This window comes from Dendropsophus ebraccatus, chromosome 9 (assembly GCF_027789765.1).
Source record: "Dendropsophus ebraccatus isolate aDenEbr1 chromosome 9, aDenEbr1.pat, whole genome shotgun sequence".
NCBI classification, from domain to species: domain Eukaryota; kingdom Metazoa; phylum Chordata; class Amphibia; order Anura; family Hylidae; genus Dendropsophus; species Dendropsophus ebraccatus.
The window spans coordinates 97,957,754-98,099,923 of record NC_091462.1 but is presented as its reverse complement, the minus strand read 5'-3'; the positions used below and the strand labels follow the sequence as shown (position 1 = coordinate 98,099,923).

Here is a 142,170-nt window from a genome sequence, read left to right as displayed (position 1 = left end):
GAAGTGTGGCATTCTGGAAACAGCTTATTATGTTCAACTGCTTCTGAAATTCCAATAGAGGTGAATGGTGAGTTAAGTAACAACAAGCACACAACAAGCTCTGCTGCTTCATCTCTGTGTTCAGTAAACTAGTGGCCAGCTCACCAGCCAGGATAGGGGACCCCATCCTGTAGATATGTTTGGGTTCCAGGGGTAGGACTTTCTTGATATAAAAATGTTTTAATAGCGCACATAGATTCCGCATAGATACCTATCTGTATGGTTTTTTTTGGGTGTGTGAGCCACAATGCTGCCCCCAACTTTATTGATTGATAATAAAAGTCCAGATGTGCACATATCCAGTAATGGAGCCTTGTCATCAATTTTGCTTTGACACTGGACTTTCTCAGAACTTTCTGTAAGGGCTTGTACACACAGAAGATTAAAGAGGGGCATAATTCTGCCTGAAAATGCACATCTCATATTTATGTATTCATGCGTTTTTTTAATGCGGATCCCATGCAGAAATGTGGAAAAAATTACCTGACATGTAGACATGTCCATTGAAGTCAGCAGGAGGTAGCTTTTCATGTAGAAATGTGATGATGTAGATCCAGTAATCTGCACAGATTTCACATTTTAGCTATTTGAACATGCCCTGAGGCCTAATTCACACATCTGTACTGCTGTCCATGACCGAGGACCCATGGTTACAGACAGCACTACAGATGTATATCCGTACCCGTCCGCAGTAGCACAGACCTATTCATCTGTCCTGCTACAGTGGTCTGTACTATACCCTGCCCATCATATTTGGACCTATTGGACCTATTACACCTATGGGCATCTGAACAGGTCCATAGAAATGAATAAGTCCAAAAATTTGATGTGTGAATGTATCCTTAGTTTACTTTCTGCAGCTTGTGCACCTGACCACTTGTTGCAAGGGCTGACCTATGAATGTTTTGGCGGTAGCAATAAAATAGGAGTAACCTTTTAAAGATTTTTTTTCTGGTAGACTGAAGGGGTTAAATTCTATTTATCATCAGTGTATAAATCTGCTGTATTATCCAAACACTCAAGCATAAGTCATAGAAATAGCTGAGGAATGGGGCGACGTTACACAGTTATTTAGGCCTTTTACTTTTTTCCACAATTTTTGTGTACTTAACCTTGTTATATTGTTTAGAAAAACAATATTTTCCAACATCCTGCTAATAAATGGCCAAAGTCCAGGTGCCCACACAGTCCCAGATGTACATTACATGCTCACATCTGGTGTTCTCTGAGAAACCATCAGTTCCTGGACCTTAGCCTGACCAGGTTACTGGAAGGCGAGGGACGCTCAGGCCAAAAATAATGTTTTATAACCCTGAGATGGAGGGGATAGAATCAGGGACGTGAAAGGGAGAAGATCAGGCAGCTAAATAGTATATAGGAGGAATATTGTAAAGAAATGTTATCCCAGGCCCCATACACATTGCGTCAAGACAAATGTTGCTCCAGTGATAATAGTGAGATCAATGAATGGGGCGCAGACAGATCAGCTGATCACCTGGTTTGAATTGATGAAACAAAATGTATGGAACGTATTTGTGTTACGTAGTGTAATACATTTTGGGTTGTTCAGATGAAATTTTTTTTATAATGCCCTTCTATTAGGGAATTCTGAAGCAATAGTAAGGGGGTCCTTTGGGGGGCGGGGGGTCCTAATTGGCCAGAGTGGAGAGCGGTTATTAAATAAAGTCTTTTTTTAAGGGCCCTGTTACACCAAACGATTGTCGTCCAGTTACCGGCTGCTCTGGATGATAATAATGTAATAGCTCATGTTTAAAGGCAATGATCAGCCAACATGCACAGTGTCGGCTGACTGTTGTCTTAAAACATTTTTTTTTAAAGCGACGGTCTGCTGGCCATCACTTCATGTAATAAAACGGTGGCAGCAGCACGCTGCACTCTTCTATGGGCCATCCAGACAATCTAAGTATTCCATTGCTCCCCATGGCCCCCCAGCTCCTACCCACTCAATGTCTGACAGGTCGGCACTTGCTTGCTCTAAAATATTGGGCCGTGTAATAGGGCCCTAACGCTGTTTTTACACTGCTGCTTACAGGATTCCCCAATATACAGTACCCTGCAAATGGCAAATGTGGTAAAGTGCTGGAAAGTAAAACACTTCCCATCAGGGAGCTGTCTGATTGGCCCCAAGCTTCTATTCTGCAGCCAAACAATGACCCCCAAACATACAGCCAATGTCTTTAAAGGGATATTCCCATTTTGCAGTCACAGCTTGCCAGTCCGATATTGCCTGTTTAAGGCGAATAGGAATCCGTAAACAACTGAAGCAGTGTAAATTGCGTAGTCCGGTGAACTGTGCTGATTACGTAACTCCCAACATTAACAAGGGTTATGCAAATTTCATAACTTACCTGCATTGGCTGTTTTGATTTTCCCAGCCACCAGAAACAGGCTGGAGGGGCTCATTGTGAGATGGGAAAAACCTATTAAGGGTAGCTTCACACGTACCGTATCACTGCGTATTTAATGCTGCGTATTTATCGCTGCGTGTTTGGTGCGATTTTTACATGCGAGTTTTGATTTTCACATGAAAATCATGTGAAAATCAAAACTCGCATGTAAAAATCGTACCGAACACGCAGCGATAAATACGCAGCGTTAAACACGCAGTGATACGGTACGTGTGAAGGCACCCTAAGAACTATCTTTAGCATAAACAACTATGTAGCGTCCTAGAAGTGATGATATGGTCCCTGCAGAGCCCTGATCTCATCATTATCATCCAGTCTGTCTGAGATTACTTGGAGAGACAGGAAAATCTGAGCAGCGACATCAACAGATTAGTGGTTACTTACCACAATAACCTCCCCTCCAAGTTCCTTCAAAAAGAAGAACGGATGCTGTTGTGAAGGCAAAGGGCGGTCACACCAAATACTGATCTGAAGGAGATTTCTCTTCTGCTCAATCACTTTGTTAGTTGATAAAAAAAAACTATTAAAGGAGAAAAATGTTATTAAAGTATTGTTTTGCGCCCCAAAAGTTATACAAATCCCCAATATACACTTATTATGGGAAATGCTTATACAGTGCTTTTTTCCCTGCACTTACTGCTGCATCAAGGCTTCACTTCCTGGATAACATAGTGATGTCACTTCCTGGATAACATAGTGATGTCACAACCCGACTCCCAGAGCTGTGCGGGCTGTAGCTGCTGGAGAGGATGATGGCAGAGGGATGCTGAGTGTCCCTCCAGTGCCATGTGTCCCTCAGTGTTCCCCTGCCATCATCCTCTCCAGCAGCCACAGCCCGCACAGCTCTGAGAGTCAGGTTGTGACATCACCGTGTTATCCAGGAAGTGACATCACCATGTTATCCAGGAAGTGACATTACCATGTTATCCAGGAAGTGACATTACCATGTTATCCAGGAAGTGACATCACTATGTTATCCAGGAAGTGAAGCCTTGATGCAGTAGGAAGTGCAGGGAAAAAGCACTTTATGTACATTTCCCATAATAAGTGTATATTGGTAATTTGTATAACTTTTAGGGCGCAATACAATACTTTAAGAAAATGTTTTGCTGGACTTCTCCTTTAAAGGGGTTATCCGGCACTACAAAAATATGGCCACTTTCTGCAGAGACAGCACCATTTTTTTTCTCCAGCTTCTGCTCAGTTCCATTGAAGTGCATGGAGCTTAATTGCAAACTGCACCTGAACTGAAGACAAGAGTCGTGTTGTCTCTGAAACAGTGAAGTGGACATGTTTTTGTTGCACTGGATAACCCCTTTAACTTCACTCTTTTTTAAAAAGCATTATTACTTTGCAGCATTTTTCCACACATGTCTAAGGGCATATTCACACGGGCGGGCTCGCAGCGAGATTCTCGCTGCGAGCCCGACAGGTCCTGGCAGTTCCCATACACTACATACTTGCTGCGGTCTAAACGACCGCAGCGAGTATGTAATTCTGCCGCCCTTAACCCCTTCTGCTCCCGCCCGGCTCCCCCGCTGTAAGCATACATTACCTGTCCTCACTGCACGGGTCCGGCGTCCTGCTCTCCCGTCCGGCCAATCAGTGGCTGCGGCTGGGCAACACACTAATTGGCCGGGCGGGAGAGCAGGACGCCGGACCCGTGCAGCAAGGACAGGTAATGTATGCTTACAGCGGGGAGCAGAAGGGGTTAAGGGCGGTATAATTACATACTCGCTGCGGTCGTTTAGACCGCAGCAAGTATGTAGTGTATGGGAACTACCAGGACCTGCCGGGCTCGCAGCGAGAATCTCGCTGCGAGCCCGTCCGTGTGAATATACCCTAAAACCTTTGCATGATACTGTACACCTGTGATGGATGCTCCTTGATGACATCCATAGTACATAGGCAACAGAGCCTTCTCCCATTACTGTATGTGGCTTTATGGAATATTTAGCTGCTCTATGTTATGCAGCACACCCCCACATATACTTGCTCTGTGATCATTGGGTGGATTCATTAAAGTCTCTATGAGTCTGTACACCATTCACTCCACTCTTTGGGCAGAACTAACCTTTGCTGCACAGAAACAAATGGAAACAGTGCTCAGCCTGTTTTTGGGTAACATAATAACAAGGTTGCTATCCTAACATATTTAGCTTTTTACTTGTGAACTTACTTTATTTCTCTTAAGGCTACGACACCTATCAGCGTAACTAGGAACCACTATGTCACACGACTTGGCCTCCTATTCATGTGGGTGCAGGAAGTCATAAAAATCAGTCCTGGGTGGATTGTTTTATTACTATGGGGTCAGTACCAGGAAAAAGTTTGCAGGAGCTGTATATTTTTCAGTCAATATTTAGTCGCATAGAACAGTACAGATTTAGAGAGGTATTCCCATCACTTAAAGTGTACCTGTCGTTATAACTTTCAAAATCTAAACCAAAAGTAGATGTGATATAAAGCAAGTTTGCAATTTACATTCATAATTTTTTTTTAGTGATCATGGAAAACACGGCACTCCCTGTTTTCTGACTTTTCTTTTCTCAAAGAGTCAGAGAACAGGAAGTCCTGTGTATTCCAGGCCATCTGAGCGCCCACAGAGAGAAGGCAGTCATGTGACTGGTGGACACATTGAGACGTGACTCTCTGTACTGGCCAGGATTCCTGTGTTTAGTCTGTTTTTCCTCAACCATCACAAGTCAGAAAATCTGCCTTCTGGAGACTGGGACTGAATTTCTGATAAGTACAGCTTTGTTTTACTGCAGGATAACAAAAAAAAAATAAGGAATGTATATTACAAACTTGCTTCATTTTACATCTACTGTTGATTTAGAACTTGAAAGTTATAATGACAGTGGCACTTTAAACCTTTGTTATGTAATGAGAAATGCAAAAGAAAGCAATTCTTTTGAAGCTTGGCCCCTTTCTCTCACTGTCATTTTAACAGCAGTTGCCTAGGATCCTGACCACCTCAGCTATGAGAGCGAGAGCGGGTTGTCAGGAGCTGTAAGTATTATTTAATTTTTTCCCTCTCCCTTTGACATCCCACATGTCTTCAGGGCTTGGATTGTCCCTGAAGGCATGTGCAGGGCAGTTTCTAGGTAATTTTGACTACAGGGCGAATCTTGATAGAAGCGCCCCCCCCCCATCTAGTGACTCACAGGTGACGTCTTCTTTGATCTGAGGCGTCACTTTCCTTTTCCTCTCCATCCGGCCCAGACCACCGTGATGATTACTTGCAGCCACAATTCATCTCTACCGTCCCCTGTGCTGTCCCCATTGTAATGCTGTCCCCTGTGCTGTCCCCATTGTAATACTGTCCCCCAGTGCTGTCCCCATTGTAATATTGTCACCTGTGCTGTCCCCACTGTAACTCTGTCCCCCTGTGCTGTCGCCATTGTAATACTGACCCCATTGTAATACTGTCCCTTGTGCTGTCCCCATTGTAATACCGTCCCCCAGTGCTGTCCCCATTGTAATACTGTCCCTTGTGCTGTCCCCATTGTAATACTGTCCCTTGTGCTGTCCCCATTGTAATACTGTCCCCCCCTGTACTGTCCCCATTGTAATACTGTCCCTTGTGCTGTCCCCATTGTAATACTATCCCTTGTGCTGTCCCCATTGTAATACTGTCCCTTGTGCTGTCCCCATTGTAATACTGTCCCCATTGTAATACTGTCCCTTGTGCTGTCCCCATTGTAATACTGTCACCATTGTAATACTGTCCCTTGTGCTGTCCCCATTGTAATACTGTCCCTTGTGCTGTCCCCATTGTAATACTGTCCCCATTGTAATACTGTCCCTTGTGCTGTCCCCATTGTAATACTGTCCCCAGTGCTGTCCCCATTGTAATACTGTCCCCCAGTGCTGTCCCCATTGTAATAATCCCCCCCGTGCTCCGTCCCAATAGTAATACTGTCCCCCTATGCTGTGCTGTCCCCATTGTACTACTGTCCCCTTGTGTTCTGTCCCTATTGCTATACTGTTCCCTGCATGGCCTAGCTGCCTGGCACGCTATTTACCCCGCTGGGTGAGGTCCCGTAGGATACCCACTAGCGCCCCCTAGCTGGCGGCGCCCCGTGCCGTCGCCCGGCCCGCCCGGCCCAAGAAACGGCCCTGGGCATGTGTAATGTCAGATGAAGACATGGCAGTCCCATCCTTACTCCCCCCAAGCGGTGCCAAGGGAGGAAATGGGACAACCCCTTTAATATTATAATTGAAAAGGTTTTTATATAGGAGAACATGTTCATAGTTTCCTCTTTGTGTCAAAGAAGAATATTATTTTGCTTTTGTAGAGTAATAACGGTTGGCTGGATGGTCACATTATAATTGTAATCGGTATCTTTTTGACTTTTTTGATTTTATTTTTTTTTAACTCCAAAGCAGTGTTCTCCAATCTGCTGTTTTCCAGCTGTTGCAAAACTACAACTCCCATCATACCTGTCAGTGCATAGGAGAACACTGTTTTAAAGGGGTTGTCTAGGCTTAGAAAACATGTGTTATTTCTTCCTGAAACAGCTCCTCTTGGATGTGGAATTCTGATTAGTTCCATTGAAGTAAATGGAGCTGATTGTAATACCACACACAATCTGAGGACAAAGGTGCTGATTTTGCAGAAAAGTAGCTGTGTTTCTTCTAGTCTTAAAGAATGAATGTATTCCCAAGTTCTACATGCTGATATAGTGTAATTTTACAGTTTTTTCATTAGGGGGCAGTATTGACCTTTAATATATAGCTAACAGACAAATACCTACATCTGGCTTCTCATTGTTACTCAATAAAGACTTAGAGAAACACGGTGCAGAAGTACATTTGTAGTTATTTAGGTAGATTACTAGCTCGTACATGTTAGAGATTATGTGGAGTGGGGTGTTTAAGGCAGTAAAGGGAAATGCAGTAAAAGTTTTTCAATATGCAGGTGCAGAATAGACAAGAGCACATACGTCTCATTGTTGCTGAGGTGAACACCATATGTAACATTGGATGCACTTGTGAATCTGAAGTGTGTATCTGGAAATACTTAGCTGTAGTTGTTAAGGTTGAGATCACTGTATGAAGGCAGGATTAGTTGTCTAGGTGTGAGAGAGAGAGAGAGAGAGAGAGAGAGAGAGAGAGAGAGAGAGAGAGAGTGTAAAAGAGTCATTCACGGGTAGATCCTGAAATAGAAAGAAGGGCTGCCATAATGTATTTTATAAGATGTATCAGAACAATTTATTAGTTATGGTAGCAATGATATATTTAAAGGGGTTATCCAGCGTGGGGGCTATTTTTAGATGTGGCCTGGGAGGAGGTGGCTGGAAAAAAAGACATCCACTCACCTCCCCGGTTCCAGTGGACGGTTCTTTTTTTCAGCCACCTCCTCCCCGGCCACATCTAAAAATAGCCCCCATGCTGGATAACCCCTTTAAGGTACCTTAATTCAGTGTGGGGACACATTGGCTTGGAGTTACAGGTTTAAGTCTCAAGCTACACTACTGAGAGAGGAAAAATAAAATAATCTTCTATGTTCTGGAAGCACAGACGGATATGTGACTAGTACCGCATGTCTCCTTGACATAACAGCTATCCAACCTTGTCAGCCGTTTGAAATGTGAATTACAGCTGACAGATTCACTTTACGGCTGGGTTCACACTATGTATATTTGACGCTGTATATTTGAGGCTGTATAGCAACCAAAACAAGGAGTGGATTGAAAACACAGAAAGGATCTGTTCACATAATGTTGTAATTGAGTGGATGGCCGTCATTTAATGGCAAATATTTGCTGTTATTTTAGAACAACGGCTGTTGTATTGAAATAATGGAAGTTATTTACCGTTATATGGCGGCCATCCACTCAATTACAACATTATGTGAACAGAGCCTTTCTGTGTTTTCAATCCACTCCTGGTTTTGGTTGCTATGAGGACCTGACATGAGGACCAAATACAGCCTCATATATACATAGTGTGAACCCAGCCTAAAAGTGAACCATGAGTCATTTGGGCGGTCCCCAGCAGCTTCTCCTACACCCACCAGTCACTAGTGTCAGAACATTGCTTGTCAAGTCAGGTTGCATACAGAGGGTTGTTGTTAAAGGGGTAGTTCACCAAAAGTTTTTTTCTTTCGAATCAAGTGATACCAGAGATTTGTAAATTACTTCTATTAAAAAATCTCAAGTCTTTCAGTACTTATTCTTTCCAGTCTGGAGAAAAGCAGAGGGTTTCTATGAAGATTTGCTACTGCACTGTGTTAGACTGGAGAGAATATACCACTTCCTGCAGGACATACAGCAGATAAAAAGTACTGGAAGACTTGAGATTTTTTTTTAATAGAAGTAAGTTGCTGGGATCAGTTCATTTGAAAGAAAACATATTTTGGTGAACTATCCCTTTAATTGTTTGTCTTCTCAGCAGAGACTGGTTACAAGTGGTGTGCCACAAGGGTCTGTTCGAGGCCCCTATGTTCTGGGTTTTTTGTAATATGTTTTTAAGTGGCATAGGGGAAAGTTTGGTAAGTAAGGTTTGTCTGGTGACACAAAAGTGTACAATAGGGTTGATAATTCAGTGTTTCAAAGTGTAAAAGAATGTAACTGTCCAAGTATCCGGCAGGTCTGTGTTTGCAAAGAATTCAGGAGAGAAGGATTAAGGGGACATGCCAGGGGGCAGACAGCGGGAATCAGAAGCCGATAGTTCAGGTTCATACGAACCCGAACCTCGGCCGGTTCGCTCATCCCTAATTGTGACCATGTATAGCATGGTCGTTCATTCACTTTACTTGTTGTATTATCCTGTATCCAATAAATCATTATAATTTGATATATTTTGCTTGTGCTGGGTTAGAGCTAATTTTTCCTGTTTGATATGGAAAATCCTCTGCATCAAGGCATATTAGACTGAATATGCAATGCAATGTTAATTGTCTTGGGCTAGTGCAATTCTCCACTGCCACAGCAAAGCATCTCTATACACTATACATGATAGAAATGAAAATTAGACATGAGAATTGTAAGCTAAGAGAGAGCACAGGGCTCAGGGATAGGAGCAAGAAAGAAGGAACAAAGATGAGAAGATGAAGCAAAAGGCACATTGGTATCAGTGGTGTCGGAGTTTGTTGTGCAAGGACAACTAAAGGGTTAAAGAGCTGGAAGCCAATAGTAAAACCAAGGGAAACACATTGAAGTCAAAGGCATTGCTCTACTTAATGTCAAATTAAAGCTAATATGTTTCGTTAGGGTGACAGCCAGAAGAGAGTAGTCAACTAGAGGATGTCAGAATGAAGAGACTTATAAATGCAGTTGGAGGGTAGTTTGAAAGGTAGTGAAGAGCAAAAACCAATAAAACACAGTCCTTAAGTTTTACAGAGAGAGTGTGTCTTTGGCCATGGCTTGTTGTTGCTCTTTCAGTAGAGTGTTAAGTGTGGAAACCAGATTAGACAGAGCCAAGCAAGGTGTTAGAAGAAAGGAAATGAGTCATGAGCCTGGATTTGAGAAAAACCTGGAGGAGACTCCATAGGGCAGCAAGCTGGAAACTGGAGAGGGTCATGAGGTCATGGATTTTTTTCTTTAATACTTAAGAGAATCTGTCATAAAAAAAGAGGTGAGGTGCCCACATACCTTCAATAACCGTCAGCCGAATGTGCCATCTCTCCCGATACCCCCCCCCCCATACACATGAACGGTAAGCTTAGCTGACGGCTCATGTATTCTTATTGGAAAGAGAGGGGGTAAGTAAGTGCCTAAAGAAATCACATCATCCATTTTAGAAAATGGGGAGTTTCTTTATTCACACAAATAATTCTTGTTGGGCGCTTTTAATGGATAGTAAGAGTTTGCTGGGGTGGGCCACCACGTTTTACTTACTTATTCTTTTCTGTACAGGTATTGGCCTTGTCAAGGCTCACAATTGCAAGTCTAAAGGTGCCTATACACCTTAAAGGGAACCTGTCACCAAAATAATCTAATTTATCACTATCATGTTATAGAGCAGAAAGAATGAAGCAGATTGATATATATCTTTGTGGGAAAAGATTCAGTAAAACTGGTAACTTGTTGATTGAAATCCCTGATCATCTGTAATAAGGAGTCCAGTGGGCGGTGTCTCTCAACTATTTAGCATTAAAACATCAGAGATTTCAATGAATAAATTACAGGTTATACTAAATCTTTTCCGACAAAGATATATATATATATATATATATATATATATATATATATATATATATATATATTAATCCGCTCAGGACCTTCTTCTCTATAACATGATGCTGATAGATTAAGTAGCAATTTCATGGTGATGGGTTCCCTTTAAATTGAAGTGGATGAAAGGGAACAATTTCAATTAAAATGATTATCCTTCGAGCTAATTTCAAAGGGCCATTTCACACTGAGGAATTTTTAAGCGATTCCTCACTGAAAACTCTGCCTGAAAATAGAGTGCAGAGCAAAATTCCATTGAGTTCAATGGAATTTGCACTCTGCAGTTCAAACAGCTAAATTTCCTTGCTGAATTTTCCACAGCGGATCCGCTTTAATTTCGAATTGACATTCCTATGGCGGAATCTCTTTGAAATTAATTGAGCAGTGAGTTTCTGCTCTGAAATTTTTCACAATAAAACGCTGAAATTCAGTGCGGAATTTGTGTGGAATTCCGCCAGAGGTAATTCTGGGCGGAACATTTTCCTTGTGGATTCTGCGAGAACACTTTCCTCGCTAATTCAGTGCTGATTCCTCCTGACTCTCTACTAACAGATGATGTCATTGAAGAGAAGGGATGGGGATGATGGATTTCTATTTCGAGAGCAATAAGCTGGTGCCATGGCAGTCTGGCTGCGGCTTTCCCCTCCCCACAGAGAACAGACAACACATATCGAAAGTGTATGGCAACCTTAAATGGGTATTCCGCTCAAAATATTTATTGTATTAATCAACAGTGTGCAGCAATTAAGAAATATGTGTAACTAGAAAATGTACCCGGCCCTGCCCGGGTATAAAGTGTCAGTGTGTATAGAGAGTCCTGTATACCTGTAGTATAGAGTTGGTGGAGGTGCTGTATAACTGTAGTATAGAGTTGGTAGAGGTCTTGTATACCTGAAGTATATAGTTCGGGGGTCCTGTATACCTGTAGTGTATAGTTTGGGGTTCTGTATACCTGTAGTATAGAGTTGGTGGAGGTGCTGTGGCAGTGTTATCCAGTCACAGTATGGTGGTATTGGTCAGGTCTGGTATGGTAGTGTTATCCAGTCACAGTATGGCGGTATTGGTCAGGTCTGGTATGGCAGTGTTACCCAGTCACAGTATGGCGGTATTGGTCAGGTCTGGTATAGCGGTGTTATCCAGTCACCGTATGGTGGTATTGGTCAGGTCTGGTATGGTAGTGTTATCCAGTCACAGTATGGCGGTATTGGTCAGGTCTGGTATGGCAGTGTTACCCAGTCACAGTATGGCGGTATTGGTAAGGTCTGGTATAGCAGTTTTATCCAGTCACTGTATGGTGGTATTGGTCAGGTCTGGTATTGTATGGCGGTGTTATCCAGTCACATTGTGTCGGTATTGGTCAGGTCTGGTATGGAGGTGTTATCCAGTCACAGTATAGCGGTATTGGTCAGGTCTGGTATGGCGGTGTTATCCAGTCACAGTGTGTCGATATTGGTCAGGTCTGGTATGGCGTCGTTATCCAGTCACAGTATGGCGGTATTGTTCAGGTCTGGTATGGCGGTGTTATCAAGTCACAGTATGGTGGTATTGGTCAGGTCTGGTATAGCAGTGTTATCCAGTCACTGTATGGCGGTATTGGTCAGGTCTGGTATGGCGGTGTTATCCAGTCACAGTGTGGCCGTATTGGTCAGGTGTGGTATGGCAGTGTTATCCAGTCACAGTGTGGCCGTATTGGTCAGGTCTGGTATGGCAGAGTTATCCAGTCACAGTTTGGTGGTATTGGTCAGGTCTGGTATGGCAGTGTTATCCAGTCACAGTATGGCGGTATTGGTCACGTCTGGTGTGGCGGTGTTATTCATTCACAGTATGGCGGTATTGGTCAGGTCTGGTATGACGGTCTTATTTGGTATGGTATGACAGTGTTATCCAGTCACATTATGGCGGTATTAGTCAGGTCTGGTATAGCGGTGTTACCCAGTGACAGTATGGCGGTATTGGTCAGGTCTGATATGACAGTGTTATCCAGTCACAGTATGGCAGTATTGGTCAGGTCTGGTGTGGCAGTGTTATCCAGTCACAGTATGGCGGTATTGGTGAGGTCTGGTATGGAGTTGTTATCCAGTCACAGTATGGCGGTATTGGTCAGGTCTGGTATGGCGGTGTTATCCAGTCACAGTATGGCGGTATTGGTCAGGTCTGGTGTGGCAGTGTTATCAAGTAACAGTATGGCGGTATTGGTCAGGTCTGGTGTGGTGGTTTTGGTCAGGTCTGGTGTGGCAGTGTTAAATGTGACTTGTGGAGCTATTACCTACCAGTCCTGATGCTAATTGGTGACTGAGGATGGGGCATTCTCAGGTTTAGTGCTTAGGGCAGCAGCAGCTGGTAATACTGCCCTGTATACCTGTATAGATGGAGTAGGAGGCCTGTATACATGTACTGTATAGATGGAGTAGGGGGTCCTGTATACATGTACTGTATAGATGGAGTAGGGGGTCCTGTATACATGTACTGTATAGATGGAGTAGGGGGTCCTGTATACATGTACTGTATAGATGGAGTAGGGGGTCCTGTATACATGTACTGTATAGATGGAGTAGGGGGTCCTGTATACATGTACTGTATAGATGGAGTAGGGGGTCCTGTATACATTTACTGTATAGATGGAGTAGGGGGTCCTGTATACATGTACTGTATAGATGGAGTAGGGGGTCCTGTATACATGTACTGTATAGATGGAGTAGGGGGTCCTGTATACATGTACTGTATAGATGGAGTAGGGGGTCCTGTATACATGTACTGTATAGATGGAGTAGGGGGTCCTGTATACATGTACTGTATAGATGGAGTAGGGGGTCCTGTATACATGTACTGTATAGATGGAGTAGGGGGTCCTGTATACATGTACTGTATAGATGGAGTAGGGGGTCCTGTATACATGTACTGTATAGATGGAGTAGGGGGGCTATCAGTTATTTCTGTGGATTGGTTGCTAAGGCTTCCAACTGCCGTTTTCTCTGGGCAGCTGCAGCTAATTATATCTCCTGTTTGCAGTGTGGAGATTTTCCAATTCATCTCTATGGGGCGCCGCTCTTTCCCCTCCTCTCCTGTACATCTGGCAGGGACGGGACCTTCGCTAAAACCTTCCCGGGCACCCAATGCATCTGTGTGCCAAATTTGGGGTCAAACGGTTCAGGCGTTTGGAAGTCTATATGGGACAGACGGACAGACAGACAGACTTTCATTTTTATGATATAGATATGTTGTAATAATGGCCTCTGTGTCGTTCCTGTATATTTGCATGTGACTCACCCCCTCCAGGCAGGAAATAGAGGCTACAGGAGGCCTTCCTCTGTCTTCCCTCCATTCTGAGACGTGGATCACCTGTCCTTTGTCTCTGGTAAGGACAGCTGATCCACATCTCTGTTGGGGGGGCGGAAGAAAAATCGTCTCTTCTCAGTCTTGGGGCTTTAGTCCCAGTGCAAGTAAGAAGCTGTGTCCCAGCTGTGCATGCAGCAGCCCTTTAACCAAGGACATTTACCCCCCCCCCCCCCCACTGACTCCGTCGGCAGGCACAGTGGGCCCTGTGTTTCCCTGCAATCAGCCATGGGCAGCCAGAAGAGACAGGTGCAGACAACATGTGAAGAGTGGTGCGTGGCATGCTGCGAGCTGTAGTTTTTCGGCCTGCGCTATCTTCTATTTGGTCCCTGATAGTAAAGGTGTCTAAAAATTCAGGGGGATGGGTGGTGAGTAAGAGCAGGGGGCTTTGTTTGAGGAGGGCATGGCTGGAATACCCCTTTAACAATAAAAGCTCATTTTAGCAGACAGATGACAGACTGGTTATTGTCCAAAAAGAAGTGTTGAAAATTTTTGGATGACAAACTACAAATCAGTCCTTCAAGAATAATCATAGTTCACAAACAGTCGGGAAATGTTCCTAGAATTACTATTCCTCCTGACCAGCTTCAACAACTTGGACTAAAATGTGTATGGCTGCATCGTTCATCAGACAACAGCCATTTGTTCAAGGGTTGTTCAACCATCAACCTATACAGTAGCAGCTGGGGCCAGGATGAGGCTGAAAACAGCTGAGTGGGCCATTTTTTGCAGTTTATATACAGGGCTACCCTGTTTGCACAACTTTCAACTCTCTAAAATCAATGGAAGATACACAAATTGTATAACTACCTTTTTTCCGCTACCTGAGAGGGCATCCCATTTTTACGGGATAGGAATACCTTTTAAAGCCAGTTGCAGATGGCTCTGTTTCTGTTGCATTTAAGTGTTCATCTTATGGCCATAGGAGTCTGAGCCCACTACCTGTGGTTATACCAAGGAGTATTCATGGGTTACAGCCGTAATATGACCTGTAAAATGTGGCCGTATTTTGAGCATCTGATGCAGACAGAAAGGAATCGTGCATAGACAGCAGTCTTATCCATAGAGATATTCCCAAACCTATAAATTGTTGGAGTTTGTCTGGGTTCAGTTACTTGGTTTGCGATTTATTTTGTTTGTTCTTCCTTTGTAGCCAGAACATTAACGTTTATCAGCTCCACTGTTGGCCTTTATTAAATGTGTTTGCCTTTTTAGGAAACAAAAATTAAGTATTTATAAAATACTTTGTTAATATGAACAATACACTTAATCTGTCAAAGATGCATGACGACTCTTAAAGGGGTTCTGTGGTAATAAATACCATTGCATGTGCAGTTCAGCTTCTTTATGCACATATAGTGCTATTACTTAAAGGGGTCATCCCAGGATTATATATCACATATCCCAAAATTATTAACAATTTTTTTCTTTGCTGTTCTTAGATATGGCTGTGAGATTAACATGGGAGGAGATGCTGATCCGCGTACAGTAGTAGTGGATGTAATGGATTTCAGTGCTCGGCACCCTAATAGACCACCCATTCGCTATTAGAGAGATGAAAATTTTCTTACAAAATTTTGCCAAACAGGTTCTGTGTTGGATCTGCCAAAAAGTGGATGTAACTGAAACTACCACAGGAAAGGCAATAACAATAGCCAGTATGGCGTCCTTCAGCAAAAGCCCATATTGTAGCATCTGGCCCCTGTCACAGGAGAGCAGGGTTAACCACCATCAAGCTATTCACAAATGACACCTGTACGTGATCCAGTTGCCGTATCATGTCAATGAGGACAATCCTGATTGTGTTAAATTTGCAGAATGGGTGGAACAGTGATCGCAATAGAACCCTTATTTCACAGAGACAGTACAGTTCAGCGATGAAGCTGATTTCTATGTGAACAGAGAGATGAACAAACAAAACATTCGAAATCTGCACTGGACACATCAAGACAATCGGGGCACAGAAAGGCATGGTGTGGTGTGTGGAGGATGACGATAGTAAGCCCATTCTTCATGAAAGGTAATTTTACTCCTTTCATGTATCTGCAATTGTTACCATGTTTCCATCACTGTGCAATAAAGATAGAATATTCCCAATATTCTTCCAGCAGGATAGCAGGATGGTGCTCCACCCCACATTAGGTATGTGATGAGTCTCTCTTTTTTGGATTAGCAGTTTCCAGGGATTGGACACCGTGGCATGGTGGAGTGGCCCTTGCACTTGTCGGATATCACTTCCTTGGACTTCTACCTGTGGGGTGATGTCAAGTCCAGGGTGTATCCAATGAAAATTCATAGTGTGACGCAAATGCAACAGAGGATTCAGGACACGTGAACAAGCAGGTGTTGCTCTCAGTACATTGTAAATGGGAGAGGATGAACTAACTTGACTTTTCGAAACAATAAGCACATCAAGCATATCCTGTAGCGGATCCTCGTCGTGTTCCACGTCATGGCAAAATTGTTCATAACTTTGGCAGGAAAAAAGGTACATTACATTTATCACAGGTCTGGAGTCCCCATCAAATGCTGTACTAGATACATATAGTACATGCACCCCTTCGGATTTGCAAATATTGACTTTTAAAGCGTGTCATGTTAGATGCTTGCCCCCTTCACCTTAGAAACATGCAGCACACATAATGGCAACCTTTTCTCATTTATTCGGGTGTCTGGACCACCCTGTTAGCAGCCAAGCAGCCATTTATGCCTTGTGCGTTTTCTTGTCTAAAATATTAAAGAATTGTCACATTTGATTTGATCACATGACTCTCACTTGTGATGGGTCAAATGGTCATTTACCCTCTAGAAATCAACTTGCAGTGTGCATGATCAATGAGGCGGTGGCTAGTCAGTATTGTTCCTATTAACCTATATTTTCTAACCAATCAGACATATTTATTATTTTCAGGAGGCAAAGGTAAAGCCTTCACCCCGGGCTTGTGTTCAAATATTAAAGAGTATCTCCAGTACAAATAAAACCTTCACAATGCACTTAGACGCTAATGTACATCACCTCTGTGGAGTCTTTCCCTTAAACTCTGTGCTTTGTGCTGGAGGCCTCACTTTCTTCCTAATTCACTTACAGGAAGTTGTTATGCTTGTGTGCTATGTAACATACTGTGGAGGTGCACTACGGTCACAGTCTCTTAGTCTTCAAGCCTTTTGGTTCATGTTAGTTGACTTCTACATTCAGTCCTGCTTCCCTCAGCGCTGATGCTGCAGTAATCCCAGGACTTTATTAGCTTGTAGGGTCCATTTACAAATACACAAACAGCCTGTAATTCCCTATCTAAATTATTTAGCAAAATCCCTATCACTCTGTATCCATCTGCTAGAGCAGGGAGGAAGTAAAGAGTAATTTTGAATTCAGCTCATGTTTATGTGTTTAGTGTGAACGCCAGGAAAGCTCCCGATGTTCCATTAGCCAGAGGAGGCCAAAAGAGGGACTCTGCATGAATGGTATACATCAATAAATTGCTAGAAAAAGGTATGGAATAGCGGAGTAATATATGCTCTTCCATCCCAAGGGTCTAGTAAAAAATGTATATGTTAAATGTATATGTTTTAAATTGGACTCTGTAGGTGATGTCATCTGTCATAGTTTTTACCTTCCCAGATAGAAGTAGAAAGCTACTGCAATCTCTGTACATAGTATTTGCTTTTAGAGAGGATGCACAGGAGCCCAGCTGTGTGCTGTAAGGCCTCATTCACACATGGACCAATTTTCTGTCCTCAAAAATTTGTCTGTAGAGCGTCTGTAGTATCATCTGTATCATGCATATTTTTTGCAGCGGAAAGTGAAAAAGGAAGAATGGTCAAAATGGTGACATTAGCTAGAATTGAGGATCCGTATAAAAATACGGATTCCATAGCTATCTATTGGTGCGTTCGTGCTGCAATTATGGCCCAAAATAGGACATGTCCTTTTTTATTACAGCATGGCTCACTGATCCACAAAAATTTGCAGATGTGTGAATAGACACATAGAAACCAATAGGATATAAACTTGTCTGTAATTGTGGATCTGCAATTAAATTTTGCGGACGTGTGAATGAGGCCTTAGGGTATGTTCCCACTACTAAATATGTGTGGAAATTTTAAGCGGACTCCGCTTGAAGTTCCGCCTGTCCCATAGACGTGTCAATTCTTCGAATTTCGTTTGAGAATATCATTGGATCTATGGCACAGTAAAATCAAGTAGCTTGAAATTTCCTTGCATATTCCATAGTGTGAACATACCCCTACAGTGATTATATGTTATAGCAGGAGCAATGAGAAGCACCAGAGAAGGCTGTGATCGCTACCACTGGATGTCTCTTCTTCTGGAGGTTCTCATTGTTCCTACCATCACCCATAATGGTAGGAACAATGAGAACCTCCAGAAGAAGAGACATCCAATGGCAGTGATCACAGCCTTCTCTGGTGCTTCTCATTGCTCATGCTATGACATATAATCACTGTAGGGGTATGTTCACACTATGGAATACGCACAGAAATTTCAAGCTACTTGATTCTACTGTGCCATAGATCCTCTCCCAGAAACCTAAATGCTTCCTCAAAAGCAGCTTCCTACTCCATTCCATATCGAAATACATGACATTTGTAGCCTGCAAGTAAATGGAAGCTACCACACAGCTTAGATCAGTCATTTTTTAAATTGTACATTAAAAACTTGAACTTAGACATTGAGGTTATTACATGGATGTGCGCTTTAACATTTGTGGTATAAATGTAATAGTAATACCATGTTACTGTTTTCCTACCAAATGCTGAGACTGTTGTTACAGCTGACTGTCATTGATTTGCAATAATTTGCCTGTGCTTTTCTCTTTGTATAAGCTAGTCATACACATATAACATTCCCAGCTTTCCTTTATTCTGCCATTTATGCCCAGGCTTTTTTTTCCTCAAGTATTTTATTAATATTTGTAATTTTATTTCACTCCTATTATTACAGAGAACCACATGCCGGTGCCATATTCACCCGAACCGTCCCTCAGGGATCCTGTGTAATTGAAGGTACGGTGGAGCGGTTACGTGTTTGGTGTTAACCACACAAGCATGTGGCTTTGGTTTTAGCCGCTGTTGCTTGTACTCACTGTGTGTTCCTGAAGGCAATCATTTAATCCCACGATTCTTTGCTGAATTAACCATATTTGCTATAATCATTGGAAACAGTATTAACCAAGACACTTCTTTCCACTTGAGACTACATAACGCTAGGTGTAACTAACATATATTTTGGGCTGAATTTGCACTTATCTCATATATCTCCATCTAGGCGTAGACATTGTAATAAAGTGAATCCATGGCAACAATACGCAGTCTATATATATATATATATATATATATATATATATATATATATATGTCACTTTACTTTAAAGTGTCACTGTCGTTAAATTTTTTTTTTTTGCAGAAATCCATAATGCAGGCGATGTTAAGAAACTTTGTAATTCAGTTTATTAGCCGAAAAAAATGCTTTTTTTATCATGAAAAAGCAGTTTGAAGCTCTCCCCCCTTTCTTCATGGTTCTCTATGGAGAGGGGAGGGATGGAGGGAGATGAGGCACCAAGACAGGACAACAAAGAGTTAATTTACAGCTACATCACCGGCTATCTCCTCTGAAGTAGCGCTGACCTCTCTGACCTCTGAATAGCAGCTTTTACACAGTTCCCGCTAATCTCCCTCCTCCCCCTCCCCCCTCCATAGGTTACACAGGTCCCGACTGATGTAAAAGAGTCGAGATTTCCTGATAATGAGCAGTGAATGAGAGAGGAGGGGGGGGGGGACCTGGGGAAAGTCTTTTTGAATGCAGATAATGGCATATTTGCCTAATAAACCCAATTACAAAGTTTCTTAAAATCGCCTGTACTATTGATTTCTGTCAGTGTCAGTTCTAGAACCGTAAGTAACACTTTTAAGACCCAAGACCTGGTTAGCAATGTATCATGTATTAGACACAGACAAAAACAAGTTCAGAATATTATACAGTATTGTGCAAAAGTTATAGGTAGGTGTAGGGACATGCGGCATAGTAAGGTGCCTACTATTAGGGAGAAGTCTGATTTATATTATTCTCTCAAACAACAACCCCCAAAATAGATACAATGTCATTCAGAACTATCTTCCACATAAAGGACAAAGAGTACTGGAAGTGATGATATGGCCCTACAGAGCCCTCATCTCAACATTATCCAGTCTGTCTGGGATTACATGAAGAGACAGGAGGATTTGAGCAGCAACATCCACAGAAGATTTGTGGTTAGTTCTGCAAGATGTCTGGAACAACCTCCCCGCCTAGTTCCTTCAAAAAGGAGAACCGATGCTGTTCTGAAGGCAGTGGCAGGTCACTGTAAATGTGTTTGATTCAGATTCCTCCTTTGTTCAGTCACTGCTTTTTGTCTATTGATAAAGATGAACTATTTAGGGTACAGGATCCGCAGCAGATTTTATGCTCTGTTCAGTCATTTAGATCAAATCTGCTGCGGATCGGCACCATCAAATCCGCTGCGATACAGTACGTGTGAAGCTACCCTGTTTTTTTTTGTTTTTTTTAAATAGTGGAAGTCAATGGAAAAACAGATGATTTATCCATTTTTTCATCCGTTTTCTTTTCAAAGAACGGATACGTTGAATGGACTGCAAAAATGCAGTGTAAACCCAGCCTTACCTTGCATTTTCCTCCACCTGTCTGTCTAAAACTTGCACTGTACAGAGATTATCTTCATTCACATTACTCACTATTCCCATTGGAGGCTGCCATGATCCAATGCAGGCATTGTGCTGCAATGCAGCTTACAGCGACTTTGTCAAACTGCCATGGCCTAGAGTATCTGTGCCCTAACCTTGCACAACCCCTCCATCCCTCCTCCCCACCCTCCTCATCATTAGAAATGCCACTGGCAGGATTTTTCCTATTCCTCTGCAGTGAACACTGCACAGGTGCCTTAACGATCCAATACATGTGCAGTGTTGACACAGCTGATGAATAGGAGACAATCTGCCTGGAGCATTCCTAATGATGAGGAGGGCGGGGAGGAGGGACAGAGAGGGTGTGCCAGCCTAATGCACAGACACTTTAGGCTATGCCACTTTGACACAGGGCTGCAAGTTTAAAAGTTGTTTTTTAGGATAATAACTGCATCACCTGCTGACACAGACCCCAGGACAGATATTGGATTAAAATCCCCTATCTGAAGGTACAAGCGGTTTGGGAGGGGTAGATTGTGGGTACAGAGTCACTTTAAGTGAATGGCATTGCATCGATAACATGTCACAAAATCCACGTAATGAATAAAATCCTACTACAAACTACAGTTCTATGTATGCATGTACAGGCATGCTGAGAGTTGTAGTTTTGCAACAGATTAAGAACCATAAATTGTAGAACACTGCCATAGAGGCAAACCAATTATCTCCTATAGGGCTGTGGAGAAAGAGGGTACAACCTAGATGGTGTGATATCCTTTGATGCTGTGTGCAGTAGATTCTGCCACATTATAAGGGGAGAAATCCACTGTGAAAATCCATATCACAAATTGACATTCGGTGCAACTAAAAACCTGTTCATCTGCATGTCCAGTACTGTGTTGCCCATCTGCAGGTGTAACCCGAAGAATTTCCATCACTTATGAGTTTATCCTAAGTATTCCTAAAGCTGGCATCAATTCTTTTATAGCTTGCATCTAATATGACATTGTTGTGTCTGGGACCAGCACCTCTGGACTTGGCATCAGATCAGGCAATATTGTACTGGCACGTGCCCTTCTATATTTGCTATTAGACATAGTAATATTACACCAGGCACTGAACTATTTGGCTTGCCACCAGATATACCCAACGCTTGTACATTTAGGCCTGCAATCAAACATGGCTGTATTATAGCTGGCATCGGGGCTTTTAGAATTGCCAAATAAACTTGATCCCATTGAAAATTTATTATGTAACTTTCATAAGGCAGTTTTAATATCCTGGATAAATATATACAATATATAGGTAGAGGAGGAATAGTAGAGGTATGGGCTATGCTCACACTATGTATATGTATATATATATATTTTTTTTCCGTACAATATGGTTTTGTTAATCATTATGTAGGTTATGTATTTGGGATTGTGTTGATTAACTATTTTATTATTGGAAAGGGTTTTAGCTAGAATATTGAGTTTGTATGTTCACAACATGTAAAAATTACAGCCGTCCTTCATAATAACGGCTATTGTGCAAATAACAGACGTTATTTACGCAATGACGGCTGTTATTATGAAAGCCAGCCATCATTTTTACATAGTGTGAACCTAGCCATAAAGCGATGGTTAAATACACTAGTCAGATTTCCCAAGTTCTCCAACATATGAACATAACCCAAGTCCACTCTGTAAGTCTATATACCCTCTGTTCTTAATAATCGTACAGACAGTAGAAGAATGGGAAAGGGGCATGGAATAAGGGTCCTCACTGTATCGTTTGTGCATACATTTAGCTATATTGCTATCGGCCACACAGGGAGATGTGCGGCAGACAGGGATATATTTTGCTGTGGTACAAAAGATGTGATCAGCCAAGGTTCAATGTAACTTTTACACGAGCCGAGTGTTGGCTTGAGAAACACTCCTGGCTGATAATTGTCCCGTGTGAAAGGGCCTTAAGGGTACAAACACACACACCGTATACGCAGCAGATACGCAGCAGATTTGATGCTGCAGATTTGATGCTGTGTTCAGTTATTTAGATCTAATCTGCTGCGTATCTGCTGCGTATCGCAGCAGTAAATACGCAGCGTATACGGTGTGTGTGTTTGTACCCTAAAGGAGGTATCCAGCGCTGCAAAAACATGGCCACTTTTCTCCAGAGACAGCTTCACTCTTGTCTCCAGTTTGCATGCAGGTTTGGTAACTTAGTACCATTGAAGTGAATGGAGCTTAGTTAATTGCACACATGAACTGAAGACAAGAGTGGTTCTGTCTCTGGAGAAAAGCACTAGATAACCCCTTTAACACATGACTACATCATCAGACTACAGGGTATATTTGCAGTCTGAAACCATGGAGACACATGGATCTATGTTTATACATTACACAGTGAAAGATTTTAAAGTGACACTGTCACCCCCTTTTTGCATTCTGACTTCTCTACACAGGTGTAATGGGTAAATTTAGCAGTTTTCATACCTTATTTTATATCGTACGTCATGCTGCTTGTTCAAGCAAACAGTGGTCTTTTATCATCTGCAAATTGTGCTAAGTGGGCTGGCCTAAAGGTCTAGGCCCCACCCTCTCTAGGTCGGCCCATACCAATGGGCGTTGAGGGGGTGGGGCCTATGTGACTATGACGTCACAGAGGGGAGGGTACAACGGTGGCGCTGTGGGTGGGGCTAAGTAGGCACTAAGATCACTTCTTACTTAAACAAGCACCATGACGTATGATATAAAATAAGGTATGAAAACTGCTAAATTACACATGTGTAGAGAAGACAGAATGCAAAAAGGGGGCAACACTGTCACTTTAAATCAAGATTATCTGTAAATTTTCTTTATTTTTTTTCTATTTTAGATGCTTTGAATCATTAAAACAGGTGGTTGCAAAGAGGTATACATCATTTAGGCTGAGACCACACATAGTATTTTAGTCAGTATTTTAGCCATAAACTAGGATTGGGTCCAAACCACAGAAAAAGGAGCAAATTTTTCCATTATATATTTTTTCATAGTGCCAGCTCCTCTCTTGTATTGGCTAAAAATACTGACTAAAATACTACTGACATGGTGTGGGGACACTCCCTGTCGACAAGTGGAATGGTAGCATCCCCTGGTCAGTTTATTAGAGGAGCAAGAATAGATGGCCCAATATGGTTATTTTCTAGGGAATGCAATTTTTACTAAAATGGGGAAGTCAGGAGAGCGGAGCGTTCCTCTTTAAATCCGCCTGCGCCCGCTGAAATGTATACTCCCTGAAGTTACTCAATATTCCCATTGTTTCACCTGTGTTTCCACAGGAAAATTTAAAAGTTATGACCTTTTAAGAGTTCACTGGGGACAGCTTAGAGAACCCTTCTTGTCAATGAAAAGTGATACCTAGATAGGAGAGCGGCATACAGCAACTGGCATATTGTAGCAGGGATTAGTGGAGGGCAGATTAGGGCAGCGATTGGCAGAGAGTGGGAGGGAATCCTGAGAAAACAATGTTTCTTAGGGGCTGTGGGAATGACTGATGCTGAGAGGGTGAATGAGTCTTTGATGAGAGGTACAAGCTCTGGAGACTGAAAGAAGTCATGAAGATCAGAGAGAAGGAAGGGGTGAGGCTGCCTGCGTGTGCCAGGAATGTGGCTGCATATAACATTTAATACTATATAAGGAGACAGCCAGTAAAGACCAGAGATGGGACGAGCGCTGGCATTTCGGAAAGGGGGAGAGAACACCCATTCTACTAGACTGAATCCAGAAATGTGACAACTTGTTTATATTTAACCACTAGCACACCAGGAACATGTCTGGAAATTTGCATATTTGCAGTGTCTCTGCAAATGCCAGTGTAAATGCCAGATGCAGCCTTTCTGTGCCCCCAGCTGTATCGCCAGAAACCTACGAGATGTGTCAAAAGAGGAAGAAGTGGAATAGTAGCAGAGGTGCAGTATAAAGGTGCCAATACCCCCATGCACATGAATGCTCACCTTGGCCAAGCATTCATGTGTTCTAAATGGAAAGAGGGGAGGTACTCTGCTACAGGAGGAGACGTACTCTCCTGGCGGTAGCTTATCTCTTCAAGAACAAGAGACTCAGCTTATTTAGGCTTACCGAATCCTTACTGTATTAAGAAGCATTGATCAGGGACTCCTGGCACCCACTTGGTATTACCACAGCTGTCCAAATGGACTATGCAGACAATGAGCTGTCCAGGCCTAAACCAAGAGATGGTCAATGTGACTCCATCAAGGGTCTGAATGTCCACACTGGGTCATGGAGTATGCAGGCGCACTCAGCTGTATTAGTGACAAGCATGTTCTCCATAGTTTATTCAGGTGAAAATTAATTTGGTCTGGGCAAAGAGAACTGAAAAGAAAATCCAGATTCATGTGAACTGAGCACAGACCAAATGCATGTGAAAACGCCCTTATATTAGTGATCACTAACCCGTATTTTTCCAACTGATGCAAAACTATAACACTCAGCATGTCCTAACAACTGGAGGCTCTCAGGGTATGCTGGGAGTTATAGTTTTGCATCAGTCAGAGAGCTATGGGTTGAGAACATTGCCCTATATAATACATTGGTACTTTGGTTTAAGAGTGATTTTGCAAGAAGAGCTCACAGTTTTTCAAAATTCTAACTTGGTTTAAGAGCGTTGCTCTGGTTTAAGAGCTCCCTGTACTGGGTGGGAGAACGAGTGGAGCAGGGACATGGTCTGCATAGTGTGATCTACAGCACTTTACTCTGACCCAGGAAGTCTCCCTCACCTACCAAATCATAGCAGATCCATCCCCTTTAGGCTGGGGCTTACATCAGGGGACTGGACTGTGGAGGTAATTTCTTTATAGCTGTAACACCTTTATCCCTGGACAGAGAGTGCTGCTGTTTCCCATCCTCTCCATTCCTGCTATAATGTGCCTGCCCTTACATTCAGCTATACACACTGCTGCTATAATGTGCCTGCCCTTACATTCAGCTATACACACTGCTGCTATAATGTGCCTGCACTTACACTCAGCTATACACACTGCTGCTATAATGTGCCTGCACTTACACTCAGTCATTCACACTGCTGTATATAAAGTTTCTGTCTCTGTCCCCCTGAACAGCTCTGTGATTTTCACTTCCTGATTGGTCCATGCTGAACACACCCCTTCCCCATTGCTGTCATGTGACCACTCAGACCTTTGACAGCAGCCCTGCTTCTCTATTCTAGCCTGTTGTACTACACTACTGCATTATGGGAATCTGCAGTTCCATCCTGTAGCTATAAACTGCTGCTGTGTTATCAGGTTTATGCCCTTACTATACATTATACCCCTCATGCTGCTTGCTATACAGTACAGTAGTTTATAATATGACATATTCAGTTGTTTCTCATTGTTTCATCTGTTCTTCATGTTATTCAGAATAAAAAAATCATTATTTTTGGTGTGTGGAACCAATTGTCTGTGTATCAGTGATTTCTTATAGGAAAATTTGCCTTGGTTTAAGAGTGATTTGTATTACAAGCGCCGACCCGGAACAAATTATGCTTGTAATCCAGGGCACCACTGTATATATACTGTATATATATATATATATATATATATATATATATATATATATATATATATAAAGACATCAATGCATCTTTTTGAAGCATCCCAGTGTGTCGGGGAGATCATGCCTGATTGTTGTCCTGGGGGGCCACACATCTGGCACCAGGGCCCCATGTTGGGTATCATTGGTGTCATTTGGGAGTTTGGGGTACCATGGTGTGATTAGAATGGGGATATACTATCAACCAGATATGACTCTTCATAGTGATAACAATAGGGAGGGTGCAGGGACCTGGTTATGTCACTAGTACCACCCCCCCCCCTTCCCTACCGTTATACCACAGGTTGAGCTTTCATCACTTCTACTTTTTTATGGTATATTTTTTTCACATTTGGCTCCTAAGCGTTTCCCAGTCATCTTCTCCGCTGCGACATGTACAAGTGTTTATTTAGACTCGGGTTGTAAGCTCTGTGGGGCAGAGAACAGCAATTTCCTTTTTAAGCCGCAGAATGAATTCCCTTACATTGTCCCCTTATATAATACATACGATGCCACGGCTGTATAAATAAGCTCCACGTACTCGCTATTTAGGTGGAGGACCGCTGTGATCGTTCCTAGGCCTAACGTTAACACTCCCTTCTGTCAGGGCAATAAGTCTATTCTCATCCACAACTGAAATAACATGGGGAACCCATGTAAGTGACACAGTGGTAGAATTCATACAGCCGCTGTTTATTTTCTTACTTGTCTCTAATTTCTTACAGACCGGCCTGTTTATAATGAAGTGTTTGTATCGTCTGTATTAGAAATAGATGAATGCTTTATACAAAAGAGGCAAGCAGGTTCCCTGCATTGTATCATGGCCGTGACGTATTTATAGACTGCTAAACAAATCACACCAGCCAACTGGACAGAGGAACAAGACCCTGTCCATGTATGCAGAATTATATTATAATCATGCTGGGATTTGTAGTTTTCTGAGGCATAATGTATAAAGTATAACAGAATATATGTATAATGTATAATAATATTGTATGATGGTCATGTCCAGTGACTCTATGCATAGAGTATGGTGGAATTGTATTATAGTCTTGTCCAGTGGTTGGGGCATGTTGGGGATTGTAGTGTCCGATATAAAGAGTATTATAGAATTGAATTAGGTTCATGTCCAGTGGTCAAGCCATGCTGAGCGTTGTAGTTTTCTATGTTCTATGTTTTCTATATAATAGTCATATTTGTATATACAGTGGTACCTCGGTTCTCGAACTTAATTGGTTCCGGAAGGCAGTTTGAGAACCGAGCAGTGTCTTCCCATAGGAAATAATGTAAATGTGATTAATTGGTTCCAGCAGCCACCAATAATTACCTACAATTAGGGCTGGGCGATATTGGCCTAAATCAATATCGCGGTTTATCGCACATGTAGCCGCGGTAACGATAATTCAACGATAATTATGACACGTCCTTTTAGCAAACCACACCCACTTGCCATGCCAAACTGGCGATATTTTGATTAGAAAAAGTAAAAAAGAACTGAACAGCAACCCATGGTTAGTCTATTATCATTATTACTATTTGTCATTATTAGGGGTCTCAGCAGAGACCTGGATGTGTATATACAGGTATACAGCCTCTACAGGATGTGTATACACAGGGGCTTATATAGGAATACATGTGTATAACTATATGGGGGGTGGATAGGTGTATATGACTATATGGGGGGGGGATGGATTTTGGTGCATTACTATACAGGAGGTACATAGGGGTAGAAGTGTATGACTATATGGGGGTGGGGGGTGGATCGGGGTGTATTACTATACAGGAGGTACATAGGGATGGGGGTACAGAACTATACATGGGAGTACATAGGGATAGGGGTGTATGACTATACAGGGGGCACATAGGGATAGGGGTGTATGACTATACAGGGGGCACATAGGGATAGGGGTGTATGACTATACAGGGGGCGGACAGGGGTGTATGACTATACAGGGGGGGTGTATGACTATGACTATATGGGGGGATAGGGGTGTATGACTATACAGGGGGCGGACAGGGGTGTATGACTATACAGGGGGGGGGTGTATGACTATTTCTATATGGGGGGATAGGGGTGTATGACTATACAGGGGGCGGACAGGGGTGTATGACTATACAGGGGGGGTGGACAGGGGTGTATGACTATACGGGGGGATAGGGGTGTATGACTATACGGGGGGATAGGGGTGTATGACTGTATGGGGGGATAGGGGTGTATGGCTATACAGGGGGGGATAGGGGTGTGTGCAGGGGCGTAACTAGAAATGGCTGGGCTCCATAGCAAACCTTTGATTGGGGCCCCCCCTACCCCAAATCCACCCCCACCCCTGACCGACCACTACGCCATCAACACACCCAGATCTACACAGGTTCTGTACTCCATATAAATTACAGTGCAGTTACATCAGGTGACTCACAGGGGACGTCTTCTCTGATCGGAGTTCTTCCCTTTTCATCATCTTCTCCATCTGTCCTGGGCCGTTATGAGAACTTCTCGGAGCCACGAATCCACAGAATCTGCCAGACAGACATATAAGGCTCCTCACACTGACACCATCCTCATCTGTATACAAACTGCACATCTGTAATGGCCCCTTTGTACCCTCTTTCAGTGAGTAGCCCTGACTCCTTGTATAGGAACATATATATATATATATCCCTTATAGTATATGCCCCCCTCTGTGTAGACAGCTTATAGATTGCCCCTTGTTCAGTGCTCCGTATAGATGGCCCCATGTGCATCACCTATATCAGGGGTTGGGAACCTCGACTCTCCAGCTGTTGCAAAACTACAACTCCCATCATGCCTGGACAGCTAAAGCTGTAGTTTTGCAACAGCTGGAGAGCCGAGATTACTTCTGTGTAGTCCTCTTAGAGATGACCCTGTATGTTGTCCACTCCCCCATAAAGCCCCCTTATGATGTCCAGCCCCCCCCCCCCCCGTATAGCTCCCAGTGTTGTCCATCCCCATCCCACATAGCCCCCAGTATTGTGCATCCCCAGCCCCCACATAGCCCCCAATATTGTGCATCCCCAGCCCCCACATAGCCCCCAGTATTGTGCATCCTCAGCCCCCACATAGCCCCCAGTATTGTGCATCCCCAGCCCCCACATAGCCCACAGTATTGTGCATCCCATTCCCCACATAGCGCCCAGTATTGTGCATCCCCAGCCCCCACATAGCCCCCAGTATTGTGCATCCCCAGCCCCCACATAGCCCCCAGTATTGTGCATCCCCAGCCCCCACATAGCCCCCAGTATTGTGCATCCCCTTCCCCACATAGCCCCCAGTATTGTGCCTCCCCTTCCCCACATAGCCCCCAGTATTGTGCATCCCCTTCCCCACATAGCCCCCAGTATTGTCCATCCCCTTCCCCACATAGCCCCCAGTATTGTCCATCCCCAGCCCCCACATAGCCCCCAGTATTGTCCATCCCCAGCCCCCACATAGCCCCCAGTATTGTGCATCCCCAGCCCCCACATAGCCCCCAGTATTGTGCATCCCCAGCCCCCACATAGCCCCCAGTATTGTCCATCCCCTTCCCCACATAGCCCCCAGTATTGTGCATCCCCTTCCCCACATAGCCCCCAGTATTGTCCATCCCCTTCCCCACATAGCCCCCAGTATTGTGCCTCCCCTTCCCTACATAGCCCCCAGTATTGTGCATCCCCTTCCCCATATAGCCCCCAGTATTGTGCATCCCCTTCCCCATATAGCCCCCATTATTGTGCATCCCCATCCCCACATAGCCCCCAGTATTGTGCATCCCCATCCCCACATAGCCCCCAGTATTGTGCATCCCCAGCCCCCACATAGCCCCAGTATTGTGCATCTCCAGCCCCCACATAGCCCCCAGTATTGTGCATCCCCAGCCCCCACATAGCCCCCAGTATTGTGCATCTTCTTCCCCACATAGCCCCCAGTATTGTGCATCTCCTTCCCCACATAGCCCCCAGTATTGTGCATCTCCTTACCCACATAGCCCCCAGTATTGTGCACCCCTAGTCCCCACATAGCCCCCAGTATTGTCCATCTCCAGCCCCCACATAGCCCCCAGTATTGTGCATCCCCTTCCCCACATAGCCCCCAGTATTGTGCATCCCCTTCCCCACATAGCCCCCAGTATTGTGCATCTCCTTCCCCACATAGCCCCCAGTATTGTGCATCCCCTTCCCCACATAGCCCCCAGTATTGTGCATCCCCTTTCCCACATAGCCCCCAGTATTGTGCATCCCCAGCCCCCACATAGCCCCCAGTATTGTGCATCCCCTTCCCCACATAGCCCCCAGTATTGTGCATCTCCTTCCCCACATAGCCCCCAGTATTGTGCATCTCCTTACCCACATAGCCCCCAGTATTGTGCACCCCTAGTCCCCACATAGCCCCCAGTATTGTGCATCCCCAGCCCCCATATAGCCCCCAGTATTGTGCATCCTCAGCCCCCACATAGCCCCCAGTATTGTGCACCCCTAGTCCCCACATAGCCCCCAGTATTGTCCATCTCCAGCCCCCACATAGCCCCCAGTATTGTGCATCCCCTTCCCCACATAGCCCCCAGTATTGTGCATCCCCTTCCCCACATAGCCCCCAGTATTGTGCATCTCCTTCCCCACATAGCCCCCAGTATTGTGCATCCCCTTCCCCACATAGCCCCCAGTATTGTGCATCCCCTTCCCCACATAGCCCCCAGTATTGTGCATCTCCTTCCCCACATAGCCCCCAGTATTGTGCATCCCCTTCCCCACATAGCCCCCAGTATTGTGCATCCCCTTTCCCACATAGCCCCCAGTATTGTGCATCCCCAGCCCCCACATAGCCCCCAGTATTGTGCATCCCCTTCCCCACATAGCCCCCAGTATTCTGCATCTCCTTCCCCACATAGCCCCCAGTATTGTGCATCTCCTTACCCACATAGCCCCCAGTATTGTGCACCCCTAGTCCCCACATAGCCCCCAGTATTGTGCATCCCCAGCCCCCATATAGCCCCCAGTATTGTGCATCCTCAGCCCCCACATAGCCCCCAGTATTGTGCACCCCTAGTCCCCACATAGCCCCCAGTATTGTGCATCCCCTTCCCCACATAGCCCCCAGTATTGTGCATCCCGGGTCTTCGGCAGGGAGCTGCACATCGGGCGGGGGCCGGGCGGAAACTCTTGTGATCGCAAGCAAAACGCTGCTTGCGGTCACAAGAGTGATTGACAGCGCGGGAAGCCTATGGTTTCTCGCGCTGTCAATCACGACACTTAACACCCGGGAGGCCCGCTCGGCCCCCGGGTGCTTCAGACAGTCAGCTCTGGGGGGCCCAGGCCATGGGCCCCCTGGTGCCAGGGGCCCCATAGCGGCCGCTACGGCTGCTACGGCGGTAGGTCCGCCCCTGGGTGTGTGACTATACATGGGGGGATAGGGGTGTAAGGCTATACAGGGGGGGATAGGGGTGTATGACTATACGGGGGGATAGGGGTGTATGACTATATGGGGGGGATAGGGGTGTGTGACTATACATGGGGGGATAGGGGTGTATGGCTATACAGGGGGGGATAGGGGTGTATGACTATATAGGGGAAAAGGGGTGTATGACTATACAGGGGGGGATAGGGGTGTATGACTATACAGGGGGGATAGGGGTGTATGACTATATGGGGGGGATAGGGGTGTATGACTATACAGGGGGGGGCGGACAGGGGTGTATGACTTTATGGGGCTATAGGGATAGGGGTGTATTATTATACAGGGACGGCGGACAGGGGTGTATGACTATACCGGGGGGGGGGCAAGATAGTGTGTTACTATACAGGGGTGTATGACTATACGGGGGGATAGGGGTGTATGACTATACGGGGGGGATAGGGGTGTATGACTATACGGGGGGGATAGGGGTGTATGACTATACGGGAGGGACAGGGGTGTATGACTATACGGGGGGATAGGGGTGTAAGACTATACGGGGGGCACATAGGGGTAGGGGCGGATAGGGTTGTATGACTATACAGGGGGCGGATAGGGGTGTATGACTATATGGGGGGCACATAGGGGTAGGGGCGGATAGGGGTGTATGACTATACAGGGGGGGTGGACAGGGGTGTATGACTATACGGGGGGATAGGGGTGTATGACTGTACGGGGGGGCGGACAAGGTTGTATGACTGTACAGGGGGGGCGGACAGGGGTGTATGACTGTACAGGGGGGTGGACAGGGGTGTATGACTGTACAGGGGGGGGGGGCGGACCGGGGTGTATGACTGTACAGGGGGGAGCGGACAGGGGTGTATGACTGTACAGGGGGGGGGGGACAGGGGTGTATGACTGTACAGGGGGGGCGGACAGGGGTGTATAACTATACAGGGGGCGGATAGGGGTGTATGACTATACAGGGGGGGGGGACAGGGGTGTATGACTGTACAGGGGGGGGGGGGACAGGGGTGTATGACTGTACAGGGGGGGCGGACAGGGGTGTATGACTGTACAAGGGGGGGGGGGCGGGCAGGGGTGTATGACTGTACAGGGGGGGGGGGGGCAGGGGTGTATAACTGTATAGGGAGGAGGACAGGGGTGTATGACTGTACTGGGGGGACAGGGGTGTATGACTGTACTGGGGGGACAGGGGTGTATGACTGTATGGGGAGGAGGACAGGGGTATATGACTGTAGGGGGGGAGGAGGACAGGGGTGTATGAATGTGGGGGGGGGGGAGACAGGGGTGTATGACTGTAGGGGGAGGGAGACAGGGGTGTATGACTGTATGGGGAGGAGGACAGGGGTGTATGACTGTATGGGGAGGAGGACAGGGGTGTATGACTGTAGTCCCCTCAGTAACAGTACAGGACTGTAACATAGGAGGAATAATGGGCTGCAGCAGGCAGGATAACACACACAGCTATAAGTTATCCTGCCTGCTGCAGGCCATTATTCCTCCTATGCAACAGTCCTGTACTGTTACTGAGGGGATGAGATGACAGGTCAGCTGCTCCCAAGTGCTGCTCCTCCACCTTCAGCTCTGACATGGCCGCCTCCCTGCACACCCAGGACAACGTGTGCAGCGCTCGCCGGCCGGGTGTGGGGGGGAGGCGCTAGGACAGGACTGGTCCGGGAGGGGGGACCAGCACAGTCCCGTCCGAGCGCCCCCCCCCCCCTCCCCCGGCCGGCGAGCGCTGCACACGTTGTCCTGTGTGTGCAGGGACGCGGCCATGTCTGTACTCCCCTCAGTGAGCAGGGACGCCGGACCGGAGAGGTGGTGGGCGCATGGATGGTGCGGCAGGACAGGGCCTCGGAGAGGGCGGACAGGTGCGCGCACAGGGCGGGGAGGGTCGGTTGGACCTGACATGGGCGGGCGGGCGTTCACCTGGGCCCTGCTGCTCCTCCAGCTCCCGCACCGACATCTGCGTCCCTGCACATGATGTGCAGCGCTCGTGCCGGGCCGCTCGTGTGTGTGCGTGGGGCTCTGACAGGACGGCCGCGGGGACATAAATACAAAAATACCGCAATTACCTTCCTGGCTAAGTTGAAGTCGGTTAACCAACGCCAGTGACGGTATCGGTATTTTTGCGGTATACCGTCCAGCCCTACCTACAATACTCATTTATTACACTGATAAGTGCTCAGTATAATCACTACAGTACAGTACAGAACAGCACTATACTGTACAGGACATTAAACATAAGAAATGTCCATCAGAACCAGCAATTATAGTACAGTAGTCACCAACTCCTCACCCATCCTTTACTGTATAGTGTCCCCCCCATCCAAGCACTGTAATGTATTGGAGATGGTGGTGCACTGACTGTACTCCATATGCACTCCAGCAGTCTTATACAGCACTGTACTGTATGTGAAGCCTCACCACTGCTTAACTCGCCAGGTACAACCCACCATCCACGATCGCAAAAACGTTCGTAAACCGAGCAAAGTTCGAATTCCAAACACTACTTCTTGGTAAATTTTCGTTCGAATACCAAGCAGTTCGAGTTCCAAAGCGTTCGAAAACCGAGGTATTACTGTAATAGTCATGTCCAGTGGTCGGGTCATGTTAGGGATTGAAGGGTCCAGTGTATACATTATAATTAGATTGTATTATGGTCATGTCATGTTGGGTTGTGTTTAGAAATGAGAGCAACCTGAGAGTCCGATAATGCAGCCTTTGATTACCTGTGGCTGAAGACATTGGATTAAGGCTGTCTGGAAAACATGGATACAGCCATAGGCCATAGGATGTTTTTCCGGACTCCCCAGGGCTGCATCCAACTTCTGCAGCCACCAGTATTCAAATGCCGCACAGTCAGACTCAAGTATGCTCGAGTTGCGCTCATCTCTAGTTGAGTAGTGTTCTATGTATACACTATAATAGGATTGTATTATAGTAATTTCTTGTTAGGTTGTGTAGTGTCCTATTTATATAGAATAGTATTATAGTTATGTCATGTTTGGCTGTGTTGTGTCCTATGTATATAGTATTATAGGATTGTATTATAGTCATGTCTAAGGATGGTCCGAACCTGCCGAGGTTCGGGTTCGTATGAACCCGAACGCTCGGCATCAGATTCCCGCTGTCTGGCCGCCCCGTACAGCGGGAGGACCGCCTGGAAAACTTGGATACAGCCTATGGTTATGGCTGTATCCCAGTTTTCCAGGCGGTCCTCCCGCTGTATCCACCCTCTCCACGGAGCAGGCAGACATTGGCAATCATTGCCGAGAGTTGGGGTTCGTACAAACCTGAACCTCGGCAGGTTCGGACCATCCCTAGTCATGTCATATTGGGTTGTGTAGCATCCTATGTATATAGTATTATAGGATTGTATTATAGTCATGTTGGGTTTTGTAGCGTCCTATGTATATAGTATTATAGTATTGTATTATAGTCATGTCATGTTGTGTAGTGTCCTATGTATATAGTATTATAGGATTGTATTATAGTCATGTTGGGTTTTGTAGCGTCCTATGTATATAGTATTATAGTATTGTATTATAGTCATGTCATGTTGTGTGGTGTCCTATGTATATAGTATTAGATGATTGTATTATAGTCATGTCATGTTGTGTGGTGTCCTATGTATATAGTATTAGATGATTGTATTATAGTCATGTCATGTTGTGTGGTGTCCTATGTATATAGTATTAGATGATTGTATTATAGTCATGTCATGTTGTGTGGTGTCCTATGTATATAGTATTAGATGATTGTATTATAGTCATGTCATGTTGTGTGGTGTCCTATGTATATAGTATTAGATGATTGTATAATAGTCATGTCATGTTGGGTTGTGTAGCGTCCTATGTATATAGTATTATAGTATTGTATTATAGTCATGTCATGTTGTGTAGTGTCCGATGTATATAGTATTAGATGATTGTATTATAGTCATGTCATGTTGGGTTGTGTAGCGTCCTATGTATATAGTATTATAGTCATGTCATGTTGTGGAGCGTCCTATGTATATAGTATTATAGGATTGTATTATAGCCATGTCATGTTGGGTTGTGGAGCGTCCTATGTATATAGTATTATAGTATTGTATTATAGTCATGTCATGTTGTGTAGTGTCCGATGTATATAGTATTAGATGATTGTATTATAGTCATGTCATGTTGGGTTGTGTAGCGTCCTATGTATATAGTATTATAGTCATGTCATGTTGTGGAGCGTCCTATGTATATAGTATTATAGGATTGTATTATAGCCATGTCATGTTGGGTTGTGGAGCGTCCTATGTATATAGTATTATAGCCATGTCATATTGTGGAGAGTCCTATGTATATAGTATTATAGGATTGTATTATAGCCATGTCATGTTGGGTTGTGGAGCGTCCTATGTATATAGTATTATAGCCATGTCATATTGTGGAGAGTCCTATGTATATAGTATTATAGGTTTGTATTATAGCCATGTCATGTTGGGTTGTGGAGCGTCCTATGTATATAGTATTATAGCCATGTCATGTTGTGTAGCGTCCTATGTATATAGTATTGTAGGATTGTATTATAGCCATGTCATGTTGTGGAGCGTCCTATGTATATAGTATTATAGGATTGTATTATACTCATGCCAGTTTGGGAGCTGTAGCTCTTTATGTGGAGATTATAGTAGACTCATTCCATGGTCCTATTGGTATTGGTGTTATATATGTATCCTATTTAGTTTCTATACATAGCGCTTGCACTAAACACATTCGTTCTTTTGATATAATGGCCATAGATTTAACAGCGCTGTACAAAGATTGTCATCACTCACATCGGTCCTTGTATCTTTTGGGGCTCACAATGTAAGCCTCACATAAATCTATCGATATGTATTTTGGGGGTGTGAGAGGAAATCTAGGAAACATTGGGAGAACATAGAAAGTCTGTCTAGATGTTACCCCTGCTCAGACTCTAACCTAGGACCCCAGGGCCTGAGGCAATATACCACCTTGCATTACATACACTATAAGTGTATCCAGTAACTAAACTCCATTCACTCTCTACATAATTTAGCTCCAAAAGGTAACATTTTTCTCCCTTTTTCACCATTGTACATAAGTTCTTTCTCTAAACCCCATTATTTTACCTTTTATGAAATAGCGTTTTCTCCTTTCCCAGCTTTTTTTTCCTTTTTATTTTCAGCTCTTTACACTTTGTTTTACTTTTTTTCTTCTTTTTCACATTTGTTATTTCTCCCTTCCCGCTACCTCCCATTCCCAGAACCCCCCTCGTATCCCTGTTTCTTTTCATCTCCCGCTGACATTTGGTGATAGAGCTGGGTGACAGTCACATTGATATGGTAATAAGGCAATGAATAGAATGAGAGGGTGTTGGGGGGTCAGTGCCAGTCCCCCAGTGTGTGGCATAGGGAGTAATACTGCTTGGCAGCACCCCTCCATCTCACAGGGGATGCCATTGTGTTAGACTGGCACAAAAGACATAGGGTGGCTGTGGGCTAGACAGTATCTCTCATTATAGCTTTGCAGTCCGAAGAAAGAACTTCTAAAATGAAACATCAGTCACATTAAAATATAACTACTCAAGGGTGGTCCTAACCTTTTAGCCACATTCACCATTCATTCAAGCCAAGATTAATATTTTACTGTGGACTGGTAGCAAAGACACTCAGATAATGGGGAGTTATATACTAATAGGCAAGTGTACAAAATACCATAGTAACCAGTGGAGTATTCCCCTTCATTGTATTATGTGGACATCAGGTTGTGGCAGAGTTTTGTTAGGCTTGTTTTAGGGCTTAAGAATTATTGGGGCGCTGCATACTGCCTATTGTTGGCACAGTTGGCAGACACTTAGGTAGCCTTGGTAAATATCATAGGTCTTGTTCTTCAGAATTCCAGTAAACGTAAGAATCCAGGTCTGTCTGTAGCTTTCAGAAATCACTAGGGTTACTTCTTTAATATGTAGGGAGGGTCTGCAGTTCTTTTTGAGCCTTGTACATAAGTGGATCCAAGGAGTAATATTAGTCCTTACTTTGTTAAAGGACCAGTATAGACAAATATTTTTCCTGGCATTAACATATCATTCTTGGCTCAGTGTCGCTGCAGACGTGGACATATAAAACAAATGAGAACTGTCTCATAGCTGATGGCTATTTGCGACATTATAAAATCATGTTTTGCTTCTAAGCTCAAAAGTCATAGAGGCTGTGCTGAGCTGAAGCATGCATGCCTCCTCCCTCCCTCCCTCCCTCCCTCCCTCCCTCCCTCCCTCCCTCCCTCCCTTCCCACTGCCCTGCATAGTTGATGTACACGCCTCATTGGTGGAAGCCGTATCCTCCCACGTAACTTTGAAATCAGCTAAGAGAAAAGGTATCATTTGTTACCTACCTTTGGCAATTTAAAAAAAATTGCAGTGTTATTTTTTCAAAAATGCTGTATATGACAAAAACCTTAAAGTGAATCTCTTAAAAAAAAAACTTGAAATTAAGATCGAAGACAGTCTAATCTTCTCTTCATACTACTGCTCTGGAAACATTAAAGATGATGATGATTTATATCAGAGATGGGGAACCTTCAGCCCTCTAGCTGCTGCAAAACTACAATTCCCATCATGCCTGGACTGCCAAAGCAAAGCTTTGTTGCAAATTGTAGTTTTGCCACAGCTGGAGGGCCGAAGGTTCCCCATTCATGATTTAGATCTATATTAAAGCAATGAGACATTTGGCAAAAGCAGTGCTCCCTCTGCTGGTTGGCAGGATGAATCATTGCTTTGTAATAATATTTTTGCCGCCACTGATCATGAGGTACTGAAGTCTGGTAAAAAGTGCCGCAATCTTACTTGGACCCTAAATGTCATTGTTAGAGGGTTTAATGCTAATAATAATAACAACGTTTGGGTTCCCCATCCATCATGAATGGTTTCTTACATTGTGGATTCTCTGGCAGATGAAGAGCTTCTGGCCTTGTGCTCACCCTGGAAGGTAAAGGGTTTATGGCCCAGTGGTTCCCCTGGCATGGGCACACAGAGATGAGCGTTTTGCTTAATCCTGTGTGACCAATCTGTCCTCACTGGAAGCCGCTCTCCAAGGCTACTTTGTCATGCTAATCACAGCTTGCTGAGTGAAAGGTGTGTGTCCTGCTGTGTGTGTTTGTCGTTCTGTGTGTGTGTGTTTGTGCAGCTCTCTATACCCTGCTGTGGGCTTATGTTTTCCTGCTGTGTGCCCCCAAATATTTAGGCATCATAAAAATCCCTGCATATGTGTCTGTCAATGAGTTTGTCTTATTGCAATTGTGAATCATGTGCTACCCATGTCCTGTTTCATAGAACATCCTCTGACGCACACTTACAAGCCTGAACCAGCTGTATGCAAGCTGCAATACATATACAGTGCTACCTTGGTTTAACAGTAACTTGGTTTAAAAGCATTTTGGTTTAAGAGCTCACAGTTTTTCAAAATTGTGACTTGGTTTAAGAGGATTGCTTTGGTTTATAAGATCCCTTTACTGTGTGGGAGCGCGAGTGGGGGAGGGACATGGTCTGCACAGGGTGGTATACAGCACTGTACTCTGACCCAGGAAGTCTCCCTCACCTTCCAAATCATAACAGATCCACTTCAGGCTGGGGCTTGCATCAGGGGACAGGACTGTGGAGGTAATCTCTCCATAGCTGCCTGTAACCCCTCTCTCCCAGGACAGAGAGTGCTGCATGTATGTGCCCACATCTGCCCTGCTCATTCCTTCATGCTCCCTGCAGTCTCTGTCAGCTCTTGTGTTTTCCATCCTCTCCATTACTGTACAGTAACTTATAATATCACATATTCTGGTGTTTCTGAATGTTTGTTTCATTAGTTTTACATGTTATTCAGAATAATAAATCATTATTTTGGGGGGGTGGAACCAATTGTCTGCATTTCTATGATTTCTTATGGGAAAATTAGCTTTGGTTTAAGAGTGGATTTGGATTACAAGCGCGGTCCCGGAACGAATTATGCTCGTAATCCAAGGCACCACTGTACATCTATGCTAATGGTGCATGGTCAGCCATAAGGGTAAAAGAACTTGTCATAACCCTTCATTTAGAGGGTATGTGACAAACGTGATCTACAGTATGTCATCTCTTATGCTGATGCATGTGCTGTGCGTAACTAGCTTTAGTCTTTTTCTTCCATAATGCAGCCTGTAAATGACCTGTGGTGACATCATTGTCACATGATAAGGTCCTTCAGTATGTTCTCTAATGTTACTGCATTGTCTCCTGGCTGGAGTTTTGCCCTGATTTGTGCATAATTACGGTAAAAAACAGGGATTTTTATGCAAATCATGGCAAAACTGTAGCATGGAGACAATACAGCACTGAAAGTATAAGTCTGTTTGGGGGGCCATGGGCCCCTCAGGAGCTCCGAGCCCCGGCTACCGCCCGAAACGGACCTATTATAATCTGCTACTGACTGGAAGCTTTTTTTGACTGGTCTTAAAGGGGTACTCCAGTGAAATGTTTTTTTTCCCTTTAAATTAAGTAGCTTCAGTAAGTTGTATAGATTTCTAAGTTACTTCTATTTTTTAAAAAAATCAACTCTTCCAGTACTTATCAGCTGCTGTATGTCCTGGAGGAAGTGGTGTATTCTTTTCAGTCTGACACAGTGCTCTATGCTGCCACCTCTGTCCATGTCAGGAACTGTCCAGAGCAGTAGAAAATCCCCATAGAAAACCTCTCCTGCTCTGGACAGTTCCTGACATGGACAGAGGTGGCAGCAGAGAGCACTGTGTCAGACTGAAGAGAATACACCACTTCCTGCAGGACATGCAGCAGCTGATAAGTGTGGATGATTTGAGACTTTTAAATAGAAGTAATTTACAAATCTGTATAACTTTCTGACACTAGTTGATTTCAAAGAGAAAATATTTTGCCACCGTTCCCCTTAAACAGACCTAGACAAACATGGCCACTTTCTTCCAGAAACAGCACCTCCCTGTCCTCAGTTTGGGTGTGGTATCACAGCTCCATTCCATTGAAGTGAATGAAACTAAATACTACACACAACCTGGGAACAGGGGTGGAGCTATTTTTGTAAGAAAGTAGTTGTGTTTTCTAATCCTGGATAATCCCTTTTGATTTATGGAAGGTTTTGACCAGGGGTGGTCCAAACATTCGCAGATCACTAAAACAAAGGAACCGAAACACTCAGCTGATCATGGTGCCCATTTGTTTATGATTGGCTATCCTCAAAGAGCAGAGAATATTCATAGTGTCCGTACACGGAGGTTCTATATACTACTGGGGAGCATTAAGCGGGGGTCTATATATTACTGAGGGAGCGCACGACGGGGGGCTATATACTACTGGGGGAGCGCACAGGGGGGCTATATAGGAGAGGGGGCATACAGGGTGTCTATAAACTACTGGGGAGCACAAAGTGGGGGTCTATATACTACTGGGGAAGTGCACAGGGGGGCTATATACTACTGGGGAGTGCACAAGGGGGCTATACACTACTGGGGAGTGCACAGGGGGCTATATACTACTGGGGGAGTGCACAGGTGGGCTATATACTACTGGGGGAGTGCACAGGGGTGTATATACTACTGGGGCAGTGCACAGGTGGGCTATATGGGAGAGGGGGCATACAGGGGGTCTATATACTACTGGGGGAGTGCACAGGGGTGTATATACTACTGGGGGAGTGCACAGGTGGGCTATATACTACTGGGGGAGCGCACATGGGGCTATATACTACTAGGGGAGCCCAAAGGGGGGGCTATTTACTACTGGGGGAGCGCACAGGGGCTATATACTACTGGGGGAGCCCACAGGGGGGGCTATTTTTTACTGGGGGAGCGCACAGGGGGCTATATACTACTGGGGGAGCCCACAGGGGGGGGCTGTTTACTACTGGGGGAGCGCACAGGGGCTATATACTACTGGGGGATCCCACAGGGGGGCTATATACTACAGGGGGAGAGCGCACAGGGGGATTTTATACTACTGGGAAAGCGCACGGGGACTATGTACTACTGGGGGAGCGCATAGGGGGACTATATACTACTGGGAGAGCACGCTGGGGAGCTATATACTACTGGGGGAGTGCACAGGGGGGCTATATGCTACTGGGGGAGCACACTGGGGTCTAAATACCACTGGGGGAGCGCAACACGTTTACTACTGATGTTCAGCTCGGACCTTCACCTGACAATAGACCCCAGTAAGTGGACATTCACTAAAAGTTGTGTACCCCTGATTTAAAGCATAGCTATTATTAAAAAAAAAAAACTTTTGACAGGTTCCAGAGACATGAAAAGTTTTGATCAGTTGGGATCTGACCACTACCGATCAGTAGAACGTGTGGGAGATGTCCATGCTCAGCATGGTCTCTTCCGGGTTTGTGTCATGTGACCACGACGGACGCATAATGTAACTCTATGTAGCTCGCTCACAGAGTGGGGAGAGCAATGCACAGCGATGAGGACTTCTCCCCACTGGTTCTCCTGATCAGTGGCAGTCTTACCACTTAGACCCCAACTGATCAAAACCTTTGACCGGTCTCTGTGACATGTCACTTGTCAACAAAACCTTCGACAAGTTTGCTTAATGCTTGTCCCATTAAATTTCTCCAAGAGATATTCTCTGTACACTCCACACTCTTCTAACTTATAGATGAGTGCCCCGAACAGAGACTCCATTATTAACTGATTTGCTTTACTAGGTGAATACAAATTGTTTTAGTTACTAAGGGGTTAATTGAAGCCAGGTCTCCAAGTATTCTTTCATAAATGCATGGTTTTATAGATGATCTAATACTTGGATGTTCCTTCCACAGGTGTTCTAAGTGGGTGGCAGAGGACGGGGACAGAGTGGCAAGGAAGGATGGGGAGACAGACAGACATCTAGGGAACTTTCTCATGAATATCAGCACCCGGCGGAGAGAGACAGGAGGATTTCCTTGATATTACCTGGTATTGACAGACATGTGGCGTATATGTGTCTGCAGGTGTCTCTCTGCAGGTATGTGTGTGTATTTGTTACACAAGCACTCACTTCCTCTCTGCATGCAGATGTGTGCTCCCTCAGTATTAGCAGCCCCCTTCCTCATATTCCATTACCCTGTTTTCTTACGGCCTCAGTCGGAGGTGTAATGTTTATACATTGAATAAGTCTGCTAGAATACAGTATATTTTAACAGTCATGGAATAGATGTTAATAGTCAAGTCACAAAGCAAAGACAAATCTCCAGTATTTTTCCTTTATTGACCCATCCACGATCCAAGTTTAGATTACCAGTGGATTGTAGGACAACTTGGACATTGCAGAATGAAACGTAGCCATTACCGATCAAAATATCAAATAGCCTCCTTTTGCATTGCACGGCTATATATGCATACATACATCTGCATCCATGGGGAACCATGTTCTTCTAATAATCTCCTTCCCTTTGTGGATCCATATATTGGAGAGCGTTCTACTAAAATCAGAATGGTTTCTATCTGTGCGTGTTATTGGATGGCTTCATTAATAACATCCTGAATGTTTATTAACTATACACCAAAGAGCTATAACATTAAAACCACTGACAGATGAATTGGATACTATTAAAAGTAGCGGATTTCCGCGCTGAGCCCCTGCAGCGGGCTCCGCTTGCCTTGCACACGCCTCCGCTCTCCACTACTGATGTGAATTCTGAGAGCGGAGGCGTGCGAGGCATCTCATTGACACATTGAGACAGGCGGGAGTCCTACAAAGGACACCTACAAAGGTCCATGTCTCAATGAGCATTTTTTCAAAACAGTCTATGGCCTATGGTTGTACACATGTTTTCCAGGCAGCCTTTAAGGCTGCATCCAACTTCTTCAGCCACCAGTTTTAAAATGCCAAACTATCGGGTTCGGACGAAACCAAACAAGCTTGAACTTCCCTATGAAGCACCATATGCTATGCTATCCACTGTGCACTTGCTCAGGAAGACAACATTCATCTATTAAAAGAACTGAAGCATGCCCATTTGTAATGGCTTTGTTACTTATAGGATTGGGGTTTCCATCTGACATCATTTCAGTACGATGATGATAATGTAATTTTGCATTGTATATTTACCTGGGAGGATAGCTGCTCATTACCTGTGTGGTCCCCTGCCCTGTCCCTACCATCACATGATAATATACTCTACTATTATTACTACTATTCTTATCAGAGGATTAAATACATTAAAGTGACACTGTCACCCCCTTTGGGCATTCTGACATCTCTACACAGGTGTAAAGGGTAAATTTAGCGTTTTTCATACCTTATTTCATATCATACATCATGGTGCTTGTTCAAGTAAAAAGTGTCCTTTTATCAACTGCAGATTGTATTAAGTGGGCGTGGCCTTGTGGCATTAGCGCCACTTAGCACCGCCCACAACGGCACCGTTGACCCTGCCCCTTGACACCCATTTGTCCAATGGCCGGCGAGGGGGCGGGGCCAACTGTGACGTTGTGGATGGGGCTAAGTGGCGCTAATGCCGCGAGGCCCTGCCCGCTTAACACAATCTGCAGTTGATAAAAGATGACTTTTTACTTGAACAAGCACCATGACATATGATATAAAATAAGGTATAAAAAACGCTAAATTTACCCATTACACCTGTGTAGAGATGTCAGAATGCAAAAAGGAGGTGACAGTGTCACTTTAATGTATACAAATACAGGTGGGGTTTTAGAAATGAGAAAATGTCCTTCTGCATCTTTCGTATAGTAAAGCACTGACTTGGTTAAGTACCTGCTGAGTTAAGGTACGGGGCACAAGATTTTCATTAGCCTGAGTGACCTGAAAATAGCTGACAAGCACCAAGCCATGACAGGCTAAATGAAAAAAAAAAAAAAACTTGATCTTCCCCCTCCCTGGCGTAAAGTATCCTAATACTAGGTTACTGTGAAGGGTTAACAGGGAGATGCTTTGCTAGGGGTACATTGTTGAGGTGGATGCTTAATCTCTATTTGTTTTCAGTGGATCTAGTAACTTGCTGGTCTGTTGTATTGGTCTGGGGTCATAAATTAAATCTTGTCTGGAGATTTTTAACACTGCATATACCCTTTAAGAAGGGGGGATATTAACATTTGCAGTCTTTCTGGCCCTGTTCATGTATCTTTAAAGGGGAACTATCGGCAGGTTAGACAAATCTAACCTGCTGATAAGTCCCTATTGCACAGGAGACACTGAGGAGGAAGGCATGTCTCTTACCTTCCTCCTTGGCGTCGTTCCGCTGCAGTTAGTCTTTTGCTGCTCGGTGTGGTATCGCAGCTCAATTCCACTGAAGTGAACAAAGTCAAGTAATAATTCAAAATACCTGCGGTCATGTGTAGCACTGTTTTTAGAAGAAAGCATCTATTTTTATTCTATAACTGGATAACCCCTTTAAAAGTGAGGTGCTTTAAGGGGGTAGTGCAGCGGCCACACAAAAAACAAACAAACACAGACACACACATAAAATATACTTACCATCTTACTGGTGACGATCGAATTTCCCGCCGGCCGCGCCCCCGCCATCTTCGGGCACCGTCCTCACTTCCGGGTCTGGGTGCAGTGAATAGCAGAGGAAAGGTTGCTAGTGCATGCTCACCGGCAGCCTTTTCATTGGCTGGAGCGCATCACATCTGCTCACATGTGCATCACTGCTATGGAAGACAGCAAAGAGGAAGGAGACCAGGACTGCCCCCTGCTGTGATGACAACCCAAGATGGCGCCTAGAAAAAGAGGACGGGGTCGACAGTAATTTGGTATGTATACTTTATTTAACTTCCGGGGGGAAGAACGGGGCCAGACTGCTTAAAGGAGAAGTCCGGCGAAAATTATTTTTTTATATGTTATTACTGATGGAAAGTTATACAATTTTCTAATGTACATTAATTATGGGAAATGCTCCTATACTGCTATTTCCCTTAATTTAGTGTACCAGGAAGTGTTAGAATTCTCTCAGAAGCAGTGACGTCACGACGAAAGGTGTAATTCCTATGGAGTGTCCAGCAGGGGGCGCTCTATATATAGAAGTCAATGAGTACCATTGACTTCTATATATAATGCGCCCCTGCTGGACACTCCATTGGAATTACAATGGATGTGTATGTAATGTAATATACAGTGTTTTTGATTGAATACATTTATGAAATACTTCGGGGAGCAAGTGTCCTTGCTCCCCAAAGTATTCCATAAATGTAAGCAATCAGTACATCACAGTAAGCCCGCCGCCTGCCGCTACCGAACGCCCGCCGCTGCCGCAGCTACCGAACGCCCGCCGCTGTGGACTACTCTCAACTACTACTCTCCCCACCTGCTCATAGCATGTGCAGGTGATGGGAGAGTAGTAGCCGGGTTATATGGCTGAGATCGCCGCCGCGATGCCGCGCAGGGGGAGCCGCTCATCACTGCAGCTATCATCCCCCTCCACTCCCCCATCCTGCTGCTTCCTTACTCTATGTGATAGCTGACTTCCTGCCGGGCCGCCGCTCTCCGTTCACACGTGCCGGCGGCCGGGCAGGAAGTCAGCTATCACATAGAGTAAAGAAGCAGCAGGAGGGGGGAGCGGAGGGGGATGATAGCTCCAGTGATGAGCGGCTCCCCCTGCGCGGCATCGCGGCGGCGATCTCAGCCATATAACCCGGCTACTACTCTCCCATCACCTGCACATGCTATGAGCAGGTGGGTAGAGTAGTAGGAAGAGTAGTGGGAAAAAATAGACATGCGGCTCAAAACATACGGTCATTTACTTTGAAATCTGGTTCAACTAAAAATAACAAATAAAATCTTAAGAAAGTGATGCAAACACCTCTGGATGCATCTGGGAAAGCAGGGAACACAGTTTACATGAATTGCTATTACCGGGGTTTGCGATCCTCTGCAGTATGCCTAAATCTTACCAGCCTGCTGCCGCCCGGTCCAGGAGCGCCAATTTTGACGCTCCAGGACCACTGGCACCCGGCTCTTCCCAGTACCCCTGGTGGCATTGGGTACTGGGGTAATAATAGGGGGTTAGTGTTAGCCATTTTATACCGGCTAACACTAGGCCGGGACTTAGTAATGGATTCTGTCTATTAGACGGCTTCCACTACTAAGTCTATAAAGTAAAGAAATAAAGACAAGACACAAGTTAAAAAAATTTTTTATTCAAATAAAAACACCCCCACACCCCTCATTGACCATTTTATAAAAAAAAAACATTAAAAAAACGCTGGTCATCGACGTAGTCCACGGAATCCGACGTAATCCACAGAATACCGATATCTGAAAAACAAAAAGGGAGAAACACACAAAAAACACACAAACAGGAGCACAACACCCATCATTGTGAGCGGTGTTGTGCTCCTTACAGTAGGCAGCATCTTTACAGATCGCTGCTTACAGTCTGGCCCCCAAGGGGTTAAGGGAGGATGTATTGCATCCCCCTTAGCCCCTTGGGGGCCAGACTGATGTCAGACTGCACCCATCCCAGCAAGGAAGGGGTTAACTGACCCCCCCTTCCTTGCTGGGAGGGGTGCAGTGCTGGGGAGGGGTGGGGAGAGCTCTATACTCACCCCGATGTTGTCTCTTCGCTGGTCCGCAGCACAATGAAGTCACTGTACTGCGGACCGGCTCATTATATGTGCGCTGAGCCGATCAGCCAATCAGCTGAGCGCACATATAATTCTAAATGTTTCTTCTAATAATGCTATTGTGATAACATAGTTAGAAGAAACATTTGATGTTTTCATTAAAGTAAAGTGATGATTAGTACAGAAAGCTCTATTGCCGGCATATGAATTAACGGCTTATGGAGCTTCCTGTACTAATTAATATTTAATTAATAAAACACATTTCCGTTGAAATAAATTCAGTTTCGTTGTTCAATAATTTAATTCTAACGAATCCATCATTGTGCAATTAAATATACTGTCAAAAAATAAATATATATATAAATATACATTTATTTATATATCTATTTATTTTAACAGTATATTTAATTGCAAAATGATGAATTCGTTAGAATTAAATTATTGACCAACGAAAGGGACTTTATTACAAAGAGAATGTGTTTTATTAATTTAATATATTAACTATTAGAGGCATCGGCATTCGGCATCATTGCCGGCTATTTTTGAAGTACTCCTTACGGACCGCCTGTCAATCCTCGGCCGCATGTCCAGCCGCAAACAATGGTCTTGTTCATTTTTTACGGGTCCGTTTACGATCGGGCCGTAGATTCATACATAGTGTGCACTGTGCAGCCGCATATCCTATACTTTCCAGCGTACGCATGAACCACCAAAAATACCGCCGCACAATTACAGCCGCAAATACAGCCGCACAGTTACATAGCCTGAACTTGGCCTTAAAGTGTATTTGAGGGGCCTGTATGTAAGAAAGCCCCACAAAGCACCCCATTTCAGAAACTGCACCCCCCACACTCTGCAAAAGCATATCCAGAAAGTTTTTTAACCCTTTAGGGGAGTCACAGAAATAAAAGCTAAGTGTGTAAGAAATTTGAAAATTTTTATTTTCTGTGCAGAGATTTTATTGTAATCCAATATTTTTCATAATTATAAACCTATTACCAGAGAAATGCACCCCAATATTGATTGCTCTGTTTCTGCAGTTTAGTGAATTTCAACGCCTCCGTTATATTTGGTCATTTTTGACCGTACCACTTCAGGTTGGCAGAGGCTCTGGGGTGCCAAAAGGAACACCATTTAGAAAACTACACCCCTAAAGGAATGTAACAAGGGGTGCGGTGAGCATCTGTACCCCACAGGTGCTTCACAGATTTTCCGTGAAAAAAGAAAAATTTATTTTTTACACTAAAACGTTGTTCTAGCCTTCAATTTTTCATTTTCTTAAAGGGATAAGAGGAAAAAAAAGACACAAAATGTGTAGCGCAGTTTCTTGTGGCGATAAAGCGCCAAGGGGGCGCAGGACGAGCCTCCTTGGGGGGTCCATATGCTCACTACAACCCTTGTTACATTCCTTGAGGGGTGCAGTTTCCATAATGGGGTCACTTGTGGGGGGTTTCAACTGTCTTGGCAACACAGGGGCCTTTTGAATGCAACATGGCCCCTTGAAATCCATTCCATCCAAATCCAGCCTTTAAAAACCAAATGGCCTTCCCTTCGGAGGCTTACCCTGCACCCACATGGCGCTTTATGTCCACATGTGGGGTATTTCCGTACTCAGGGGAAATTGCGCTACACATTTAGTGTTTTTTTTATCTTTTAGCCCCTTGTGAAAATGAAAAAATCATGACAAGATTAATGATTTAGAGTAAAAATGTTACAAAAATTACACTAAATGTTGGTCCAGCCTTGATTTTTTCCATTTCCACAAGGGGTTAAAAAAGAAAATGAACACAAAACGTGTAGGATAGTTTCCCCTGAGTACGAAAATACCCCACATGTGGGCATAATGTGCCATATGGGCACAGGGCAAGCCACCAAAGGGACAGAGCGCCATTTAGAGGCTGGAATGGAGGATGGAGGCCATGTCGCGATTACAAAGCTCCTGTGCTGCCAGGACAGTAGAAACCTCCGACAAGTGACCCCATTCTGGAAACTACACCCCATAAGGAATCTAACAAGGGGTGCAGTGAGCATATGGACCCCACTGGTGACGGGCACTTACGTAGAACATGTGCCAAGGAAATAAAAAATACTATTTTTTTCATTTTCACGTCCCAAATGTGGCTGTCACCAGGGGGCCATATCCCCGCTGCCCCCCTTGTTAGATTCCTTATGGGGTGTAGTTTCCTGAATGGGGTCACTTGTGGGGGGTTTCTACTGTCCTGGCAACACAGAGGCTTTGTAATTGCATCATGGCATCCTCTAATGGGAATGGCGGCCATACCTACTTAGCTGGGGAAAAGGGACCATTCTAATTTATTTGGGGGTATTAGGCCAATTATTAGTTTATAAGGTTGAAAATGACAGGTGTCCATCAAATTCAACCTGTGTTGATCCAGAGGAAGGCAAAAAACCCTCTTAAGGCAGACGACAGTAGCCTCATCACAGGGGAAAAATTCCTTCCCGACTCCATAATGGCGATCAGAATAATCCCTGGATCAACGTGACCCCTGAAATAGGAATAAGGGACAGAATTTAGATAATGTAGAACCCCAATGACGTGTGGTACGCCTTGAAGCGATCCAGTATGCAGAGGCCGGGGGGATCAGGACAGGTGTCACACTGGAAAATGGTGTCCTTCCTGATCCCCCTGTTACGCCACACTCTGCACTTCTTCTGGGGTCTCCCGTTCCCCAGTGTGGGGTACGTCACCTGGAAAATGTGACGATGTGATACGGGGTCCTTCATATCCAGAAGCGCTGGGTCCGCTCCATGGCTGCTAAATATTAGGGCTCTATTACTACTTCTGAGGTACTCTCACAGAGTTTGTAGAATTTCACGCCATACCGTGATCTCTTATTGGGATGGTACTGGCGGAAAAGACATGTCTGGGGGGCAGCGTACGCTACGCTACCCCCAGACACGTCACTGGATGATGAGGATGATGAGGATGAATGGAGGAAAGAAGAATCCCCCCAATCATCCCCACTGGCTGTTTCGGTGTCGGAGGCAATATGCATCTGATACCAAAAACACCCTGGGGGCCATCTTTATACGGGGATTGGTATATGGGGTATGTAGTGGTGTAGTGTCAAACTTTATTCAATGTAGTGTGGTGTAATGTAGTGTTTTTTACGTGTTTTTTTACAGTAGGTATAAAAAAAATAACTACGCCAACAAAGGAGTTGCTGATAAATGCCGCACTTATCCGCGGCACTTATCAGCAGACCGTGGCAGTAGAATATAGAAAAAAACACCCTACGCCAAAAAGGAGGAGTTGCTGATTAGCAGCGCACTTTCGTGCGATGATGATCAAAAAAAAATGTGAAAAAAAAACCCAAAAAACTTTTTCTACATTCTGAACATCCCTGTAGCTGCTGATAAGTGTATTACACATATCAGCCGCTAGTAGGCAGCAGAGCGCAAAATCCGGAAAAAGACGAGGCTGGAGCCGAAAAAAAGCCGATGGGGACCGCCGGAAATAGCCGAAGACCCGACGAAAAGACGGAGGACGCTGCGACCCCGGAAGACGACGATCAGGAACCCGGGACAGGTGAGTAATGTACAAATACCTGCTCTGGACCCCTCAGCTAGGTAGCTGAGGGGTCCAGAGCAGGTATTTACTATTTTTGTGGACTCTGATTGCCGTGCCACCGGCCCGATCGCTGTGAACGGCCGGCCGCTACCGGCTGGCCGTTCACGGCGATCGGGCCGGTGGCACCGTGGCCACCATTACTTTTTACAGTAATGCCGGTCGGTGCCGTCCTCGGACAGCACTGACCGCCATTTTTTCCGGGTCATCGGGTCACTGATGACCCGGAAAGGTTCCGATCGCCGCTATTGGCTGATCTGAATTGATCAGCCAATAGTGGCGATCATAAGCACGGGGGGTGTTAACCACCCTACGTGCCGAGAAGCTAAGATGGCCTGCTATGATTTATAGCAGGCCATCTTCCCCGATCACTGTGTGCGAACACACAGTGATCGGGGAAACATCGGGCGTAAATTTACGCCCTGATGCGTTAAGTACCAGGGCACGAGGGCGTAAATTTACGCCCGATGTCGTTAAGGGGTTAAAGAGCGTTCCTTGGGAAAGTATGGATGACAAAAGTCACACATTTTTGAGAAACTGACAATTTCAGGTCTGACCTTAATTGTGAAGGTTTTGTAAACTCCCCCATTGTTTATATAAGAGGATCCATAATTAAAAAAGGCCATATTACACGGAGCAATAGTCTGCAGAATCAGGCAAAATCTGGCAGATATTGGTTTTGCTCGTCGGCTGATCATTGTCTTTCAAGTTGCTCCATGTAATAGGTGATGTAGGGCTGATGGCTGATTAAAAAGGTATTTGGTGTATAGAAAATAATAAAGATGATGCTTACCTCTCCTCCTGCCACATCTCAGCATCCCCTGCTGACTTCAGCTGCTGGCAACACTTCTGATCCAGTCTTTACATTGACAGCCCGCTCAGCCAATCACTGACAGAGAAGGAACAGTGCTGCGACCAGTTATTGCCTGAGCGGGCCGTCACTGCAGGGACGGGTTTGGAAGTGTCAGCGGCAGACACTTTATACTGACATTGAGTACCCCTTTAAAGCAAGGGCTGCACGGACATCACTAATGATATATATATATATATATATATATATATATATATATATATATATATATATATATTCGGGCCTGAGGTCTTATGCCTATGATTCTTTTATGGATCATAGTTACGCAGATCTACAGCACGGCTCTCATAGATTGAGATAGATTAGTACTGCACCTGTATGTACGCTATTATAAAGTCAATGAGGTTTCATCATAAGATCATGAATTTGTTGCCTCATGGAGAGACATTCAATAATTACAGTTCTGACCTATAGTGACTCCATGTCTGGCCATGTATAGGGGTTTAGGTAGCTTTACATAAGCTATAATAGCTGGATTCTAGTTTTCCTGGACATTTTGGACACTGCTCCTCTTCTAACTCTTTCCAGCCTTTCAGTCCCCGGAGTCACTTCATTCATCTCTCTCTTCTGTAAATATTATACAGACATTTCAAACAGCACCAATACTTTCCCTTCCAGTGTCTGGCGAGGGCTTTCCTCTGTATGACAGGCATCAAATGTCTGCAGTAAGCTGTCTCCCAGTGTCTGCTCACAGCCGTCATTACCCGCAACTCTATGCTCCTCTATAATGATGGACACGACATCTCCTTCATGAAAGCCCTAATATCCTTATAAGTCACACAGACCTAATATAAAATCAGAGTGTAAATTATTTAAAAAAACTTAAAGGCAAAATGAAAATGTTGCTCTCCGACCCTGCCTGCAACCAGGCAGCAGTGGCAAGGGTTAATGTGGTCTGGACTGAACAGTGTTTTGATCAGTTAAATTAACGCGTCTCTCATAGAATAAATATTTCCACAACGCCTGTGTCCCTCCAATTCCACATGTAAATGCCATGTCTTGTATCATCCTTTTATCTGCCACTTTCTCACCCTCACACCCTCTTCTTGTCTCAACAATCTCCTCCCGTCTCTCTTTCCCCCTCTCCATCATCCTATTACTAGTGTCTTGATTATTACCATGGTCTATGTTTTATTTTTTTTACATACACCATGGACTTCAGCCTCTAGCATATAGGATGGAATCCCCACACTTAGCTGAACCTCAAATACATAAGAGGAAATCATTATAATTAAAGATATTAAAACTAATGTACTGCCTGTCGCTGTGTTAATACAGTGAATGAGTATATACTTAGAGCCCTATTATACGGGATGATTATCGTTTGAAAAATCGCTATATTGTTCAGATTTAGATGATATTCTTTTCCTCTAATTGCAGGCAACAATTAAACGACTAAAGAGAAATCGTTGATCACTTGTTTAGACCTGGACAAAAAAATTATCATCGATCTTCGCAGATCGTTTCCAAATTGTTCAGTGTAATAACACGTCGTTCGGTCGTTCCTATGGGTTCAGCAAGGACAGGACAACCGCATAAACGATAGAAAGTAACAATCTTCGTTCCATGTAACTGGGTGAACGATTTCACCAATGCGTTTGTTTGAAATCATTATTCGTACTAAAAGACTTTGTCTAAGAGGACCCTAATGGTGCGTTTATACGGAACGATTATCGTTCGAAGTTTCGCGAATTTTAACGATCGCATTTACGCGATAATTGGCTCGTGTAAAAACAGCAAACGATCAAGCAACGAGCAATAAATCGTTCATTTTGATCTTTCAGCATGTTCTCAAATTGTTATTGGTCGTTCGCTAAAAATTCGCAAATCGCTCCGTGTAAACAGTCTTTCACCAATTCACCCTATGTGTCAGATAGGTTTAAAGGGGGTTATCCAGCCCTACAAAAACATGGCCACTTTCCCCCTACTGTTGTCTCCAGATTGGGTGGGGTTTTGAAACTCAGTTCCATTGAAGGAAATGGAGCTTAATTGCAAACCGCACCTGAACTGGAGGCAACAGTAGGGGGAAAAGTGGCCATGTTTTTGTAGCGCTGGATAACCCCTTTAAGCGATTTTAAAATGATTGCAAAAATAAATTTTCCAAACTTTTCGTTTAAACGCTGATTGTTATAAAAAACACATTGTTACTTCGAAATCGTTAATCATTTGATTGGGCTCCGTGTAAACGCAGCATTACTCTCCCTCGTTCAACCACTGCTCCCGCTATTCAGTCTTCCAGTCCTAGCTGGACATTTTCAATGACATCCCGCTCCCTACTTAGCTGATCACAGGGCTCAATGGGGAGCGGGAGCTGGGACTGAATACCCTATAGCGAGAACGAAGGGAGGGGGAGAGTATACGCTATGTTGTTGTATTAATGCAGGGAGAGGAAGTACTTTAGGTTTTATAAGTTAAATTACTTTTGCTCAGAAAGCCCCCTTAATGGCAGATGTTTTAACAGATCAGGTATGGGAAACTATTATGGATCCATCAACAAAACAATCTGATTTAGTGCTTTAGTGACACCTGTGTTCTTTGAGGCTCTGATGTCATTAAAGGGGTATTCCCACCCGTTGTATTAGGCTTCTTCTAGCGCTGTGCCCGCTTTCACTTCCTGCTTGCTGCAGGGAGGGACAGTAAGCTTTAATTGACAGGTCAGCAATGCTTATGGTGACATGCCCACTGCTGGCCTGAACTTGTGTGCTTCCGATGCTGCTATGTAAAGCACTCGGGACACAGAGAGGCTCACTGCCACGATATTTACATGGCACCAATTCTCCAGCGTGATCCAGCGTCATGCATTTCCACAGCCTTAAAGGGGTTGTCCAGCGAAAGTCTTTTAGTTTAAATCAACAGAAAGTTTTATATAGATTTGTAATTTACGTCAATTAAAAAATCTCAAGTCTTCCCATACTTATCATCTGCTGTATGTCCTACAGGAAATGTTTTATTTTCAGTATGACACAGGGCTCTCTGCTGACATCTCTGGCCGAGACAGGAACTCTGTCTCGGTTTTCTATGAATCCCCATAGAAAACATCTCCTGCTCTGGACAGTTCCTGTCTCGGCCAGAGATGTCAGCAGAGAGCACTGTGTCAGACTGAAAATAAAACATTTCCTGTAGGACATACAGCAGATGATAAGTATGGGAAAACTTGAGATTTTTTAATAGAAGTAAATTACAAATCTATATAACTTACTGACACCAGTTGATGTTTCCTCCATTTGGTCTGCATAACATATTCCATTCATTCAAACAACTTTGGGATGTCTTGTGAAGCCAGAACATGCAGCTATTACACATTGCTTTATGTCATATCCATGATTTGAGACTTTGCTATACACTACAAATACTTAGTGTGGTGGTTGCATAGTTTTGGTCGGAGAATGGAGGAGAAGCCGATAGCAATAAGAACACCCTGTAATAGGTGGAATAACATCCGCTGATTGTATCAGGAATGGCCGGTGGCAGAGGAATATAAAGCATGGCGGTAATTGCCAGAAGAATGTTATTAGGTATAGAATAGGGTTTTGATAAAACATGTAGGAAAGGATTACATGGACTCAGCAACTCCATAGGGTTCAGACACAGAATCTACAACAAGAGATTTTTTTAAAGAATCTGTCAGCTAATAAAGTTCTTTTACTTTCCTACCGCTGATTCAGAGATATCACATCTGGTGACTTATCTGTGAATGAACCAATCTCTTACGTATCCTATGGAGTCTGGTGCCAAAAATCCTGCTAATTAAAAAGCCCCCTCATCCTGATGGGAAATGTTTGTTATATGGAGAACTTAGAAATGAATTTGTCATGAAGTAATATTCTACTCTCAGCTCTCATATAACTTATATAATATAGCTATAACCAGCAGGAAGAGGGAGGTTGTGATCCCGCTCTATAGAGCTCTAGGTAACATCACATCTGGAGTACCGTGTTCAGTTTTGGAGACCTCACCTACAAAAAGATACTGATAAAATAAAACGGTCCAAAGATAATGGATGATGTGAGACATAAAACATATCAAGAAATACTTAAAGGGGTTATCCAGCGCTATAAAAACATGGCTACCTTCCCCCTACTGTTGTCTTCAGTTTGGGTGGGGTTTTGAAACTCTGTTTCATTGAAGTAAATGGAGCTTAATTGCAAACCGCACCTGAACTGGAGACAAGAGAGGGGGGAAAGTGGCCATGTTTTTGTAGCGCTGGATAACCCCTTTAAAGCGAATGAGCAGAGCGCTGATCGGACCACACGGAAGAAGGTAAGAGACCTCCGGCGGTCCAACACGGCAGTCACACTGCAGGGGTCCCAATCAGTAAGTGACAGGAGCTGCTCCTGTCACTTACATTTAAACGCTGAGATCGCGATATGCTGCAGAGCGATCGGTGCAGCCTGTCACTAACGGTGAGGGTCCGCTTACTGTCTGCAGCCGGCCCCCACCTGCTATGAAAAACCCAGGACGTACCTGTACGCCCAGGGTCGTCTGGTGACAGGAGGCTAGGTAGTCTAGGGTTTAAATAAATGTTTGTTATTGTTACATATCCCAAATAAAGTTACATCTTCTAATGTTTTACATTATACTTACGCCTCCAACACCACCCACCACCTCTCCCGGATGAGTGATGGGAGAAGATGAAAAAAAAAATGCAGAGCCTTATATAGTCTTGTACCTTTTAATTAATTTCACTCTCTCCATGCTGGGATATTAGGCGGAAAGGAGCCATCCAGACTCTTACAATCATTAATCTGGCACAAAAAAGAATTTTAATTAATTTCCGTCTTATTATTTCATAGTAGTAATTTATGAGTCATCTCCCAATACTGCAATTAACAGAGTAAATATTATCTTTATTTCCAATTTCTTTTGAATTTTCCCATATACCTCTTTCTGGAACCCTTGAGTCACATTACAGCTCCACGTCATATGTTGAAAATCAGCATAATTCACCCTACATCTAGTACATTTATCATCCGCTTATGTATATTTTTTATTTAGAAATCTTGGTAAATAATATAATCTGTGTATAATGTAAATTTACAACATATTAAAAAAAGATATATTACAAAGTTAATAACTTAGCATCAGCATTTTATTTAAAAGGGTAAGTCACAAAAAAAATTCTTTCAGATCAACTGGTTCCACAAAATGCTAGAGATTTGTTATTTACTTCCATTAAAAAATCTCAAGTCTTCCAGTACTTATCAGCTTCTGTTTGACCTGCAGGAAGTGGTCTTCTTTTCAGTCTGGAGAGCAGGAGAGGTTTTCTATGGGGATTTGCCACTGCTCTACACCGGTCCATGTCACAGACAGAGGTGGCAGCAGAGAGCACTCAGTCAGACTGGAAAGAATACACCACTTCCTGCAGGACATAAAGCAGCTGAAAAGTACTAAATGACTTAAGACTTTTTAATAGAAGTAAATTAGTAAATAACAAATCTGTGACACCAGTTGACCAGTTGTCTAAACAACCCCTTTAACAACCATGTTTTTCTTTCCTCTGGGGTACCTCTTTAAACTAAAAAAAAAGAAAATGTGTTATTCTATCTTGTCAGAGAAAAATCCATCTTTCTCTAATTGTCAGGTCTCTTTCCTACCTCTTCATTCACTCCAGACATATCAGTCAATGGGATAGCTAGTTACAACAGCCTATAGAGGTTTATGGGAGGAGGAGGGACAGTGGATAGAGAGAGACAGGGGCAGATAGAGAGACTTAAGAAGCTGCAGGAGCTTGAAGTGAATATTATAGTAGATCTCAGCCAGCTTACATGGCACAGAGCACAGTGAAGGAAAATGCCCTTGCTTGTTTTAGTAATAGGTGGGGGAATGGGCACGCTGGCCAGGGACAAGGGTGTATATGCCATAATACTATTTGGAAGCACAGAGAAGGCCTTAACACTATACAGGGGGACAGATGGGTCCTAATACTATTTAGGGGTACAGAAAAGGTCTATTTACAATTCAGGGGAACAGAGGTGGGCCTAATACTATTTAGGGGTACAGAGGGGGTCTATTTAGAATTCAGGGGAACAGAGGTGGGCCTAATACGAATCAGGGGCCTATTTACTATACAGAGGCTCAGAGGGGCCTATCTAATATACAGATGCACAGTGGACCTATCTTCTATACAGGGGCACAGAAGTGGCATATCCTCAAGGGCACGGAGGGGCTTATCTGCTATACAGGGACACAAAGGGCTCTATCTACCGGAAGACATTCTATTGGCTATTCATGGCCAAAGAGAAGGCCTATCTACTATACGGGGGAAAGGGACACGGGGATAATTACTACAGAGGGGCCAAAATATACAGGGGCACTTCGATACCTAATACCAGAGGAGGCTTAAATACTTTATAGGGGTTGAATGTAGGGACCTAACAACTATATGAGGAAACTGTATGAGATGAGTTATCGCCAAGAAAAGTCTTCCTGATGGCAGGCACGGACTGAATGGAAAACAAAAGAAAAAGGTGAGCTACTCTGATCGGAGAAGAAGCCCCCTGTAAGTCAGTGGATATAACTTATATATTGTACAGAGCCTGTGTATAGCTGGTTTTTACCTCTTTATGGGCAATGTATGGGAGTAATATTAGTATCTGTATAGTGGATGTCACTCAGTAACAGTCTGGGGATATTAATCATTGATATGGTGGCAATGGTTATGGTGCAGTGCTATAATTTGTCCCATGTATGTGTATTGGTAATGTTGGACTTGGTATATTAGATTTGGTCAGTAACATGATGGTGGTAATATATATGGGGATAATATATGACATGCTGTGTTCGGCTTCCAGCACTAATCCCTGTAGGTCAATTAGTAAACACAGGAAGGGTCTTGCTGCTGTAGCTTGGCTCCGCCTCTATGACTCTTCAGCTTGTAGGATGACTTTTAAAGTATCACTGTCATTTTATTTTTTTTATGCAGAAATCAATAGTCCAGGCAATTTTAAAGGGGTACTCCAGCGTGGGGGCTATTTTTAGATGTGGCCGGGGAGGAGGTGGCTGAAAAAAAAGACGTCCACTCATCTCCCCGGTTCCAGCGGCGGGTCCCGCATTGCGGCGCTCCGGTGCCCGGTTCCCTGACGTGACGTCTCAGGTCCGCTCAGCCACCCGGAAGCGGCCGACAACCGGGCTTCGGAGCGCCGCATTGCGGGACCCGCCGCTGGGACCGGGGAGGTGAGCGGACGTCTTTTTTTTCAGCCACCTCCTCCCCGGCCACATCTAAAAATAGCCCCCACGCTGGAGTACCCCTTTAAGAAACTTTGTAATTGGGTTTATTAGGCAAATGTGCCATTATCTGCATTCAAAAAGACTCTCCCCAGCCCCCCCCCTCTCATTCACTGCGCATTATCAGGAAATCTCGACTCTTATACTTCAGTCAGGCCCTGTCTGTTCTATGGAGAGCGTAGGAGGGAGATTAGTCGCCAGCAGAGTGCTGACTGGCAGAAGGGATAGCCAGGTGATGTAGCTGTAAATTAACTCTTTGTTGTCCTGTTTTGGTGCCTCCTCTCCCTCCACCCCTCCCCTCTCCATAGAAAATCATGAAGACAGAGGGGAGAGCTTCAAACTGCTTTTTCCATGATAAAAATGCATTTTTTGGCTAATAAACCCAATTACAAAGTTTCTTAAAATGGCCTGTAATATTGATTTCTGAAAAAAAAAAAAAAAATATTAAAACGACAGTGACACTTTAAAGTTTACAAACAGGACTCAGCAGCACTACTGGTCCTGTCAGTTCCATCTTCCTAGCATCAGTCTGGCGAGATCTCCCGCTCTATACATAGTATAGAACTGACAGATTCTACACTTCCAGGGTGGGTGGTGGGTTCCTACCAACATTTATCACTTATCCTGTATAGTATTGTTTGTGGGAAGACCCCTTTAAAGATTCTGTTGGGAATTGAAGAGCTTATATACCATGTCCCTTTGCATTCGGTCTATGAGCTGCCACATATTTATGCAGATGGTAAAATGACCTCGTCCACTCTTTGTAGCTGATGGGTGAGCACACAAACCAGATGACATGTGCATTCCTATGTAGCTGAACAGTATGGATAGTGCTACTCAGCAAAACCCAATGTGCTGATCAATGCTTTTCCCTGCTCACTGTCATTTTATGTTTTTCCTTCCCTTTCTTAACCCATTTCGTAAGGATCCATCAGCCCGCTCGGCTGTGTATTTTTCTTTCTTTTTAGCACACAGCCAAAATCTGAACTTTTCACTTCTTCCTTCTTCTACATTTTATTTGTTCATTCTTGCTCATTTACAGCATAATATCTGATCTTCATCCAAAATGGTTGCATTGAGGGTGGATACAAGGCCAGCCAATGAAAACAGGACAAGCAAGAGCAGCCCAAGCGAGGCACGACGGCTGACCAATACCATTGGAGAATACTTTGATATATATATTTACAATGGTGCCTTGGATTACAAACATAATTCGTTCCAGGACTGTGCTTGTAATCCAAATCCACTCTTATATCAAAGCAATTTTCCCATAAGAAATCACTGAAATGCAGACAATTGGTTCCACACCCCAAAATATTTATTCTAAATAAAATGTAAAACAAATCATACAAACATGTAGAAACAGCTGAATATGTCATATTATATGTTACTGTACTGCAATCAGCAGTGGAGTATAATGTATAGTAAGTGCATAAACCTGAAAAAAAAATGGACACAGGATGAAACTGCAGATCCCCATGATGCAGTAGCGTAGTATAACAGGCTAAAATAGTGAAGCAGGGCTGCTTTCAGAGGTCTGTGTATTCACATGACAGCAATGGGAAAGGGGGGCGTGTTTAGCATGGACCAATCAGGAAGTAAGAATCATAGAGCTGTGCAGGAGGACAGTGACAGAAACCTTTCTATACAGCAGTGTGTATAGCTGAGTGTAAGTGCAGGCACATTATGGCAGCTGCAGTATGTATAGCAGAATGTGAGTGCAGGCACATTATAGCAGCTGTGTGTATAGCTGAGTGGAAGTGCAGGCACATTATAGCAGGAATGGAGAGGATGGGAAACACAAGGGCTGACAGAGACTGCAGGGAGTATGCAGGAATGAGCAGAACAGATGTCGGCACATACATGCAGCACTCTGTCCGGGGAGAGAGGGGTTACACCTATGAAGAGATTACATCCACAGTCCTGTCCCCTGATGTAAGCCCCAGCCTGAAGTGGATCTGCCATGATTTGGAAGGTGAGGGAGACTTCCTGGGTCAGAGTACAGGGCTGTAGACCCCGCTCAGACCATGCCCCTCCCACTCAGTAAAGGGAGCTTTTAAACCAAAGCAATGCTCTTAAACCAAGTTACAATTTTTGAAAAACTGTGAGCTCTTTTTGTTTATTATAGCAAAATAGTATATGTGTGTTAGTATCTATGTATTATGTGAAACGTAAAGCCTGTATTCTGTAGTATGGAGGTTTCTATCCTCGTATGTGTGTACTAGGAAGGGGAGGGGTCTTTGTGGCCTAATGTCTGTGTATTAGGAGGAGGAGGGGTCTGTGTCCTCATACCTGTGTATTAGGACATGGTGTGAAGTGTAATATCACATATACCTGTTGTGTGTGTATTAGGTAGGTGAGCGCAGACTGTGTGGGGCAGCAGGGTGAGGTATGTGTCCATGATGCTGAGCAGTAGTGCGTCGCTTGGGGATGTGAGTGTCCCTGATCTGTAGACGTTGTGGAGAATGTTCTCTGTTAATCACCGCTTGCTCTAATTGAAATATAAAATGAAGTGCGGGTCTCCTGTTTCCAGGGAGCTGTCAGAAGTGCAGGTGTGAGTCCAGGCAGCCCGAGGTGGGTTAAGGGGGGAGAGGGCGGCTCTTTTAACTGGCGTTGGGTTACTGGCAGCGATGAGAAGAACGGGAGGAATCTTGCCTCAGCCACAAGGCTCAATTCTTCCTCTTGGAATGAAAGGCAGGAAAACAGACCGCCCCTGTGCACCTGTCCCCCCACCATGCTAGCCAACACAGGAAAAGAGCGAGCGGACATTAACCCAGCACACGCCAAAGCCTTTGCTAGCTTTTACTACGTGTTTGCTGTCTGGACTGATGTGTTTTTAGGCAGATGGTGAAGTCGACGAACTTTTCGGTTTACTATACTGTATAATGGGAAACAGTAAATATCACATAGCGATGGTGCAAACCCGTACTCTGTGCCACTAATCTGACACAAATCTCTGACCCAGGCTGGTGTTTATTTACTCTAAATGTGTTGGTGCACACCGTGTATGGGCCTGTGCGCTCATATGTATACATTTCTGTATATTAGCCCTAACGGGTAAGTGAGGTGTTGACACGCTGCCTGCCCTACCGCGGTACAAATACCCAATTAACTTTACACAAAAGATCAACTATGTCCTGGAAAATCAGTGATTGGATTTAACACAATATGGTTTATTGGCTGGCTTACTGGATTTTATATGCAAGATTTCAGTATAAATCTATGCAGTTGCCTAATAAACAGTATACCACACCACCATAGTATTCTTTCCAGAAGGATTGCTTCACACGTTAATTTGTGACAACTGTCGTGCGCCTGGTAGGACCATATGCGAGGAGACTGATGGAGAGCACTCTATAGTAAGGCTATGGTCACACATAGTATGAGACCAGCCATTCCGTGACCCAGCCAGGTCACGGAACGTCTGGTCTCAGAAAAGATCATCCCTGTAGTACCGGCCGGATGATCTTTAGTGCCGCTGAGCTCTGATGCGGGCGCATCAGTGTGCGCCCACATCAGAACTCGCCACAGCACACAATGGAGCGTGCGGCCGGAGTCGCTCGTTCCATTGTGTGAACTGACAGGGTTTTCTGCTTCCGGTATTCACTGAATAGCGGCCGCAGAAAACTGACATGTCAGTTTTCTACGGTGCTGCCAGGGATCCCGGCTGGAGCGTATACTATGTGTATCCACTCCAGCTGGGATTCCCTCAGCCTGCAGCACAACGTAAGTACCACAGAAATTACGGCCGTTGTAACAACGGCCGTAATTTCTGTGGACCTTACGTAGTGTGAACATAGCCTAAAGCTGTATGATACACCAAATGATGATATATCAGAATCAATTCACAAATGGCCGATATGCTACAGATTTCACATGCAGAATTGCACCAGTAAGTAAGTAAGTAAGTAAGGCAGCAGCAGATTACAGTACCATGCGTGTGCATGAGGGTTTTTCCAATTTTTACCCATATTTTTACCAATTCTTGCTAAATTTGTGCAATTTTTACCAAGTTTTAGTATTTTTTTTCAAATTGAAATTGACGTGGTGCAAATTTTAAAAGGAATCTGTTAACTGCAATTCAAGTTCCAAACTGCTGACACTTAGATCAGGGAGACACATGGTAACTTCCATATACCTTTTTGTGCTTCCAAAATGTATAAAAATGCTTTTATTCTCCAGTGCAAAGTGTCAAAGGGGCGTTCCCAAGTTCTAAACCTGCGGCAAGCTGGAATACCTCCTCTCTCCCCCTCCCACCCTATCTCTGCTAAAATAACAATTTGCTGGATCAGGGTCAGGGGTCAGGGGTGGAAGGGGGACTAAGGAGGCATTACAGCCCTCAGGGCTTCATAAGCTTAGGAATGCCTTTTTGGCACTTTGCACAGGAGAACAGAAGAATTTTTCTATATTCTGGAAGCACAAAATATGTTATATTTATTATATATATGGAAGGTCCCATGTGTCTCCTTGACCTTACAGCTATGTAATAGTCTCTGCAGTCCGAAATGTGAATTGCAGCTGACAGGTTCACTTTAAAGGAGAAATCTGGGTTGGGGGGAATTAAAAAAGACAATATGCTCACATGTCCCCATGCCCGCACTGCGCTGCATCACCAGGTTCCAGTAACCTGATGGGTGTCCTCTTCTCTCTGTTTCCGGATACGTCACCAGCCAGATTGAACGTCACAAGCGGGTGGGATTTAGCTTGCTCAGCCAATTAGTGACTGCAGTGGTGTCCCCCCCCCCCCCCAGTCACTGACTGCCTGAGCGAGGCATCTGTCAACTGGGTCGTGACATAGCCGGAGGGAAGCTGAGAAGACAGCCGGCTGGGGTTCAGGAGCAGGATGCGGCATTGCACGGGCACCGGGACAGGTGAATATGACTTCTTTTTTATGTTCCCCCAGCCCGGAATAATTTTTTTGCCCCGCGACGGACTTCCCCTTAAAGGCTACGTTCACATGTAGCAAAACTAGCGGAACTGTCCGCCGTGGAATGCTGTTAGCCTCCCTCTCATAATGGAAGTCTATGGGAGGCGCACGCTTTTCATTCTTCAACGCAGAGAGACGCTGTGAGAACAGCAGCGCGCGCCTCCCATAGACTCCTATTATGAGAGGGAGGCTAACAGAATTCCGCTAGTTTTGCTACGTGTAAACGTAGCCAAAGTCTCCACTGTTTCAATTTTTACCAGTTTTTTACTACAGGTTTCACCCTTCAGTGCATAAGAGTGAAATCCACTTTCTTTTTTTTAATTTTTTTTATTTTTATAAATTCTTTATTTAACATCCACATTTTCCAACAAAGAAAAGCTGAACAATCAGGGGCAAACACACCCCGAGCCAGAGAATTGCAAAAAAAACATTTGACAATGGGGGACACATGTAAATGTACACAGTAGAATAGGAAGGTAAAATTGAACATTCATGTCATACCGGACGAGAAGGTACAGTGTCCACATGCTCCCTGAGTTATTGTGATGGCCCGGTGGCTACCCCCAACCGTCAGCCCCTTCGTCCTTTTCAGCTAAAGGACCAGATAGAGGAACTCTCAGGTTCAGAGGGCAGAGAGATGGTGGCAAAAGAACAGGAGTAGGGATACATAAAGAGGGGTAGAGGACAGGGGAAAAGGGGGGAGAAAGATCTGCAGGGGAGACAGGGGGGGGGAGGAGGGGCCAGGTAAAAGAAGGGCGAGGGAAGGAACTACGGTAGAAAGAGAAGGAAAGAGGAGGGGAAAAAGAGAGAGAAAAAAAGAGGGGGAAGAGGGAGGTGGGGGGAAGGAGGGGAGTAGAAGGAATAGCAGGGAAGGTCTGAGGGCAATGTCCAGGACTAGGTGCCCCAACTATCGCAGGCCCGCGAGCACTCGGGGTGACATCTAAGTCCCGAAATCCACTTTCTGTATTAAAATCCACATTGTGACACATGCACATTTTTCTGTGGATTTTCCTCAGATTTGTGTGAGGAAAACTGTCTGACCTATCCTTAGTCCCCCATTCATGTGGTGGAAATCAGCATTTAATCACATTAATCCCATAAAAAAGAAGTATCATCATTAGAGATGAGCGAACCTCGAGCATGCTCGAGTCCATCCGAACCCGATCATTCGGCATAGCGGGGGCTGCTGAAGTTGGATAAAGCTCTAAGGTTGTCTGGAAAACATTAATACATGGATATGTTTTCCACATAGCCTTAGGGCTTTATCCAAGTTCAGCAGCCCCCGCTATGCCGAATGCTCAGGTTCGGATGGACTCAAGCATGCTCGAGGTTCGCTCATCTCTAATCATCATCTGATCTGAAGACCCATCTGTTGGGGGGGGAGAAACATGTCAGGTATTGTCCACATTCTCACAGAACGTGTGTTAGGTAGCCAGGGCGCAAATAGGTTGGGGTCAGTCTGTGTCCAAAACCATGGGGAAATTCATGGTGTGCACTTCAGATGTCCGAGGAATGGCTTGGGTTCAAAAAGTTTTCGGAAAAAGACAACGAAAATATTTTTCTTTCAAATCAACTGGTGTCAGAAAGTTATATAGATTTGTAATTTACTTCTATTAAAAAATTTCAATCTTCCCATACTTATTAGCTACTGTATGTCCTGCAGAAAATGTTGTTTTATTTTCAGTCTGACACAGTGCTCTCTGCTGACATCTCTGGCTGAGACAGGAACTGTCCAGAGCAGGAGAGGTTTTCTATGGGGATTCATAGAAAACCGAGACAGAGTTCCTGTCTCGGCCAGAGGTGGCAGCAGAGAGCCCTGTCTCAGACTGAAAATAAACCAACACTTCCTGCATGATATATAGGAGCTTATAAGTATGGGAAGACTTGAGTTTTTTTAATAGAAGTGAATTACCAATCTATATAACTTTCTGATATCAGTTGATTTGAAAGAAAAAGATTTTCGCTGGACCATCCCTTTAAGGTCCACAGATGTCAGAGTGCATGTCATGTAGTCTTGCAAAAGAATCAGACACATATGCTTGAGCTGAGCAAACCAAGTTAGAATAAGATGGTTTATTTACCTAAGCCAAGAGTGGGGGGCTCCGCTGGTCTCCCTCAGAGACAGGCCGGAATTGGAAGTGTATTCTGTGTAACAGCTCTATCGTTTCCTCCCTGCGGGCGTGCCCTCTGTATAGGCAACTGTTGCAGATCTATGTGCATTATTGGACTGCTTCAGGTGGTCCCCCTAAGTATAATGCACAAACATGGTGTATGGCCAGCCCTATTTCAATGAAGCGGAAAAGTAAGTGACTGCCAGACATCTCTGACATTGTTTGAAAAGGTTTCCTGAGTTGTATAATAGGTGCCTATTGCTGTATAATATAAAAATAACAAACCTTTCAATATACTTTCCATTGCAATTGCGTCTTGTTCTATTTCCATGGCTCGGCTGCTTCCCCAATGGCCTTCTCTTTCAATTGGAACATAATAACGTGTTGTCCATATTGACAACACATTGCCTGACCGCAGTAGTCAGTCACACTCCAGTGTAAACAGAGGACCTGGATCGCTCTGGTGCAGGACTGGGAGGGACTGGCAATGGAAAGTGCAATATATCGAGTGGTCTGGTATTTTTACATTTTATGGAAAAGGACACCTGTTTTATGCACACAAAAAAAAACAACGAAAAAACAACAACAAAACCCATAAATTTTTTGGGGAAGCAGTGGATCTGACAGGTAAAAAGTTAGACATAAATTTTTTGGCCACCTCAAGCTTTTATCTGGGAACCCATAATCTCAAAAGGGTTTCCAATTCATGCAACACAGTAAAGCCTTAAAGGGGTACTCCAGAGAACCAAAATTGTTTTCAAATCAACCGGCATCAGAAAGTTATACAGATTTGTAAACTATTTCTATTTAAAAACTCAAGTCATCGAATACTTATTAGCTGCTGTATGTCCTGCAGGAAGTGTTGTTTATTCCTTCCAGTTTGACACAGTGCTCTCTGCTGCCATCTCTGTCCATGTCGGGAACTGTCCAGAGCAGCAGCAAATCCCCATAGAAAACCCCTCCTGCTCTGGACAGCCCGTGTCACGGACAGAGGTGGCAGCAGAGAGCACTGTGTCAGACAGGAAAGAATACACCACCTTCTGCAGGACATACAGCAGCTGATAAGCACTGGAAGACTTTGTTTTTAAGTAGAAGTTATATACAAATCTGTATAAGTCTTTTGCAGTTTTGAATAATTTTTCTATTCAGAGAACTGCTTTAAATATGGGCATCTAGTGCACAATATTTGTTCTGTATTGTCATTACTTGCTGGTATTTTGGAAACATTTTTATAAAAAAAATTTGGGTCATGTAGAAAAGCTAGATGCTGTAGATGTGACCATTACATCCCATATATTTAATCTTCTCCTAAAAACAGCTCAGTGGCAGCATTCAGGTAAATGTCCATTTGGTGTACTACTTGATGTCCAGTGTCATCCTCTAGTCTAGGAGCATAATACGGCAAGCAGCAGCCAAGAGGAATAACTTAGATGAGTCTGTAGTGAGGAAGATCCAAAAGAAATAAGGGACCGTCATGTGTAATAGTGCCAACCAGTAAATTACCGAAGTTGACTGTAGAAAACAGATAAGGGTTGAGTCATACAAAATTTGGGGTGCTGATCTGAATAGGGTGTACAGCATAAGTGATCAGTATGAAAAAGTCAAGGGAAATGGCTGCTAATTCTCTGAACATTGAAGTGTACTACTCTTTATGTAGATATAAGTGAGCATTTAATGTCAAACAGTAACTTAAAAATGTGGGAGTGCAGCTGCAGGCTCTGTACTAGGATACAAGGAGGAAGAGGTGCAGCTGCAGGCTCTTTATTAGAATACAAAGAGGAAGAGGTGCAGCTGCAGGCTCTTTATTAGAATACAAGGAGGAAGAGGTACAGCTGCAGGCTCTCTACTAGGATACAAAGAGGAAGAGGTGCAGCTGCAGGCTCTTTATTAGAATACAAAGAGGAAGAGGTGCAGCTGCAGGCTCTTTATTAGAATACAAGGAGGAAGAGGTACAGCTGCAGGCTCTCTACTAGGATACAAAGAGGAAGAGGTGCAGCTGCAGGCTCTTTATTAGAATACAAGGAGGAAGAGGTACAGCTGCAGGCTCTCTACTAGGATACAAGGAGGAAGAGGTGCAGCTGCAGGCTCTTTATTAGAATACAAGGAGGAAGAGGTGCAGCTGCAGGCTCTTTATTAGAATACAAGGAGGAAGAGGTACAGCTGCAGGCTCTCTACTAGGATACAAAGAGGAAGAGGTGCAGCTGCAGGCTCTTTATTAGAATACAAGGAGGGGGTGCAGTTTCAGGCTATACTAGAAAACGAGGAGGGGTGTACGTGTAGGCTCTCTACTAGAATACAAAGAGAACAGATGCAGCTGCAGACTACTAAAATACAAGGAGAAGAGGTGCAGCTGCAGGCTCTACTACAAAACGAGGAGGTGCAGCTGCAGGCTCTCTACTAGAAAACAAGGAGGAGGGGTGTAACTGTAGGATCTCTACTAGAATACAAGGAGAACAGATGCAGCTGCAGACTCTACTATAATACAAGGAGAAGAGGTGCAGCTGCAGGCTGTCTACTAGAATACAAGAATGAGGGGGTGCAGCTGCAGGCTCTACTACAAATCGAGGTGCTGCTGCAGGCTCTCTACTAGAAAACAAGGAGGAGGGGTGTAACTAGGATGTCTACTAGAATACAAGGAGAAAAGGTGCAGCTGCAGACTCTACTAGAATACAAGGAGGAAGAGGTGCAGCTGCAGGCTCTACTAGAATACAAGGAGGAAGAGGTGCAGCTGCAGGCTCTCTACTAGAATACAAGGAGGAAGAGGTTCAGCTGCAGGCTCTCTATTAGAATACAAGGAGGAGGGGGTGCAGTTGCAGGCTCTACTAGAAAACAAGGAGGAGGGGTGTAACTGCAGGCTCTCTACTAGAAAACAAGGAGGAGGGGTGTAACTGTAGGATCTCTACTAGAATACAAGGAGAAAAGGTGCAGCTGCAGACTCTGCTAGAATACAAGGAGGAAGAGGTGCAGCTGCAGGCTCTCTACTAGAATACAATGAGGAAGAGGTGCAGCTGCAGGCTCTCTACTAGAATACAAGGAGGAAGAGGTGCAGCTGAAAACTCTCTACTAGTATACAATAAAGAGGTGCAGCTGCAGACTACTAGAATTCAAGGAGGAAGAGGTGCAGCTGCAGACTACTAGAATACAATAAAGAGGTGCAGCTGTAGGCTCTCTACTATGAAAAAAGAAGGCGGAGGTGCAACTGCAGGCTCTATACTAGAATACAAGGAGGAGGGGATGCAACTTCAGGCTGTCTACTAGAATACAAGGAGGAAGGGTTGCAACTGAAGGCTTTCTACTAGAATACAAGAAGGAAGGGTACAGCTGCAGGCTCTCTACTAGAATACAAGAAGGAAGGTTGCAGCTGCAGGCTCTCTACTAGAATTCAAGGAGGAAGGGTGCAGCTGCAGGCTCTTTATTAGAGTACAAGGAGGACGGATACAGCTGCAGGCTCTCTACTAGAATACAATGAGAAGGGGATGCAGATACAGACTCTCTACTAGAAAACAAGGAGGAGAGGGTGCAGCTGCAGACTCCCTATTAGAGGAGGAGGGGTGCAGGTACAAGCTCTCTACTAGAAAACAAGGAGGAAGAGGTGCATCTGCAGGCTCTATACTTAAATAAATGAGGAGAAGTACAGCTTCAGACTCTACTAGAGAACAAGGAGGAGGGGGTGCAGCTGTAGGCTCTCTACTAGAACACAAGGAGAAGGGGTGCAGCTTATCTACCTCAGGGTGTGAGGCTGCATACAGAGTGGGGACGTCTGATTGGATCAGAGCACATAGCACAGGGTGGAGAGAGAAGTTGGGCATTTAAGAGAACCAACAGAGGTTACGTATATCATTTATGGCTGCCTAAGGCATAATGCAAAAAATAACACCCTTATTTGAGCCATATTTTGGTCATATTTGAATTATTTGAATATGACTATGACACATGAGAAAAACTGTAATGAAAAGTTTTTATAATTAAAAAGGATACTCCCATCTCCCATTTTGGGGGGGGGGGGGGACAGGGGGGCACTGAGGTTTCCCCACAGTCTTGGGAACAGGGACTGTCTCCGGTTAGAATGAAGAAGTGTCAGCGCACACTCACAACCCACCTCTTCATACTTTTGTTCCCATTTTCTAGCTTGTAGGGCTCCTGGCAGCCAGACCCCCCGTGATCAGCCAGTTATTACCTATTCTGTGGCTAGGGGATGGATTTGTCAGATGAAAACCCCTTTAAATACAAATGTAAATGGTGAAAAATGTTTTAAAAGCACAGAAAATTGATGCCGATAAATCAGCTAGGGTCAGTTGAGTCAATGACATTTGGAGAAGTGTACTCTTTTATTTTTGGCTGCAGTTATTCCTCCAGGTCTTCACATTCGGTAGCACTTTGCTTTTGTGGGGGTGTTTCCTGAGAACGGAATTTGGGTGTGCACATTGATACGTGCTGGGAGGGACATCAAGAAACACTTGTGCTAAACCTCAGACATTCACACCAGGTTCACTTCGTGCTTGTGCTTTCATAATATGGGTCCAATAAAAAAAGAAGTCTTACTTGGTATGTAACCTGATTGGTCGATGATGCCAACACATTCCACAGCGATGTGTGCAAATGGTAAATATGGGACTCCATAGTATATGTATATGTGCTGTGCTAAACCCTGAGTGAGCCAAAGGGGATAACACTATTGCAGCGGATTTTGCTGCGGAATCTCACAGCATGAAATCCACAGCAACACTGTATGTGTGAAGGCACCACAGGCCGATTATCCTAGTGTTCCTAGAAATGCTTATTGGGTTGATGATCAGCCCATGTAAAAGTGCTAGCATCTGTTAAACAGTGGTAAAATCTATGGTCATCGGACACACATCTCTCGTCCGTGTGACCTGGCCATGTCTATAACCCGTAAAGGCAAAGCAAACAAGCATGGAGGGCCAAAATATGCTCCATGTAAATGGACCCTAAGGGAGCCAGAAGCCTCAGCTTTGTGTACTGTATGTGTGTGGTGTTGGTGCTGCTCCTATTGAAATCGATAGACTTTTAATAGTTTTTGCCTTAAAAAACGCTTTAAAGGGGTATTCCATCAATCAAAACTTTTGCCCTATCCACAGGGGGATACAAGTATCTGAACACGGGGGTGCTGACCTCTGTGACCCCCCCACCATTGGTAAAAATGAAACCGCCTCAATCGCCATGGAGTACAGTATAGGGAGTAAGCGTTTTTGTTTTTTTTTTATTAGTTGCCTTTCATCCGCCGCTGTATTCTCAAATCGGCTCATGAACACCAGTGCATCTGTGCAACTGCCTCTGAAATCTAGATTTCAGGTATAAATTAGAATAAATTTTGGAAGCAGTAGAGCATGCCGTCCTTTATGCAAAGCCGCGTCCCCTTCCCTCAGTGTGCACTATGCCCTTAAGTTTTAAAAGCTGGAATACCCCTTTAATGCAAAGCCATTGTTGTGCAGAAATGGGCTTGGCCCCCACATTAAAATCATTGCAGATTTTACCTATGTGAACACGCCCTAACTTTCAAGCTCTGGGAGAACGTCATACAGATTTTGCCCCAGTAGATCCTTTGGACCCCAGTACTACATAGCAGCAATGCTAACCACTGAGCCTTTGTGCTGCTTTATTTTACAGCAGGTGTGTGCTTTACTGTACGCTGCACCATCATTTATATAGATATAATAAATTTCTTACTCGTCCCTATTGAATTGTAAAGCCATTCTGCGGAGTACATCGGTGTGACGAGGCATTACTATCGCTCTATGTTATATTGCCTTTTCCCCTGGCGAAGCCATTAGCTTTTACAATCCCCAGGTGTGCGGCTGATGATAACGCGATGAATTATCGTCTCATCCCCTGCGAATCTGTCCTCACTCCCCTTCAGCATCTCACTCCGCTCGTATTCTTCCAGGTGTTTGTCTGTCATGCACATCTCTACTGCCATTCTGTCTCCTCTCGGCGTGAGGAATCAATGCGAGGTCTTTCTACACATTAAAATGAACCCGGCCTGCATCTGTCATGTGAATGGTCCATGCGTCTATCTACTGAAAAATGCACATATATAGCGTCATGTCCCCCAGAACACCATTGGCATGCATACATCCATTTTCTTTCTAAACATTCATCTTCTTCTGATCAGAATTAATGATGCTACATATAGTACATAGTAAATGTAATTTAATGGGGTCTGGGCGCTGAATCCATTTTTTGAGCAGAACTAATAATTCATTGCATAGGAAACCGAGCTTAATGTTCCAGAAAGGACACCCAGATAAATGGGCTGCTTTATTTCCAGCCGTATTATACTTTGTGTATGCCTCTTTTGTACTAATATCCTTGGTGTCTAGGTTGTCCTTAGTTTTATACCCTATCACACATAAGGCATGCTAATGCTAAAGTATAGGACCTAGCATAAAAGAAGTTTTGTGTTGTTGTCGGCACGCTGCAGAATTTCCCAAAGTGTCAAAACTTTTACTTGTATCACTTGTGGTTGGTTAATGGTTTTAGGATTCTGGTTAGTTCTGGAGAGGATAGACTTAAAGAGTCACTGTCGTATTTTTTTGTTGTTGCAGAAATCAATAGTCCAGGCGATTTTAAGAAACTTTGTAATTGGGTTTATTAGCCAAATATGCCATTATCTGCATTTAAAAAGCCTTAAAAAGGAAGGAGGGAGTTAGCCGGCAGCAGAAAGCTGAGAACAAAGGGATTACAGGCACAGAGCTGGGTGACAGCTGTAATCAGAGCTCAGAGAGGTCAGTGGTGACTGTCAGAGGAGATAAAGGGTGAGGTATTTGTAGATTAGCTCTTTGTTGTTCTGTTTTGGTCTTTTATTTAGCTGTTTCCATAGGAGAACAATGAAGACAGGGGGGAGAGCTTCAAACTGCTTTTTCATGATAAAAATGCATTTTTCGGCTAATAAACCTAATTACAAAGTTTCCTAAAATCGCCTGGACTATTGATTTCTGCAAAAAAAAAAAAAAAAAATACACAACAGTGACACTTTTAAGGAGAAGTTACTTCTTTGGTTCCTAGTGCCTTCTTGGTGTTTCTATATTTACATGTCCGTAATAACGGACCAGTACATTATAGACAATATACCATAACAGATCACAGCCTATTCATTGATCCACAAAAATTGCAGATGTGTAGACAGACACATAACATGGACACATTTTATGGACATGTGAATGAGGCCTCAGTCCAGGGTTTTCCATAGAGACTTTTGTAGACTTTTATGCCTTCCTTCTCACTACCATTATCATTAGTTTCCGTTACCATTAATTTCATCTATCAGATCGGCTTAAGTGAGCCACTGTTCTTGTTTTTGTGGTTTTTTTCCAGCCTGATTTTTTCCAGCCTGATTCAGCTCTGGGAGAATTTGAGTACTGAGAACCACATTTTGGACCCAGGAAAGTCAACTACTATAAATGAAGCTCAATTCTGCCATTACATTGTTATATTATTGGGTGATGGGAGAGGTAATGTCCTTGGGGCGAGAGGTGGGCAGTTTGGACACCATTAAGAGGCTCAATTTATATTTTCCCTTAAAGGGAATCTGTTGGCTCCCGGGCACTACCTAAGGTGCTGACAGTGTGCTGTAGCTGGCAGCCCCCAGTGAGCATGGTGCCTTTTTGGTAATTTTCCGTACAGCGGATTATGTACAATCTTATGTCACAGAGCAGTTGTTCATGCCACACTCAGATTGCAGATCAGTCCTCTGTAGGCAGTTTATGTCTGAAAGAAACACTCAGGTATAATTGAATCTCTTCTCCCTAATATGTTGGAGCTGTGGTCTAGGGGTAACTCACCTGTCTAGAGACCTGCCAGCAATTCATTCTCTGGTTTGAATCTCCTGATGGAAATTAAATAGAGGACTTTTTTTCTCATTATTGTATCATTTTTAAGGCTATGTTCACACACAGTATTTTTGCTCAGTATTTTGGTGAGTATTTTGCAACCAAAACCAGGAGTGGATTGAGAACACAAAAAGGTAAGGTTCTCACACTGTTGAAATTGAGCAGATGGTCGTCATTTAATGGCAAATATTGGACGTTGTTTTAAAATAACAGTAATTATTTGCTATTAAATGGCAGCCATCCACTCAATTTCAACAGTGTGTAAACATAGCCCTTCTGTGTTTTCAATCCACTTCTGGTTTTGGTTGCAAAATACTGAGCAAAATTACTGTGTGTGAACATAACCTTAAAAATGATACTATAATATAAAAAGACCTCTATTTAGGAAGAGGAATGATCTGCAATCTGACAGCTGAGCGAGCAGGAGGCCGGGCAGCATTGATTATTCATGAAGAGGGAGGAGGATGCATGTCAAGTGTGTCACGAACAACTGCTCTGTGACATAAAATTGTACATAGTCCGCTGCACAGAAAATTACCAAAAAGGCACCATGCTGACTGGGGCCTGCCAGCTACAGCACACTGTCAGCACCTTAGGTAGGGCCCAGGAGCTGACAGATTCCCTTTAGCAGATCTTTGTAACACCAGCTGCATGCTGTACCTGAGTGGTTAAGGACACCATAGGTGCTGGGGTGCTAAATATGATTCCTTTTAGTGCATTAGTGACGGAGCAGGGATAGACATCCTCTGTATGATAGAGGTTATGTGTTTTCAGTCTGAGCTTTCCTGTTCACACAGAGCTCTGTACCCCCCCGCCCCCGCCCCCGCCAATCTCCTATTGGGCCCCGCCGGCTCTGTTATGATTCTATTTATTCCTATGGAGAATTGGTTAAAGGGAGCTCATCATGAGAAAATCGCTGTTACAGCTATAAATATGTCCCTATATGCCCCCCAGCACTGTTTCTGGGCATATAGGTAAGCACTGTGAGCATTACTTATATGTCCCAAAAATGTACTTTGTTAAGCCTATTGATGTAGTCATGTGGGTGCTCTCCTAACTAGTCACGGCTGGTGGAAAATGTTGCCGGCAATCACACCTTCCTGGGAGCGTCGACTTATAGGATCCAGAAGCATCACACAGGGGCTGTCCCTGAGCACCGACACCCCCAGGGAGGCGTGATTGCCGTAAGGATTTCCCGACAGCAGTGACTATTTAGAAGCTCCAGACGGCCCACATGACTACATCAGTAAGTTTTACAAAGTATGTTTTAAGGACATAAAAGTAATGCTCATAGGGTTTACTTTTTAGAGATGAGCGAACCGGGTTCGGGTTCGAGTCCATCCAAACCCGAACGTTCGGCATTTGATGAGCGGTGGCTGCTGAACTTGGATAAAGCTCTAAGGTTGTCTGGAAAGCATGGATACAGCCAATGACTATATCCATGATTTCCACATAGCCTTAGAGCTTTATCCAAGTTCAGCAACCACCGCTAATCAAATGCCGAAAGTTCGGGCTCGGATCGACTCGAGCATGCTCCAGGTTCGCTCATCTCTATTACTTACAGTATACACCCAGAAATAGTGTTGGGGGATATAGGAACATATGTATAGCTGTAACAGTATTTTCTCATGATTTAAATTTTTGCTCAATGCTTCAAATTTTTGAGCAAAAGACGGGGAAAGTTTAAGTCCCTCCAAAATCAGTGGTTTCTGCCAACTTACATTATGGGCCACCATAGGGCAATCTGCCTTTTTGTTTTGGCTATACTATACTACTTGGGTGCCACGGTATAACCAGTTGGCTTTGTTATCAGTAATTATTTTTACCAGTAATTATTGTTTCCATGATTATTAGTTACTGTATTAGGCTATGTTCACACATAGTATTTCCATCAATCTTTTGGTCAGTCGTTTTTCAACCAAAACCAGGAGTGGGTGTAAAACCCAGAAGTTGTGCAAATCTTTCCATTATAATTTTGCCCTCTCAGTTCTGCTCCTGTTTTTGGTTGAATAAAGACTGACCAAAAGAATGATGGAAATACTTAATCTTAATTAAACTGGTCAGAAATCGGAGAGCTACAGAAAAAAGAAGAGTGAAGCTGCAAGCAGCAGGTACGCAGCTGCAAGGACATATCAGCAGGTTCGCTTGCTCAGATATGCTGATATTTCTTTTTTACTGCAAAATTCAGTTAAAGGGTATGCCCCTCTTGCACCTTCCATTTAAAAGGGTACTAATTTTTTTTTCTTTCAAAGCAACTGGTTTCAGAAAGTTATATTGATTTTTAAATGACTTCTGTTTAAAAAAATCTCCAGTCTTCCAGTACTTATCAGCTGTTGTATGTCCTGCAGGAAGTGGTGTATTCTTTCCTGTCTGACACAGTGCTCTCTGCTGCCACCTTTGTCCATGTTAGGAACTCCCCATAGAAAACCTCTTCTGCTCTGGACAGTTCATGTCACAGACAGAGGTGGCAGCAGAGAGCACTGTGTCAGACTGAAAAGAACAGGCACTACTTTCTGCAGGACATATAGCAGCTGATAAGTACTGGAAGACTGGAGATTTTTAAATAGAAGTAAATTACAAATGTATATAGCTTTCTGACACCAGTTGATTTAAAAGAAAAAAAAATCACCAGAGTGCCCCTTTAAAGATGATGTACCATTAGGTACATCCTCTTTAATATAACCTATGGATCAAACGGCGCCGTCATGGGGAAGCCGGTGCCGCGGTCCTCCTGTGCTTCAGCATGGATAGAATGGCGCCGTACACGGGAACCAAGCCGCTGTTCCAAAATGGACCGCGGCATCGGCTTGCCCGTGACAGCGCCATTCGATCCGTGGGTCAGATTAAAGAGGATGTACCTGATGGTACATCCTCTTTAACTTTTCTGTACCTCTTCTCCCCTTTGATTGTTTCTCTTACTTTCTGCTTTACCTTCACCTCATAACCCCGGAGTCTAAATATATCAGATACGCTGACACATCACACGGACATCTGTGAGCCAAGTTGCATCAAAATTCTGTTTTTAAAGATCACTTCCAGAATGATTTCCGACACACCAAGGAACTTATTGCAAAAATCCAGAATCCCATAAAAGCATTCTTTCCACGCACAAATTCACTTGACACTCGATACCTAGGAAATAAAGAAAAAAAAATACCCAGAGAGTCAGGTAATTTTTTTAATTTTTTTTATTTTACTGAATGTGTTTCCATGTCGGAAAGGTGTTTACAAGGCAGGAGCCTGCTCCTTCGCCACAAAGAAAAGGAATTTAGGATGTGGTGTAAGTAGATACAGTAATTGCTTCATTGATCAGAGTCAGAATGTTTGGAATCAAAGTCTAAATAAAAAATTCTGGGAAGGATGGAGAGGGGAAAGGGCTGGGTGGGCTTCAGGATTCACAAGGCACTGCAGCGGAGGGCGGACAGTAACTACATTCATACAGAGCCAGGGGCCGTCGCTCTGTCACCAGCTCCTAGCCACAGCTGATACTTGCAGCTTTGTCCTGTTCTAGAATGCAAGTGATGCATTGACTTTCCCCTATTGGGAACCTTAAAAAGGATGGGATTCTGTGCTGTGGATGGACTCTTGGTGCCTTTCTTGGTAGAGGGGGATATTTAGTCCTGTGCCCCTTTGCCGTACTGTTGTGTTTAAAGCAAAAGGAAAACATTTCAGCAGGTGCAAATCTGAGGTATTCCGAGTTCCCCTGGAGCCTCCTTAACACAATATTTTCCTACCCTAAGAAAGAGAACGTGTTGGGAGAAACTCAGGCTCTCTTCTGCTCCATTCTGAACCCTACATTGCAGATTCCCTCGAAATTGATGGGAAGAATAGCACTATTCTTCCTGTCAAAACAATGCATACCCTGGCGAAACACCACTGGTCCCATTATGTCAGTAAGGTTTGTCAGGTGCTGTCGGAACAGAATAATAAAACTGGGGACAGTGGTGTGAACAGAGCCTTACTTAGCAAAACGTGCCAGAAGCATGTGATGTATACAACTTTATGTGTTATAGACACCCCTAAGAAAAGGGGGGTGGCTTAGATGGCTGTAAGCATACTATATTTATCAAAGATTTGCAATATTCTTTGGTGCAAAAAATATACTGATGTACATGGCCGCCATTAGGTAGTAATAACAAAGTTGTCTATGGTAATCTTTGATACACTTGGTGCACAATTTAGTTGTAAAGTTGTTAAAGGTTCGCGATTACCGAACAGGGAATCCATTCGAAATCTGTTTGTACAGGGGTGTAATCCATATCCTTGTATTAATAAGTGGATGCTATGGGCAACTCCCTCGGCTTGTCTTTTTCCTCAGTTTTGATAGTTCTCCCACATATGGAGCAAGTTTATTAAAGGGGTTATCCAGTACTACAAAAACACTTTTCCTCCTCTCTTGTCTCCAGTTTGGGTGGGGTTTGAAACTCAGTTCCATTGAAGTAAATGGAGCTTAATTGCAAACTGCACCTGAACTGGAGACAAGATTGGGGGAAAAGTGGCCATGTTTTTGTAGCGCTGGATAACTCCTTTAACTACTTCTCCAGCTGTTTAAAAAGGACTGCAAAAAAGGGTGTTTAGAACAAGAGGGGAGAAGTGGGACCTAAGCATGTTCTCTACCAGATCTGTGCCATGTGATCTAACAGACTTAATTGTAAGTCTTATGGTGCGTTTACACAGAGAGATTTATCTGGCAGATTTTTTAAGCCAAAGCCTGGAATGGATTTAAAAAGGGGATAGATCTCAGTCTTTCCTTTATGAGCGGTTCTCTGTTTATAGTCTGTTCCTGACTTTGGCTTCAAAGATCTGTCAGATAAATCTCTCTGTGTAAACGCACCATAAGGCTATGTTCACACAACGTATATTTTCGCATAACTATGGCCGTTGTTGCCAATTGCAACAACGGCCTTGATTAATTCAAAAATATACGTTACCTGGCCTCTATGGAATCTCGGCTGGAGTATTTACACATAGGGGGAAATTTTTTTAAAGGGTGTAAATTTTAGACTGGTGTAAACTGCCCACAGCAACCAATCACAGCTCAGATTTCAGCTCTGGTGAAAGGAAAGAGGAACTGTAATTGGTTGCTGTGGGCAGTTTGCACCAGTCTAAATTTTACACCCTTTGATAAATCTCCCCCATAGTATACGCTCCAGCCAGGATCTCTTGCAGCGCCGTAGAAAACTGACATGTCAGTTTTCTGCGGCCGATATTCAGTGAATAGCGACCACAGAAAACCCTGTTAGTGCACACAGTGGAGCAAGTGGCTCCGGCCGCTCGCTCCATAGTGTGCTGTGGGGAGTTCTGATGTGGGCGTGCACAGATGCGCCCGCATCAGAACTCTTTGGCCCTAAAGATCATCCGGCCGGTACTGCAGTACCGTCCGGGATGATCTTTTTTTAGAGACCGGCCGGGTCACAGAACGGCCGGTCCCATACAAAGTCTGCACTTAGCACCATACACTTCTTTCCCCACTTGTTCTAGCAATCTAAGGGGGCATTCATACGTTCTGTGCACAACCTGAGCACGGACAATGTGCTAAGGACCGGACAGATTTTTGCTTTAAAGGAGTTATCCTGGATTAGAAAAAAAACAGCTAATTTATTGGAAAAACAGCACCACCCCTGTCCTTAGGTTGTGTGTGGGATTGCAATTTAATTAAATGGAACTGAGCTGCACACCCAAACTGAGGGCAAGAGTGGTGCTGTTTGGCAGGTGCAGTGGCCATGTTTTTCTAAAAGAGAGACAACCCCTTTAATGGACCCCTCTAACAAGTAGAGATTGTCCGAAGCAGAATACCCCTTTAACCTGCTGTCTTTTGTTCACATAAAACAATTTATGTTTTCCACATACAGTATATTTAACATACATTGCTTTGTGAAGTTTAAATTTAAATATCAATTTTCTTTGTCACAATCTGACAGCACCCGCTGAAAATATAGAAAAAAAAATAATAGGAATTTGTCAAAATGATGAGAAGACACAGATAATTGTGTTCTGGTGGCACAGGAAAAATGTGCACCATATCCACAGTAGCAAATCGTCTGTTTACTTCGATTTTAATCTAATTGCTCAGTGGATGCGGACCATTTTTTCCTGTTTACCAGTTTCCATAAAAGCCCTACAGAATTTCGGTTGACATGGGGACTCTGTGAAGCCACTGACACGAAGAAAACAGCTGTGTCGACCAAATATTCTATACATATGATACACGCTAAATAAACAGTACATAAATGTACTGAAGGTGGTTAAAATTACACATATATTACTACAGAACACACATTGTATTACACACCCGTTCACTGCCACATGTGAGCAGCAGTGAGCAGGTCCTGTCTAATGCTTTATAATAGAAGATAATATACCGCCTTGTATGTTACACTATTTTGCATATCACAACACTTTTTACACACTCACAATGTAGTCCTCAAGTTAATAGTCTTGTCTTTTTTTTCCCATTAAGAGGCAGTATATGCCGTGTCGTGCTGTTTGGCAGAGGCTGGGATACTGTACATAGCTCTGCAGGTCTCCATCCATAGATACAATCCATACAATTCCATAAAATGATCTGCAATTGATCAGATCTGAACAAAGGTGCTACATTTTGGGGGGGCAAAAGTTTTTTTTTCTTCTTTTCCGTTGCCTTGTATAAGTTAGCTGGAAGGGGGAAGTTCTCTTGATCCTTGTCAGGAAGTACGGTAGGTTTGAGAGATGTCATATCCATGCTATACGATCTTGATCTTCAAATCCCGAGACAATTTATTTAAACTTTTCCCAATTTTCTATGACCACCTAAAAGTAATTGTCTGAGGGCAAAGAGCTTAGCAATGCATGTATTCTTAGAGCTTAGACACGTTTCCTGTTGTGGATCCTCTATGGTAACCGGGCTGCGAGTCGGTCTTTGGGAACACAACACGTATCACATGTCCCAGAGTTATTTTTACAATATAAAATTAAAACCATCTGACTTAAGAGTTCAAGATAGCGAAATGTTACGATAACCTTTTAGGGTAGAACCAAGGCCTCGTAACTGAGTGACACCAGGTCACAGCTTGAGAATGATCCTTCTTAGATCTTTGTGCATTGTCTATAAGATGCAGTACGCCCCATTAATGGAAGTATAGTAAGACCAAGATCATGGTCTAGCCTGCTCAGAGGGTTAGTTGGTGGGAGACATTGTTGACCTATTGATGGATAGTTAATGATGAAACCCTATCGGTGGCAGAGACTCTACTAGACCAGTGGAAGAAAGTGTCTTTCTGCATAGTGGATCTTGTCTAAGCTGCACCTTTAGCATCCATGCTCTCACCTAGACCCTCAATCTCTGGCGATGCCAACATGTGCATAGTTCCAAGCATTGGATGTTGTGTATATACAGAATTAAAGTTCCCTATCCAAGACAACCCTCACGGTTTTACACATTTGCCTTTTTTTTCTTTGCGCTGTAGTTTCCTCAGTCGCCGTGTCCAAGTATCCCTCCATTGGATGACCATGCTGTTTTTGTCAGCTGTAAGTCCTGGCCTGTCTCCCTGCCCCTCGCTGCTGCCCATCACCAAGTATCGGCGGCTCAGCAAGATCTTGGGACATTTGCAAGACAGATCTTTTATGTGTATCCACAATACGTTATCTCCACGTTTTACCCGGTCATCCCGGCATTTGTACACTGAAAGGACGTTGACAGTAAACTTGGCCCAGGATCCAACCATCTCCATCTCCAAAACATTCACCTGCACCACTGTAGGAATAAAAAAAATGGAGAGATTGGATTATTATATATTGTATGTAATGCAACCTTAGCAGGACTCTTAAGAGGGTGTTCACATCCCAAACCTAATCGAAATTAACTCTTCACCAATGTATCGCTGACAGTTATAGCGGGGTGGTTGCTTCATTCTTGTAGATAATAACCTTGATTTATCATCCAGGCATCTCTTGTTTGGGCTAAATGAGGTACCAAGTACTGAGGTTATGGTATGAGCCCACTACCCCCCACTTCCAAAAAGCTCTATTTATCAGTGGGGGGTCTTTGTCCTTCTGACAGGGACAGCTTGGGGAGGCCTGGTTTAGACTTTCTCGTCTCACAGACCCATAACGCCTTCTCTATTCTCCGCACGCCAAGAGTCCCTGCCATACATCAATGTGTTGCTTCCCCTCTGCGCTCAGGATGAATGGTCACCGTGTCACACTGATTAGGGGCCATCAGTCTACGTCCAATGGTTGCACAGCCAGGTGATTATTAGCATCTCATTAGCATACCGTTCCCTCCCATGGATTTTTTTTTTAAGGGGGGGCGGCGATATCCTTTTTAACATTTCTGGCAGACAGAGAAAGGGACAGGAATGAAAAGAAATAGGGAGAGGGAGGATGTGAATTGGAGAGAGGTGGAATCAGACCGTCCCATGAATTAAAAGGCGAGAGAGTATTCTCTTCTGTCACCCTAATGAGGATACAGTCCTTTTATAACCCAGTGGCATCTCCCTTTACTGTGCCTCTCTTAACTCTTGTGTGGCTGAACCGTCCTGGAATGTCGATGCTCCGGCTGTCAAAAGGCCAGCAATGGAAAGACCAGCACAGGCAAATAAAATAAATCATGGGGTATATGATGGGTTATATAAGAATAGTGTGTGTATATACATGTTCTGGGCTAACATTCTTTCACCCTTGCTTGTCGGTTCCTGAACTTTTTATGACCCTTGTAGATCTTTAAGGTGTATCTTAAGCAAAATTTTTACTCATGGAAACTAGTAGAGATGAGCGCAACTGGAGCATGCTCTAGTCCCATCGTTCGGCAATTGAATACAGGCGGCTGAAGAAGCTGGATGCAGCTCTAGGGATGTGGATACAGCCACCTCCCTCACATTGTCAGCTGATAAATAGGTCACCGACCACCACTCTGCTCTAAAAGCAGTTGTCTGGTTGGTTTATATATAGCTATAGTATACATATTTATATAAATTATCCAGCATATATAATTGATTCGACCCTGAGCATTTTCCTCAATAAATTTGGTACATCTGACTGGACCCTTGCAAGGTAAACCATTGTATAGAGTGGCTTATAAAGTCATTGTTTGGTGTCAACACTCACATAGATTTCGCATTAGTATCCAGTAAAGTACAAGCAGCAGCAACAACTCTATAACACATGTAAACATATCAAGTTTCTCACCGTAATCCTTCTTGCAGTATTTCTTTAGGTTGATCTTATAGTTTCCTTTAGGGGGTTTGCAGTACTGCTCACAATCTAGAATGTAAGGAAAAGCATTGTTACATTTTAAACTGGTTTTATAATACAGGTTGAAGAAAAAAATCTGTCTGAACATGGCGGTACATAGCCTTGCCCGTAGCGGGGTGTACACTGCTAGGCCTTGACGTGATGCCTGTAGTGCAGCTGTCAGTATATCAGGAGGGTTACCGATCAGCAACAGATGGAGTCCAGAAGGTGGCCTATACCTTCACGTGCTGCACCGAAACCCAGAGAGCGATTTAACAATGTGTGTGTCCACCAAAAGGAATAATCTGCTCCATGTATATGTCTGCATGATGTCCTTGCAGATATGCTGATAGAAAGCGATGCTTATGGTGTTTTGTATTATTGCCTTTTTATGTCCACTTGTGATTTTTAATATATTGCTCTGAGGTTGACTTAAACGGAAGCCCCCCCACCCATAAAAAGAATTGGGTCTAAGCCAGGGTGAAAAGGCCATCTGTTGTAGGGTGGAGGTTACAAAGTGTGCCAGGGACCCATGCCAAGGTGACATTAGAAATCCTATCACATGCCAGGCTGGTGCTGGGCACAGGCAGGTACAGCTTTAGGGCCCAGCGTTCCGTGTAAAAAGCTGCAACTGGATCACCTGGTATAATGCCGATTATAAAGACCAGTTATATAATACAATGAGAGAGACTTATAAAAGGGTTAGTAGGAACTGGAGGGAAAAAGACATAAAATCAGCAGGTTGTGAAAATGTTCACTCTCAGAACAAATGTTATTTTTTGTGGGAGCAAAAGATTTATTTCCTCTTCATACATACAGCATCACAACTGCTATAAAAACCCTGATGTTTCCTGACATTTTGTATTACATCAGCTTTCCTTTCTTAAAGGGATTATCCAGCATTATAAAACTTTTGATATATACCTGTGGTTATATAGAAAATAAAAAGGAACCTATGCTTACCTTACCACACTACCCCAGTGTCCTCCTGCTGAACAATACCGCTGCAACTTTGGATTTGTCTCGGGAGTGACAGCCTGCTCAGCCAGTCACTGACTCAGATGGAACAGCAACACGGCCAGTGATTGGCTGAGCGGGTTGTCACTGCCAAAAAAGTTCGTTTCAGAAGTGGCCCAGAGGGGCCCAGAAATATTGCAGGAGGACACCGGGGAAGCACAAAAGGTAAACATTGGCTGTTTATGATTTTCTATATAACTGCAGGTATATATCTAAAGTTTCTAACGCCTAAAGTTTATAACTCCTTTTAAAGGCACAATCCCTTTAAGGGAAGCCGTATTCCATATCACCTCCATAGATTATGCCAACACCCATTATTAAAGGTTAACACATTCTAATGAATGATGGGGGCAGGCAGAGTTATGTAACATTAGTCACAAAAGTTTGTTTTTCTCTTCCAGGAGGAAGAGGAGTGCCTGGTCCAGGAGAATGAGCGTCTTACAAGGTAGGTGTTAAGATTATAAGATGCATAACAAAGCTAAACCTGAGTCCTATGCTGCATTGACTAACCCTGCTTATATACATAAACAGATATACATAATATATATATTACATATATGGGATTTCCTCCAGTGTATACTTTACAGACCATTCTGTGAGTCTAGGATTGTGGCACAAAGGGAAAAGTTAAGTCCCCCGGGCTCCAGTAAGCTGGATTCTGTTCTGGTCCCATGCAGGACAGGCCCCTAGATCCCAGCATTATAGCTTTCCTTCAGATAAAGAGGAAATCAGCTTATAAACTACAAGCCCCATTATATACCTAACCTCCTTCTTAACTCATAATTCAGTCACTATGTGGCCAAAAATAAACTATTCAGATAAACCTTATTATTTAATACAACCATTCAGCCACTTATTTTCAGCAACATTGTACCAGTCAGACCTAAGCTGGCCATAGATGTAGTGATTCTTTATGGGATACAACCAGTAAGAAGCCTGCCTTTGTGATTGTGTAACGGGTATTTGGCTTTAATGTTAAAGAACATTGGACGTACTGGGAGGGGATAGAGAAGCAACTTCTACCGAAGGAATTGCCTCATCATTCATATTTGGTAGGGAAATGTTCTACATGGCAAAATATTCAAATAGATTATCGGAAAAAATAATCATTATGGCTATGTTCACACGCCGTCAAACTGACGTTAGTTTTTATTGAACAGTTGTACTTTAACACCAAATAGCAGCTGTTATTTAACGTTACATAAAAACGGACGTCAATTTGACGGTGTGTGTAAACCGTCCGGCGGAATATAAAACCCGGCAGGGGGGAAATTCATTACAAGTACTAACTTACCTATCCCCGTGCCTGTGGTGAGCAGCGGGAGTGGCCACAGGACTCCCGCCTGAAGGCATGACATCACGACTCAAGGGAAAAAGACCTGTCTCGGCTGATGGATTGGTCACTGATAGGCTGAGGGGTGAGTCCATCAGACGGGTCATGATGTGTCAGCTCTCGGAGACCAGCAGGGGTCCCGCGGCCAGTCCTGCTGCTCCCCACAGGCACTTGGAGAGGTAAGTTAGTACTTGTACTTAATTTTCCCCCTGCCTGTTGACGGCCTTTATAATCCGCCAGGCTCCTTTAAGGCTCTGTTTACATTACATTTGGCATATTCTATGAGAAAATCTTACGGCATGTACACCAAATGTATCCATAAGGCTCCATTCACACGACAGATGCCAAGAGTGACCTCCATAAGACCGTCATACACTGGTATATCTTCTTTGTTTCGTTTCGTTACTGAATAGATTAGCGTAGCTGACTACACTTTTCCATGCAAAAATATATATAATTTTTAGTTTAATTCATTATGTTATAATTAAATAAATTATTTGACGTATGCCGCTGTACGCCTATACAGTGGCGTATGTCAAAAGCTTGTGTTAGAGGTATGCATTGGGAATAGTCCCAATGTACACATTTATCAGAAGACAGTAACTTGATGTGGGCAGAACCTTAGCCCACCACGGCTGTCTCAGTGCAGTACCGCAAAGATTTAAACTGTTGTCGGGAGTTTCGGTAATCTGTTCCGCTGCACACCATCCGTATGTATGCTGTATGCATGGAGCATTGGTATAAGGCCTTAGTTGGTCTCACAGGCAGTCATGTGACCATACTGCTAGTGTTTACCCTGTCTTCAAAACACAGGGTTATTTCTCTCTCTTTCTCTGAAGGTATTGTGTTTCACATACTGGGCAGCAAATACAGTGCAGTGTCCAGACAGTAGTGGTGCCTGCAGGCGGCAACAAAAAGCAATGTCTTTGGGCAGGAAGAAGTATCATTGAAATTGATAATGAAAATTTAACTGAAAACTTTATGACTTTAAAGGGAATCCACAGTGGAATATCGATAGATCTCTCCCTATACCCAAACTATGCCAGATCTAATAGACTCACTAATAAAATTATTACAAAGAGAAACCCCTATTTTTCCCAGGTTTCTCTTTATTGTAGAACAAGATAGCATTAGTCAAAAATGGCCCCATCTGTGGTGGTAACTCTGCCACAGTATTTTTTAGGAGCGTCGCCTTCAGTAAATAAGCAGACATGGGCAGTCAGGGCAGTGTAGAAGTACAGGTCGCTCAGATCTTACCTCTACATGAGAATTTTACTTCATTTATAACAAGTCCTGGCTTCAGTTCTCTCCCTTGTCCAAGGGGTTAACAGTATCATTATTTCCGCTGGGAGATTTAGTTTCAGAAAATGAGGGGAGAACTTCTCAAAAATGTCAATGCAAACAGAGCTGAACAGGCCTCCACCCTGACTGCAGGACGGAGGAGGGGGAGCAGACCCCTCTCTGAGGTAGATGGAAGTATGATCCTTGGCTGCTGTCTCACCTCACTAGTTGTTGCTCAGCATTATACTGTATGGGGGGTGTTTCACTAAACTTATTGATAGTGTGTTACTATGATTGTTGGGGGTCTGACTGAGGGTCTCCCCGTTCCCTACTAATTGGAGGGGGCAGCAGTGGTCTGTGCCACCGTGGCTCTGCCTTTGGGTCAGTCCATTCAGTAGTCACAGTAGACATTGATGGTATAGCCCAGCAAAACTAGCCTATTGTAGCCATTTGCTTATATATATATATATATATATATATATATATATATATATATAATAAACAACTAAATAAACTAGAAGAAAACAAGTAAAACAAGTAAAATCCAACTTCTTGTGCATTTGTTCTCTGATGATGATTTGGGATTTAAGGGGGTATATAAAGGGTATTGTGGGTCTATGATATCCTCTTTATTTTCCTATTCCCTGAATGTAGACACATACTTCCTACCGATGATATCTTTTGTGGTGATCGCGTGTCTGTGTGACATGTATAGTGGGTCTGTATGCTATCAAGTTGTACTGTTCTGCTATGTGAGAGCGGTGTATTTGTGTATGAGTATTTTGTATACTATATTTATACCAGACCCTATCAGTACACATCATTCTGCCTGGAATAGGTAGCAGCAGGTCTGGTAGTGGTGGGGTTAACATATCCTGACCACAAGAATGTTCTGTGTAAGATTTCTGACCAGCCACCACTTCCCCTCCCTGATCCTCAGGCCGATCATGAGAGAGCAATGGGTACTGGGTACTCCAGCATCAAACCACACGTGGGCAGCGACTGCTCCACAGACCCTCAAGTGCTCTTCTTAACCCTTCATCAGCAAACACATATCTGAGTATGCACTGGCTGCACAACATCTCACCACACACTATACCTGCATCTTCTTCTCCAGTAAAGTGGACTTCTACAAAAACCAGTACCCCCAAGATTTTATAAGTATATTCAATTTATAAAATCTTAGTTTTTTCTAGAAACAGCACCACTCTTGGCCATTCACTTTGTCTGGTATTGAAGATTATTCGTATTTATTTGAACGGTTTTCTGCTGGGACTTTTAACCCTTAACTTCCAATACATCTTCCTGCAGCAGCTGTTACAGGGGTTATCTGGTAGAAGTAGGAGCAGTACCTTTACTCACTCCTGACACTCCACTTCCTCCACTACCAGGATAGAATGGGGTTGTGGGTACCGCAATGCAGTTATTGTATGCAAGTGAATCCATGACTAGTGTTGAGCGAACCTATCAAAATGTTCCAGTGTTAGCCAAACCCGAGCACTCTGCGTTTGATTCCCCGCGACTGTATACGATGGATGACGCCTAGGGCTGCCATGAAAACATGTATACAGTCTGTGGCTTTATCCATGTTTTCCAGGACTCTCTAAGGTGGCATCCAATGTATGCAGCTGCGGGGAATAATTGAACATTTCAACATTTTGACAGGTTTGCTCAACATTAGTGATGACCAATGACCACTCAATGTTGATGCAATATTGGCAACATCATGTGACCATTGATCCCGCCTGTGGGCATGTTTTTACCTTTATTGATCTCATAATGGTGATCAGGTACGTACTCTCTCCTGTCTGCTGCCTTTCTACTGGCTTCTCCCTGTCCCAACAGCCTTTATTGATGGATCCTTCAGTATTTGGGTAGAAGCCACCAGAGACCACCCTGATGGCTTGTGGTTCAGGCAGCATAAAAAGTGATGACAGGTTCCCTTAAAGTGAGGGGGGTGGCTGCAATACTACAATACATATTACAACCCTCATATAAGAGTGTCACTATTTATGATGACATTCCACATTTTTCTTCCTTTTATATGTTGCACGTTGTGTTTTATTCCTTCTATCATGTTCTCCCTCCCCTGTGAATGTGCTCACTGACTTTTCTGATTATCCCCTTCTGCTTCCCTTAAACTTTCTCCTTGCAGTCTCCCGGACGCTAGCAGACTATTAACTACATCACTGGATGGAGCTGTCATAACTGTCCTCACTTGACTGATACAGGGAATAATGCAAAACTCCTGCTTAATCCCTGCAAGATGACTATTGTTTTCTTTCTTCTGACATTTAGTCACCCCCTTGAACTAAGTGTCCTTTCCTTCCTTCTTCATTCCTAGTTTTTATTATATTTGGGAGAATGGCCAGGACCAGTTAACCCATTGCTTTGCATGCTCCCACCCCCTGCGGCCTGGCATATTCTCTGGCGATAGGCCTGGAAAACTTGTCTCTGAACAGCTTGTCTCGGAAAACAGGGAAAAATTCCCAGTGTTTTGATGCACTCTTTAAACGCCTGGCATCCACCATCTTTCTCCCGACAAGATGAACTGGCAACAATATTAATTTCATTTACTTTGGGGTTGCTATCTGGAATAGTTCTCCGCCTTCTTTCTCTTTGCAGATTGTTAAGACTTACCAGCTGGCTCCTCTGTGCTGGTAAGGGCTGGAGTAGGGACCACTGCTGGGATTTCTGGTGGGTGGGGAAAAAAAAGAGGACATTTATTTATGCATTGTGATCTGTTAGTAATGGAAGGCAAATACTACAAAGGACATTGGGGAAAGGTCTGAATTGTAAGCGAACAAGGTGCTATGTACAAATACATCCGAAACAGCATCCTCAAAAAACATACCACAATGTGAATAACCTGGCTGCAAGAAGACAAAAACACTTGGGGAATGAATAGCTGCAAGGTCTGTAAATGTTCAGAAACCTCCCCAGTCTCCAGAAAAAACAATAAATAGAAGATAGAGAGGAGGGGGATGCAGCTGCAGCATGTCGGAGAAGGGGGAGGAGCAGCAGGGAGGAAACATATGATTGGCTCAGCGCACACAGTACAGATTTTATATAACACCAGGATGAGCCCACCCAGCAGAGTAGCAAAGGAAAGAAAAAAGTCCCCAGATCCCACTGCATGTAAATGGGGCTGAGGAAATGCTATTCCCATACATAAGATGGGGATTGTTACTGGATTTCTACCATGAAATCAACATCAAATCCAACAGGTGTGAATAGGGGGATTTTATTTTCTATTCAGGCACTCTAGGTACTGAATTTACAATAGCGTGCAGGTATTATAGTGTTCACAGTAAATCAATATGATTTGTTCATGTACAAGCAGTTTCTATTGGTTACTTACTGATGCATGGAGCAATGGGGGAACGGCTTTGTTGATATCCCTTGGCGCATCGGTTGCATGTCAGACCAGTCACACCATCTTTACAAGGGCATTGCCCTGTGGTCTGGTTGCAGGTCTTACCTGCCGCCCCCACCGGATGACAGTCACAAGCTGGAAGAGAAACAACCAATGACTACTTTTAATACTGCAAGTCACCTATTTGAGGTCCTTTCTTTGCTAGCTAAGTATTTTACGTGCAAGAATTTTTTTTAGTATTTCACAGGCTTATCATAAAACCAGCAAAAATTCCACTGTAATATTTTTACACAATACAATACAGCCTCCGCTGCGGACTCCGCTCAGAATCCTGTCTGCCTCAGTGTGTCAGCGCGATGCCTCATGCACCTCCGCTCTCCGCTACACTGAAGTGATGTTCACCCAGCCAATACTGCAGTATTGGCAGGGGTTGAACATCTCAGATAGCGGCCATTCTGTGACACGGAATGGCTGCTCTTTTGCCATGTGTGAACATGGCCTCAAGATAGTAGTTGATCACATGACCCAGGTACAGTAATGAAATGTGTGGATACAAAAATTTTAGAAGTGCTTATTTAAGTAGAGCGGTGGCTAGGCTTTACCCCAGGATCTTAAAGGGGTTGTCCAGTGTCACTTTTTTTTTTGGTATGGACTCGAGCCTGGTGTGTAAATAATAAATTATACTCATCAGCCTGATCCTTTGTTACTACCATCTATAGTGCTTGGTTTCCATTGATCAGGAACACCTGTTTTGGGCTTGACTCACAGGAAATGCTAATCTCTGCCCATAATGGTAATCTGCCTCAGATACTTATTAACAGAGCAGGCTAGAAGTGGGGATCACATTTAAAAACCAACGCCAGGATGTTGGTGTATAATTTGATCAAACCATATTGCCTCATGTACCACGTGCAGGTCCCCTGGCCAACATGAGTCCCTACACTAAACCCCACCATGTCGGTCAGCGACCGCTAACCCGGCAAAGCGAGCGTAAGGGCAGGGAAGGGATGCCAAACCCAGAGGGCCCCTGTGTCTGCAGGGTTTGGGGGGCCCTTGGGGTTTGGTCTTGTGACAGTGGGGTTGCAGGGCCATTCTGTGGCCTCCCTTCCCTGCTTGCGCTCGCTTTGCCGGGTTGGCGGTCGCTAACCGACATGGTGTCGTTTACCGTAGGGACTTATGTGTATTAGAAGACCTGCACGTGGTACCTGAGGCAATATGGTTTGATCAAATTATATACTAACTTCTGATGTTGGTTTTTAATGTAGCTGGTAGGCTTTCATATCAACCATGGGTGCGATGTCTTCCAGGCTTGTGCTAGTGGCGCCGGACAGCCATTTTAATACCTTGGTCAAGGTTTGTTGGCTTGCCCCTGACACCCAGCCTTGTCTTGCCAGACATCCCATAGCTTTGCCCTTACCTAAGTAAGTATATTTATGCAGAAGAAAAGGATTGTTGAAGATGTTTTCACAGTTCATAGAGGTTACTAGGAGCTGACATCACAAAGTTATTTCACTGTTGATATTTTTTTGTACAGTGTTGAAATGCTAGAAATTGTGTGTGTTCTCTTAATCATAACCACACTAAGTATTTCCGCTGGATAAATCCTTAAATAAAGAGCTGAAACCACTACAAGACTTCCATAAAGTATGCTTGGAATATTCTCAAGGCAACCTACTCAGATACCTAGGCATTAGAAGCGTAATGAGAGGCAGGGTATTCATTCTTCAACTATGCAGCTGAATACTGAGGAACAGGACTCACAATATATGAGGCAACCTTGCCTTAGTTTGTCTGTAATACAGCAAGTGTGGATATAGGGAATTTAACCCTTCTAGATCACTAATACCTTGGGTTTGTAAAAGACACAACATAATGAAGGGACATGTGGCTGTGACTGAGACCCTTGTACGGAGTTATCCCACAAGGAGAAGGTAAAAATTCAGCCGGTTCCTTTACTGCAAAGCTATAATTTTGTAATGAGTTAATAGAGCTGCGGTTGTCGTTTCTTGTTCTGGTGGGCGTCTTCCCAGTTATTAAGGGAGCTTAGCCTAGCCACCTATAATTGGGCAATAACAATAACATTGTTCTTTCTGTCTGTGGGATTTAACCTCTGACACTTAGCAGTAGGGGCTACAAGGAAACATTAGTCCTTACGCTACACAATGGGGTTGTCTCATTGGAAACGCTCTCTGTCCATATGTCCTATTAGGATGTATAGATGTCTAAAAAGGGTTCCCCAACTGAGGGAACCCCATCAGGAGCCAAAGTGTAAAGCTCCAGGCATCCTGCAACTGAATGGCTGCCATGTAATAATACATCTCCCTAATGCCTATCTGGCCGCAGCTTTCCCAGCAAGACCAGCTGTCTGCCAAGAGCCGCACCTGCATTTTGAAAGGGGTTTTCTCTGGTGAGACAACTCCCTCAAGCTGTTGCTCATTTCATAACTTACTTAGGCTATTTCCACATTCAGAACCATGTCCCCATGTTCTCCCCCCTAATAGCCATGCAACGTTGTCAGGATTATTGAGAACATGGGGCGGCGATTGGTTAAGAAATGTGAACGAGGTTTCGACCACATTTCAAAAGTGAATGTGAAATCTCAGCCTTAAGAGGTTGATTTGATGAGGTGGATGAACCATTTCTATTTTCCCTAGGCTAGGGCTCTACACAAGCAATTGTAATGCTTATCTAAGAGGGTACCAGTTGCTGGCAATTTGCAAAAGTTGTAAAAACTATGACTATTCTGGATTTCTTGCAGTTTCTTTGAGGTTGTGTGAGGTTGATTTATCACAGTTTGTGGTCAACCATGTGACAATGTGGGGCCAAAGCGTTATATACTTAGGGGACAATGGCTGATAAACGATGGGTTTTCTACCTATGGCCACCTTAAGGTCCCCATAGATCTTAGACTTAAGTCGGCCTAACCCTCCACCCTTGGCGCATTTAACCATCAAGCTAAGGTGTATGGGGCTCTCCAGACCATCCAGATGATGTTGGAAAAGATAGGGGTTGGATGTGATGGAAAATTACACTGGCCCTTTTTTTTCAGGAGAAATAAGCTCTCTAGCTGCGGCTTATCCCGTTCCCTCCCCATAGAGAACATAGAAGCACTCTACCGTCCTAAATGTTTCAGTGTATGGGAAGGACTGGTGGCGGGTGGGACAGATAACTGAAGGCTGAACGATCAGCAAAAGGACAACAATCATATTTACCAGGTTAATTGTTTTTTCATCTCATGGCTTTTAGCTGCTGCAGTACTATAACTTCCACCACTACCTTGATAAAATGTGGCTGTCAGGCATAAAGTGAGATACACAGGTTGGGTGCTGCTTTTGACAATCTCTTCTTGGTGAGGGTGTCCTGCTGCTGGGACCCTCACCAATCACCTGCAGTCTTTGCTGAGACCTGGCAGTAAGTGTTCAGTTTACCTACAGCGCCACCACAGTTGAAATTAGGCATTACACAGTGATTATTCAGATCAGTTGTAGTCCTCCCCAGTGAAACTTGCCTCGTAACCGCTGTCCAATCTGACTAACCGAAGAGAATCGAGAACAGAGGACCCCCCCTCGTCTAGAATTAACTTAGAATCCCCTAACAGGATATGTAAGATTGGATTTTCTAAAGGGAACAACCCTTTTAAACCAAGCCATTCTATTCTATTGCACTCACAAGATCCAGAAAATAATAAGACCTCTAGATATTTCCGTTCACATGCATTGAATCCATGATAAGGCTCATCAGCCGAAAGAACATTTCCAACTTTGGATTTTCTGCCATCAACCTGCATGAGGCCTAATGGTAATAGTGATAATGGGAATGGAAACACACACATTAACCGTGCCCAATGTCCTGTCCACCTGAGACTCTCCATACAGCTGGAACCTTACATTTGCGTAAACGGAAAGTGGAGAAGAGTGAAAGGGAAAGTATCTTGTCTCATATCAAAAGCCCCTTTACCATAACGGAATATAGATGCAATAAAGGAGATACGGCTGTCAGAATCCCTCTCTGTTAGCTGGATGTCTGGAGCTACTCTTTCCACTCTTGTCTTAGGGCTTTTCCTTCTCTTTTTATAAGCATCAGAATGCACTTCCATTGTGCCTATACGGGGGTCCCCTCTGCCAATTACATACAATTAACAAATTCTGGCATCAACAAAATGCTTCGTTCTCCACGTACGAAGACCAAATAGGCTGCGGAGATAATTGTATAGAAAAGTGTTATATAGGAGGAGCCCCTTTAAACAGCTGTCTGTAAACCCCCTCACAGCGGCTACCTCAGCTGCAGCTGTTTAAAAAGACGGAGCTGTATTTTCCGTGTGAAAAATGGGAGGAATTTATCCCAAATGGGGAAACTCACAGCTGGTAGAGTCATTTAGCCAATAGCAAACTGGCAAAAGAAAAGGAGGAGAGGGGGAGGGGGCACGTTAGGGCTCATTAGGAGAAACTAATTGCCACCTTGTTATGGGACAGGAAAAAAAAAAAAAGCGAGAGGGAAATTCTTTCCAGGATTTTTTTTTTCTCTCATTTTAACTGTGGAAAAAGGAACGTGTTAGGAAGCTACAGGAAAAATGCAAAGTTCAGGGATAGAGAGGATGGAGGTGTGCAGGCAGAATTTAGGAGCAAAACGACTGAGCTAAATAACAGAAGGGAATAATAGGTGTCGGTGCTGAGACAAAGGGCGATCAATGCGCAGGTGCCAATTAGGACTGTATATAGGAGGCACGTGCAATATCCTGGCAGTCAGAACCGAGCTTCTAAAGCTGCCCCTCGCAGCAGAGCCAGGCGGCATAGGGATCAATGATCACAATATAATTACTTATTCAGTCATGCAGCGCACTTGGCTTTGGCACCTCATTTAATGCCAGGTGCCAATGGTGTGAATGCAGACCCCGAGGGAATTTGCATAAATACCAGTTTTGGCTAGAGCTTTTAAGTCATTTGCAGCCTCTTGGAATTCTGGTTTACTAGGGAAACCTTTCTTCAGAGATAGGCAACGTCCTTTCACACTCCTTATCATCTCTTAGACAGGGAACAGGGCTTTATGCTAACAAATGACAATCCGGAGACTCCTGCAGCCTCTTGGTTTGTCATGTGTTATCTGTAGCATGGCAAGACTGCGGTGTGACAAGTATTCCCTGTCACTCCATACTGTCACGGTGGTAGAAGAACAGCTGTCAAGCAGTGGAAGAGTCTGTTCCACCCCCATTCACCATGTAAGATGCAGCCTATAGGTAGATTGGCTATCTCCAGAACTACTCACACTTGTGTCTTACCTTTACAGACACGGCGGTCAGTAATGGGGCGGCTCACATCCCGGTAGAAGCCCTCTTTGCAGTAGTGGCAGTGCCTGCCTGCTGTGTTGTGCCTGCAGTTCAGGCACACTCCGCCACTCTTTCTTCCTGACAGCTTGTATAGTTCCATGTTGAAGCGACAACGCCGGGCGTGCAGATTACAGGAGCAAGCTGGAGATGTGCAAACAAGAGAATGGATAGTTAGAGAAGAACTATATATGCAGACTTATTGTTGTTCAGTGTGACCCCATAAAATATAAGGCCACAGACAAAATTCAAGGCTTCTAGGATATTATTAATGATATGATTTAGATTTAGGCTAAATATGATCTGTGGGGATCCAATCCTCAAGACCCACAATGGATCAGCTGAATAAAGGGGCCACACTTATGGTAATTGAGAAGTGCTGTCCATGTCCTGTTGGTCGTCTTGGGTACTGCAGTCTAAAGTTGGTCATACACTTAGGGTCCTATTACATGGGCTGATGAAGGCCTGATCAATAATGTAAATGAGCGCCGATCTGCTAGATATTAAGGAATTATGAGCCGTCGTCCGCACATCATTATTACAAGTAGCGATGTGAAGTCAGCGGCCGATGATTTTAAGTGTGGGCCTAAAGAAACAATCAGCCGATGATTGTTTCTTTGTCTCTATTACACGAAGCGGCCCATTATTGCTCTATGTAATAGGGCCCTTAAGATACAAAGTAGGGGGGATTTACTAAGACCAGTGTTTCATACAGCTGTCTTACCAAGGTTGTCATGAAGCAAAGTTGGTAAAATCAGATGCGTATCATATGTAATCATATGTAAAGAAGTACAAATGTGCTGCTTTTTAGTAAAGTAATTTGTAATTTACATCCCTGTACTATCCCCCTCCCCATGGATCTAATCACATCCTGGTTTCCTCTCTGTGCGAGACCCTGCTGCACACACCTTCTCACATTTCTCCTTACTTGCATGCTCAGGGGAGACCAACTGCCTGTACTTCCTGGAGATAACACTTGAACTGAGCATGCTCGACCCCCCTTAGTGGGTTGAACCAAGAGCAGAGGCACATGGAAGATTAATAAGTCTATATCTCTCAAAGAGGATATAATCAGACATTCTTGTAGATATAAAATATGTTTCATTTCACATAATGCATCAGGTTAGACCTAGTTTTCTTAAAAGCACAATACCTTTAAATTAAAGGCAAAGTATGATCACACTGGATTTAGCTACTGGTACGTGCCTTTCAATAAATCTGAGGGCGCATGTTTGGTTGCCCTGTGCCCCTTGCTTTTTCTGAATTCTGGGTGTGCAAGGCCATGCCCTATTTTCATCAAGCCCTGTCCGCTTTTAAAAACATGGTGTGGGTGGCATAACAACAAAAGCTGACACCTGAAAGCGGGCGTAAATATATGATAAATTCCCTCCTTCATGTTTCAAATGGGGAGAGGGAAGTAAGACCCTGCCGGACACCTCTAGTGGCAAAATGTTAATTGTTGAAATTAAAGTTTTCCATCCGATTTAGTGTCAGGAATAAGTCCAGATGATAAATGAGTGATCCAGATGATCAATGGGGTTCCCTGGTCCCTTGTTACCTCTGCCTGGTGACCACAGAAAGAAGGAACAATGGAGCATGCGTCCTGCCACTCTAATAAAAGTCTATGGCACTGACGGAAATAGAAAATGCAGCATATAAAACTATAACCATCCATGCCATATTATTATTAAGTGCACAAAAGTCCTTTGGTTAGGTAGATCCTGGGTGGGAGCCTCTTGGTCAGTTCTAGTAGCCATAGTGTGTTTCTGAGATGCACTTGCATAGATCACTATGTTAACCACTCTCCTGCCATAACAGTGTCTCTAAATTCTTCCTAGCTGCAAAGGGTCTACTGCAAATCTGTCAAAACAGTATATTTGTGTGCACAGCAGGTATGCCCCGTCGCCTTCCCCTCACACAAACAGCTGTCAGAGCTCCGGCAGTCTGTATGGGGATGTCTGTGGCAGGGTGTGTGTCCGTGTGTGTGTTTGGCACAGTCCACCTGTGTTTGTGTGTGCTTGTCTCTGTCTGTCAGTGTGTGTGGCTGTGAGCGCTGTAATTCATGTATACACAGTTTGTCCCTTTTATCTGACTATGTTGATGGAGTTTAACAAGCCACATCTCTGTCTAAGGTGTCTAAATATGGAATAAACGTGTCCCTCCCTCTGTATTCACCTCCCAGTGTGGAGGATCTGTTTCTGGAAATTTATGGACTGAATCATATTGCAAAATATTATTTCAAGTGAAGTTTTGCCTTTGGGATTCTCCTGTTAGATTGCAATATATTTTTTTTTTAGGTAAACTATCCTGCTATCCTACTGGTAAAAATTAATTCCACATAAAATAAACTGGATGCAAAAATTACATTATTATTATTTAGGCTGGGTTCACACTACGTTTTTGCAATCTGTTTTTTTTTGTTGCAAAAAACGGATGGAAAAATGCATGTATTTGTGTGCATCCGTTTTGATCCACTGACTCCATTATAAAGAAAAAAAAAAAGGATCAGTTTTTTTTAACACAAAAATTCAGTTGACCTCATTTTAGTGTCCGTTAAAAAAAATGGATCCGTTTTCATCCGTGCTTTTTTTTTTATAATTGAAGTCAATGGAAAAAACGATCAAAACGGATGCAAACAAATGCATACATTTTTGCAATCCGTTTTTTTTTTTTTCCCCAAAACATATGTAAAAAACGTATTGCAAAAACATAGTATCAACCCAGCCTTATTTATAAAGTGCCCTTGATTCCAAAGCGCTATACAAGCAATAGGGGTTAACAAACAGGAACATTACAAGATAAAAACACATTACATGAAGGTAAATGGCAGACTGGTACATGGGGGAAGAGGACCCTGCCCACAAGGGCTTACAATCTATAACAGGCTTACTATCTGTAAAGGTTTATCTATTTTTACCATCTATCTATCTTCCATCTCCTATTTATCTATCTATCTCCTATCTATCTATCTATCTATCTATCTATCTATCTATCTATCTAGCGCTCTATCTGGTAATGTGTTTCTTCTTTTGTCAGGGTATAACCAGCAGGTGTCACTGTTGTTGTTTTGTTATTGCAAAAAAAAGTTCATCCCGTGAAAGGTCATTGGATGGATGGGATTATACTTTAGGGTGGAATATATGTAATGCACAAATATTTTTAATTTAACAAATTACATTTTTTCTTATCTGTGGCCATACATATAAAGTGAAAACATCCTAATACTACATGTGAAAGGTTATCAACGAGAATGCTTGATGCTTCACTTCTTCCAGTCTGATCCTGATCATTTGCTGCACACAAGACTACGTCATGGGGTTAAGTTATGTTTCCACACAGTTTGTTCAGCCAGAGTCTGAAAAAAAATGTCCCCAAAAACTACCGAAAATAGACTAAAAGCCATTTGGACTGTCTAAAACATCCTTCTAATGGTTCCAAAAATGTTCCACACTACCGTGTATAAACATAGCAGGGATTTTTGACCACACCAAACTGCTAGCACCTCTAAATAGAATTTTTTTCTTAAATGGAGGTCAGTCAATCAGCCATGGCATAGAGTGGCTCCAAAATGTGTCTGGAGGACCATGCAGTGCTCCATTTCTCCTGTGGTGGCAGTGCAGCGGAAATCAATGCTAGGGATGGCCCGATTCTTCCGAGGTTCGGGTTCGTACGAACCCGAACTCTCGATAATGATTCCCGCTGTCTGCCCGCTCCGTGCAGCGGGTGGATCCAACGGGAGGACCGCCTGAAAAACTGTGATACAGCCATAGCCATAGGCTGTATCCCAGTTTTTCAGGCGGTCCTCCCGCTGTATCCACCCGCTGCACGGAGCGCCCAGACAGCGGGGATCTGATGCCGAGCGTTCGGGTTCATACAAACCCGAACCTCGGCAGGTTCGGACCATCCCTAATCAATGCTTTATGCTGGATCCACCTTCTTATTATAACTGATCGCTGGGGGTCTTAGCAGCAGTCTACCCTATATTTATCATATCGCTGCAGGTTTCCTTATAGTTCATTTCCTTAACGTGTACCTGTCGTTATGACTTTCAAAATCTAAATCAACAGTAGATGTGATATAAAGCAAGTTTGCAATTTACATTCATTACTTACTTTTTAGTTATCATGGAAAATATGGCTATTCCTGTTTTCTGAGTCTTTTTTCCTAAAAAAAGGAAACAGTCAGAAAACAGGAAGTCCAGTGTATTCCAGGCTATCTAAGCGCTCACAGAGAGAAGGCAGTCATGTGATTGATGGACACATTGAGCTGTGACTCTCTGTACTGGCCGGAATTCCTGGGTTTAGTCTGTTTTTTACAACCAGCAGAAGTCAGAAAATCTGCCTTCAGGAGACTGGACCTGGATACAGTAAGTATACAGGTTATATAGCGGCCTTCAGGAGACTGGACCTGGATACAGTAAGTATACAGGTTATATAGCGGCCTTCAGGAGACTGGACCTGGATACAGTAAGTATACAGGTTATATAGCGGCCTTCAGGAGACTGGACCTGGATACCGTAAGTATACAGGTTATATAGCGGCCTTCAAGAGACTGGACCTGGATTTCTGGTAAGTACAGCTTTATTTTATAGCATAACAACAAACAAAATAATGAATGTATATTGCAAACTTGCTTTATATCACATCTACTATTGATTTAGATTTTGAAAGTTAGAATGACACTTTAAAGGGGGTTTCCACTGAGTAAGCTGAAACTACCGGGAGGTCAGAAGAAATGTACTACAGCACAGTGTTTCCTAACTTGCGACTCCCAGACTGTTGCAAAACTACAAATCCTTGCATTGTGGGAGTTGCAGTTTTTCAACAACTGTAGAGCCATAGGTTAGGCATAGTATGGTATGTGATATGGTATGTAATGCACAGAGACACATGTTCCATGCTAATGATTTTGTTTCATTGGGTCGTATAATATACGTCTGTGTATAGCCTTGGTGTAAATGGGTGTTTGTATATAGAGTCTGCTGCAGGTTTCAGGAACAATCTGTACTCCAGATGCTGGGTGTTCTCACTACCCCACAGAGCCAGGTGTTGCCGAGGTCAGAATGTTAGAAATTAAGAACACGGTGGAATTAATAAGAATGGGGCACATAGGAAGACGTGGAAAAAGAAGAAAAGCTTCCCATTTGATTGCTAGCCTTTGAGGTTCAGCCTGGCTGGTTATTTGTGACTAGCCCTGGCCTTGGGTAGCATAATAAGCTTGTGCAGATTGTATACCAAAGCTGTTATATCTATCATGCCCTGTGAAACTCATTTCTAATTTCAGACCATTTTACAGCTGTTGGGGGCCTGATGGCTTCATAGGCCACATGTGCTTTATAAAAAACCAACAGCGAGGGCCCACACCTCCCCCCCACCCTCCTCCGCCCAAACTCTGCAGACCATCTCCACCTCTCTAACTTTTTTTTTTAGGGCAGGGTATAATGAAAACAAGATTTTCTTCAGCCTGCTAGGCCCCCCACCCTTTCCCTCTTCCCCCCCACCTTCCTGAAAACCTTCAGCTAAGGTGCGAGTTTTTCCAGACATGCTGTGAAATTCATTAACATGTCAGAGAAATAATACAGCATCCTGAGAGAGGGGCAATATATTAAGAAGAGGGCATTCTGTCCAGTCCTGAGGTCCAGCTCTACAAGTGTCAGGAACAAAATCTACTACGAGCGTCTAAAAGGACATTATTGCTATTACTTCACAGGATGGAAGCTGGGTGGTCTTCATCATTGCTTCATCAATGCATCCCTTCCAGCCAGTAATGATGTCGACTTATCATATGACCCTGCACACACGTCCATGGTTTCTCTCTGTAGAGGAAAGTTCACCTTTATGGAATGTTAAGGTAGCCGTATACACCGCATGAACGTCGGCCGAACCCACTGATTTTAGCACGATCGTTAAGCCATCTATTGTGAATGGGGGGTATCCAAAATTTTCCCTAAAAGCATATGTTGGGGAGAGAAGGATTGGGCAGTTGTTTACAAGGAAGATAACCAACCACATGAGGTGTCTAGCAGAGGGGGACATCACTTTACCTACATCCTGATCAGCCCTAGTACAGAATAGGTCATGTTTATGATGTCTAACATTTGTAGCCACTATCTCAAAGTACATAGGAGGCGTTGGAGTGTAGGTATTGGGGAATGCATCTACGAGCAAATTGGAATGGTAGAATGAAGAAACCGTAGAAGGCCTTATTGACAAGTTCTTTGATCTCCTTCTCAAGGTGTTAGGGAAAAAAAGAAAATAGTTTCATGTCACCTTTTGGAGGTTGCTACCCTTTAAGTCAATGACTGGTCCTTCAGTGAGTCTTGCACTATAATCAGGGAAAAGTACCCGAGCCACAAGCCTTTTTGTAGACCTTTGCTTTCAGTGCACTTGGCCCTGACTAAAAAGTATGGCCAACATAAAAGCCTTGCATCTAGCCCTGGGAGTACTGTGTCTTTCTGAAGCGATCAAGCCAATATTTTTTCTTTATAGAAAATTCATTTTCATCTTTTTTTTTACCATGGAGAATTACTTTTGAGACTTCATAGAAAGCTGGATTTTATTAAAGGGGTACTCCAGCTCCGGTGCCTGGTTCCCGTCGCTTTCGGCCTGCGTCAGACACCCGGAAGCGGGTCTTTTCCCTCTGCCACCTCCTCCCCGGGCCCAGCAAAAAAGTGCCCCCCCCTGCTGGAGTACCCCTTTAAAGGGTTTAACATTGACTTACAGGGTGGCTATCTATAATAGGTGGCACTAGATAGACAGTTTTCTTTCTTCTATAAGAGACACGATTTGCATAGTTTTCCCCTGTAACATTAATTGTATGACTCCATATGTATCTATATCTGTGTCTGGACAGTTCCTGACACTGAAAGAGATGGCAGCAGAGAGCACTGTGTCAGACTGGATTGAATACTCCACTTCATGCAGGACATACAGCAGCTCACCAGTACTGGAAGATGTGAGATTTTTTAATAGAAGTAATTTACAAATCTATATAACTTTCTGACACCAGTTGATTTTAAAGAATACCCCTTCAAAGGTTTAGACATGGGTTGTTGCGTCCAATAGGTGTAACTAGAGGGGCTTCCATCTAGCAGATAATCTGCATACTTTCTCCCATGGAGCATTGCCTGTAAGAGTCCTTGGATCTTGCTAAAGGGTTGTTACCTTCAATAAGTAAAACTAGTGGCTCAGTTGTTTTCCATTTAGAATAATTTGCATACTGTTTCCCATGAATCACTGCCTGCAGTTTAGGAAATGAAAACAGGGTTCTGTTTGGTTGCTTTGGGCAACAAGGCCAGCTTTTAATAAGTGAGGTGTAAGTTGGTACCAGAGCGTCTGCAGCGGGCCGACAACGGCCACTGCAATTATTCTAACAAAGTTGTTTGTACGAGCGGCTAACACTACATGGCTGCTTGTGGTTTATACAGTCATTGTAATTATTCTCCTTTGTAAACTTTCATTGTAAATAAACACTTGACAGGTTTTTCCTGCGGTTTTACAAGTTACTGGTTTGCGACTACATCCCCACAATTTATTTTCAATCCTTTTATATGCGACATGTTATTAATGTAGTTGTTTGCTATTCATTATCGCCATAAAGAGTGACACAGTAAACCCCGTAACCAGGGGCGGATTAACTTTACCATGGGCCCTGGGCTGTTCACCAAGCTTGGCCCCCCCCCCCAACCCACTGTAACAATGGCGGCACTAGCTTTAGTCTTTCTCCTCCATATTGCAGCCTGTAAAAGACCTGTGGTGACATCATTGTCACATAATAAGGTCCTTCAGTATGTTCTCTAATGTTAATGCATTGTCTGCTGGCTGCAGTTTTGCCTTGATTTGTGCAAAATTGCGGTGATTTTATGCAAATCATGGCAGAACTGTAGCCTGGAGATAATACACCACTAAGAAGTCTGTTTGGGAGGCCATGGGCCCCCCAAGAGTTCAGGACCCCGGGCTACCGCCCGATATGGACCTGTTATAATCAGCTACTGCCCGTAACATATTCAAACAACATTCAGACTTGTAGTGCACCTTATAGAATTGTGGCGTACCCCATGGGATGTTCCACCCTGGAATAAATCGATGTGTTCTTGGAGTGTTAATAATGGATTTGCTCACCGCAGCAAGAAATGGGTTAAAAATGGTAATTGATGTTAGCGAGCTGAGTGCTTTGATTTACCTATATAGTTAATGGCAGTGACTGTAATAACCCAGCAGGATTAATGGCCATATGACAAGCATTTAACATATTCACAGGGAAGTCACCGTTTTCCTATAGGAGAGTATAAATCACACGCAGTGATAGGAATTTTTAAAAGGGGCCCAGAATGGCTCATATTTTATCTTTATCAAAACCCAGCGGAAACATTAGGAATGACAAATCGCTGCACGGTGCCTGGAGGTGTCAGAGAGCAATATATAACATCCATATCTATGCTGTGCAGGTCGGGTCCTGAAGACAGTGGGTTATTAATTAGTCATAGTACCAACATATTCCACAGTGTTGTACAGAGATTGTCGCCACTTACGCCAATCCCCGAACCTTAATATATATGAACCTATGAGTATGTTATTTGAGTGTGGGGGGTATAAATGTACCATGACTTAACCCATTTATCTCCAGGGAAAACATACAAACTCCATGCAGGTGTTGCTATTGTTTAGATCCAAACCTACGACCCCGATTCTGCAAGACAACGATGCTAACCAGTGAGCCATTATATATTCCTATACAAATAATATATATAATAAAGGGGTATTCCAATACAGAATATTTTCCCCTATCCTCATCATGGGAGATAAGTGTGAGATCGCCGGGACCCTGACCACTTATTGTTTAGCATTAGAGATGAGCGAACCAGGTTCGGGTTCGAGTCCATCCGAACCCGAATGATCTTCATTTGATTAGCGGGGGCTGCTGAAGTTGGATAAAGCTCTAAGGTTGTCTGGAAAACCTGGATACAGCCAATGACTATATCCATGTTTTCCACATAGCCTCAGGGCTTTATCCGACCTCAACAAAACACAGCAATCGCTGAGCTCAGGGAGACCTGCGACAAAAAAATTAGATGGAGTACTCACTGAAGAATCTCCACTGATGCATTGCCCCCTATAAATTTAACCCTTTAAGGACAGAGCAAATTTCGATTTTTGCGTTTTCGTTTTTTCCTCCTTGTGCATAAAAGGCCATAGCACTTGCATTTTGCACTTCCACCTAGGAACCCACATGAGCCCTTATTTTTTGCGTCACTAATTGTACTTTGCAATGACAGGCTGAATTTTTGCATAAAGTACACTGCGAAACCAGAAAAAAATTCAAAGTGTGGTGAAATTGAAAAAAAAAAGCATTTTGTTTATTTGGGGGAAACGTGTTTTTACGCCATTCGCCCTGGGGTAAAACTGACTTGTTATATATGTTCCTCAAGTCGTTACGATTAAAATGATATGTAACATGTATAACTTATATTGTATCGGATGGCCTGTAAAAAATTTAAACCATTGTTTGTCAACAAATATACGTCACTTAAAATCGCTCCATTCCCAGGCTTATAGCGCTTTTATCCTTTGGACTATGGGGCTGTGTCAGGTGTCATTTTTTGTGCCATGATATGTTCTTTCTATCGGTACCTTGATTGCGCATATACGAGTTTTTGATCGCTTTTTATTACAATTTTTCTGGATTTGATGCGACCAAAAATGCACAATTTTGCACTTTGGGATTTTTTTGCGCTGACGCCGTTTACCGTGCGAGATCAGGAATGTGATTAATTAATAGTTCGGGTGATTACGCATGCGGCAATAGCAAACATGTTTATTTATTTATTTATTTATTTACTTTTATTTATAACCTGGGAAAAGGGGGGTGATTCAGACTTTTATTAGGGAAGGGGGCTTTTTACTAATAATGACACTTTTTTTTTTACTTTAACACTTATACTAGAAGCCCCCCTGGGGGACTTCTAGTATAAGTGCCTTGATCTCTCATTGAGATCTCTGCAGCATAGATATGCTGCAGAGATCCATGAGATAGGCACTCGTTTACTTCCGGCTGCTGCAGCCGGAAGTAAACGAGTGCCGAGCCGGGGACGGCGCCATCTTGGAGCGGTCCCCGGCCGGCTTCAGTTACGGAGATCGCTCCTTCGGGATAACATCCCGGAGGAGCGATCTCCCCACTAGACACCAGGGATGACGCTGCGTCCGGTAATCACTGCATCTGATTACTGTATTAGCGGTCGCCGTGCGGCCCCGCTCTGAACTCCCTTACCGGCATCAGGGCGTAAATTTACGCCCGATGTCGTTAAGGGATTAAATATGCAAAAGAAGGGTCCGTGGAGTCTCAGTTACGAGTTTTAAAACACGGGAATAGCCAGATATTCCTCAAGGGAAGGGAAGCCTATTGCCAAGGGAGTGACTCCCAGTGGGGAGATCACCAAACCACCCTGATACGTAGCCCCTTAAATCCCACTCAGTTGCGACTTTTGGAACATAAATAGGGAAATACCAGGGTGGCCCCTTGTGCATCAAAGTCTAACTCTGTGGCGAGTATTACGACATGACAAGGGTTTACAAAGGCAGGCATCCATCCACAGACGATCGTTTTGGGCTAGTTGCCCCTCGTCAGTGTGGAGTAGGAGTCTGGCTAACAGGGGCAATGAAAAATAGACCAACAAAACACAGCAATCGCTGAGCTCAAGGAGACCAGCGGAAAAAAAAAAATCTGATGGAGTACTCACTGAAGAGTCTCCACTGATGCATTGCCCCCTATAAATTTAAATATGCAAAAGAAGGGTCCGTGGAGTCTCAGTTACGAGTCTGAAAACACGGGAATAGACAGATATACCTCCAGGGGAGGGAAGCCTATTGCCAAGGGGGTGACTCCCAGTGGGGAGATCACCAAACCACCCTGATACGTAGCCCCTTAAGTCCCACTCGGTTGCGAGTATTGGAACTCTATTTGAACTCTATTGGAACTCTATTTTGAGACTCGTAACTGAGACTCCATCGACCCTTCTTTTGCTTTATCCAACTTCAGCAGCCACCGCTAATCAAATGCCGAAAGTTCGGGTTCGGATGGACTCGAGCATGCTTGAGGTTCGCTCATCTCTATTTAGCATCCTTGCATTGGGGTCATAGGTTTGCATCTATCCAACGGCGGCACCTGAAGGAAGACAATGAATGGAGTGGTGGCAATCATGTGCTACTCAACATTTTTTTCATAAGAAAAACACTTAAGGAACTGTTCTTGAGATAGAAGACTTATACCCTATCCACAGTATAGAGGATAAGTGTCAGGGTTAGGCTATGTTCACACTAAGTAAGTTCAGTAGAAATCACAGCTGTTTTTACAACCGCCGTGATTTCTGAGATACTTACGTTGTGCTGCAGGCTGAAGGAATCCCGGCCGGAGTGTATACACATGGTATACACTCCAGCCAGGATCCCTAGCGGCGACCCAAGAAACTTACATGTCAGTTTTCTGCGGCCGCTATTTACTGAATAGCGGCCGCAGAAAACCCTGTCAGTTCACACAATGAAGCGTGCGGTTTCAGCCGCACACTCTATTGTGTTCAGTGGGGAGTTCTCTTGTGGGCGCACACAGATGCGCCTGCATCAGAACTCAGCAGTGCTAAAGATCATCCGGCCGGTACTGCAGTACCAGCCAGGATGATCTTTTTTGAGACCGGCTGTGTGACCATAGCCTTATGATCACTGGGAAAATCTGACACTTACAGTATTCTCTGTTTTGTCGATAGGATATAAGCATTCTATTGAAGAATCCCCCATTTAAGCCAACTTTTCATTAACTTGGCTGAGGACAGTCCTTTGGCTATGTCACTGTGTCACATTAGTAAGGGGTCAGTGGGAAGGGAAGAGTTATCAACAAACCACCCTGCCTGGGGGTGACAGTAGAATGCAGGGACCCCCATACTAAAGGCTGGTGACTGGGTTTTGCAAACACAGACAGTAGGGCTTGTTGCCTGTTTCCCCTTCATGCCTTTTTTAAAAGCTTAGGCCATTTTGCATGAAAGAGCATTTACTTTATATATTGATATTATGGTCGCAAATCTCGATTGACTATGGGTGTTTTTTATGTGGAAAAGGTGTTTAGGATGGGGGTGCTAAGTTTGAATGAAGTTTTTAACCTTGAAAATAAAGTAACCTAGAATATCTGTGTGTCAGGGCTGGACGTATTCTGAATATATGCCTCATAGACCTTGTTCTCTCCAGGGCAGAGATCCGAATAGTTGCCCAGGGGGAAGTAAAGCTGAGGTATAATGTTAATGTTGAATAGGGATAAGTCATGATGTGTTTTTATTCCCATTATATAGTATATACACTACAGGTATATATCTGGCAGGGGACCTTAGCTCCAGGCGCCTTGTATAACATAGCAATATTTTTTTTTTTTCTTGGAGCGCTACGAGTCTCTGAGATGTAATAAAATAGGTGTTTTGCTACTTACATTAATGTAAATAGTCTCCAGATATTCTGAACATTTTTTATTCCTATAAAAAGTAACAGCCATTGATTATATAAATCAGACGCAAGCAATGTGCACTGCTCCAGCCACCGAGCCAAACCTGCTGAGGGTTGTAGTTCATCAGCAGCTGCCGAGACACAGGTCAGATTAGCTAATCCGTAGTATCAAAAAGAACACACACCATGCTTTCTGTAGGACAGCTGGAGTCCAGCAGTGGCAGTGGGACTTAGAGCAATTATCAGAACCTTCATTGGTGATGTTTTCCTAACCTTGTTGGGGTTGCCCATTGCTTTTAAGAGACCGTCCAAGAACATTGTAATGTCAGGCATCAATCCATAGCTGTGGCTATCCATTTATGTGATATTTTTTAAATCAGGAATTTATCTTTGCTGTCATGTAATCGCTAGATACTAAAGGTATATACAAAAGAAGAAGCAGTGGAGCCTCATTTAAGAGTCTCAAAACACAGGACTAGCCAGATATCCCTCTGGGAAGGACCAAGCCAAGGGACGGCTCCTATAAGGAAACCACCAAATCCACCATATTAAGTGGCCCTATAAGTCAATGTAATGACAAGGGAAAAACCAAGGCCAGATATTCATTCACAGACAACTGTTTCAGGGTGTTGCCCCTCATCAGTGTGGAGCAGGATTCTGGCTAGGTGGGAGCAATGCCTATAAAAGAAACAGATCACTGATCTCAGGGAGACCAGCCAAACGATATCCCTGCTGGCTGCCAGTTAAAGCACCCAAAGCAGTGAAATCCTATGTGTGTTGCTCTCTGGGAAACATGAATATGCAAAAGAAGAGCCCCTCATTTACCAGTCTCGAAACTAGGACTAGCCAGATATCCCTCTGGGAAGAACCCGCCTTGTCATTAGATTGACTTAAAGGGCCACCTAATAAGGTGGTTTTGGTGGTTTCCCTACAGGAGCCATCCCTTGGCGGGGTTCTTCCCACAGGGATATCTGGCTAGTCCTGTGTTTCGAGACTATTAAATGAGGCTCCTCTTCTTTCGGGCTCTTCTTTTGCATATTCATATTTTCCAGGGAGCAATGCACCTAGGATTTTACTGCATTGAACGCTTTAACTGGCAGCCGGCAGTGTTATTGTTTGGCTGGTCTCCCTGAGATCAGTGATCTGTTTCTCTTATAGATACTAAAGAGGTATTCATCTCAGAATTAACGTATCATATGTTGCTGCCCAGATGCAGAATCTAACAGGTTATTCTTACCTCTCCGCGCTCCGTGTCTTTCTACATCATCTCCAGGCCCCAAATGAATGATCTTGCCTCCACTACTGCTCAACCAATCACTAGCCACAGAGCAGTCCTGCCTTAAGGGTGAGTTCAGACTATGGAATTCTCATGGATAAATTCCGCGGAATTCCATCGCCTGTACGCGCTCACGGCCACGCGCCTTTCCGCCGGCTCCATAGACACCATTCTATGGGCTGGCTGATTCTGCATTCTGCTGAAAGAATTGATGTGACAATTCTTTCGGTGGAATGGGGAATCAGCCGGCCCATAGAATTGTGTCTATGGAGCCGTCAGAAAGGCACGCGGCCGTGAGCGCATACAGGCGACGGAATTCCACGGAATTTATCCGCGAGAATTCCGTAGTCTGGACCCACCCTTAGTAAGGAGGACACCGGGGAGTGCGGCGAGGATGGGAAAAGGGGAGTGATTTAAATTTGTAAATGTAAATGATTGCTTATACTGAACAATTCTATGCTTTCTGATAAGTCAGATTGGTGCTCTGCTAGTACAACCTGGCTTTTTAGGAGATCACCAATTGGCTGGCACATTGGCACCTTGTTATTACATTGGAGAGGCGCCAATCGAGCGCCCGATTTCCCTGGCTATTGCCATTTTACTTTTTAAATGCTGAAGGGGTTAAATGGGGGTTAAATGACCGTCAATGTGATTGCTGAAGTCGGTCATTGATTTATTATTGGCCGCTGGTGGCAGCTGGTCTTCATATTCTATGAAGTGAATTCAGCTTCTGAGCATGTTTCATATTCTGTTAAGGAGCAGGTGACGTACACAGGCAGCACCCATGCTTCAGTCCCTGGTGGCAGCACCAGAAATGTATGGTGCTCATCGTTGAAGGGTTAAAGGAATTTCCAGGAGTAGGGTCTGCTTTTCTTTCTCCAGAAACAGCACCACTGGTGTTCATGGCCTGTGTATGCTATTGCAGCTTGGCCCTATATATTTCAGATTCTAATTTCCACTGATATCTGCCATAAGAGGCAATGAGGTTCAAGATGCCTGATTCTTTTCACTGCCAAAGCGGAGTCTCCTCTGTCTGCGAATTCAAATAAACATATACATTTGGCCAAACCAAGTATGGTCGAGGAAGATAGTTGCAAGTCAAACAAGTTGATTAATAAGCAGCAACTCAACAGACATATCCTAAAGCTGATGCGTTGGTGGCAGGAAAAATCTGAGCGACTATGACCAGGACAAGAAGGCTCGGTCAGAGCATCTCCTGAATAGCCGCGTGGGGTGTTCCCAGTATGTAGTGGTTAGTACCTATCAAAAGTGTCCAAGGAAGGACAACTGTGACTGGTGGGGAAAGGCCTATTGATATGTGGGGAAAGAAGACCAGCCCATCTTTCCTGATCAGAGCTAATGCATACCTGCTGGCTATGATAGGAAGGTGACAGATCACACGGGGCATTGCAGCTTGCTGTGAAGTTACAGACCAGTCAGAGTGCCCATGCCGACCTCTGTTTACCACAGAAACTGGCAGTGGGCACAAAAGCATCAGATTTGGACCATGGAGTGATAGAAGAAAGAGGCCTAAACGTCTACATTGTACAGACCAAGACTCCCCTTCATTCTGTGGCCTCTCAGCAGGATAGTGCCCCGGCCACACTGCAAGAATTGGTCCAAACAGAGGGACATGACATAGAGATGAAGGTAATGACTTGTCCTCCAGTTTCCCCAGATCCCAATCTGGTTGATTATCTGTGGAAAGTTCTGGAGAAAAAAAAGTCTGATCTATGGAAGTCGCACCTCACAGGACAACTTACAGAACTTATAAGATCTACTGACAACTAATGTTGAGCAAACCTATCAAAATGTCTTGGTTCAGCAATGTTATTTGAACACAGGCTGTGTCCATGTTTTCCAGAACTCCCAAGGGCGGCATCCATCTTCTGCAGCCTCAAGAATCAAACCCTGAGCATTCTGGTTTGGATAACTAAACCTGAACATTTTGACCAGTTCGCTAATCTTGGTGCCAGATGCCACAGGACACATTACTGGTCTATGGAGTCAGTGGCTCAATTGGTCAAAGCTCTTTTAGTGGTGCGAATGGTCCCTAGACCGTATCATTTTTAATGTTATGGCTGATCGTGTTTGTTCCCTGCAGGGCAAACTTCCAGGCACAGAGCAAATGTCCCATAGATGATGTTTTGCATGTGTGCGGTTTCATGGCAATCATTCTAATATTGGAAGGTCCTCTGATTCATTACTGGCTCTAGAGACTCGGAGGCCAGCGGCACACCCAAGAGTTGGATTCAGTCATACAGTCAATGTAAATAGTAGGCAGCTAAGCTGTAAAGCATATTCCTCCAGTACAGGGATGGCTGCAAAGGTCATCATACCAACTCCTTGATGTAAAAGACGGCTGCTCTGCCAGGCCTATGTGTGTTTGCTATCAATGTTGGCTACAATTACCACTTCATTAAGATTCCTCAGCGTTTTCTGGGGTTGCCAATGGCAAGAGTTTTGGAATTTTTCTAATTAACAGATAATAAAGCGATTAACTTTTCACTCCTTACTGCTGAGCACAATGTCATCTGGCTGTTCTGGAAGCGCAGATCAGGCACGCTCTGTATATATGACTCAGAATCTTAAGTTACTCAGGTGAAGAGTTTCCTGATCTTGGCACAGTATCACTGATACTTTCTTTTTCCTGGCCACTGGTTGAGGCTGCGAGATGCCGCCCACACAGATGGTTCCTTTTCGACTGAGTAGAGACATGGGGAGAGACTCCTTGCAAGGGGACCTCCCGCTAAGACTAGAGAGGATTCCTTTAATTGGTGCTAATTAGAGCATCTGTTCAGAAAAGCGGATGAGGTGTCATTGTGAAAAGTCAGGAGCGTAAGGTGGGTGGGGGGACCTCCGATGGAAGACTGTAAGGGCTATAAAGGAAGGAGTGATAAAATAGGGAAGTAATATACTACGATAAATGAGACTGTGTGTGTGCTAGGTGGTTGCATAGTAGAATAAGGAAAATTATGGTGGATGTGGATGGAGCAGAGAGGCAAGACACTAGGAAGGATGATGTATGAAAATCAGGCTGGGGGGTTGCAGAATAAGAAAAATGACTCATGCAAAAGACTGATTAAGCGATGTGGGAGCGATGGACGTAGGCTGTAAGGAAGGCTTGGCCATGAAACACATGCTGCTAGTAAGGTAAGGGGAGAAGACACAGCCTGCATAAAATGTATAGAAAGAGGACAAAGGCTTTTGTGAAGAGTTTGTGAAAAGGCACATGCTCCATGAATGAGAGAAGAAAAGGCTCAGATCATAGGGAAAAGACAGAGAAGAGAGGCAAGCTGGAGAATACACAGAAGAGATCTGTAATTCACAGTATAGGTGGCCAGACACATTAGATTACAATTGATGAAAATGGACAAATTCAACCAAAATGATTATTTGTCAGGTGAAATTTAACATTAAAAGATGACTATTGTTGGAAAAGAAAGCTTTATTGCTCGTGTTTTAGACAAATGTGACGGCCAATGGAATAAAATATGTATGGCTGTGTCTACGAAATGCCCGCTTCTATTTAATGTGTGTAACCAACTTGTGACTGAAGATGATATAAAAAAAGCTTCTCAACCTTTTCTAGCTTATGTGAAATTTTTATCTGCGACTAATAGTACAGTTAGTGGTGGCTTCTAAGGTTGGACGCTGCCCTAGGGAGTCCTGAAGAAGCCATAAACCATAGGCTGTATCCATATTTTACAGGACTCCGTAGGGCTGCATTCACCTTCAGCAGCCATTGAGTGTACTCAACTTTTTTCCAACTCACAACCTCTGGGTTTCAAATTTTCGATCTCCGTCTTTGATATAGTTCATATGGACACAGGTTGCCTTAAAGAAACAACCCCTTTAAGTGAGCAGCTGTGTCACCCAACTAGCTAATAGCTAATTTTCCAGGGGAAGTGGCTATAACCCAATCATTGGCTGGGAAGACTCCTTTAACTGGCAGCTATGTGTTTTTTTCCAGCAATGCTATGATGTCCTCTAGTGCCTCTAGAACGCAGTAGTATCTGCAGCTGCCACCAGCTGGAGAGACATAAGAGCTACATGTCACTGGATAATGAAAACTGATATAAAGAAGAAAACAATGCCCTAAGACACTAGAGAGAGAGGATTGGGAAGTGACAGAAGCTATAAAACTGGATTTCAGTAGAGGAACAGGTTATCACTAAGGTATGGGCAACTACTGAAGAAAGTCGGTAAGGATTAGGATTTAGGACAGACTGGGTTTTGTGAATTTGTGTTTAACATTTTTTTTCTCCTTTTTCAGGAATCAGAACTTGGCTTGTGAATGACCATAGTTTGGACTGAATGTAATCTAAATATCTGTAATTAGAGTTATTGTAAACTATGCTTCATAAATCAATTCTACCCTTCAAGGAAATATTTATCTTTTCATGTCTCGTGAAACTTTGACCTTTTAAATGTTTTTGATCTGCGTAAGTCAAATATTCGAGATGGCTCTTTGGTGAACAAAGCAATAAAACAAAAGGGTTTGGAAAAAAATCAATTTGCATTTCCATCACACACTTACCCATGCACTCATTGGCTTCCCGGGCATTGGCCCTCTGCCATGGTCGGTCATAATGAAAGGCCTTGCATCTATCACATTCTGGTCCCTCTGTATTGTGTTTGCAGTCACAAACTAACCGTCCTTCTTTGTCTTTGCCACAGCGAGAGGCATGTCCATTGCATTTGCACCTGCCACCCACTTGAAACTCTCCAACTGAGTAGAAGAAACCTGGACCATCATCTGATACTTCAGAATCCCTGTTCCCTTGAAGGTGAGGACGACTGAAGACCACACGGATGTCAGTAGCAGTCACCCAGTCCTGTAGCACAGGACTGTTGTCAAAGTCCTGGGCTGAGGGTCTTCCATCTAAGGTGCTGAAGGCTATAAGGCCTCCTGTCAGTGGATAAAGATCTGTGTGTCCATCAGTACACAGTGCCTCCTGCTCGTTTTGCTTGGTGACACTAGCACGGCTAGGTTTCCCATACAGACGGCGGCACTGGGATGAATAATATTGGTAGGGAACCCAAGTCTTACCATAATCCATAGACTTGAAAATAGCTACAGACTCAGGCCGAGGAGAACAGAACTGTAGACTGACATAGGTCACTTCAAACTTCTTTCCCAGTGAAAGGGTTAGACTGACATTTTGTGGTGAATGACGTGGGAAACTTTCTGATCTCCAGCAAGTCATGTTTCCAGCTGAGTTAAGGTCGGTTAGATGAGACGGAGGGTGAGCCTTCTTTGGATCTGAAGCATCACATGCGCGGGTGGCTGGGCGTCCACATGTGCTGGAGGCTTGGACTTCTTTTCCAAAGGCTGCGTTGACAAACTCAGGCACGCATCGACGGGGAAGACCATGCTCATCGTAGCAGGGGTCTGGGATTGGGTGCTGCTGTTGGCCAGAAAATGGTGCTGATGCCGAATGAAGCATCACAGGAGACAGTGACAACACGAATAACAGATGAAGCATCTTCAGGGCAAGGAACACAAGCCTATAAAAAAAAACAAAAAAAACACTTTTTGTATGTTTTGTTTCGTTAATCATACAAAAATGACAATATTTTTGGATTGTAAGAACATATTTGCATTGTAACCTATCCATTTCTCTAGGATCATTTGATTTTTTAATGGAGGAAGGATAACTGCCACTACCTTTCTGATGGTTGCTTATCCACCGAGGGGACACTGGAAACTGACATTGACCGTGGTGATCAAAACATTTCACACTGAAATATTTATCAGGCCATTAAGTGCAATATATTGTGTTTTTCCAATGATCAACATTGCTGGGCTTAGCGGGCACCTTAAACATTATGGGGGACTGGTAGCTGATCAGTGGGGACCACTGAGACACACACAATAACAAGAACAGAGGTCAGTTGTTCCCCTGAATGAATGGAGCATGAGTGCACATGCTGGGCCACTGCTCCATTTATTCCTGAATGTTTGGAAATCCTATAGACAGTAAATGGATTGGCATCTTTACTGCCTTTCCATTCACATGGGGGACTGTTGATCGTTCTTCTTATGATTGGTCAAGGTTCCAGTGGTCAGCCCTGCACCCATCAGCTATTTGTTCCTTAACCTGCAAATAGGCGATAATTTTTACTCTTAGGATAATCCCTTTAAAGTGATATTGTCACCCTCCCTCACTTTATGTCAGGTATTCAACACCATCCACCAGCTTAGAGGCTGCACATTTAATATATGCCTGTATAAAACGTGTCTATGTCTTCTTTCTGTTCTAAAATTGCTTCTATTCATCAGTGGACAGCAGGGAGATGGGGCCCAACTGGTGACACTGTCCACCGATGAAAAGAAGAGATAGTAAAGGGGGTGTTTGTGTGATAGTATCACTTTAAAGTGAATCTTTCGGCTGTAATTCACATTCCAAACTGCTGACACTGTTAGATAGCTGTTAGGTCAAGGAGACACATGGTACCTGTCATATATCCACCTGTGCTTCCAGAACATAGAAAAATCCTTTTATTCTCTTGTGAAAAGTGTCAGAGGGGCCTTCCCAAGCTGGCGTAGGTTTTAAGGTAGCTTCACAAACACTGTATCGCAGCGGATTTTCTGCTGCAGATCCGCAGCAGATTTGATCTACATAACTGAACACAGTATCAAATCTGCACCATCAGATCTGCTGCGGATCTGGTGTGTGTAAAGGCACCCTTACTGGCATTTTTTTCAGGCGGAAAAATGTTAAATGTGGTGAATGCAGAGGCCGTGCCCCCCTCTGCGTGCATTCATACCCCCTTTATACCGCCTCCCCGCCCCTCTGGTGTAAGTGGCTCAGAGGGACCCTACACAATTGAATATTCGCGACACCAGTTTTTATTAGTATATTTACATGCATTGGGCTCATCTGCACCATAAAATGGCATTTTAGCCTGATAATAAATGTCCCCCATTGTGTATATTCTTATCAGGGTGTCTGTAGGTGATGTTTGTCTGTACCAGGTATTGCAGCTCAGCTCGTTCCATGTGCATACTGCAGTACCACACATACCCACAGACAAGGGTGGTGCTGTTTCTAAAATAAAAAGAGCAAATTCCCCTTTTCCAATCACGTACCTACCCCTTTAAGGTGTCATAGATGTCATATTGTGTACAGATCCTACAACCACCGCAGGTCTGCCTACACATGATATATATATATATATATATATATATATATATATATATATATATATATAAAATGATCTAATAATATAACATCTAATATCTAATGAATGGTAGGTATAGGCCATAGGTGCACTTCTAAATGGCATTTCAGGCTTACATTGCCAGGACTATTCTCGTAAGGAAACCTATCCCTTGCAGAGAAATGGTTAAATGTGCCAGACGTCTCTCTCGCTCTCTCTTTTAAGAGCACATAGTTGAAAGGTTGCCCAGCTGAGATTAAAAAAATAACAGTCAGAATACTTCCAGTACAAAAACTAAACATAGTTATATATACGGAATATGATGTGATCATTGTGCCAAAACTTCTAGTTACAGACTGATACACCCCAGAACTGCTGGAAACAGCCCCTCAAAAGACAGATACACCCCAGATCTACTCATCAGAGCTCCTCAAAGACAGATAGACCCCAGATCCACTCCTAAGAGCCCCACACAGACAGATACACACCAGAACTGTACCGACTTCATATAAACAGGTATCATTTACAATGGGAGAAAAAGCTGGCGCAGTGGTTAAAAGCGCTGGCTGTTAACCAAAGACACACTGGAAGCTCTAGCATTACTCCATGCGTCAAACCATTTGTGACCTCGAACGACATTTTATTTCCATTTCTTACAGAGGATAAAAAAAAGAGAGAGTGTCAGCTCTTGTGTGGACAGTATCAGTACAGGAAATCGCTGCATGGAAAATAGGGAATAAAATGCACAAACTAATGTTTATGCTTCTTTTATAACGTCATCTCCGTAGTGGTCACAGGACAGGCGTTACAGAGCCAGGGGTCCCAGAATCCTATGTAGTTTATATACAGGGACTTACATATAGGCGCTTGATCCTGGATTATATAGGTGTTCTTATATCCAGGGACTTACATATAGGTGCTTGATCTTGGATTATATAGGTGTTCTTAGATACAGGGACTTGTCTGCCCTGCTTTTTTTTTTTTTTTTAGATAAGTGAACTGTGCTTTTAAATTTAGTAATGCTCTGAAAGCTCTGGTCCCACTAGAGCCACTAGTGCATGACAAAACAACACCAACTTAAACATAGTCGATACTGTACCTTTTTAGGGCTAAAGTGTGCCTTGGCGCGGCCTCTACTAACATAGATTAAGTTTCTGATCCTATTCTAGCAAATAGCAGAGTAACCACTCTGAAAGGTAAGGACTGGAAGCTTTCCTTGAGGGGGATCTGTTTTGCATAGTCTCTCGTAATAAGGGATATTTGACAATAAGATGATAACAAAGTGCCCTTTTTCTGGGACCCTGTAAGAATACTTGGCAGTCTTTAATTTCCCTACATCACCACCAAAGGGAAATTGAAGCATTACACAGTGTCCATGCACATCAGTGAATTTCTATGTAATGCGAGACAGCACGAGTCTGATTGTTCGGCACTTGATTGCCCTAGAGACTTGAAGCCCTAGAGAGTCCAGGAAAACATGGATACAACCTATGGCCTATGGCTGTATCCATGTTTCCAGGGCTTCATCCAACTTCTTCAGCCACTGAGAATCAAATACTGAACAATGAGACTGGAGCATGCTCGAGTTGCGTTCATTTTTAACTCTTAGACCTCAAAAATCCACCTAGTGTAAAACAGTAGGTAAAAATCAGTGTCTGTCTGAGGGTGCGTTCACACTATGGAATTCACACGGAGAACATCTTGCGGATTCTGCTGCTCGCCCCCTGCGCTCTTCAGCTTGAATCTCCGCACGTGCCTTAGACTCCATTCTATGATCAGGAGGATTCTGCCGTCTGAAGTTCTCTGCATGGATTCCATAGTATGAACACGACAACAGGCAAAGCTCGATGGCTAGATTGGTCATGTAGCCCTTTGCTTTAATAAGCTCTTGGCCGCACATCCCCTATTACACAGGGAGAGGCCATGGTCACGTGTGCATGCTGCCACTTAATTCACAGAATATGGGACTGCTGACGGGAAGAGAGTACAGTACTCAGTTCACTGGCATCCCCATAGACCATTGACATGTCAGTAGCTCCATTCTGACAGGATATTTTGGTGTAATTGGTGCTTCGGATCCACACAAAGGTTCTTAGGAACACTGCACTAAGATCAAACTATATACAAGGGTTTAAACTGGATGGAGTACACATAGTAAGTGTTGACCAGAAGCGGGATAAGACGTGAGTGGGGGAGAAATAGCTGGTGCAGCACTGAACCTGTCTTCCCTTTTGTTTTCCCTTAAACTCAGAATAGTTGCTTTTCAGAAGCAGCCAAACCCACAGAAGCCTCTTCATGCAAAGCCGTACACTTCCAGCTTGACAGAGGTCTAACTACATTTCCACTCAAAGCACACTAGTAGCTGACCATGCTAAGCTTAATCGCTAAAAACTTCGCACTGGTCCAAGATACAGAGGAGCACTAACATTGTACCTTCATACTCTTTTTCTTAAAGCGGTATTCTGATTTACAGAGACTCTCAGTAGGTTTATGCTGTCCTGTGTAAAGGTAGCATGAACTAGTGACAGAGAAGCTGAACAGAATGATGTATCACTTACAGTACATTATTCTGTGCAGTTAATTCAGAGATATTGTCCTGAATAACATGAAAAATAAATAGTCCTCTCCATTAAGTGCATGAGCTCAGTAGTCCTCAATATTCATGAGAAGCAGAAAACTTTGCCCACCAGTTGCTGATTGGCAGTTGACTGCCTATACACAGCATGGGTAGACAAAACCGGGTTCGGGTTCGAGTCGATCCGAACCCAAACGTTTGGCATTTGAGTAGCGAGGGCTGCTGAACTTGGATAAAGCTCTAAGGTTGTCTGGAAAACATGGATACAGCCAATGACTATATCCATGATTTCCACATAGCCTTAGGGCTTTATCCAAGCTCAGCAGCCGCCGCTAATCAAATGCCGAAAGTTCGGGTTCGGATGGACTCGAGCATGCTCTAGGTTCGCTCATCTCTAGTAGACAACTGTCAATCAGCAGCTGGAGGGCGGGGGAGGGTGCGTCAAGAATCCTATTCTCCTGCATATTAGGAGAACCGCTGAACAGAATGATGTAAGTAATACACCGATTTGTTCAGCATTTCTGTCACTAGTTTATGCTGCCCTCACTTAAGGCAACATAAACCTAGTGACAGATTCCCTTTAAATGAACTAATAATCAGTGTGAAATTGAGCAGGGGGACCTTTGGGCCCTGTGGATAGTTGATAAGTTAATTTAAATTGAAATATCCCTTTAAGGTCGTTGTATATGGGCAGGCAATTGCTTGATACGTGTGCCAATTGACTATATACAAGCTGACGAGTTAAAAGGACAGTTTACATTGGGCACACAAGTGATTGCTCCATCACTCGTACGCCTGTTTAGTTCCATTATTGCCAGCAGAATATCCCATTTACAAGGTAGATATACTTCTGATGAACAATGATTTCTATTTTCATATAAAAGATCTGAACAAGAGAAGTCCGCTGATCGCATCCACAGTTGATCACCCCTAGTAAAAGGGTTCATTCATGGTTATTGAGATTTTTTGACTCTGGTGGGGGAAAATGTATTATCCACTTATGCATTGTATAACTTTATAACATTATGACATTAAAAGGGGGTCCTATGGTCAGTCCACTGCAAATTTTATCACTTTAGCCTTCAATGCCCTGATTATATGTACTTAATATAATATGAAGCTCTTTGTGACTTTGCAGTCATCTTGCAGTCCCTAATTTGTCCTGCGGAGGCACTGCAGGGAAACTAAATGGTTACTATGAGGTTCTTTTACAGATTGCGGCTGAGTCATGGGACTTGCGCCAGCCAGACACCCTGTAATTCAGTTTATCATTTGTTACTCTTCTATCAAAAAGGAATTGTCCCAAACATACTTTCCCTTTAAGCACTCAAAGTTTCCCCACGTGCAGGTGACAAGCTGGCTATAATAGAATTCATTGCTTGGTCCCCAGCCACTTGTATAATTTGCATGTGAATGTGATGGAGATGGAAGCCGGCCTTATGGTGACATTGACACTCTTAATTTTTCTATATCTGCTCTTGTCGGGGGCCTTTAGGATATTATCTAAATGAGAGGGGGTTGTGAGGAGGCCCCATCCATTCAGGTATGGGACATGGAGTGGGAATTCTGTCATGCAATGACGGCATTCTGCTAACATAAAGGCAGAAATACTTGTGCACCTGCTGTAGGGCAAGAAGGTCAAAAGACCAGCTTGCCTGCTCTCCTAGCATCTCCAGAATCCTAACTCTTCTACAGAGATCCATTGTCCTGAACAGTATATATATTTCTCCCTCTGCCTCTACTCCCTCCTCCTCTTTGTGGTTTGAAATACAAGGATCAGTCTTCCACGGGAGCTCACACAGACCCTTCCGTCTTGTGTTTATAGGGGTACAATTGGGAATTATGTGCCTTCTGCATCTGTAATTAGAAGGAGGGGCAGGAGATGAGGGCTTAGCTTCAAGTGATGTTTTTTTTTTGATGCACAGACAGTTGAGAAGGGGAATTCTCAAAAGACCAAGGGATTGGAAAAGAGAGGGGGAGGGAGACATGAGATATACTCTGCAAGCACTAGTGCCGGGGTGGCGGTTTAGTCAGCAGTAGGTAAAGCCACCCACATCACGGCATGTAACCAGCATCCAAGTCAATGTTAGTGCAAATGTTTTATTATCTGGGGTGTGGACAACCCCCTCCCCTATATCCAATATTATAAGGATTCATGCCTCTATGTTAAAAAAGTAAAATAAAAATGTAGAAATCCGGCATGTTAAATAATCCCGATCATCATCTTGATCTGGCCAGCTATGAGTCCATGGGTGTTGTGTGATGTGGCAGCCCAAATACATTACACAAATTTTCCTAATAAAACTACTGCTTTGTGTGCAAAACTGTATGAATAGAGCTTGCAGGTAAATCTCACAAACCACATGGCCATTAACTATTAGAAAACAATGCAGAACACCTTGTCCCCAGAGAATTCTACTGCTTCACAGCTGCATCTAGGCCGTGTAGAGGACGGCGTGTGGTATTGTACCCTCACCTTTTGTTTGTTTTGTTGACTTTATTTAAAGGGAATCTGTTGGCTGCAGTTCACGATCCAAGCTGACGAAACTGTTAGATAGCTGTTAGGATGAGGAGACACGTTATAACTTTCATATATTGGTCGGTGCTTCGAGAACGTAAAAAATGCTCTTATTCTCTGACGCCTCTTTGACACTTGGCACCAGAGAATACAAGCCGTTATGAAAGCACATACAGATATATGAAAGGTATCATGTGTAGCTATCTTACAGCTATCTAACAGTGTCAGCACTTAGGAAAGTGAATAGCAAGTGACAGATTCTATCAGGCCTGTCATGCTCAGCGTTGAAGCGTCAAGGAGTCAATGCTGAGCAGCAGCATGCACACCTCCTCCCTCCCCATTTCTCCCTTCCTTGACTAATTAATGTATAGGGCTCAGTGCTGTAAATCAATCAGTCAAATCATTGAAGGGTGGGGGAGGAGGTGTGCATACTGCAGCTTAGCATTGCTTCTTGACACGTCAGCTCTAAACATTATTTAGGGCTAACAGATTTAAATAGGTGCTACACAGGGAACCTGTCATCAAGTATTGATAAGGATGCATCTCAAGAGTGCTGTCATATTGACTGCCTGTTCCAAATTACAAGTTATAAAGTTTATAGTGCGCACTGAGTAACCACACTAACACACTGATGGTCAAGGTGAATCTCATTTATTCAAAGATATCAGCCAGTATGTATATCATGGGGGGGGGGGGGGGGGTTCTTCTACTAAGGCTTGTATCATTGGCTATGGTACTAAAAGAGTTACTTGGGAAGCACTAGTGTTTACTTTTGTAAGCTTTAAGGAATGTAATCTCTATGCGTTTAGTAGGTCTGCGCCATATTGTAATGGCTTTACTAAATATACAAAATATAATATCCTTACCAGTATGCTTTTCTTAAATGGCCTTCATACAGGATAAGGCCATGTTCACACAATGTAATTTTTGTATTAATCGCGGCTGTGGTTGCCAATTTGCAACAATGGTCTTGATTAATGCAAAAGTTATGTTGCACTGCAGTCAGAGGGATTCCCGGACGGAGTGTATACACATAGTATACACTCCTGCCGGAATCCCTAGCGGCCGCACGAAAAACTGACATGTCAGTTTTGTGCGGCCGCTATTCATTGAATAGCGGCCGCACAACACTGACAGCTCACACAATGGTGAGTGCGGCTCCGGCCACACACTCCATTGTCGGCTATGGTGAATTGGGATGCTGGCACACACGGATGTGCATGCATCCCAATTCAGCACAAATGAAGATCATCCGGCCAGTACTGCTCAGACACCGGCTGTTCTGTGACCGGGTCACAGAACGGCCGGTGTCTTACGATGTGTGAACCAGGCCTAATAATAGAAAAGCGGATCACAGAAATGGGCCTTGTAAGATCAAATACAATTATAAAGTAATATGGCCTGAGGGTGGTCTCAGGAGACAAGGACCGCCTCCAGGGCTCTTCACATGTAGTATATGTACTTGCTTATAACTTTTCAGCAAGGCATATCTTTAAAAAACCATACCATAAAATGTATATGGCAGTGGTTAGTGACCATTGCTTAACATCTACAGTATATATTACTTTAATAACAATTCATATCCAACAATAGATTTCTTTTCTCCATTCATAAGAAATATGCTGCTAATCTAGTCCGTTGTTTTCATGTAGGTTGCTTTGTCACAAAAACAGCTGTCTGGCCCGTGCCCCTAAATTTGCTTTAATGCAGACCACCACATAAAAATGTAAGTGAATGTACAGACACAGTAAACTTAAGTTTCATTGCAGCAGTAAAGCTCTAAAATCCTGTTTTGCAGCTTTTGATACAAAATCTATGGAATAAAGTTTGAGTTCTCATTGTGGCTCGGCTATATTGGCTAATTCCAGCAATCCCGGTAATGGATCTGACAAATTGCTTTTCCACTAGTGCAGGTAAAGAGGGTCCCTCTGTGTCAACAATTTCTTGCTAGGTTGCTGATTTCTTGTATAATGCGGCCATAGCATCGTGGATAGTGGAAGTACAATGTCCAAAAACATGTATTTATCGATGGGACCCTAGATTGTTGTTTTTTGTCTGTTCCACTTGCTTATGAAAATTTAGTCACACTTCTTATTTATCTTGAACTGATGCTAAATTACAGCCTGTTTTATACCCCAGAGCTGCACTCATAATTCTACTGTAGTGTTTGGAAACAGTGAACAGGCTTGTTGGCAGATACATCGCCTAATAGAGGAAAGGGGACCTGTGGCCCCCCAACTGTTGCAAAACATGCCTTGATAGACAAATCTTTGGCATGATGGGAATTGTAGTTCTGCAGCAGCTGGAGGGTCACAGGTTGCTCTAATAGCTTAGCTGGACTCCTATAGAAGTGGGAAAGGTAGTTTTTCATCATCAGATTAAAATACAGTGTCTAATGTAAAAACGACACATTGTAGAATGCAAATGATCTCCAGATGACCAGAGCCTCAATTGAATCCTGTGTAATTTCAGCTCTGAAGCCCTGTAAGTTGTAAATTCAGCTCTGGAGTCTAACTCTGTCTGTACTCTGGACCAGTACAAGCTGTCGTCCTGCACCCCTAGAGAAAGCTCCAGGTCTGTAAGTTTTTTTTTGCTATAAAAGCAGCAGATTATAGAGTAGGCCTCCACCATATACTCCCTTTATTTTCATGGAGACATTTAATGGCATATGCTATCAGAGGTGTGCATTAGGAAATCTTCTCCATTGTATACCCCCAGTGGAAGTAGCTATCTCTATAAGTAATGTAGATTGTATTCTAGCGTCATACTACATTGCTGGATGGAATCTATGTATATTGAATAGTTGAGTTAGTTGCATGCTTCAAGCGACTCTGTACCCACAATCTGACCCCCCCCCCCCCAAACCACTTGTACCTTTGGATAGCTGCTTTTAATCCAAGATCTGTCCTGGGGTCCGTTCGGCAGGTGATGCAGTTATTGTCCTAAAAACAACTTTTAAACTGGCAGCCCAGTGCCCAACGGGCGTGGCCTAGATTGTGTATGCATTAGGCTGGCACAACCTCTTTGTCCCCCTTCCCCGCCCTCTTCATGATTAGGAATGCTCCAGGCAGATTGTCTCCTAATTTCCACCTGTGTCAGCACGGCACATGGGCTGGATCATTAAGGCACCTGTGCAATGTTCAGAGAAAATGTTCTAGGGGCATTCCTAATGATGGAGAGGGTGGGGAGGAGAGAGAAAATGTTCTAGGGGCATTCCTAATGATGAAGAGGGTAGGGAGGAGAGACAGAGAAGTTGTGCCAGCCTAATGCATACACAATCTAGGCCACGCCCGTTGGGCACAGGGCTGCCAGTTTAGAAGTTGTTTTTTAGGACAATAACTGCATCACCTGCCGGACGGACCCCAGGACAGATCTTGGATTAAAAGTAGCTATCTGAAGGTACAAGCGTTTTTTTTGGGGGGGCGGTGGTGGTGGTCAGATTGTGGGTACAGGGTCGCTTTCATGTAAGGATACTATAGGTTAATAGTTTGGTGTAAGCTGTGCTCTATGCATCATATCACCAACTTTATACTGACTGTGGCATAATAAAACTGTGTGCATTGTCTACTGTCTATGCCACTGTGTTGAAGGTCCGTTATATCGTCATTATGTTAAAGTTGCACGGTGACGCAGCACTGAAGCTGTCATGGACCTTACATACACTAAATAGTAAATGAATAATGCACCTAGAAGTAAAGTATTGAAGTGTAGACAGTGTTTCCCCTTTAACTAAAGACTCAGGGGTGTGATCATTTTTGAAAACCAAGAATGATTTATAGCATGTATATGAGTGTGTTGCTCTATAAAGCATGTGGGAATTATATAATACATGGCTGGTTCTTCAGCTTGATGTGCTATATACATATATACATTAGGGCCTCATAATGCTCCAGTTCATCTAACATAGAAAATAAACTTTAACTTTTATGTGTATACAGCTCCTGTTCTGATCTATATATCAGGCTTCATGTATATTGGGATGTCCATGTTCAATAAAGAATCCAGGTTAATCATATCCATAGGACGTCATTCATTCCATGGGGGACGCTTTTGGCCGCTGTTAAAAAAAGAAAGGTATGGAACAGCATAGTGGAATATGCTATCCCACAGAAGGGTATACTGTAAAAGTTATTTATGTAATAGGAGCATTTCCTAATATGAATACACAGGGCCAATTGCCGGGGTCCACAGCGCCTATAGAGAGAGGGGCCCGGTGTTTTAATGGTACATGCTCTCATTATTTCCCGCTTGTACTACTGTAATATCCTCCTCTCTGGCCTTCCATCTAACTCCCTTGATCCCCTCCAGTCTATCCTAAACTCTGCTGCCCGACAAATCAACCTTTCCCTTTGCTTTGCCTCTGCCTCTCGACTCCAATCCCTCCACTGGCTCCCCATTGCCCAACGTATTCACTTTAAACTGTTGACCATGACGTACAAGGCCATCCACAACCTGTCCCCTCCGTACATCTCTGACCTGATATCCCGCTATCGTCCCTCACGCAACCTTCGATCCTCCAGTGATCTCCTTCTGCGCTCCCCCCTTGTTCGTACCTCGCACAGCCGCCTCCAAGACTTTGCCCGAGCCTCCCCCATACTCTGGAACTCACTACCCCGACACATCCGGCTCTCACCCACCATCAAGTCCTTCAAAAGTAACCTGAAAACCTATCTCTTCAAACTAGGTTACAACCTATAATAATTCTGCATCACACTTGACTGGCTGCACTTTATCTTCTGTTTCTCTCCCAGTACCTTATAGATTTTAAGCCCTTGCGGGCAGGGTCCTCTTCCCCCATGTACCAGTCTGTCTTTTGCCTTCATGTAATGTGTTTTGATCTTGTATTGTTCTGCTTGTTACCCCTATCTATTGTATAGCGCTCTGGAATTAAGGGCGTTTGTGGATGATGGATGCATATTGAATGGATTAGGGGCCCGTTGAGGCTCTGTCGAAATATATATATATATATTTATTAAAATTGGTATATGTAATGGCACCAATGAAAATGTGGGCCAAGCTTCCTCATTCACAGACTCACTGGGGGATCCATGTGGTCAAAAAAAATTGTCTGATATATTTAACTAGGGAGTAAAATGTAAGGGAAAAGTTATGCATTGTTTTACGCGCTGCTTTATGCCTCTGCTTCTTTACATTTCGGTGTATTTCATATGACTCTCGGTGTTAAAAGTGTATTTTTTTTTTCTGAGAGATCAATTGTTAATTCTTCTCTTGCAGGGCAGAATGTCGCGATCTTGACCCCACCAGTGCATGTGCCGCGTAATGAGATGAGGTCCAGGTTTCCCTCCTCAAACATCAGCATCAAAAGCGCCCAAACTAAATATCTCAGGAACTTCAGGTAGGCCGCTAGGAAACTTTTCTTTTAAACTTGAAGAGTGGGTCACCAATCCTTGACCCAAAGCTGGAGCATGACCTAGCCCAAAATGCGTAGGTCTCCATCAAGATGTTCCAGCTGCCTCTAGCAACTAATACGCCCCTCATACAAAGAGGCAAAGGGAATCTTGAGGTGCAGATATTTAGAGGAATAACTTTACAAGGTATTTTAGCTCTAAACACACCGCTCAGAAGTTTCACTCTGTCTGAACCACGGGCAGCATAAAAAAGAGACCGGATCCCTATTACTACTAACTGTGATTTATTCTTTCAGAGAGATGTCACCACCACGATCATTAGAACAAGCAGGGAGAAGTGCACAGTTGGGCATTTTACTTCTTACTAGCTGTGATTTATGTTTTAGTAGCAGTAGATAAGCTCCATTATATGTCTATGGGCTTGTTTCCTGCAAGTGGACAAAGTGAGTCGGGGAGTGAAGTTCATAACCGTGCACTTCTCCTTGCTCATTTTAATGATCAGTTGGGACCCGAACATGATAAATCCACACTTTTTACGTGTCTCTATGACTTCAAATGTTTTTTGTAAACGATAGGGACACTTTGAAACCAGCCAGGAACAGGACTGCGGGTCACCTGTTGGCTTCTTCCCACCCAACTTAAGTGATGGGTCTCTCTTTGCTTGTGTATAAGGAGAGATCTATCAATCAAGTTCACGCAGGAAACTTGAAGCCCTATACGGCTTGCTTCACACTGCCTTAAAATTTAGGAAAAACTTTAAAAACGCCAGCAGCCACATGTTAGCTGGAAGTCAATGGAAGTTTATGATCTGCCTAACACACATGGGGTGTTTTTAGGTTGGCATTTTCTCTTCTTTCTGGCATTTTTGAGGCTCTGTAACAGTTTTTCCAAAATGCAGCATGATGAGGGTGTGGCACTTTTTTGGCGGACTGTGGCGGTTTTTCCCCATAGACTTCTATAGGAATGCTCTAGTCATCTCAAAAACGCCATTGTGGTGTTTATGGTATTCTTTTTTTCCAGTGTTTTTGTACCCTTTTGGTCCAGCAACTATGTCACATGATAGCAGAGGAAACAAAAGTGCAGCCATCTTGGTGCACGCAAAAATGGCTAACCCACAAAAAAAAAAGATTATTCACACATAAAGACAAAAAACGCAAACGCATGGAAAAAAAACTCCAGATGGCGCAATGGCATTTTTTTTCTGGCTTTTTTTGGAGGCTAGAAAATCGCCACAAAAAAACAAGTGTGAGGGCACGCTTCAACTAGTTTTAAAGCTATAAAGTACTCTAAAACCTTGCAGAATTTTAGAGTAAATCATAGTTTGCTGGAATAAGGGAGCCTGGGCCTATTTCATGCTTTCTGTGGTTCATGCAACAAAAAACAAACAAACAAAAAAAAACACAATAAACCCCCCCCCCAAAAAAATGTATGATTATTGTGTATAGGTCATGTTTGGAATTGCAGCTCAGTCTTAAAGGGGCAAAATTTCTGACACTAGTTGATTTGAAAGAAAAAGATTTTCGCCAAAGCACCCCTTTAAATAAAAGTCTTTAACAAAAGTGCCACTGTTTCTGTCTGATCCCAGACAAATACTTCAAATTAAAATGGCAAAAAAAGGCATAAAACTGAATAACTGACATGGTTGCATGAAGTCCTGAAGAGGAGATGCTGTTTGCTGCAACTGTCCAGTTTGGGCATCAAAGAAGTCTATATGCCATAAAGTTTGGGTCAGACATTATAATGAAGGAGATTTACTAGGCTTAATGTGTAAGACTTCTGGTTCAATTTGCACCTAAAAGTCAGTGTACACGCCTTGCACCACATTTACTACTCACTCGACAAGTGCAAATTGGGTGTTGTTTGAAATGCAACAAGGTGTGCCAAAACTGTTATAAAATTTTTGATGGCCAGTAAGCCAACCAGTGGGTGGTATAAAAGTAGACGTCTAGCAAGAAGAACATGTGGCCTGCAGGGGCATAGCTGAAAGGGAGAAACTTGAGCATGTGATCTAGGTGCTGAGGAGGGGGGTAGGGGGCACAACAAGTCACTTTGTCTTGGCCAGGGTATTTAAATACAGAGCTAGGGCAGCAAACATTCAACCTTTGCCCCAGGTGAAAGGAAGCCTTGCTACTGTGATAGGTTTGGTGCATCGTCGGGCTTTATATTCTTAGTATACGCCGGGCAGGATTGCTCCGATACGCTTCCAGTGCTGTATGGACTCTGGACCCCAGCCTGATGCCTGCAGCAGATACACTTCATGGCTTCAGGTCATTCCTCTTTATGCCCATTGCTTCTGGCCATATGAGGCACAACACACCCTTGTAAGGTTCCTTCCCCATTATCCTGTAATAAAATATGGGTTGCCATTTTTGCCAACTTGCCACTTTATTCTTCTGGCAATCAACCAATGCTAGAAAAGTTTGACAGAGACGCGAGCTGGGCATTCACTTATTCCATTTTACTGGTGGCAGCAGTAAATACTTGGACGAGACTGGATTCAATTCCGATAATTGAGGCTCTCATTTGCTGGTGAAAGTCTCCTAATTGAGGCAAAGCCATCTCTTTATAAGGAATTTCTTCATAGGAAAGGACGCAACTTCAGATTACGAGACATCGGCTCCCCATCAAATCCCTAGTTTGCCTGCCAGTCCCGAATGTTGTGCTTCGTACACGCATGCAACGCTTTCCCCATCAAATAGCTGTAAACGTCAGAGTTCACCCGTCCTTATTAATCACGTTTATACTGAATCATATAAATATCTACCGTGCCATCATTTATTATAATAATGTGCGCGCACGTTCCAGACCCCAAAGGACCTTTAAAGCAGAACAGTTTACGCTGATGACTCTTTTCCGAAACGCAACGACATTGAGAAGGAAACAAATAAAAAATCTAATTCCAAAAATACAAAAAAAGGGATCTACCTGACCTATCCTCCTGGTAAGCACATAGTACTACGCTCCTAAAATAGGAGAAGAAGCTGCAGCTAGGAAACAGCTCCCCCTAATGGACGCTTACGTTTCCTTAGCCCTAGACCTTTCGTCTTGAGAGTGTTCTTTCTATGTGTAGCTAATAGGAAAAGCCTTTGTCTGCAAAGCGCATACAGCAATTCCAAGCACTGCCTGCAATATTGATATGTGCAAGTAACACCTATTACTGATTACATATCAGGAGTATGAACCGGTATACCGTCACCCATTATAGATCTCGTATGCATATACATGATCTTCTCATCAGTATCGCCTTGCAGTAGCAGATGCAGCAGCCTGGAGAACATTTCAGACGTGTTCACATAAGATGTGCTAAACATTCACATGGACACACGAAGACGTAAGCTGCATTACAATGAGCGAGCTCACATACCTGATGCATAGCAGTGGTAGGCATGCAGTGACTAGGAGTCACGGGGTTAGTAGGCAGCCCAATGCAAGAAATTCTGCACAGATAACAGGTTCTCCTGATAGCTGGATTTGTAAGACACAAGGGTATGTAATAAAAACATATGATACATATCTGCACAGATCTCTATTAATCTTATTGGAGAATATTTAATCCTTATAAATTATGGAAAGTTTCTTGAGATTCATCCGAAGTTTTTTATTATGACTTGATAAAAAAGAATTGTCCTTAAGGCAAGATAGATGGATGGATAGAGGCGTAGGGTTATATCTGGTTGTTCTCTAAACCCTGTTGGTTCTGTTACCAGGAATACAATGGCTTATGGAGTATTAGTACATGTAAAGTTTGTGCCCTTGTAAAAAAAAAAAAAAAAATGGAGCTGGGTAGTATGATAAAAACATAGTCAAATATGAGCGCACCAATTCAATATAGTAATTCCTTTAGAGCGGTATGTATGGAACATATAGACAAGGCCTGTAAAATAGACTCCAATCTATTAAGACTGGACAGGTGCTCGAGGAGGCAAAGTAGCAGTCCAGCTGCGGTGGTGTAAAAGGGAAATGACAAGTGGAGTACTAACATAAAGAGCCGGCAGGATAGATTCTTAAATATCTTGTATTAATAATAATATGCTGTGAATTATAGCACTCAAGTTTTAATTTTTTTAAATGTTTTTGTAGATGGATATCTAAGGTAATCAAATCTTTATACAAGAGACGTAAGAATGTAAGGAAACCTGTTAAGTGTACATAGATAGATAGATAGATAGATAGATAGATAGATAGATAGTTAAATAGATAGATAAATAGATAGATAGACAGATAGAGAGATAGATAGATAGATAGATAGATAGATAGATAGATAGATAGATAGATAGGTAGATAATAGTAGATATCGGTAGATATCTGTCTCCTATCTATCTGTCTATCTATTTTATATCTATCTACCTGTCTATCCTTTCATTTGATATCTATTATCTATCTATTTCTCTATCTATCTATCTATCTATCTATCTATCTATCTATCTATCTATCTATCTATCTATCTATCTACCTACCCATCCATTTATTCCTTTTTTTCTTTCTGCCCATCACATTTAAAAAAAATGCAATTCTACAGTTTACATTCAATCATCCAGAAATTTAAAGTCCACCCTTTGCCTTACAAGTATTTACGTATTTTACTATTGATCCATGCAAATTTATAGATCTGTCGTCAATTATTATAAGTTAGAATTTCCCAGCTCAATAGGGGGGGGGGGGGAAATAATTATATAAAAATAACATTAAATCTTTCAAAATGTAAATTTGAAAACATGCCCATGCCCAAGTGATGCCCATATCAATAAAAAATAAAGATTACCCAGGTTAGATCCCAATTGAAGATAGATAGATAGATAGATAGATAGATAGATAGATAGGAGATAGATTGGACCTGCCAATAAAGCTTTTTTTTTTAATTGATAGATATGAGATAGATAGGAGATAGATAGATAGATAGATAGATAGATAGATAGGAGATAGATAGATAGATAGATAGATAGATAGATAGATAGGAGATAGATAGATAGATAGATAGATAGATAGATAGATAGATAGATAGGAGATAGATTTTCCTATTTAGGGAACATCACTGTTGTTAGATGCCAGATACCAATGTGGATTCCCCGGTAAATATTGTGTGACGGCAAGATGCCATCTCTAGACTCCACTCATTACATAGTAGATATTGGCTAATGGCCCAGCAAGCAAATATTACTGTATATACAATTCTAAGACATTTAAAGTAAATTATAGAACAACAAAAAGTTGTGCAACATTTGTCTTTAGTGAATGATAAGAAATCAGCAAGTGTAATGAAAAAGTAGTAGACCACATTAGTTATTAATAAAAAAAAACTAAACAAAATGAAAAAACAGTTCCATATGGGACGCCGATGATCATTGGATGGATGATCATTTTCCTGGACCTCACGCTCTCCCTGGTCTATATTACAATAAGGAATTAGATCAGCAACTTACAATTTGAAAGGTGGGAATATTCCAGATATCAAATCTTCTATTCCGATATCGATTTAGTATCCGCACATCACAGTATTGGCCATTTCCAACAGCGTTTTCCAACAAATGTCACCAATCTATAAGGTCCTTATAGGATTTCATCAGCTGAATTTCTCCCAGTAAGGTTACAGCTTCGACAAGAAGAAAAGAATCAAGGTAAAAAACAAAAAAATAGAAAAAAAAAAGGAGGAAAAGGGTTAAAAGAAAAAAAAAAAGAAATGTTTGTTGGGAAATGAAGAATAATGAAGAAGTTTCAGGCTGTGTGTGTAAGGTAAGAGAGGATCAGGCTGGTTGATGCTGTGCTGTAGAGAGCAGGCTGAGATGTGCTACATACTGGAGCAGTGTGCTTCCTCTCCTCTACCACTTCAAGGCAATACACTTTGCTTTGGCTATTCCTCCCCCTCCCACTTCTAAGTATCACTCCTTCCGAGGCTCTCCGGTGTGAAAGGAGGGGGGTCCCAGCAAGTAATGTGTGTGCGTGTGTCTCCGACACTGTGATGAGGACACAACACAAGAATTAAGTTATTATACAGGGACAGGAATTCCACTGTATTTTCCATTGTATTTCGTTCTGTGGCTGTATTGTGATTATTCTTTTTTCTCCACAGCCGGTTTATTCCGTGTCTGGTATTTGTCATCACTTTGTAGCAGTCATCCTATACAGTAGGAAGTAGCAAAATAGGTTTTTGCTTGGTAATGTGTTAAACATGATGTTTAAATGTAGTAAAACTATGTATATGGCTCTGTTCACATCCGCATGGTAAGCTTTGTTCTGAGCCGGTTGCAGATTCCCTTAGGTTTCAGTGCAACATTCAGCAACGTAACTTCTGGTAAATCGACATACACCATGTTGCAACCTGATGGAGCCTAATATAAGTCTGGGAGGTCTGCCCGTCACCCCTGATGACCATTGGTGATCATTGTGAGAATCCATTACAGCTTCTTTCAGAAGGCAGATGTGAACACAGTCTCATATAGCAAAGACATAGCTAGGCTATCCTTCACATTCGGTAAAATTTTAGTTCATTCATGCCTGTATTAAAGTACCATGACCAAGGCAGAATAGCTTGTCCGAGCCTGCTACCCCATCACTAAAGGCCCTATTCCACAGAACGATTATTAGCCGTATTCAGTTGATAATCATTTCGTGGAATAGAGGGCAACGATCAGCCGATTGTTGCGTCACTTGTTTTTCAAACTTGTTGAAAAACAAGGGACTGATATAGCAGCGATCTGCTGCCGTCGCTCCGTGGAATAGGAGCATCGGCAGCAGACTGCCGCTATCCTCTATGGGCTGCCCAGACGATCTAGCGATCACCCGGGCAGCCCCCCTGCAGCTCCCCACGGCCCCTCCCGGACTCACCCGCTTGCTGCTGCCGCTTGGAGCAAACAAACGCTGACAGCTCTCATTTGCTCATCTCTGTCTGCCCATGGATAGCACCTGGATAGAGTATAATGGGAAGTTGCTAATAATAAGATTTTCTAATGCTGCGTTTACACGGAACGATTATTGTTCGAATTTTCGCGATAACGATCGCATTTGAGCGATGATCGGCTTGTGTAAACACAGCAAACGATCAAGCGACGAGCAATAAGTCGTTTATCGTGATCTTTCAACATGTTCTCAAATTGTCGTTGGTCGTTCACTGAAAATTTGCTGATCGCTTCGTCTAAACAGTCTTTCACCGATTCACCCTATGTGTGAGATGGGCTTAAGTGATCTTAAAACGATCGCATTAACGATTTTTCAAAAGATATATCATTCCGCCTAAACGCTGATCGTTATAGAAAACACATTGTTACTTTGAAATCGTTAATCGTTCGATTGGGCGAATTATCGCTCTGTGTAAATGGACCATAACTGTGATAGAGCAGGTGTAAAGAGTAGAGATGAGAGCAACTCGATCATGCTCCAGTCTGATAATTCAGCATTTGATTACCGGTGGCTGAAGAAGTTAGGTGCAGCCCTAGGGCATCCTGGAATACATGGATACTGGATGCTGTTAACAATGAAATCCATTAAGTCTTGTTCACACAACAATGATTCTGCATCCAGATCTGCCAACCTGCAGCATTTGAATATGCCCTTGGCCTTTTTGCTGACTGTGTTGCATCATTTCAGTTATAAGACAGAATATGGTGCACACTGCATTACAACCAGACACCAAAACCACCAGCTGGTATAACTCCAAAAAGGATACGTAGTAGAGACACGTCACAAGTTTTGATCAGTCGTGCTGTGAGTGTTCAGACTCCGATTGATCGCTAGAATGAGAACTTTTCTCCCTGAGGTGCTTCTTTCTTTGCTTTCTGTGGATGCGATAGAGACAGTCCTATAGTCTTACACATGGCAAAGAGCTGAAAGAGAGTGTGTACTAGAGATGAGCGAAGCTCCAGAATGCTCCAGTATGATCTTTCGGCCTTTGAATACAAGTGGCTGAAGAAGTTGGATGCAACCTAAATGCGAAAAATAGGACTCGAACATGTGCTCATCTCTAGTGCCCACTGTCTCTTAGCTTTGTACCATGTGTATTACTATAGGACTGTCTTGGTTGCTCTCATTCAGAAAGAAGCACTCCACCTCAGGGAGAGAAGCGCTTATTATAGCGAAGTCTGACCACTCACGTCCCAAATGATCAAAATCTTTGACATGTCTCTGTGACTTCAAACATACGACATGCGTCAAACATGCAGTATGCCCTGCAGGAAATGGTGTATTCTTTTCAGTCTGACACAGTGCTCTCTGCCGCCACCTTTGTCCGAAACAGAAACTGACCAGAGCTTTTCAAAGCTTTTCTATGGCGATTTGCTCTAGACAGTTCCTTTCTCGGACAGAAGTGCCAGCAGAGAGCATTGTGTCAGACTGAAAAGAAAATAACACTTGCACGGCATACAACATCTGATAAGTACTGGAAGACCAGAGAATTTTAAATAGAAGTAAATTACAAATCTATATAACTTTCTGAAATTAGTTGATTTGAAAGAAAAAGATTTTTGCTGGAGTAACCCTTTAACAGCTGGGGGGGGGGCTGCAGGTTTGACACTCGTGCTCTACAACATGTCGAAGGGTTTTTAAAGTGGCCATGTAAAGCATGTCTAGTAGCCGCAGCAATATTATTTGTGTCAACAGGAGAAAGAACAGGATAATCTATTAAATGCTCCACCAGGTTCATTCCCCTGAAAAGTGACAATTACTTCTCGAAACCTGTAAGACTGGGCTGTCTCTTGCCATCACTTCCGTCCGCTGGATGACATTCAAGCAGTCTCTTTCCATTCAGTGACTGTCTATGTGGGCACAGCCCGCTCACCAGAAGAGGAAACTTTGGATTTTAAATTACAAGGATGTTAAGGTTTTATGGCCGCTATCTCATTTTAAATAGACGTCTGTGAATGAAATCCATTATTGATCCCGCAGCTAAAAATATATTTCCTAATGAAGAGTAGTAAAGTGCCGTATAAATCTATATCCAAGACCAAATGCCTTTTCCGACTGCAAATTAACCCCCTGCTGTCAATTTATTTTACAAAGCCACAAGTACCCAGGGGTGTTTAAGTGTTTTCAGATACAGGTCACCCTTACCTCTAATGATGGCAGAAGTCATTGTGTAGGGAATATCACACGTGGTAGCCAAATCCTTGATGGGAAAACATGCCACGTATGAATGTTCCTTAAAAGAGTTTAGTCTGGAAGGGTAAATTGCAGCCTTACCTTACTGATACTTATATATACAATGACAGTCCTATCTCCTTCACTGTAGAGTGAAAGAAAAGTTATAAAAACTGGTCCATAACATTGGTTTATAACCTGTGGCTCTCCAGCTGTTGCAGTACTACAACTCCCAATATGAAAATGTGGCTATAAAGTGGTTTTCTTTGTAAGTGTTAAACCTCTCGCCCTCTGCCCCTTCTCCTCACCCACAGGAACCTTCAGTGTGGCCGAGCACTTCCATAGGGAGGGAAAGCCGCAGCGAGAGCACTCCCACCATGGCTTATCTCTTTCTACACCATAGACTGATGGCCAAATCGTTTGCATCTAAGGTGTATGGTCACCTTAAAGTGCACCAGTTGTTATACCTTTCAAAATCTAAATCAACAGTAGATGTGATATAAAGCAAGTTTGCAATATACATTCATTATTTTTTTGTTATCCTGCTGTAAAACAAAGCTGTACTTACCAGAAATCGAGGTCCAGTCTCCTGAAGGCAGATTTTCTGACTTGTTCTGGTTGTAAAAAAAACAGACTAAACCCAGGAATTCCGGCCAGTACAGAGAGTCACGGCTCAATGTGTCACATGACTGCCTTCTCTGTGTGAGCGCTCAGATGGCCTGGGATACACAGGACTTCCTCTTTTCTGACTCTTTTGAGGAGAAAAAAAAGAGTCAGAAAACAGGAAGTGCCATATTCTCCAAGATTACTGTAAAAAAAATTATGTACATTCCAAACTTGCTTTATATCACATCTACTTTTTGTTTAGATTTTGAAAGTTATAACGACAGGTACACTTTAAGTCTTAATGTGGGACAATCCCTTTAAGGCCTCATGTACACAGCAGAGTTTTGTTTATAAAGGTAAATGAAAAAAAAACACTGGTGCCAGAGATTTGTAATTTACGTCTATTAAAAAATCAACTGCTGAATGTCCTGCAGGAAGTGGTGTATTCTTTCCAGTCTGACTGCTCTCTGCTGCCACCTCTGTCCGTGACAAGGACTGTCCATAACAGCAGCAAATCCCCATAGAAAACCTCTCCTGCTCTCCAGACTACAGAATACACCACTTACTGCAGTACATACAGCAGTTGATAAGTACTGGGCGACTTGAGATTTTTTTTTAATAGAAGTAAATTACAAATCTTTGGCAATTTCTGGCACCAGTTGATTTGAAAGAATTTTTTTTAAGGAGTCTGTACAGTGGTATAATACAGTCCCAAATTAGGAGGGTGTAGGCACTCCTTGTGTCATGAAGCCGCCCAAAGGAGTTCTTTAAAGTCTGGGCTGCTTTAGGCACAATACACATCGAATGGCCAAAGATTTCAGTATAGCATACAAGTCGCTGCAGTCCTGGGAGTCATCATTTTCCTGTCCTATTCCTTCATATACAAAACTCGTTGTGCCTCTATGATTTATAAGTTTATATGACTATATTAGGCTTTATTATACTATGATTAATTTTAGTGATTCGATAAACATTTTTTTATAAAAAAAAAAAACATTGCCATGACTGCTGTAAGGAAACTTGGGCTAATTCCTAATAGCCACAGGGTCTATTGTGCAGAATATGCCCCTTAAGAGACCCCCCCCTCCCAATACACACTTCTTGTACACAAATGGTGGGCTGGTTTCCCCAGCAAATGAGTCCATCCTTCATTGAGGTGAAACTTATTGTGTGGCGGGCTGCCTCCTGCCAGGGTCATGAATACTGTAATGTGGAGTCCTTTGTAAGAGGTGTTAATGGGCAATTGCTCATTCTATTGCTCTATTGGAGAGGGATTTCCATATTAAACAAGGAATTAGTGGATGTAAAGACTGACAGGTTAAATTAGTTAGGTATTTGCAGGTGAGAACCAAAGAGATTATAGCCTTTTAAAAGAGGTGTTAGTAATGGAAGTATTCCACGCGGTGTGTCGTGCCAGTGATGTCTGGTTCCCTTTATTTACAGGCAAACAGTAAAAAGCCCCAGCAAGGTGACCATTGTTTATAGGCCATTTTTGAATTCCTAAAATTTTAAGGGTTAAGCCAGCAACGGCTTTCTAATAGAATTTAGTGGAGTCTGACAGGTAGGATCGCCACTACTGTGATAACAGGAATTATATTTATTATTGTGGTCCACAGATTAAATAAATGTCAGATGAACCCAACAAATTTGGTGGGCGATCATCGGTTGTACCCCCAACCTCCCTCAATAGACAGATGTCAAGGGAAAGAATTGTCGGTTCTATCAAGGGATATAAGCTGCTTTCAGAAATGTCTTTTCTCCTTGTTGATACAAGGATACAAGTTTATGGTGGGTTGACAGCTATTTAGGATGTATGGCCAATGCATTCCAGTGGACAGGTGGCCATAACTGTGTGGTCACTCTCCATAGTTCACCTCTTTGACTGTGTTTTTTCACTAGTATGATAAGCAGATCACAGTATGGCCCGCTGCTGGGGTTCCCAGCTGTGATCACTAGAATAACCTGTCAGTAAGTGTTTAATTTCCCTGCAGTGCCTCCACAGGGGAAATGAAGCATTACACATTTATCTTTGAGATCAATGGGCTTATTGTGTAATGCACGGATACTTCTTAAGTGCAAATCAGAGGTAGAATGAAGACGTACTTTGAAACAAATTCTAACAAGAAAAGAATGGGGTGCACTCACCAAGGTAGTCTTCACAAGTTTTATTTCTTCGTATCAAAAACAAAAACTGGAAACGGACATGGCAGTCGCTAGGAAAAACAAGACGGTGACAGACGGTTTCGCACGTAACCGTGCTTCTACGGACCACTTTTTGTTTTTGATACAAAGATACGTACTTTGCCTGACTTGACAATTTAAATAATTCCAGTCGCTCTCGAGCAACAGATTGTCAGCTACTCCTTTGCTAGCAACTGTGCAGGTTGACAAGGTGGCAGCCTGTAGTCTGGTGTATTGGAGCATCTAAAAAATTTTTATGTGGTGCACATTTTAAATAGACAATTTCTGTTGTGGATTTTTGTGGCCGATCTCACCCGTTTAGGCTAAGGCTATGTGGCAACTTTGGTCATGCACCACAAAGACTGTGCAATGTCACATGTAATGTTAGTAAATGATGTTGCAGTGTGACATACAGGGTCGCTTTCCGTCATGTTACCAAAGTTGCTGTGTAGCCCCGGCCTATTTGTAGCGGGCGGAAAACTGCTTTGTATCTGCAGCAATATCTATTCTTTACACAGATAGATATTACTGTGGAATCACTGCTTCAGACTAGTGGCAGAGTCCCTGACCTGATAGCTATGAATATTGTTTTGTTATATAGATTGTGTATTACAGCTCTTACCTGGGTGGAGGGCATGACACATACATAAAATACATAGCCCCTATTGTTTATGAAAGTGTAACTGTCATCATAGAAAAGTTTTGACATGTCATAGAGACATATATGCAAAAAAGAGCCTGTGAAGCCTCATTTAAGAGTCTCAAAACACAGGACTAGCCAGATATCCCTCTGGGAAGGACCCAGCCAGGGGAGGCTCCTGTAGGGAGACCACCAAAACCAACATATTAAGTTGCCCTATGAGTCAATTTAAAGACAAGGGAAAAAGACAGGTATCCATCCACAGACAGCTGTTTTCGGGGTGTTGCCCCTCATCAGTGTGTAGCAGGATTCTGGCTAGGTGGGAGCAATGCCTAGTAGAGCCATAGGGGAAACAGATTGCTGATCTCAGGGAGACCAGCAAAATAGACACGGTCGGCTGCTTGTTAAAGCACTCAATGCAGTGAAAACCTAGGTGCATTGCTCCCTGGAAAATACAAATATGCAGAAAAGAGTCTGTAAAGCCTTATTTAAGAGTTTCTAAACACAGGACTGGCCATATATCCCTCTGGGAAGTGCCTGGTCAGAGAAATGTCAAAAGTTTTGATCAGTCCAGGACTGAGCGTTCAGACCCATAGCGATTGGGAGAATGACCAGGGAGAAGTCCGCGCTAAGCGTGGTCTGCTCCCCGCTCTGTGTCAGCATAATCATTCAGGTTTAATAGACTTACATTATGAGCCCGACTGATCACAGACTGATCACCACGCTTAGCACGGTCTTCTCCCGGCTCGTTCACACAATCGGTATGGGTCCGAACACTCAGACCCAGACTGATCAAAACTTTTCACATGTCTCTATGAAATGTCAAAAGTTTTCTATGATGACACTTTAAGGCAGCTTCTTTTGCTGGATGAATGTAGTTATTAGAGGTGAGTGCGACTGGACCATGCTGGAGTCCGATCATTTGGCACTTGATCACTGGCGGCTGAAGAAGTTGTATGCAGCCCTAGGGAGTCCTAGAAAACATGGATACAGCCATAGGCCGTAGGCTTTATCCATGTTTTCCAGGCCTTCCTAGGGCTGCTTCCAACTTTTTTAGCCACCGGTATTCAAATGCCGAATGATCGGACTCCAGCATGGTCCAGTGGCGTTCGTACATAGCTAATATCAAACATAGCAACAACCCTATATCATATTTGTAACCCAGGACAGAAGGGCCAGATTGTTTCCCAATCGATGCCCCTTCTATGACCTTGGGCCAATTTTTCACTCCCGTATTGGCAAACAATGCCGAAAATATACCGTTCTGCATCAGTTCTCACTGCTAAGTAGCAAAGAGCATGGGACCAACCAAAGCTCTGCTTGGCCCCCATGGCAGACACTTATTCTGTCTGTATGATTAGTGTGCCCTCTCTGGACACAGTGATCCCCAAGATATCCCCTCAACAAAGGCAGAGAATTACGAGTGCGGCCCTCATGAAACATTAATGTAATTAAGTGTGGACCCCGTTTAATCGTATATGAAGATATATTAGTAATTTGAAGCAATCTCCTGCTCGCGGCTTTTATACCCCTGTTGATATAATCTCTGAAAACCTCTGGAAACAAAAGAAGGAGGGCGTCGATTGCTAGGGCTTTGGCGTTCTTATCGGGACCTCCATTGTATGTGCATCTGCTCCATGTGTGGCAATAAATTAATGGCGTATACCTCTGCCCCTGCCTTCCTGGCTGAACAGCCAGCGTCATGCCAAAGACTTGGGCGGCTCATTAGTAAAAGGGCAGCATACATCTCTCAGCGTGGCAGTGCTGTGTGCATAACATTGCCTGGCCACCTGTACTGATCTGAAGGCAGACATGATACCGAATCCCCAGAGGATTCTGGGAGCTGGCCTCTTCTTTCTGTGTTCTGAGTAAACATTCACTTTCTTAACTCTACAGACGCCCGCTCCCAATTAACAAATGCACCAGCCAGAAAGTCCTGACAGCTCACATGTGTACTCTATGCCTGCTCACCCTCCACTTATGGGACTTCTTTTGACTTCTTGCATTTCAAAGTTGCATTGCATTAACTCGCTGGTTGCTGGGTGGCATCACAGCGTCGGCCAGGACTGTCGTTCCTTGAACAGGTGTGTCTTTGACACATTACTAGTCGTAAGATTTAATGCAAAAATCAGTTTGTGTGGTCGAAAGTGAGTCAGAGGTATCTAAATTTAGACGTCTCCCTCTTATTTTCCGGCAACTGATCCTGGTATGAGTGCTGTGTAAGCGCTAGGGGTGATGACTGCTGACAGCTCTGGAGGAACGTATGCAAAGCAATGTCTCCCAACCAGCGCAAATGTCACACCCGCATTCCAGCCTGGTATGGTGCAAACCAGTCAGAAGTCACAATATTATTGAAGCTATACCTTTATTATGGTTATGCTGTATTTATAGAGTGTGCATGGTACTCAGAAGAGTGCACTGTGCTTATTCATATCCAGTCCTAACAGCCGATGTCACCACAGCTGGCATGAAAATGAACAGAGGGTCAATATAGTCATAAGCCAGTTGGACGGGATCTTATAAGTGAGGACATCTCTCCCATGACATCAAAGAAAAAAAATTATTGGTGTTGAACTTTCTTAAAATTTACCAAAGGAGGGCTGTAACCTTTCAATTATATTATGGGTGAAGGTGTTGAATTGCTAAAGATTTACTGGTTGCACCTTTCCCACTTATTATTGAATTACCAAATTTAAATATATCAAAATTTAAATTTTTTATTTTAATTTTTACATCACCTGGTCTGCACCGACTCGGCGAACCCTGTGATGCAGTCCATTTTTCAAGTCGTCGCCTGATTCCTGCCATCTGTGCCGACATCTTCTTATGCAAATTGGGCCACTCCATGGACTGGAGGTGGGCCTGGCACTGATATCACTCCCCTCGGTGACGCAGCCAGACTTGATTATGAAGAAGGTGCGTCACCGTGTGGATATTGTTATACTGGGAATGCCAAGA

The 142,170-nt window shown here is 43.5% G+C and overlaps 1 protein-coding gene across 1 annotated transcript; it reads right to left on the bottom strand.

The window, feature by feature from the left end:
* Positions 1 to 78,911: 78,911 nt before the first annotated feature.
* Positions 78,912 to 132,529, bottom strand: NTN3 (netrin 3). Its single transcript, XM_069983967.1, has 7 exons — positions 132,140 to 132,529; positions 113,631 to 114,601; positions 95,291 to 95,479; positions 90,001 to 90,150; positions 89,280 to 89,333; positions 82,964 to 83,038; positions 78,912 to 81,530 (listed from the first exon to the last, which is right to left on the bottom strand). The coding sequence occupies exons 2-7, from the start codon at positions 114,577 to 114,579 to the stop codon at positions 81,202 to 81,204; spliced, it is 1,746 nt and encodes a 581-aa protein (XP_069840068.1). The 5' UTR covers positions 114,580 to 114,601; positions 132,140 to 132,529; the 3' UTR covers positions 78,912 to 81,201.
* Positions 132,530 to 142,170: the final 9,641 nt, after the last annotated feature.

What these genes read in the sequence shown, in the direction of transcription:
- NTN3 (XM_069983967.1), bottom strand. Translation starts at nt 114,579, where the DNA reads ATGCTTCATCTGTTATTCGTGTTGTCACTGTCTCCTGTGATGCTTCAT. An exon ending in GGAAGCCAATGAGTGCATGG is followed by an intron (nt 95,480 to 113,630) that starts GTAAGTGTGTGA and finishes GCACATCTCCAG; the next exon opens with CTTGCTCCTGTAATCTGCAC. An exon ending in TGACCGCCGTGTCTGTAAAG is followed by an intron (nt 90,151 to 95,290) that starts GTAAGACACAAG and finishes TTTCTCTTCCAG; the next exon opens with CTTGTGACTGTCATCCGGTG.